This window comes from Cetorhinus maximus, chromosome 8 (assembly GCF_964194155.1).
Source record: "Cetorhinus maximus chromosome 8, sCetMax3.hap1.1, whole genome shotgun sequence".
Classification (NCBI taxonomy): domain Eukaryota; kingdom Metazoa; phylum Chordata; class Chondrichthyes; order Lamniformes; family Cetorhinidae; genus Cetorhinus; species Cetorhinus maximus.
In genome coordinates this window covers 41377724-41521902 of record NC_135886.1, presented here as the reverse complement: position 1 = coordinate 41521902, position 144179 = coordinate 41377724, and the positions used below count along the sequence as shown (strand labels likewise).

Sequence of the window (144179 nt, the reverse complement as noted above, 5' to 3'; positions counted from 1 at the left end):
AAAATGGAAACAATACTACTGAGAAAGTCATGTCTTAAAATAAACACAGAAAATGCTGGAAATACTCAGCCGGTTATGGCAGCGTCTGATTCGGGCCTGTGATCTTTCATCAGAACTGGGAAAAGTTGCCAAAGTAATGGGCTTTGAGCGAGGGGTGAGTGCAAGGACAAAAGGAAGGCTTGTGACGGGGTGACAGTCCGGAGCAGAAGAATTAGCCTTCCAGGGTCAAAGGGAATGGTGATGCGGCAAGAAAAGAAGCAAAGGGACAAAAGCTGTGCCCAGAGCCAGGTGTGCTGCTGACTGAAGCAAGAATGAGAGAGAAACTGAAACATGGAAAAAGGGAACAAAATAGGCACCAAGATTATGGTCTGAAACTGTTGAACTCTGTGTTGAGTCCAGAAGGCCGTGAAGTGTCTAATCGAAAGATGAGGTGCTGTTCCTCAAGCTTACGTTGAGCTTCACTGGAACAGTGCAGGAGGCAGAGAACAGGAATGTCAGCATGAGAGCAAGGTGGAGAACTAAAGTGACAGGCCAGCGGAAGCTCGGGGTCGTGCTTGCGGACTGAATGGAGGTGTTCCACAAAGGGGTCACCCGATCTGCGGTTGGTTTCCCCAGTGTAGAGGAGACTACACTCTGAGCAGCAAATAGAGTATACTAGATCAAAAGAAGTATAAGTAAATTGCTGTCTCCCCTAGAAGGAATGCTTTTAGTGCCTTTGACAGTGAGGAGAGAGGAGAGAGGAGGAAAACGTGCAGATGTTATATCTCCTGCATCTGCATGGGGAAAGGTGCCATGGGAAGGGGACACGGTGTCGGGAGTGGCTGAGGAATGGATCAGGGTATCATGGAGGGAATAGTCCCTTCAGAATGCTGAAAGGGGAGAGGAGGGGAAGATGTATTTGGTGGTGGCATCACATTGGAATTGGTGGAAATGGCAGAAAGTGATCTGTTGAACAAGGAGGCTGGTGGGGTGGCAGGTGAGGACACGGGGAACCCTATGGTGGTTCTTGGTGGGAGGGGAAGGGGTGACAGCAGAAGTGCAGGATATGTGGCGGACACAGCTGAGGGCCCTGTCAACCATAGTGGGGGTTGGGGATGAGGAATCCTCGGTTGAGGATAAAAGAAGACATCTCAGAAGTGCTGTTGTGGAAGTTTGCATCATCAGAATAGATACGATGGAGACGGAGAAGCTGGGAGAATGGAATGAAATCCTTACAGGGTCTAGGGTGTGAGGAAGTGTGGTCGAGGTAGCTGTGGGAGCCAGTGGGCTTATAATGAATATTAGTTGATAACCTGTGATAAAAGCATAGAATGGTTTACAGCCCAGAAGGAGGCCATTTGGCCCGTTGTCTGTGCTGGCTTACAGCAAGAGGAAATCAACTGTCCTACTCACCTGCCCTTTCCCTGTAAATCTGCAAATTTTTCTCTTCGGGTGCTTATCTAATTCCCTTTTGAAAGCCAGATGGAGATGATGTCATGTCATTGAGCGGAAAAATTAACTCTTTCTCTCTACACAGATGCTGCCAGACATGCTCAGTGTTTTCAATATTTTCTGTTTTTATTTCAGATTTCCAGTAGCCACGGTATTTTGCTTTTGTATAGGTCATAACTTGAACTTATCACCAGATGATAGGGTGAATTTTCACTTTAACCCCTGGGCAGTAGCAGATTGGTGACCTATTTTACACCTTTTCCAATTTTCATATCTAATGGAAACTAAAATCAGGCTGTGTGTAAAACGGACAGCCAATCCAAAACCTCCCATTTTCCTTCCAGTGGTAAAAGGGAAAACTCACTCCAACTGCTATCGTCCAGGATGTGAAAATATATGTTGAGTGATTATATTTTATTTTATCAATTCTTAAATAATCTGATTAATATGGGGCAGTCATATTAGCACAAAAAATTTGATTTAATCAATAATTTGTACTAAGGAGCAGAATGTACTTGGGGACAATGTTTCATAAATATAAAATATAAAGCATTAATTCTCTTTCTTTCAGAGCTACTAACAGTTTTGTTGAAATCTGGTGCTAGTTTGTCAGTTGTCTCTGATTTCATAAGTAGCTTTTTGTTTCACTATATTGCACAATATAGTATCCAGGTCAAGACAGAATGGACTCAATCTACTTAAATGAGGGATTTTAAAATCAGTCTTTATATTATAATCTTCACATCTAATGCCATAACAAGTTGGGCTTTATTGTGAATTCACAGCAGCAGAGTCTTGTTCCGTTAATAAAACAAAAATTACTTTCTTTTCATTGCACAATGATAAAATGATAAATGTATCTCAACAACATAAAAATGGTAAATATTGCTGAGATCTTGTGCGTGTATTAACAATAGATCAGTTCCCATTTGTTCATTAGTGGAGCAGGTTTCATTTGGTGACAATTTTCTCCTCTCCTTTTGCAGGCTGCACAAAGGAAATTACGACAAGCAAGTTCACACGTTAAACACTGGAATGTCCAGATGAACAGGCTAATGCATCCGATTGGACCAGGAGGTAATCAGCAACAATGAAGTTAACTATATTCTTGTAAATAAATATTTTTATTATATTTTTTCAAATTGCCATATTTCTTTAAAGTTTACCTCAAATATTGCAAACCCAGAAGCTTTACATCACTTTAACTATCTTTATGCTACAACAAAAACCTGAATCTAAAAATTGTAATCAGATTTTTAACCTAAACCTAGAGCCCTGTGCACAAACCATTATCAAGGCGGAGTGAAGTTTCAGCAGGCAGTCTCCCAGTCTTTAACTTTAACGTAGGCGTTTAGCCATTTGTTTGGGGTTCCTGTCAATCGTCTGCCAAAGTGGATGATCCGGCGAAAGCTTGCCGAAATTCCAGGCTGTTATCCTTATTGTGGACAGATGTATCCCAATGTGTTTATATTGCTGTAGCAACAATCAGCTGGAGGATGGGTGTTGCATTGCTTCATCACTTGCCCACAGACTGTTTCATAGCTCCATCTTGGGTTTCCTATCATTTTATTTTTGACTGGCACTTCTTTCCCTTCCACTCCTCCTCCCATTCAGCCTTGGCAAAAGTTAACAAATATTTTATATTCATTTTGAATCTTTATAAAGGCTGAAGCAATAGTTATCCCAAAATGAAGCCACTTCTCTTGGAGTGGAAAAGATCCTTTAGATGTTGGTTTGAGTATTTGTTTTTCTGTTTTCCTACAGAGGAGAAATAACTGCATGCAGAGTAGTAACAGTTTAAGTCTTTCTGCAGTAGACAATGGAATTCAAAATTCAGTGAATGAAAACCTGCTTTATGTTGCTTTAACAATAGCTGCATTATGTTCTAAACAGTAACACCTATGTCAAATAATTAGTTTGCATGTTGCATTGCAAGTGCAAAGTAACAAGGAAAGCCTTCAATAATCAAACATACCGTTAATCAACTTCCTTTACGAAAAGGCTTTTCTGCAAATGTTACATATGATTTTAAATGTTTGTTTATATCTCATATTCCCCTTGCTCCCCTTCGACCTTAGCTATGGATGAACTATATATGTCAATCTGATTGATTAATATTTCACACGTGTGTGTATGAGCATATGTATTTTTAAAATCGGTTGTAACCAAAGTTAAGCTATTCCCCGCTTCTATAAACTGAAGATGACAATTAGCTCTAGCCTACTAGGATTTGTGGTGTAGGAATTGGGATATAACTTTGAAATGCTCGTTGATTGATCCAGGTGTCAGCAGCTGTGTTGGATAATGTCAAACCAGCTAATCCTTCAAATCATGCTCCCATCTCCACAGTTTCCCCCCCACTCCACTCCCCTGTATCTTCTCCCCACCCCTCACCATCCCACACTGCACAATCTGTCAGCTTCACCCACCCTCTATGATCTAACTGTCAGTTTTGGGATCTCCTCCCTCCCCCACCCCATCATCAGTCAGCTTGCCAGAATGCCCAAGATCACCAACAGTGTGCCTCACGCCCTCCATGATGCTCCCATCGCCTATCCTCACCAGCCTGTGATTTCTCTCCTCTGTCACAGGCCAGCTGTCAGTTAGGAAACCTGAAAGAAAAATTGCAAACACATCATGTAGTTAAAACTGCAGGTGATCAGGGAAATCTGTACTTCCAGGCCTCCCATCCATAACTCCTTCCCCCCTCGACCCCCCCCCCCCCGCCCCCAAGACCCTTGCTCCAAAATATTGCCCAAGTAAATATGAGGACCATAATCCACTCACATGAAAATCTTCAAAATCATTGACAGTGAGAGCCTGAACCACAATCCCATTTGTAGTTTTGTTTCTTTACATCTTTAGTTCCCCATGACCTGTTCTAAAGCAGCTGCCAATGCTATTGACATGTGGCTTCTGGTAGCTTAATGGCTTTCTTTCTCTGTCAACGGCACCTTGCATGGTACTCTTTTGCAGCACTACTAGCTCACTCTCCCACCACAATAATTAAGGTCACAACACTTCAATAATGTATCTGAATAAATCTGAACTAACATCCACACTTTGGTTCAAACATGGACAAAAGAGCTGAAGTCCAGTGATGAGGTTGCATCAAGGCTGCGTTTGACCAAGTGTGGCATCAGGGAGTCCTAGCAAAACTGGAGTCAATAGGAATCAGAGGGAAAACTCTCCACTGGTTGGAGTCATACCTAGCACAAAGGAAGATGGTTGTGGTTGTTGGAGGTCAATCATCTCAACTCTAGGACATCACTGCAGGAGTTCCTCAGGGTAGTGTCCTCGGCCCAACCATCTTCAGCTGCTTCATCAATTACCTTCCTTCCATCATAAGTTCGCTGATGAGTGCACAAATTTCAGCACCATTCGCGACTCCTCAGATACTGAAGCAGTCCATATCCAAATGCAGCAAGACCTGGACGATATCCAGGCTTGGGCTGACAAGTCACAAGTAACATTCGTGGCACACAAGTGCCAGGCAATGACCATCTCCAACAAGAGAGAGTCTAACCATCGCCCCTTGATATTCAATAGCATTACCATCACCCCAACATCCGTGGGGGTTACCATTGACCAGAAACTGAACTGGACTAGCCATATAAATATTGTGGCTACAAGAGCAGGTCAGAGGCTAGGAATCCTGCGGCGAATAACTCACCACCTGACTTCCCAAAGCCTGTCCACCATCTACAAGGCACAAGTCAGGAGTGTGATGGCATATTCATCACTTGCCTGGATGAGTGCAGCTCCAACAACACTTAAGAAGCTCGACCCCATCCAGGACCAAGCAGCCCACTTGATCAGCATCCCATTCATCAACTTAAGCATTCACTGCCTCCACCACCGACGACAGTGGCAGTAATGCATATCATCTACAAGGTGCATTGCAGAAACTAACAAAGGCTCCTTAAGCAGCACCTTATAAACCCATGACCACTATCATCTAGAAGGACAAGGGCAGCAGACACATGGGAACACCACCACCTGGAAGTTCCCCTCCAAGCCACTCACCATCCTGACTTGGAAATATATTGCTGTTCCTTTGCTGTCACTGGGTCAAAATCCTGGAACTCCTTCCCAACAGCACTGTGGGTGACATTCACATGGAATAGATGCCAGGCTCCTTGGGTTTGGCCTTTGGTGTCCATTTTTAGGACCCTTAATGCAAAATTCAGGTACAAATGGGTGGTGTTTATATTGTGCATGCATCACTTTACTTTCCCTGAGCTATTTCTTAAAGGGGCCTCCGGAGACTGCTAAGAAGAAAGGCCCAAGACATTTTTCATTCTCCTTCCCCGACACTCTTCCCGGCCTCCCACACTCCCTCAAACCTGACCTCCTGACTTTCCCCACATGAGAGCTAGCCAATGAACCACTGTGAGTTGATGAGTCACAGTGGTGCCCATAATGTGCTTGCAGCTCACCAGTGGCATTTAAATGAGGCCTGATGTCAAATTTGGCTCCTGCTTCAAACTGACATGGACCTTCACGAGAAGCCATCATGCACTCAACAATTCTTTTGGGCACAAGCTGAATTGCTCACCCAAAATGTCTTATATAGTTGAACCCATATATAACAAATGGATGCATGATTTCCTGGACTCTAGAAGTCCCAGCCCATTTCAGCACATTACCCAGTTCTTTACATTACTATCTCAAGAGTGAGCAACCTGTGTTAAATTGGTTTCTACATGCTCCCAAATCAAATTGTATTCTTTAAAGAGACATTTTGCATATCAGAAGGTGATGTATACATTTTATAATAGGTAGGAAACAAATTAAAAGTAGCCAAATTTAAAGTGACCTGCCACCTTTCTCAAATGGATCTAAAAAATCTATAGATTTTCTTTTAACTTCAGTTGCAACAGAACCTCTATTCATCACAATCGATTAGTATTGAATATCTGAATATTTCAGTATGCTTTAAATGAGGGGATGCTTAAGGCTATTAATTGTTGAAATAGCAGAAATACTGATTAAACATTGAGAAAATGGGACCTTAAAAATATAAATTGGGATTAAAATTTTGTAAAACTGTTACTGAGCAGCCAGCTGTTTGTGTGGGAGTAGGCAGGAAATACCTCATTGGTCCTGCCCTCGTTGAAACCCCTAAATAGGTTAGGGGTTAGTGTCCTGATCCACCCCCACTGGAGTGCCAGCAATAAGCAGAATCTGCTGCCATCGTGGAGTTTAATGCTGCTGGCTGCTGTTTTATTCTCTGACATTGAGTGTGCTGAGTCATCTGTCTGCACCTCAGCAGTAACTCTGCTGCAACAATTCAGTTTCTGTATTCCTGACCTGCATGGTTCTTTCCTGATATGTCTGCTTATTCAGGAAGCTGTACAAGCCAAAGGTAGTCCATGTTAGTGCAACCTGCAAATGGCCTGGTGATGGGGAAAAAAAGACTGCATAGACAAATGGTCTTTTACCATTCTACGCACTCCTATGCTTGTAGTCATTTTCAACGTGCTTGCTCATGTTGTTGCAGATAAACGGCCTACATCTACTGTCGGGACTGGCTTTCGAGGAACAATAGGAGGGCAGAAGGATGAATGGGTAAAATTATCGGGAAAGACTGAAGAGAAAGATAACGCCGATGAGCATGGCAAAGAGAATCTCCATCGATCACTGTCAAACTGTCCTTCAAACACAAGCTCAGTTGTGGAAATGGAGACCACGGCTTTAAATGGACAATTGAAAAGAAATTCAGTGGAAGTAAGAAAACCGGTACAAAGATCATCTACAGAAGATCCAGAGGATACTCCAACAGAGGAACTCATGCGGTAGTTTAGATGTCACCCGAAGGTGATTCAAAATAGTTGGTATTCCATTACTTCACAGTGGACAGTAAACATCACATCACAAAGAGCAGTCCAATAAAGTTCAGAGTCAGCAATGAAAACCATTAAAGATAGATGTCAAAAAATGAAGTCAGCCAATATCTTGATCATCTTCCGCAAGGATAACGGAAGTCACTAAAAGCAAAATGACCTCAAATTCCCTGAAGCCATCAGCTTTTGTTTGCATACAGTAGAGAATAGTGCCTAATGTATCCTTGGATCAAGAATGGTAAAGGAGAACTTTAATTTAAGATTTGAGCTTTATCATATTTTTACATTCTTACACCTGCCTGCTGTAGCACAGTTTGGGGATTTTGAATTTTAAAAAAATTTTTAATTGGCAAAAACATCTGTGTTAAAAATGGACACCATCTGTTCAGTTTTGAATACTATCAGCTTCCTCACCATCAACTGAATAACCCACACCATCAGCTTCATTTCTGGTGGGATAAAATTAAAAAGTAGGGTAGTTATGCAAAGCTTGGAATTGAACTTTGTTTAGACCCCACTTAGAGTACTGTGTGTAGTTCTAGTCACCATATTATATAAAGAATATAGAGACACTGGAGAGGATGCAGGGAAGGTTTACAAGAAAGATACCAGAAATGTGTGGCTATAAATATCAGGAAAGGACTGACAGACTGGGTCTCTTTTCTCTTGAAAAAAGAAGGCTGAGGAGTTGAGAGGTCTTTTAAATGATGAAAAGTTTAACAGAGTGGATACAGAGAGAATGTTTCCTCTTGTGGGGGAGAGCAAAACTAGAGGCCATCAATATGGGAAAGTCACCAGGAAATCTAAAAGGGAATTCAGAAGAAACTTCTTTACCCAAAGAGTGGTGAGAATGTGGAGCTTGCTACTACAAGGAGTGGTTGAAACAAATACTGTAGATGCATTTAAGGGGAAGTTAGATAAGCACATGAGGGAGAAGGGATTAGATGATTACAATGGTAGATTTAGATGAGGAAAGATGGGAGGAGGCTCCAATTGCTCATAGCCACTGACATAGGTTGTTTCTGTGCCATATTTCCTATGTAACCTTATGAATGAGCTGTCTGGAAATTGCTTAAATATAACCTGACAGCCAAAGTCTGCTTTTAAAGCATAAGTCTATATTTTCCAATTTGTTCATATGTTTTATAATATGGAGACATTACTCCTTAATGCTATTAAAGTTTTCCATTCATTTTCATTAGCAACAAACCCTTACCCACTCCTTTAAACTCACCAGCTGATTTTCGTTTAAGTCTAAAGCTGCACTTACCTAAACTTGCCAGTGTGTGTCAGCCAAAGCCAGAATAGTCCAGGCAAGTTGTTCTTAAATCAAGCAGTTCAAATCCATTAGAAACTGTTCAACGGACTTGCATCTCTATTAAATGTGAATGTGAAGAATATAATATGAAATGTTTCTTCAATGGCATTGTACAAATTTTGGTTTGACTCTAATTTTGTACAGAAAGTTCAAGTGAGGTGCAGAATCAAAGGCGCTTCTGCAATTCATAAATAAAGGCAAGCTTCACTTCTGATATTTGCTTTTAAATGAACATGCCCTTTATTTTGGGCTACAATCAGAAGTATTTCAAACCATCTCAACATTGTTTTTATTTTCATGCTTAAAGTTTGTAAAAATATATATGCAGTTGTTTTTAATAAATATTTAGTTCAAATGCGGAAGTCTTTTAAAAGTGAAGGGCAGGTACTGGCTAACTCCAGAAGTATTTATTTTGAAAGGTTACAATTTGATACAACTGGGATTTGTTAGCACAAATGATGTGTTCTTGTATAGTTTGTTTATTGGCAGGTACAGACTGCCTTACAAAGTACACATAACCAATATGATTCTGTCATTAAAAATTGTCACTTAATCCTCAATCAGACTTAGTTCGGATACTGTCTCCCTGTGTCAAATTCTAATTAAACTGATTAAGGGTCAGGATTGTGTATTAGTTACAGCTGTAGCTAAATTATATTTTAAACATTATTCTTAAATCATCTAAAGTCTAAATGATAGTCATTCAGATAATGTCTGTACAGTATTGTTACATTTCTACTGTAATAAAGTAGTTTTCTTAAGATGTGTGACTCAGTGTCTATGTTTCTGCACACAGTCACTGAACAGTGGGGACAGCTAGTTATTGCCTTGTCACTGATAATAGCTTCTCCTAAAATTCCAAAACATCAAACAATTTTCTGTTCATTTTTAAATAATTCATCTGCAAGGGACCTGAGTGTGCATGTAAATCTATCTTTGAAGGTGGCAGAGAGTGGTCAGCAAAGCGTAAGGGATCATGGGCTTCGTAAATAAAGACTATAAGTACAAAAGCAGGGAAGTTATGCTCAACTTTTATAAAGCTCTGGTTGGGCCACAACTAGAGTATTAAGTTCAGTTCTGGTCACCATATTTTAGGCAAGATGTGAAGGTCCTTGAGCAGGTGCAGAGGAAATTTATCAGAATGGTTCCCGGGTTGGGGGGATGTTAGCTGCAAGGTTAGGTTGGAAAAGCTGGGGTTGTTCTCCTTGGAGCAAAGGATTTGAAGGGCTGATTTGATAAAAGTATGCAAGATCATGACGGGCTTAGATAGAGATGAGGAAAAACTGTTCCCATTAGCAGGTGGTACAAGGGCTACGAGACACAGGTTTAAGGTTTTGGGACACGAGTTGCTGGGGGAATGTGAGGAAGAACCTTTTTACGCAGCGAGTGCTAATGACCTGGAATTCACTGCTCACGAGGGTGGTAAAAGTGGAAACAATCAATATTTTCAAAAGTAAATTGGATGGGCACTTGAAGCAAATAAACTTGCAGGGCTGTGGGGATTGAATGGGGATTGGGAATGACTTGATTGCTCCGCAGAGAGTCAATATCGGCTTGGTGGGCCAAATGGCCTCCTTCTGTGACGTAAGTGACTGTATGACTAATCTCATTTAATTTCAAAATATTCACTTGATTAAAGTATGTGAGAACGTGGCAAATAATTTATATTTTAGATGTAAGTTCTAGAGTTGGGAACCATTCCTGACCAATTTTAAAACTGAACCTCCTTTATAGGTGGTTGTACTTTTGTCTTTTGATGTAGGTTCACCCATGAAGTGTATTGGCCGGCTATCTGCCTGCCCTTTGCAGCCAGTTAAGTGATCCAATTCAGACTTGAAAGCAGACATTTTTTTTAAATCAGTGAAACTCGAAAATGTTGATGTTCAGAGATGAGGAACAGAAAGTTAGCATGCAAGTATAGCAAGGAATTCAGAAGGCAAATGGCATGTTGGCCTTGGTTGCAAGGAGATTGGAGTACACGAATAAGAAAGTCTTGTTACAGTTGTACAGGGCTTTGGTGAGACTACACCTGGGGGAGAATTTTCCACCTGTCGGGAGGGTTGGGCGGGCGCGGGCGCGAACCCGATTGGCGCCCCTGATCGGGTCCGTGCCACCATTTTACGTGGGCGGGCCAATTAAGGCCCACCCAGCATGACGCATGCCTGGAAGTGCTGAGCACTCCCTGTGCAGGCGGGGAGGGATTCCCTGAGTCGGGGTCTGCACTCTTTTGCGCGGATCGCAGAAATCTCCCTGTGGCACCAGATTAGTTTAAGTTTTAAAAAGCTAATTAAAGAAAAAATTTTAAGACATATCCCCTCATGTGACATGTCAGTGAATTTTTTTTTATAAACACTTCATAAAACCTCATCCCGCTCATGGATGAGGTTCCATGAAAAATGTGAAGATCACCTCGGCTCTTCGCCTGCCCGCCAACCTTAAGGTTGGACTGCAGCTCAGTTTGTTGGCTTAATTAGTTTTTAAATGGCCTTAGCAAGCCTTTGACAGTTTGGTGGGCGAAAATCTAAATGACATGCAGTGACGTTGGGACGCATGCCCGACATCCCCCCGCGTCATTTTACACCTCAGCGAGCGGGCCCTGCTTCTGCTCGCCCAGATGAAAATTCTGGCCCTGGAGTACCATGCAGTTTTCAATGGGAAGCAGTGGTATAGTGGTTTTGTCACTGGACTAGCAATCCAGAGACCCAGGGTAATGCTCTGGGTACCCAGGTTTGAACCCCACCATGGCAGATGGTGAAATTTGAATCCAGTAAAAATCTGGATTTAAAAGTCTGATGATGACCACAAAGCCATTGTCAATCGACATAAAAACCCATCTGGTTCACTAATGTCCTTTAGGAAAGGGAATCTTGCATCCTTGCCTGGCCTACATGTGACTCCAGACCCACAGCATTGTGGTTGACTCTTACATGCCCTCCGAACAAGGGCAATTAGGGATGGGCAATAAATGGTGCCCTAGCCAGTGACGCCCACATCCAATGAATAAAAAAAAAACTTTGGTTTCCATATTTAAGGAAGGATATACTTTCATTGGAAGCAATACATTGAAGGTTCACTACATTGGTTCCTGGGATGAGAAACCCTCTGGAGTTTAGAAGAATGAGAGGTGATCCCATTGAAACATACAAGATTCTGAAGTGTCTTGATTGGGTAGATACTGAGAGATTGTTCCCCTGGCTGGTAAATCTAGAACAGTCTCAGGTTAAGGGCCCGATGATTTAGAAATGAGATGAGAAATTTCTTCACTCAAAGGGTTGTTTGGAATTCTCTATGCCAGAGGGTTGTAGATGTTCCATCATTGAATATCTTATTTCCCTCGATTCCCTCAGACAGATATTTTTATGTCTCAGGGAATCGAGGGATATGGAGGGCAGGCGGGTAAGTGGAGTTGAGGCCAAAGATCAGCCGTGATCACATTAAATGGTGGAGCCAGTTCGAGGGGCCCTATGTTCATACATGAAACTGGATGTAAAGTAGTTTTTTCGCACTAGAGGCATAACTATTATAGACAGTTTTGGTGCAATTATGAAAGGCAGTACAAGATATATACGGTAAGTCATTGAGTTACATTTAGCCATTATTGGTATTATTATTATTATTCTATTATTGATACTCTTGGACAGGTGATCAAATGATGATTAGGAAAGTTTCAACAGAAATTATTTTTCTCCTATTGGCCAAATGGTTCAGATTCTGTCAAATACTACCCAATAACGAAGGAATAAATTTGTCCTATTTCTTATGTTCTTATGGAACTGTGCCCATCAATCACTGCACTTGTTAAGTTTGAGTTGGCTAGTTCAGTTGATGCAAATACCCCAGCTGTGGGGTGCCTAGCAACGTTCCTGCAATAAGGTACTTGAGACAGACAAATTGCCAGAGCTTGCTAGTGATTGTCTATGATTTTTCCACGATTCTCATGATCGGAAGCTTCTCTGCTTTAGCGAGCCACAATAACTTGATGGGCTGGTTTCCTGGAATGCGATATTTTTGAATAATATTGATTGCCCAGGGGCTCAGCTACCATCAGCAAGGAACATCACTTATGAACACAGTGGGGAGAATCTTCGGCTCGGCGAGCGGGGGCGGGGCCCACTTGCCGAGGTGTAAAATGGTGCGGGGTGATGGCGGGCGGGCATCCCGACCTCACCGCGCGTCATTTAGGTTTTCAGTTTGGCGGGCGCGCAGCCGAGTCAGCTGCACGCCCACCGAACTGTCAAAGACCCATTAAAGCCATTTAACTAACAATTAAAATAATTAACTGAGCTGCCCGTCGAACCTTAAGGTTGGCGGGCAGACGAAGAGCACGGGCGGCCTTCACATTTTTCATGGAACTTCATCCACGGGCGGGATGAGGTTTCATGAATGTTTTTAAATTTTCTCAAAAATTTTTATTGAAATTAATGCACATGTCCCAGCTCATGTGACAGTTTCACATGAGGGGATACATCATGAGAAATTTTTCAACACTTTATTGAACTGTTAAAACTCAAAACTAATCTCCCTGAGGCACCTCTGTGCCTTAGGGAGATTTCTGTGCTCTTTCGCGTGCGTAAAATGGTGGCGCGGCGCCGATCGGGTCCGCGCCCACCCCTGCACAACCCTCCCCCCCCCTCCCCCCCCCCTCCCCCCCCCCTCGACAGAGGGAGAATTCTACCCAGTAAGTTCTGAAGCGTCAGGTACGCACTGACCACAAACTGCAGAGTCAGAGCCATCAACAACTTTAAACTGAGGGAGGCGGATCTTCAACAGTCAGCTGGCAGGAAGATACCAAGCATGGGGATCGAGGCAAAGAGAAACAGGCAAAGCATGGGAAAGCAGGTAGGTTAGGAGAGGCAAGTGGAATATCAGGAATTGAAGCAATAGAAAGGCAGGAGTCAATATCCTGAACATTGAAGTTAATGCATCCAAATTTGAATACCAGGACCATTGCATGAATTTTGGTGAATTGCATGAAATTTTGGTGAAACACGTACCATGATGCAGTTAAAACATATGCCTATGTCAGATTCCCCATGTGGTGAGTTTTTTTATTTTAAGAGCACCTTTGAGATTAGAAACCAGAGGCACTGTTTCTGTAGAATTCTTAACATGCCATCAAACCTAATGCGACAGTTGTCTGGTTTCTTCTAGGGTTTTAATAAAAACCAGGATTCCCAGGTGAATAACAAAGAGTTAGGAAGAAAATCAGAAGTTAGGCTAGCCAGTAAAATTAAGAGTGGAGCAGCCTATTGTCACTAACATGCTATTTGGAGCTGGTGGAAGCATAGTTTAAATTAATATGGGGCAAGGTGTGAAGGGATTGTTTTGTAAAGCTATACAAGCTTTACAAAAAGCATGAAATACTCAGCAGGTTAACCTCGAGAAACGGCACCTCGTCTTTTGATTAAGCACTTTAAAACCTTCCAAATTCAACTTCTTCAACAATTTCAGACCCTAATCATTGCCCCATTATTTTCAGGTGACAGTTGTTGGTGATGATCTGCTATTCCCATTTTGCAGCTCCTCTAGATGTTCCTTTTGTTTCTTTACCTGTCCCATTACCATCTCTTCTTACTCTTTTTTTTGAGCAACTAATTAAACTAAATTAACATATCGAGGGACTACCATCTCTTTTTGCCTTCCGCCATCACCCCACTTTCCCTGCCTCTAAATTTGCTTAAAACCTTTACATCTATAATTTTTTCCAGCTCTGATGAAAAGTCATTGACCCGAAACATTAACTCTGTTTCTCTCCACAGATGCTGCCTGACCTATTTATCTCTGGCATTTTCTGTTTATATTTTTTGATTTCCACCATCTGCAGCATGTTGCTTTTGTTCATACATGAAACTGGGTGTAAAGTAATTTTTTTGCAATAGAGGCATAATTATTATGGGCAGTTTTGGTGCAATTATGAAAGGCAGTGTAAGACATATGAGGTTAAGTCATTGAGTTATATTTAGCAATTAATCCATTATTAATAGTCTTGGATAGGTGATGAAATGACTATTAGGAAATTTTCAACAGAAATTATTTTTCTCCTTTGGCCAAATGGTTAAGATTCTGTCAAAACTACCCAACAATGAAGGAATAAATTTGTCGATAGAAAGAATTGCTTTTCAAAAACAAGGGGAAAGCAAGATTTCTGTGCCATGGATAAGTGAGGGACATAGAAAAGGAAAGGATTAGGAAAGGAAAAGCAGACAATCTATGCGCTTTTTACATGTAAATAATGACCATTTGCCCAAGGAACTGAAGTGTGACTACCACACGTCATGACTTGGCAAGGAGTTAATCACTACTGGCTAGGAAGGAAGGAGAGGAGAGGGAAAAAACTAGCTGAGATAAAGATAATCTGTTTACGGATTTGTGAAAAATCTGACTGCACAGTCTGCAGTGCTACATGAATGAGTTTCTTGCACACATACTGTAGCAGGTCTACAAACTGGTTTGAATCAAATATGGAACTGCAATATCCATTGATTTAGGTACTTTGTTGAATCATTGGATTCAATAAATAAAAAAAAAATTGAATTAACTCATTAATTAGATATTTGTTTGGGCTAAATATCCGCCTTCTAGCTCCTATATCCAAATGCTGAACTCCAGGACAATCCCTACTCCTTGTTTTATATGCTATTTCTTGATGGTATTACACGGAAGCATGGAATCAACTTCCATATTTACATGAAGACACCGAGTATTCCACCTCCTCCATTAGTCCCACATCATCAACATTGAACCCTAGATGAGGCATAGTTACTTCCAGCTAAATGTTAAAAAAACACTGAGGCCATTCTCTTTGGTTCCGGCCAGAACCTTAAGTGCCTACCAGATTTAGTTCCATCAATCTCCCAAGCTGCCACCTAAGGCTAAACCCAGAGTTACACACCTTTTGTACAGTTTTCCACTCTAAGCTTAAACAATCTTACCCATTCTGATTCATTGCCAAGACGGTTTATTCCCTTCTACAAAAAATGACAAGCTTCAGCCTATTTCTCCTCTACTATTGCCAATATCCATTTTGATCCATGCGTTTATCACCTCAATGTTTAGCGCCTCAAATGATCTATTGATCTAAAGGGGATAGACAAAGTAGATGTGGAGCGGATGTTTCCCCTTGTGGGGCATTCTAGAACAAGAGGCCATAGTTTTAGGCTAAGGGGTGGTAGATTTAAATCGGAGATGAGGAGGAATTACTTTTCTCAAAGGGTCGTGAATCTATGGAATTCACTACCTCAGAGTGCAGGGGAATCCGGGACGCTGAATAAATTTAAGGAGGAGATAGACAGGTTTTTAATTAGTTATGGGTTGAAAGGTTATGGGGGGAGGGCGGGAAATTGGAGTTGAGGCCGAAATGAGATCAGCCATCATCGTATTGAATGGCAGGGCAGGCTCGAGGGACTGAATTGCCTACTCCTGCTCTTAGTTCTTATGTTCTTATGTTTTTCTCCACCCCGATAAACTAGACTATTCAAAGTGCATGGTCTTGCATATTCATTCACACAAAATCCCACACTCCAAAGCCCCCCCATGCCTTATTGAATTGATTTCATGTCCTCATCTTTGTCTTCAAATCAATTCATAGCTGCACTCCCCATGATCTCATTCATCTCCAATTATACATCTATTGCGCACCCTCCACCCCTCTGACATTGGTTTCCTTCTCATTCCCACCAGTCCATCATTGGTAGCTGGTTTTTTTCAACCACTATCCCTCTCCCCTTGGGAACTTACATCTAAAACATCTCAGATAAACCACCTCCCTCTTGCTGTGCTTTTCCTGCCTCTCATTCCCACCCCCATCCCCTTAGCTTTCTTGTTCCATTCTCCCTCCTGCTTGCTGTCTATATTTATTTTTCACCCTGTGGAGCATTAGTGAGGTTTTTCTGTATGTGGAATGTACTATTAAGTTGTTGAATGTGAGCTCATATTTGAGTTTTATGAATAAAGATATCATGCACTGAGGGTGGTCTAAGAGTTTTTGAATAAAACTATAATATGGCATGATTCCCAGACTGAAGTAAATGCCGTTGGTTCAATATAAAGCCAGTTAAAGCCACCTGGGTAAAGGGAAGCTGCAAATAGGGGCAAAGGGAGTATTAAGGATCATGTGTGACTCAAGCAATCACTGCACACATCAGTTTGAAGGAAAGGTCTTGAATTAATCTTAACCAGCTGCTTTGATTGTGGTTCTAATTTTGTTTCATGGCCCGTGATATGAAGAAACATCTGCTGAATCTGCTACACAGCACTTTTTGCAAAAACAGTACAGCTTCTGTTCTTTTTTAAGACAAGTTGCATATGGCAGTATTAGAAGACTTGCTATTTACAACAGTAAAAGCAATTGAGCAATCTTGTTCTTTTACTGGCATTCTGACTTAACCTCCCAGCTAATAACCCTACTGATATAGAAGGCTATGGTTACACGGAGACAATAATAGCAAATGTATGGGTTCAAAGAAGTGTTTACAAGCCACAAATTTCAGTTACTACAGCTTTCTCTCCCTTAGCCCCTTTCACTTTCCAATATCTCTCCTCACATTGAAGAACCTGTGCATTGTGTGAATACCTTCACTGTATGGACAGCAGCGGTTCAAGTAAAAGGTTCACTACCACCGTCACCTCGAACGCAAATAGGGATGGGTAATAAATGCGGGCCTTGTTAATGATGTCCATATCCTGAGAATATGAAAGAAAATGTCCTGAAGTCTCCTTAAGTTCAAGTTCTTTGACCTTTGGTCAGCTTCCCTAATTCTCCAGGTTGATGTTTGCTTCTCTTCCCTCTGTTGTGAAACATTTTGGGATATTTTGCTCAGTTAGAGGTAATAGATAACTTCATGTTGCTGCTGTTGTTGTTAATTAGAAAAGTTGAGCCACACTGTGACAAAGTAAGTAACATGCCCCTGCTTCAGTTATGTGAAAGCAGGTCAGAAAAGACTGTGTGAAAATTCATTACTAACGCCAAATTTTCATTCTGAAATTTACCAACCTAAAAACAGCTGGATTCAAAAATTCAACTCAATGCGATGAAATTTGCAGATGATGCCAAACTAGGAGGGGCAGCCCCTAAATTAGAGTGAGTTGATATGGAAGCTGAGCAGAACAGTGGCAGATGAAATTAAATACAGGCAAATGTAAAGTGCAGGACATAGGAAGAAAAATGGATGCCGTATACACTCTAGGATTGGTGTTCAGATCGCTAACGATGAAGATAAGGGAGAGTTAGGAGTCTTAAAACATTTGATGCCATACCAAGCAATTCCAAACAGCAAACAACTAAAAGTTAGCCAAAACAGCTGACTTGAAATCCTAGCTAACATTTATTCCTCAACCAACACTACCAAAGAGATTACCTATCATTTATCTCATTGCTGTTTATAGGATCTTGCTGAGCCCAGATTGGCTGCTTCATTTATCTACATTACATTTGCTTTCTCAGCTGTCAAACTCATTGGGAAATCCTGGAGTCATGAAAAGCATTATATAAATGTACTACCTTTTTATTTCTTACCCAAAATAATACAATACAAATTAATTAAACCCAATGCACCTTGAATACTGCCTTCAGTTCTGGTTGGAAGGTAATAAGAGAGATTTTCAAGTAGTGGAAATAATGCAGGAACAAGACCTCTTCCTCCTCCAGGTACCATACCCCAAAGGGCATTGGCGACCATGGACTTCCATTGGATTGGTCCTGCAGGAAAGAGTCACAAGGGTAAAATACAGTGTACTGGAGCACAACAAACTTTATTTTTCAGCCTGGAGCGGTGACACCTAACAGGTGATGTGGCAAAGTTTTTTTTTAATCGTTTGTGGGGTTTGGGCATCGCTAGGAAGGCCAGCATATATTGTCCATTCCAAATTGCCCATGAGAATGTGGTGAGCCTCCTCCTTGAACCACTGCGGATGAAGGTATTTCCATAATGCTGTTATGTAGGAAGCTCCAGGATTTTGACCCAGTGATGAAGAAGGAACAGCAATAAGTTACCAAGTCAGGATGATGTGTGCCTTGGAAGGGAGCTTATAGATGGTGCCGTTCCCATTAGTCTGCTTCCCTTGTCCTCTAGGCAGTACAGGTTGCAAGAAGCCTTGGCAAGTTGCTGTAGTGCATCATGTAGACGGTGCACACTGCAGCCAATATGTGTCAGTGGTGGAGGACATGGATGCTCAAGGTGTTGGATAGAGTGTCAACAAAGTGGGCTGCTTTGTCAACTATGGACTGAATCTTCGTCTCGGCGAGTGGGGGCAAAGTCCGCTCGCCAAGGCATAAAAGGAAACAGGGTGACATCAGGCGTGTGTCCTGACACCCTGGTTTAGTTGTCATTTAGATTTTCAGTTCAGCAGGCGCACAGCCAAGTCGGCTGCGCGCCCACTGAACTGTCAAAGGCCTGTTGAGGCCATTAATTAACTAATTAAGCCTATTGAGAAAGCTGCCCATCCAACCTTATGGTTGGTGGGCAGGCAAAGAACCCAGGTGGCCTTCGCATTTTTCATGGAACCTCATCCACGGGCAGTATGAGGTTTCATGGAGGGTTTATAAATTAAATAAATTTTTTCATTAAAGTTCATTGACATGTCCCAGCTCATGTGACAATCTCCAGGATTTGAGCAGAAAAATCAATATTAACACTCCAGTGCAGTGCTGAGGAAATTCTGCACTGATGGAGATGCCATCTTTCAGAAGAAATGTTAAACTGAGGCTCCGTCTGCCCTCTTAGGTGGACATGAAAGATCCCTTGGCATTATTTTGATGAGAAACAGAGGAGTTTTCCAGGTGTGCTGGCCAATATTTATCCCTCAATCAACATCACAAAAAATAGATTATCAGGTCATTATCATGTTACTATTTATGGGACCTTCCTGTGTGAAAATTGGCTGTCGGGTTTACTAATTACAACACTGACCACACTTCAAAAGTCCTTCACTGGCTGTAAAGCAATTAGAGACATCCTGGGGTCATGAAAGACTTTATACAAACGCGAGTGCCCACCACAACCTCAACTCCTTTTCTTCCGTTTGTCCGTTCAGTTTCTTGAGTATTGTTACAGCTGCACTCTTCCAAGTAAGTGGAGCGTTTGCATCACATTACTGACTTGCATCTTGTAGAGTCTTTGGCAAGTCAGGAGGTAAGTCACTCGCCGCAGAATACTCAGCCTCTGACCTGGTCTTGTAACCACAGTAATTATATGGTTCTCCAGTTGAGTTTCTAGTCAATGGTGAACCCACCACTCCCCAGGATGTTGTTGATAGGAAGTCAGTGATAGTAATCTTGTTTAATGTCAAAGGCAGATGATTGACTCTCTCTTGTGGGTGATGGTCATTGCCTAGCACTTGTATGGTGGGAATGTTACTTATCACTTATCAGCCCAAACCTGAAATATTATCCTGGTCTTGCTGCCTGCAGGCATGGACTGCTGCAGTATCTGGGGAGTTGCACATGAAACTGAAAACTGTGCAATCAGCAGCAAAAAATCTCCATTTCTGATTTCATGTTGGAGGGATGGTCACTGACGAAACTGTTGCATGTAGCTGGGCCTCAAACACTACTCTGAGGAGCTCTAGCAGGGATGTCCAGAGGCTGAGATGATTGATCACCAATCACCACTGCCATCTTCCTTTGTGCTAGGTATGACTCCAGTCAGTATTTATAATAGTTCAGGATACAGAAAAAGTTAACCCAGAATATTACGTTAAATTAAATTATGAACTATAGGGTACCAGTTCAAAAAGGAGCAGGGTATCAAGAAATTCTTCACAAACAGCGAATGATCAACAAGTGAAGCAACATTTCAAGATAGGGTAGTTGAATTAAAAACATTGGAATCATTTAATATGCAATTTGTTACAATAGTCAAAGGGTAGTTAGGATCCCTCAGGATTGGGCTGAAATCCAGAATTACCTTGAAATCCTGTGATGATACTTTCATTCTCGTATGTTGTGGGGTGTTTCCTACTTAGTAACCGAGTAATTCCAGTGCCTATGACAAGCAAAGAAAGATCTTGAACTTATGACAGTGCCTTTCACAACCTCCAAAGTGCTTTACAGCCAGCGTTGTAATGTAGGAAACACGGCGGCCAATTTGCACGCAGCAAGGTCTCACAAACCACAGTGAGGTAATGACCAGATCAATTGTTTTATTGTTGGTTCAGGGATAAATATAGGCTAGGACACCAAGGAGAACTCACCTGCTCTTCTTTGAAATATTCCCGTGTCATTTATGTACGTCTGGAGGGCAGATTGAGTCTCATACAGTTTAACATCTATTCAAAAGACAGTGTAGGATTTCCTCAGTGCCACATTGAAATTTCAGCTTGAGTATCGTGCTCAACATTTTGGAAGGCGGCTTGAACCCATTATTATCTGACTCAGAGGCAAGAGTGCTGAGATACATCTAACACCTTTGTAAAGCAGAGAATATAGAAAATGAGATGACTTATAGATAAATAGAGGCAGGAACTAGGAGACCCAATGATACTTGTTCTTAATCTCTGAATTTTATATTCAATCTTTAAACAATGTCAGATGATAACCTCAAAAGGTACTTTATTTTGGACTGCGGGGTACAGCAACTAAGCGCAATACAGAGGAACCATTCAAGCCCTGCCTAGAACTGGAGATATTTTTCTTCTGAAGCATTAAATATAACCTTTTTATTCTTCATGTTTTTGAAATAACAAAACCGCAATCACCAGGGAATATTTAAATTGTAAGTGATAGTTCCAATACTTAACAGGCTGCCAATTTTCCAGAGTTAGATGTAAAAATATTTGGAAAAGTATGACCTTGCATAGTTTAAGAGGGACACGAAAGGGTCTAGCATGTATAGCATTGTGTTGGGGTTTGATGTACAACTTCAAATGTAATTGTAAGATGCCATCGTTAACCTGATACAGAGTTTACAAGGGTGTAGAGATAAAGCAACTATTGAATTTATACTTGGGGTGTTTGTTGGCAAAAAGAGTATGTCAAAGAATGATACCCTAGGTGCAATTTTATGGATGGGTTTGATTTAACAAAAGATGTGTTGTTTCATCTCTTAGTTGGGTTTAAAACAGATGTTATTTCAAAGGGATTGTTTGTCAACCACACAGTGAAATGAGCTTTATAGTGAAATGAATGCTGCTTTGAGATTGGTGTATGCACAGATAATATGGAAGTACAAAATACTGTGAAATGTTTACATTATTACATTTCATTCGATGTTAAAAAAGTTAAAAAGAGGGTAAGATATTGAGGAATGGTAAAGTGAGATTTTTTTAAATAAATAAATGTTAGCCTGGAAATGACTGTAATATTAGTATTAATAATGTTTGCTTCTTTATTTTTGAGAGAAGCATAATTTTGGCCAGAATTTTTCCCGTGTCGGGCGGGCTCGGCAGGAGCGGTCATGAAGCCGACCACCGCCAGCAATTGGCTCCACGCCGCCTTTTTACGTGGACGGGCCAATTAAGGCCTGCCCAGCGTAAGACATGAGCGGTAGCGCTCACATTACCTGTGCAGGTGAGGGGAGGAGGGAGAGTCGGGGCCAACGCTCTTTCGTGCATGCACGCGAAAGAGTGCTTCAATCTCCTTGAGGCAACTCTGTGCCTCAGGGAGATTGAAGCACTTTTAAAAAACAAATAAATGTAATAAAAATTTATTGAAACATGTCCCCTCATGTGACTGTGTCACATGAGATGGGGCATGTTTTTATTTTTCTGAAAAACTTTTTATTTCATTCGTAAAAGCTTTAGGAAACCTCATCCCGCTTGTGGATGAGGTTTCCTAAAAAACGTAAAGGCTGCTTGGCCTTTCAGCCTGCCCGCCAACCGTAAGGTAAACTTGAAACTAATTACCTTGTTAATGGCCTTAGTAGGCCTTTCAATTATCAGTGGGTGTGCAGCCGATTCTGGCACGCGCTCGCCAAATGAAACATCGCGAGACAGCACAATGATGTCGGGATGCACGCCCGATGTCATCCCGCGTCATTTTACACGTGGTGTGTCGGGCCCGCCCCACACTCTGACTGAAAATCCTGGCCTTTAAAACAAATTAACTGGCCATTCTGCATGTCTAAGCTTGTTGTGCACAAAATGGCTGCTGTGTTTGACTGCATAACAATTACTGCATTTCAAAGTAATGAATTGTACAAGAGTGCTTTTAGATATTTCAGAGAGACATTGTAAGGCGATAAATGCCAGCCTTTTTTACTTCCTTGGTAGAAATTATGGTTTGCTTGGTTTCTGTTTCATGCCTCAGTTTTTGATGATGTAATATAGCCTGTGATGTGATATGTCTTTAGTCCATGAAACAAAGCCCCCATTTGGCACTGCGAGCAGTCCTAAAAGCTGCGATAAAATCTCCTGAAAGGCTTCAATGGATTGATAAGTAATTTCTGCACGTGGACAGCTCACTTGACAGGGGATTGTAGGGGTGGGGGTTATGGGGAGTGTCTATATGGGCAGGAGTTGGCTGTTAGAGTCAAGTCGCATGCTGAATTCCTATCTTGAATTATGATGCATTGTAGTTGTACCTGTGCAAATGGAGCTAAATATTGAATCATCCATCCATCGTCATCATCTCTGCTTGCTGTCTGAAGGCAGGTCCTCAGCTCATCATAGTCTTTCCATGTCTCTCTATCCTGTGCCAATCTTTTCATTTGCCAATAACTTCCTTCAACTTTCAAGCCTCCAACATTGATATCTCCTCCTTCCTCTTTTTCCTTGAAATCTTCCCTCCATGACGTCTCTTACAAGTCTGTTTCCTTTTAAAATGTGTCCCACTCAGTCTCTCTGCCTTTTCCTAATTTTGTTCAACAAATTTCTTTGTTCATTCACTCTCCACAGCATTTCATCATTTGTTACTTTTTCTGTCCAGCAGATCCTTTCAATTCTTCTCCAAACCCACGTTTCAAGCCTACTTAGCAAGTTGGTCTCCAGCTTCTCTAAGGTCCACGTCTCACTTCTATACAAACCAACACTCTAAATCAAGCTCTGTACAAGTCACTTTTTGAGCTTTTTATTCAGCTTTCTGATTGGCAACTGTCTCTTCTTACCAAATATGGCCTTTTCCATTGCTATTCTTGATCTTATTTTTTTGTCACATCTTCTATCTGCCAATTTTATGCTTCCTTGTATTCTTGCACCTGTTCTAGGTCTCTTCCTTCTATGAATATATTCATATTTCTTGGTGATTTTGAGATATGCATCCCTTTGGTTTTGTCAAAGTTTACTTTCATTCCAGAGTTCATGCCTGGCATTACCATTTTTTAGGTTTTATAGCAATGCAGTTTATGTTCCACATGAGCCTTCTCCCACGCCATTTCTTTTCACCCCAACAACATATCCTAGTTCTGTTGAAGGGTCATGTGGACTCGAAACGTCAACTCTTTTCTTCTCCACCGATGCTGCCAGACCTGCTGAGTTTTTCCAGGTAATTCTGTTTTTGTTTAACATATCCTAGTATTCTATTTCTCCTGCATGGACAAAATTTTATGTTACGCAGAAGTTCCTGTGACCCCGTAACACCCCCTCCATGGCAGAAATGTCGGTGGCGAGCCCCGCCCCGATATTGGTAGGTTGCCCCACAGTCATTTAATGCTCAGAGTAATGTTAGTTGGCTCAAGCGAGACTACTACCCCTATCTGGGGAGGAGTTCCCACCTCCGAGAGCAATCAGTCAATCAACTGGCCGGCAGATCTCTGGTCCCAGCAGTACCCCCAGGAGCGATGGCCACTGCTGAGACTGCATCCAGTCCTCAATGGGGGTCTTTGCTGGAGCAAGATGGGGAGGTAAATTTGGAGGTGGGGGTGCGGGGGTGCAGTTTGGCTGGGCCAGGTTAAGAGGCCCCAGCAAGACGGGCAAGGGGATGGCGGGGCCAGGGTGCACAGACTGAGAATGGGAGGGGAAACCTGTGGGGAAGAAGACAGGACTTTGGGATAGGCCACCGATGGGCCTGGGGCAGGGTCACAAAGGAGGAACCCCCCATGTTTCCACTTTCCCACCAATAGCCTTTGAAACGAGAGCTGGCAGGCTTCAAACTTGGCTCTGGCCTCTGGCCACCATGACTAAAATTGGCCGCTTAAGGGCCTGACTTGGTTCAGGGCTGGATGGGCTGCTCGACGCTGCCCCCACCATGTGTAAAATTGCAATGGGGTCAGGGGTGGGCAGGAAGGTGTTGGGAACAGCGCCCATGGCATTACACCGAACTTTACACGCCCCCGCCTGCCTTCCAACCCGCCCCAGGAGAGTTACAAGGTGATCAAGGTTGGGAAATAAATATTCCAGGGTACACAAGTTTTCAGAAAGACAGACAAAATGGCAAAGGGGGAGGGGTAACCCTGATAGTAAAGGATAACATAAGGACATTAGTGAGAAAGGATCTGACATCTGAACGTCATGAAGTAGAATCAGTATGGGTGGAAATTAGGGATAGCAAGAGTCAGAAAACACAGGTAGGAGTAGTTTATAGGTCCCCTAACAGTAGTTATACCATTGGGCAGAGCATTAAATAAGAAATTATTGGAGCCTGTAACAAAGGAAATGTAATAATTGTGGGGGGCTTTAATCTTCATATAGACTGGGACAATCAAATTGGTATAAATGGTCTAGAAGGTGAGTTTGTAGAATGTTTTCGAGGCTGTTTCTTGGAGCAGTATGTAGTGGAACCAACTAAGAATAAAGCTATCTTTGATCTAGTATTGCGTAATGAAGCACGGTTAATTAGTAATGTCATAGTAAAAGATCCACTGGGAAATAGTGATCATAATACCATTCAACTCCATGCTAAGTTTGAAAGTGACATATTCCAATCAAAAACAAAATTCTTAAACTTCAAAGCCATTTACACGGGTATGAGGGGAGAGGTGGCTAAGGTTAATTAGGTAAATAAACTAAAAGGTTTGGAGGTGAATGAACAGTGGGAGACATTTAAAAGAAACAATGCAAAATGTTCAACAAAATACATCCCATTGAAGAACAAAAACTTAGTGAAAAGGGCCCATCCACGGCTTACTCAGGAAATTAAGGATAGTAATAGATTAAAAGAAGAGGCTTACAATCGTGCAAAAAGCAGTAACAAGTCTGAGGATTGGAAGTGTTTTAGAAATCAGCAAAGGGCCACCAAAAAGTTGAGAAAAAGGAAGAAATATAATATGAGAGTAAATTAGCCAGAAATATAAAAACAGATTGTAACAGCTTTTATAAGAATATAAAAAGGAAGAGGATAGCTGAAGAGAGTAGCTCCAATAAACATTGGTCCATTAGAAACAGAGACAAGAGAAATTATCATGGGGAACAAGGAAGTAGCAGAGGCATTGAACAAATATTTTGTGTCTGTCTTCACAGTAGAAGACACAAGTTCCATACCATATATAAATGATAACCTAGGGGCTAAAAAGAGTGAGGAAATTAGGGAAATTAATGTCAGCAGAAATGAAGTATTGGAGAAACTTAATGGACTAAAATCTGACAAACCCCAGGGCATGATGGCCTACAACCTAGAGTTCTAAAAGAGATAGCTGCAAAGATAGTGGGTGCTAGCTATGATTTTCCAAAATTCCTTAGATACAGGAATGGTCCCACTAGATTGGAAGTTGACCAATGTTACACCACTCTTCAAGAAAGGAGGGAGAGAGAAAGCAGTGAACTACAGGCCAATTAGCCCAACATAAGTTGTTGGGAAAATGCTGAAATCTATTATTAAGGAAGTCTTAATAATGCTTTTAGAATAAGTCCACATGGTTTTACTAAAGGGAAATCCTGTTTGACAAATTCATTAGAGTTTTTTGAGAATGTAACTAGTAGGGTAGATAAAGGGGAACCAGCAGGTGTAGTATACCTGGATTTCAAAAAGGCATTCATTAAGGTCCAGTAAAAAGATTAAAAAGGCAAAATAAGGGCTCATGGAGTTGGGGGTAATATATTAGCATGGAAGAGGATTGGTTAACAGGTAGAAAACAGAGTGAGCAGAAACAGGGCTTTTTCAAGTTTGCAGGCAGTGAATAGTGAAGTGGCACAAGGATCAGTGCTGGGGCCTCAGCTATTTACAATCTCATATTAATGACTTAGATGAAGAGACAGAAAGTCATGTATCTAAGTTTGCTGATGATACCAAACTAGGTGGAAAGGTAAGCTGTGGGGGGTGGGGGGTAGTGGGGGACACAGAGAGGCTACACCGAAATATACACAGGTCAGGTGAGTAGGCAACAAGATGGCAGATGGAGTATAAAATAGGGAAATGTGAAGTTATTCACTTTGGTTGCAAGAATGAAAAAGCAGAATATTTTTTAAAAGGTGAGAAACTTGTAAGTGTCGATGTTCAAAGAGACTTGGGTGTACTTGTACAAGGAACACAGAAAGTTAGCATGCAGGTACAGCAAGCAATTAGGAAGGCAAATGGCATATTGGGCCTTTATGGCAAGGGGATTGGAGTACAGAATAAAGAAATTCTGCTACAGTTGAACAGGATTTTGGTGAGACTGTATCTGGAGCACTGTCTGCAGTTTTGGTGTCCACATTTAACAAAGGATATATTTGCATTCGAGACAATACATCAAAGATGCACTAAGTTGGTCCCTGGGATGAGGGGGTTGTCCTATGATGAGATTGGGTTTATATTCTCTGGAGTTTAGAAGAATGAGAGGCAATCTCATTGAAACCCACAAAATTTTGAAGGGGTTTGATAGGGCGGATACTGAGAGATTATTTCCATGAGTCAGGAATCTAAAACATGGGGGCACATGGGGAGGCAGTGGCATAGTGCTAATGTCACCGGAACAGTAATCCAGAAGCCCAGGTTAATGCTCTAGGGATAAGGGTTCGAATACCCCCACAGCAGCTGGTGGAATTTAAATTCAATTCATAAATCTGGAATTAAAAAGCTAGCCTCAGTAATAGTGATCATGAAAGCATTGTCGAATGTTGTAAAAAACAACTGGTTCACTAATGCCTTTTAGGGGTGGAAATCAGCTGTCTGGTTGACATGCAACTCCAGACCCACAGCAATGCTCTTAAATGCCCTCTGAAATGTCCTAGCAAGCCACTCAGTTGTATCAAACTGGTATGAAGTCTACAAAAAGGAAAGAAACCAATGGATCACCTGGCCTCAACCTAGGGACTAGAAACGACAATGGTAAACCCAGTCCTGTCAATCCTGAAAAGTCCTCCTTACTAACATCTGGGGGCTTCTGCTAAAATTGGGACAGCTGTCTCATAGACTAGTCAAGCAACAGACATAACCATACTCAAGGAATCATACCTTATAGACAATGTCCCAGACACCACCATCACCATCTCTGTCCCACCAGCAGGGCAGACCCACTTGAGCTAGTGACAGTGGTATACAGTCAGGAGGGCATTGCCCTGGGAATTCTCAACATTGACTCTGGACCCCATGAAGTCTCATGGCATCAGGTCAAACATGGGCAAGGAAATCTCCTGCTGATTATCACCTACCGCCCCCACCTCAGCTGATGAATCAGTGCCAAGGTATGTCCGGTCCACAAAAAGCAGGACAAATCCAACTCGGCCAATTACCGTCCCAGCAGTCTACTCTTGATCATCAGTAAAGTGATGGAAGGGGTCATCGACAATGCTATCAAGTGGCACTTATTCAGCAATAACCTGCTACCTGTTGCTCAGTTTGCATTCTGTCAGGGCCACTCCTGACCTAATTACAGCCTTGATCCAAACATGGACAAAAGAACTGAACTGAAGAGGTGAGGTGAGACATCAAGGCAGCATTTGACTGAGTGTGGCATCAAGGAGTCCGAGCAAAACTGGAATCAATGAGAATCAGAGGGAAAACTCTCTGCTGGTTGGAGTCATACCTAGCACAAAGGAAGATGGTTGTGGTTGTTGGAGGTCAATCACCTCAGTCTCAGGACATTGCTGCAGGAGTTTCTCAGGGTCCTAGGTCAAACCATCTTTGGCTGCTTCATCAATGACCTTCCTTCCATCATTGGGTGTGAAGTGGGGATGTTCACTGATGATTGCACAATGTTCAGCACCATTCATGATGCCTCAGATACTGTTACAGTCATGCCCATATCCAGCAACATCTGGACAACATTCGAGCTTTGGCTGATAAGTGGCAGGTAACATTCATGGCACACAAGTGCCAGGCAATAACCATCTCCAACAGGAGAGAATCCATCTTCCCTTGAACATTCAATGGCATTCCCATTGCTAAATCCCCCAGTGTCAAGATCCTGGGGTTACCATTGGCCAGAAATTGAACTGGACCAGCCATATAAATACTGTGGCTACATGAGCAGGTCAGAGGCTGGGAATTCTGCAGAGAGTAACTCACCTCCTGACTCCCTAAAGTTTGTCCACCATCTACAAGGCACAAGTCAGGAGAGTGATGGAATAATCTCCACTTGCTTGACACCATCCGGAACAAAGCATCCCACTTGATTGGCACCCCAACCACCACCTTAAACATTCACTCCCTCCACCACTGATGCACAGTAGCTGCAGTGTGCACCATCTACAAGATGCATTGCAGCAAGTCACCAAATCTCCTTCAACGGCACCTTCCAAACCCACGACCTCTGCCACCTAGAACAACAAGGGAGCAGATCCATGGGAATGCTATCACCTGCAAGTTCCCCTCCAAGTGACTCCATCCTGACTTGGAACTATATTGCCATTCCTTCACAGTCGGTGGGTCTAAATCCTGGAACTCCCTTCCTAACAGCACTGTGGGTGTCCCGACAGTACACGGACTGCAGCAGTTTAAAAAGGCAGCTTGCCACCACCTTCTCACGGGCAATTAAAAAAATGCTGGCCTAGCCAACGACGCCCATGTCCTGTGAAAGAACAAAAAAAGGTCTCAGGGTAAGGGGTCGCTTATTTAGGACTGCGAGAAGGAGAAATTTCTTCACTCAAAGGGTTGTGAATCTTTGGAACTCTCTACTCCTATGGGTTGTGGATGCTTCATCGTTGAATACATTTCAGGCTGGAATAGACAGATTTTTGGTCCCTCAGGTGAATTAAGGGCTATGAGGAGTGGGCGGGAAAATGGAGCTGAAGCCTAAGTTCAGCTATGACTATACTGAGAGGTGGAGCAGGCTCAATGGGCCATGTGGTCTACTTCTGCTCCTATTTCTTAAGTTCTTATGTTCACTTGCATAGCACTGCCAAAGGCACAAAGGGCTGCACTGCATCGTTTTATGAAAAGGAAAACTGTATTTAGTTTTAGAGCTAATGCCTCTCAATGTGCAAAGTGTTCATAGATTCAGAGTGATACAGCAAAAATGGAGGCCACTCAGCCCATCATACTGTTGCTGGGATTTGGTAAGGCTAAACAATTAATCCTTTCCCATGCTCTTCCCCCATAGCTGATCATTCTGCTACTGGAAACAATTAACCCATTTATGCAATCAAAACCACTCATGATTTTGAATGTCTCTGTCAAATCTCCTCAAAGTATTCTGCTCTAAGGAGCACAAGTTCTCCTCACCTTCTACAGGTAACTGAAGTCTCTCATCCATGACACCATTCTAGCAAATCTCTTCTGCACCTTTTCTGCACATTGATATCCTTCCTAAAGAGAGGTTTCATCTGCCATTTGTCTACCCATTTCACCATTCTATGGCCTGCAAAAGTCTTATTATTCTCCATATTATTTACTGATGATTGGCATCCTTCCATCTGTGAGAGATGATGGGAATGCAGCCTCAGAACTTTGGTGAGGTCAGATGAGGTCATCTGCTGCGCTTCTTTCGATGGCTGAACAAGCTGATTCCGGAAAGGGAAAACCTACCACAAATGCGGCACATGAAGTTGTTCTTTGCCAGTGGTGCAGGATGATGATTGTTGACACCTTGTTTGCAGGGCTGATGTCTGCTTTGGAGCTTCTGAAATCAGTTGTTGTCACGGTGGTTAATTCCTGCCCACAGCTGGTGTCGCCGATCACATTGATCATCAGCTAGAGTTTTCCACTTGTCGTGATTGATGAAGCCTTTCATGTCTCTTTTAACATTCTTGAGTGTGGGCTTTGGGCATCCTACTGGTCTCTTGGCATGGGATAACTTAATTTAATCTTTTACGGGATGTGGACGTTGCAGACAAGGCAGAGCTACCTCTCTGTATAGCATATCCTTGTAATGTGCAGTGCATTCCAATGCATGTGCTGAGCTATTCATCAAGAAACAGATTGCCTGTCACCGTAGATCCAAGGTAAAAGAATTTGCTGACTGTTTCCAGTGGTGTGTTGTTGAGTCTGATCACAGGTCGAAACAGAACACCCTGTCCCGTAACTACATTAGTACTACATTTCCATGTTTCATATCATCTATGAACTGGAATTATGTCCTGTATACCCAAGTCTAGGTCATTAATATATTGTCATGTTCCTAAGACATGAAAGATATCATTAACTGTTTAAATCAAATCTTACTTTGTTGCTTATTTAAAAAATAGACTTTGCTGAACCAAAAGATGGCTGCTGCAGGTCACATGATTCACAAGTTGGCTATAGTTTCTGGAAATTTCTGGAAACAGTTACAGGACAAAAGCTTAACCCTCATCCTGTGGAATCTCACACCTCTCCTTTTGAGGACACATTACAATTGATGAAACCAGGGACCAGCATATAATCTGTCTCCCTGGTTTGGTCCTATAACAAAAGGAGAGCTATCAAAATTCATTATACCTACAAATGCACTAATAGACACCAGAGACATACAAACAGCTTGTTAGCCTGCAACTTGACTCATTAATAGGCAACATCATATAACCAAAGCTTCTGGCCTTTGGAAAGTTTTAATATTACATTTCTAGACTCACAACTCAGTCTGCTGTTTAATCTCCAGCCTGCAAACACCACAACACGACTCCAGGCTAATTAACAGCCTGCATTAAGTCTAATCCTCCTCAAAGCCTGTTTCTCTGGAAGATTCCTACCATCGCCAGCTGAACAGTCACTATAAAAATTGATTTCACAAACAGGTTTTGGGGAAACACACCACAGCCTATTTCAAAAATTGAAACAGACGGCAAGTAAATAAAGGAGTATCAGGCCTGCTCCCTTCCCCCATCTTTAACAATATATATAAAACAAACAGCGGCCCTAATACTGACTCCTGGGGAACACCACTGTTTACCGTTCACTATTGCTCTTTGTTTTCTAATTCTTAGTCAATTTTGTATCCATTCTTATTGTCCACAGTTAACAGCAATTTGTAGTTGTGATGCTTTGGTTACATCCACTAGAGATTAATTGCATTGCCATGTGCAATGTTGTTAAATAGCATAGTCCAGTGTTTAACTCCATTTCTTTTTTTTTGGCATGAAGAAACGGAAAATGCCAGAAAGCTACAACAGGTCAGCTAGCTTCTGAAAAATAGGGTAGCATGTCTTCCTCCATCAGTTCTCTCCTCTTTCATATTTTCAGCAATTTTTGGTTTAATCTGAACATATGTAAATGCTCCTTTTTAGTTTTGCTGCTGTCTATTTCTTAACTTTCAACTGGAAGCAGATTTATTCAGGTTGCAAATGTAACACCAACTGAATCTCTATAAACACTTCATTTTGCTCATTTACAATGCTCTCAGTGTTCAGCTGTTGGAATCTCAGAAAAGGATTAGTGATTGCTGCTCGAATCAAAACTGGAGGAAGGAAAAATAAACAGGCTATTGTTAGCTATTAAACAAGTTTCAATTGGTGAGTCATCAGGAATCGAAAAAAAGGCTTGTTTAGGAGAACTTGGTTTTAAATGTAAATCCTAAGAGGCTCTTCAGAAGCTCTCTGTACTAACTCCACTTTTTCCATTGTACAACTGTTGCATTGTTAGAAATTATGATTAACTCATTTAAAACTTCCTCGTGGAATAAGGTCCTGTTAGTCTACAAGAAAAAGCACATGTGTACAGTTCTATTTTCTGGACATAGGCAATTATCTCTTTGGGACTGATTAACACCGAGTCAGAGAAACATTCAGTTCTCAAAAGGAAGTAGAGCATGTTGAGTTCATAAAGACCTCCCACTCAGCAAAGTTTCAGATAGTCTCAATGTAGGTTAAACTTAGAGTCATTATCATGAATTTGTTCAGAAATACTTGGAGAACCACTTTGCGGGTGATAACATCTGCACTGCACAATGCTGACTGAGCAGATATGGTAAACATCTGCTGTATCCCAGCATTATTGAGAATATGCAAAGACCCTCTGGTCTATTCAGCCTGTACCACTCTATAGTGGTGACCATTTCAAACCTTTTTAAAAGAAACAAAGATTCAACAACAAATTGCTTTATTTATCTAGTAAAAACATCCCAAATCAATTCACAGAGGTATAATCAGACTAAAATGGGCACTGAGATATTACGAGGGCTGACCAAAAAGTTAGATCAGGTTTTTTAGCTAATGTGTGTTTTGAGGAAGTTATTAAAGGGTGCAGGGAGAAATGCAGAGATTGAGAGATTTAGAAAGGTGCTAACAAGCAGGGGACAGTGGCAGCTGAAAGCTCTGACACTGCCGGTAGGGAAAGAGGATGGGGTTGGGGAGGGAGGGGTTGGGGGGTGTGGTGGTGGTCGATTGGACAGAAAAGGAAAAGTGCCTTTAAGTCAGGATAATTCTCATTTTATGGATAAGTCTCACTTGCAGGCCAGCTTACTGAGAGAAGGCCACATTTGCGAGGATAACCATGGATAGACTTATGTAACTCGCATTAGATTAGGTCAGACTGGTTGAAGAAGAATTTTGATGGATGGATGGATGACTGAGAAGCATTACATGCCTGTTTTCTCTTGGTCTCACAGCCTTTAATGTGCTTCAGTAATATGAGTTACAAAAAGAAACCTCACAATAATTAAAATAAACATTACATAAACTGTGTCTCAATCAACTGTTAGCTTTGGGCTCATTTGGCTTTGGTGTGCACAAAAATAGTTGTGGAACATTGCAAACCCACGACCTCTGGCTCACTAAAGCTTAATGCGGAAATGGATTAGCAGTAAATTCTGATACGTGGGTGAACATGGCAAGCTTGAGAGGGCTTGATGTTCCTTGTGGTCAAAGTCAGATAGCTTTTACTTCCTGTATCATACCACTACAAGCAAGATTTTACAAAGATCACAATGCGCCTCAACTACATCAACAGATCCATTTTTAAGTTGAGTGTCAGGTTGTCAAATGTCATATTCTACTGTTTCATTTATCCTATCCCTTATACACCTGCATAAAACTCAAGCAGACAACAAAGAAGATTTTTACAGCTTGATATATCTTTTCTTTGCATCTGGAAAAAAGAGGAATCTTGTGTAAAAAAAACTAGTAACACTGCCTTTCCTGACAAACGAACACACTCACACAGTGTTTACCAAACCATACCGATATAGACTGAATAAATCTCCTGCATAATACAGATATCAGAAATGGCACTCAATTTAGCTCATGATTTCAATCAGGAAGTGTTACACAGTTTGTGCAATTTCAATACTTTGTAGTTGAAAAATACAGAAAGAACACAATTAAGTATAGAATACTGAAAGATATATCCATTTTTGAAATGTCATCTACATGCTGCCCCTTGGCAACATCATCAGAATGCACAGCATCAGTTTTCATATGTGCGCTGACACAATCCAGCTCTACCTCAACATCTCCTTATTCGATTCATGCATTGTTGCGAAATTATCAGACTGCTTATCCAATGTCCAGTACTGGAGGAGCAGAAATTTTCTGCAATTAAATATTGGAAGAACTGAAGCCATTGTTTTCGGTCCATGCTCCAAATTCCATTCCCTAGCTACCGATTCCATCCCTCTCCCTGGCAACAGTCTGAGATGAAACCAGTCTGTTCATAACCTTGGTGCTGCGTTTGATCTCAAGATGAGCTTCTGATCTCATATTATGCCATCACTAAGGCCGTCTATTTTCATCCCTGTAACATTGCCTGACTGTCTCAGCTCATCTACTGCTCATTCAAGCATTGATTACCTCCAGACTTGACTGTTCCAATGTACCCCTTGCTGGTCTCCGACATCTTACCCACTCTAAACTTGAAGTCATCCATAATTCTGCTTGCTGTGTCTTAACTCGCAGCAAGTCTCATTTCTCTATCACCCGTGTTTGCTGACTTACTTCGGCGCCCTAGTCGAACAACGTCTTGACAGTAAAATTCTCATCCTTGTTTTCAAATCCCTCGATGACTTTGCCCCTCCCTATCTCCTCCAGCTCCACAACCCTCCAAGATTTCTGTGCTCCTCCAATTCTGGCATCTCGTGCATTCCCAATTATAATTACTCCACCATTGGTGGACATGGCTTCAGTTGCCTAAGTCCCAAGCTCTGGAATTCTCTCCTTACACCTCTCCGCCTCTCTACCTCACTTTCCTCAAGTTGCTCCTTACAACCAACTTTTTGTCAAAGGTTTTGACCTAATATCTCCTTATGTAGTTCGGTTTCATATTTTGTTTTAGAATGCTCTGTGAAGTGCCTGAGGACTTGCTTTATATTGAAGGTGCTTTATAAATACAAGTTGTTGTTGTATGTCACGCCACCAACAGAAGCGGTCATCCTTTACACAAAATGATCATTAGAAAACCATTTGTATAGATGTGTGAAGTGGCAACATTAATCATTAATTCCAGGGTTAGTCCATGATACAGGCAGCACAACTTAAAATCTGGATTCCGTGATAACATTGCACGATAAAGTACATGTCTCTACAGCTTCTCTCTTTGCCACTACAAGCCTAACACACTGTCCTCTGCTGGCCCAGGTGGCATTACATTCTCTTCCTGACAATTTATTGTCAAATTAGAAGGTGAAGTGAGTATGGGTTGTACTCTGGATCTGTTTTTACTGATATTAGCACTGTACCTGTGTTTGTCATATTAGGGTACCAGTCACATCATATTATATATCAATTCATGACAGTGTTATGGACAGTTTACTCTCTGGTCTCCATTGAACAATCTGCACTGTGCTCAGCATTTCTGCAATGTAAGAAGACAAATTATACTTGAGTTTTTTAAATGTGCTATTTCCTGCATAAATATAAAGAAGCCATTTTCTTTAGTAGTGAGTTAAAGGCAGTGGTTCACTACTGAAGTTTTATTGATACTGATATATCCTAACTATTCTCATTACTTCAATTACAATGGAGTCACTCCAATGACCTGTGAAGCAAGTCAAATGATCATAACTCTGGCCCAGATTTCTCAACTGCCAAACTGTCATTAATGTGCAAATTGGCCAGCAACCATGTGGCATGGAAGAAATACCCTGTGAATTTGAGCATTGCTGAAAAAAGACATTTTGTTGAAGCTTTTCGCCTTGCACTCATCATACCAATGTCAGGGGAAGCAATAACTTCATACTGTATGAGAAGACAATGCTGATTGGTTGGGAAGTGGACTCTGATTGGTAGAGGTGTTGCCATGGGGAATGCACTAGTTAATGGTGACTGTCATTAACTGTCAAGCATTGTTTGAAATTTTAAACCAGGCAGCTTGACTCTGATTGGTCAAGGCATTGACCTGAGGAATGAACCAACAAATAGTTGTCACTTATTTTGCTGAGCTGAAACGGGCGCAATGTGTGTACATGTTCTTTCTGTCTGCAAAGAACAGGGCCCTGATATTAATATATGTAGCTTCCAGTACACGCAGGTGTGCCACACTGCAAGCCTGACTGACAATCTTAAATTGGTTGTCAGTGTAATTTTTAGCACACTGAGGATTATTTAGCAAATGCTGTCCAATCATTCCACAGTCACCATTAACTAGTGCATTTTCCATGACAATGCCTCTGTCAATCAAAGTCCACTTGCTAATCAATCAGTACTATCTTCTCATACAGTATCAAGTTGTTGCTTTCCCTGACCTTTGTATCCTTGCAATTGTCCTGCTGAGTGCAAGACATAAAGCTTTGATAAAATACCTTTTTTCAGCAATACTCAAATTCTGTACTATCAAATAACTACTTGTATACCCTATGAATTGCAAATTGCCACAAGTTGCTGGACGATTTTAGCCACTCCGCTGCTGGATTCATGAAAACAACATTTTGCCCTGAGATTTTTAAGAAGTTCCTGCATTTACACAATAATTGTACATTAAACGTATCATGAAAAGTTAAGTCTAGTAATTATCAGCGTAACTACTCTTTTAGAGTCCGAGTCATTCACGGCATAGAGGAGGCCATTCATCCCATCAAGTCCATGCTGGCTCCCTGCAGAGCAATCCAGTCAGTCTATGATCCCCATAGCCCTGCTAGTTTATTTCCTTTAAGCGCCCATCCAATTTCCTTTTGAATCATAGGTTGTTCCTGCTCCACTATCCTTATGGCAGCATGTTTCAGTTCATTACCACTCACTGTGTAATAATGTTCTTCCTCACAATCCCCCAATGACATGATAATTGTTAAAGACTGCCAATCAACATGCAGAATGATTACTTGCAAGGCATATCAGTCCTTCTGCACGTGTGCTCTGTTTAGGGAGCCAGGATACTATCTGAAGAACCTGAAGATTGTTTGGGGACTGTGCACGTGCACATTTGATTAGTCACACATGCACCTAAACTCCATAAAGTCGACTGGAAAGGAAACCAGAAGTGGGACCTGCCAAAACACACTGTTATGCTGAGACTGGAGCTGCTTGCTGCCCACCCTGGGTGCATGACCCAATGGCTCACTAAGTGACTCGAGTCCAGGAAGCATTGGCCACATGCTTCGCCGCATAAGGGTTCTTATCCTGGTACGGCCATGGCTCGAGTTTACCCGAGAGGATGAAGGCTGTGCAAGAGGTGACCATTCAAATTGCCCTGGCCCATGTGAACTCCACAGTACCTGCTTAGGCTCCCATTGATGGTGAAGCCTTGTCCACAAGCCTCACAAATGAAGAGCCTGGCTCCAAATGCACAACCAGGTCGACCATGCAGTTTAGGAAGTGTTTGCCGCATCTTTTCCCCCATGTGAATGTACTCAATAAAACCCTTCTTGCAGGTCAGGCAATAGAAGGAAGGGCTTCTCACCCATTTGAATGCATTGGTGGCTTTCGTGGTCTGCTGCCAACATATATGTTGAGGGTCTCCATGTGGACCTCAAGGGATCTGTCTCTATGCTAACTATACTAAGCAAGATATGGGGACTGATGAGGATTCTGGTCGAACACAATTAAATTAAGTTGATAACGAGCAACAATTACATAGAGCTCTGCACAGGCCTTGATCTAGCCTGGGTCCAGAACAGTTACACAGGCTGATTACTTGAGTATATGCCTGGCTCATAAGGTGTATATAAGTTCTTACTGATACATAGTCACAGACAGTGAACATCTGCAGTAGTAATCACAGGCAATAGTGAATGTCTAACATGGAGGCTGTACCTTTCATCTCCAGCCTTACACATGATAATGTCATAGTGACATCACTATGCAGCTTCTTAAAGGTACATGTCATTGTCTGCATCGGCATGCATACAATATCACAATAGTGGCCACTCAGGTTGTAGTGGTGGGCGATGGAAGGCCTGGTTGCGTGTGCTAGATTGGAAGTGCCACTTGCCGCTGTGGCTGCACCTATGCCTTGGATTTTAATTTACATTTCTGCCTTAAAGTAGTCATCTTGACCTTAGTCCCTTCATTCTGAATTAAAGAATTATCATTCCCAGAAGCAAACCAAAACATAAATACTCCAAAGAAGTAACAAACCCACTAATTAGAATATAAAGTCTTTTATTTTACAAGCAAAGGATAACTATAATTACAATTACGGAACTAGATAAGAAGTCCTTCGCAAAGCTAACCACAGCTCCATGTTGTGCATTCCACCATATCGTTGTTCTCACATGGTTTGCACATTCGTCATATTGTACAATCACAGCAGCGCTATGAGTCCTGCACAAAAATAAAAATACCTGGAAAAACTCAACAGGTCTGACAGCATTTGCGGAGAGGAATACAGTTAACGTTTCGAGTCCGTATTACTCTTCAACAGAACTAAGGAAAAATAGAAAAGAGGTGAAATATAAGCCGGTTTAAGGGGGGGTGGGACAAGTAGAGCTGGATGGAGGGCCAGTGATAGATGGAGATTGCCAAAAGATGTCACAGACAAAAGGACAAAGAGGTGTTGAAGATGGTGATATTACCTAAGGAATGCGCTAATAGGTGACATTAAGGGTAGAAAGCAGGACGAGCAAGTGACAGATAGCCCTAGTGGGGGTGGGGTTGGGGGAAGGGATCAAAATAGGCTAAAAGGTAGAGATAAAACAATGGATGGAAATACATTTAAAAATAATGGAAATAGGTGGGAAAAGAAAAATCTATATAAATTATTGGAAAAAAGGGGGATCGGAAAGGGGGTGAGGATGGAGGAGAGAGTTCATGATCTAAAATTGTTGAACTCAATATTCAGTCCGGAAGGCTGTAAAGTGCCTAGTCGACTATATAGGCATGAACACCTGATGAAAGAGTGATCTGAGCAAGAGTAAAGACACTATAACCACACATCTGGGCGGTTATTAAATTTTATTTTTAAAAAACAGGGTGATTACTAGAACATGTGAGCAACTGGAGGATTTTATTTTCCTTTAGTAGATTATAGCAGATGAAATTATGGATTTTTAGTATTCCCGCTTCACGTTTATGTTTTTCCTGTGGGCTTCCCTGCTGGTCCTCTGTTAGTGGCACAGGTTCATGACACTTTTTCTGTGTTTTCTCCTGGATAATACAGACACACAATACAAGTGTGAACATACCAAAGGAGGTGTGGAAACAGTTAAATTGTGGGTTAATTTTAATCCAATGTGTGTATATATGGATAAATATGGAAAGGAAGTCAGGAAAAGAAATCGTGGTCAGCGTTGCAAAAAGTAGAGTCAAGATTGATTGGTATGTCTGTGAATATACAAAACATTCTAAATACTGGGAAATTAGAGGTATTAATAGGTATGAAAGAGTGTAATTTAGTCGCTATAATGGAGCTGCAGCTTAGGTTTGGGCCGGGCAGGATATTTGAAATTCCTGGTTGTAACATTCTCAGGGGAAATAGAGAAGGAAAAACAAGGATGTGTATGAGCATTAAGTAAGAACTTCATTACAGTGCTAGAATGTCAGGATGCTTCAGAGGCTTGTTTTAAACAAAATCAGTTTCAATAAGTCAAGGAAAGGGAAATGGTACAATTATCAGTGTGCATTACAAGTCAGCAAACAATGGAAAGAAGGCAAGCAACACTCGCCCAGAATTTGCTGAACAAAATAATGAAGTCTGAACAAAGCACTCCCCTATTAATGCACAAATTGGCCAGGAACTTATGTGGGGAAGAAATGCCATATAAATTGTCAATCACCACAAGTTACTGGCCTATTTGTACATAAATGCTCTTAACCAACCAGTGAATTTTATGAATATGTTGGTGCATTTGTACATTAATTGCTCATTAAACTAGCCATGGAAAGTTGTTTAGTAATTATCAGCATAGGTACTCTTTCAATGATATGACAATTGGTAAGGAGGTGCAGTGGTATGTCCCTATCTCTGAGCCAGAGTTCCGGGTTCAAGTTCCACTCTGGGGCTTGATGGTCATGGAATATGTGTTCATGACATGGCCAAACGGGTTGATTATCAACGTGAAAATCCTTCCAATATGCCCATGGCAGGCAGTAAGAGTGGGAGAGTCTCCTGGTCAGCCAGAACCATGTGGTAGCTGCAGCACAACAGCCTCGATCCCCACATTAAAAGGTTCCACCTGCAGGTTCTTGCCATGGTGTACACTCTGTGGCAAGAGTCCTCCTCACTTTGAGGGACTACCTTTCATCGTTATCAGTTGATGATAATATTTAAAACAAATTTAAAACAAAAAAAAGTTACAGAATGGGTTTCTTAGATATATTAGTCATAAATCAACTCATCCACAAAAAAGAATTCAATTCAAAAGGAAGCTTGGTACAAGGTTGGAATCCCACTTTAGATATCATCTATGTTCTCATCATTGTCCCCAATATCGTCAAACTGGATTTCATCATCATCACCAGGTCCAAAGGTGTCGGTTTCATTGATTTTGGCATGCTCTGAAAGTTCACCGTAGGCTTTTAAACTTCTTGCCTGATCCGCATTGTATTTCAGGATGACATCAGCCTTATTATCCTGGTAATCTCCCAACCCAACCAATATAATATCCGACGTGTATATCCAAACCTTCTTTCTCAGCTTCCCTGAGTTAATGGTTAACAGTTAATGACTGCCAATCAGCCCTCTGGCACATAAAGTCAACAATTAAAATGTGGAATCCCATTCCTTCAGGCAGCTTTAGTAGAGTTTAAAAATGTCAAATTTTATTGTAAAAGTTTTTTCTTAATTTTCCTTTTTGTCTGTTTTTTTCTCTCTCTTAACTGAGTCTTTCTTTTCCTTTCTTTATTTTTCTTTCTGTGTCTGATCTGACATTGAATCAAACACTCTAATTTACACTACGGGGCAAATTTTCTCCCCGTCGGGGGGGGAGAGGAGTAAGATGGGAGCGGGCGCGGAGCCAATCACCGCTCGAGAACGGCTGTGCACCGCCATTTTAAGTGGGCGGTCCAATTAAGGCCCATCCAGCGTAACGCGCACCCAGAAGCACCGTGTGCTCCCTGTGCGGGCAGGGAGAGGAGGCTGAGTCGGAGCCTGCATGAAAGAATGCACAAATCTCCCTGAGGCACAGAGCTGCCTCAGGGAGATTAGTTTGATATCTGAAAATTTTAATAAAGAAAAAAAAACTTTAAGACATATCCCCTTATTTGACAGTGTCACACGAGCTGGGACATGTCAATGAATTTTATTAAACGTTCTTAGTGAACTTTAAAAACTTTCATGAAACCTCATCCCACCCATGGATGAGGTTTCATATTAAATGTGAAGGCTGCCTGGGCTCTTCGCCTACCCGCCAACCTTAAGGTTGGACGGGCACCTCAGTTAATTAGCTTAATTGGTGTTTAAATGGCCTCAATAGGCCTTTGACAGTTCGGCGGGTGTGCAGCCGATTCCATTGTGTGCCGCTGAAATCAAGGTCTGAATGACGCGCGGTGACGTTGGGACGCACGCCCGAAGTCACCACGCGTCATTTTATGCATCAGCGAGTGGGCCCCGCCCCCGCTCGCCGACCCAAAAATTCTGGCCTACGTCTTAGCTCTTCTGTTTCTTTCTCATTTGTTTTAATGTCATTGGTTAAGGAGACACATTGTTTGACCCATTGTTCACCAGGATCCCAGGTGGCCTGTTTCCCTGGCTGTGCCATTATCAGCTCACACAGCCAGCAACTTTGTGAACAAAATATTTCAAAACTTAATCATGCATGAACAATCCTAACTACCAAACAACCTTAAAAATAACGAAGCCACTCCAACTACTTTTCTCCTGTCAGTGCCAACAGTATACTCCCTATGAACTGAAGCCTTTCCTTATGCGTGAGGCAGTCTGGGACAACATGCCCTGAGCAATTAATGAGCACTTCTACTGCAATTGGATAACTCATGGGAATTAAACTGTGCCTCACATCACTTCAGAATGCGGGTAATGTAACTCGCACTAGATTCTTCTGTAACAAACCTAACTACCAAACAGGGTTATTCATGAACAATTATCAGCTATTCATTGAAGCAAGCAGTAAAAGCAATGTGGAAATCAATCCAAAACAATAGTTCCAATCCAGTTCACAAAGGGTTAAACATGCAGCCCAGTCTAACACAATCTTTTGAGAAGTTAGTTACAAAACTTGACATAAAACAACTCTTCATCAGAGAGAGAAATAATTCATTCGTGATTCATTAACAGATCACAGGTCATTCTTTGCAGGGTGTACATCAGTACATACAATTGGGCCAAGTCCATCCCTGCTCCTCACAGCTAGGTCAGAACCAGACAATATAGTAATTGATATTGACACCCAGGGTTCCTTTTTGACCTGACAGTAATTTCATTTTAGTTAATTTTCAGTAAGCTGCTGGTGGTGGTCCGGTACAGTTCACTCAAGGAGCCCGGGTTGCTGTGGCAACATGCACTCTTACATGCATGTTGTAGTCTGGAGCTATAGATAGTGATGGTAGATGCTCCAACTTTCTTTCCATTACATGGCTGACCAGGAATCTCTCCAGCTGTTACCACCTGCCTTTGGAGCATTGGGAGGATTTGCAGATTGATAATTAACCTGTTTCGCCGTGTTATGAACGCACCTTCCTTGGCCATCAAGTCCTGGGCTGTGACTCAAACCTGGAGCTTCTGCTCAGCGGCAGGGTCGCTACCCACTGCGCCACAAGACCTCCTCTCTTGGTATCTACCATGATAAGTTTCACAAGAAGAATATACTACCACACAATAGTCCAACAGGGTAATGGGTTAATAGTCTATAACAGTGGAATATCATCTTTTAATAAATTTGCAGTTAAAATATTAGTATATTAAGGTTGCTTTGTAATTTCAAAATATTACCAGTAATTGAAACGGAGGTGTTCAGCAAAGCGATCACTTGATTTGAGCTCGGTCTCCCCAGTGTAGAGGAGACCACATCATGACTAACAAATACAGTATACTAAATTGAAAAAAAGTACAAGTAAATTGCTGCTTCACCTAGAAGGAGTGTTTAGGGTCCTAATGGGAAGAGAAGAGGTGCAAGCATCTCTTGTGCTTATACGGGAAAGTGTCATGGGGAGGGGACCAGGTGTTGCAGGTAATTGAAGAGTGGACATGGTTTTTTCAGAATGTTGAATGGGGAGGGTGGGTTGGGGGGTGGGCGGGTGGAGCTGTGTTTGGTGTATGTGTGTGTAATCCAGCTTTTGGCCTAAGTGCTGCTTTCCTTGTATTTTTGGCTGGCTAAAATTCAAAAATTTTGCTTACTCCATACAAATCCATATCAACAAAGTTAATCATTAAGGCAGAACATGAACCATGTATCTGTTTTGACTCGAGACAAGCAGGAATTGTAATCATAAATATATCTGCGAAAGGTTACATTAAGAGAGGTGCAGTTTGCAAACTATTTCCTTCCTGGGTAGTATTACGTAACAAAATGCTAATTATAGATGCCAGATTAACAGAACAACAGCAAAATTGTACAAATCATAGCCATGATAAGTTCAGTAATATAATAATATTCAAGTTCAACTGAATATAAATCAACATTTATGGCAATGATTGGGGCTTTAGACATCATCACAATTGACCAGAAAAGTTAATAAGTTGCCTCATTAATTACTAATTCTCCATGAAACTTTAATGAGTCTTTCTGCATCCGAAGTCATTACCATATATATTTTTGGTGGTCTTATTTACTAGCTCACGGAGTGGTACTATTTTTACATCAGCATTAATATTTGTGTTAATTTCTGCACAACATTAAGAACTGAAGCAGTTAAGCAGCAGGGCTTTGGTCAAATCCATTGATACGCTCTTAATAAGTAAAGGAAACACCTCCAGGCACATCCCTAACTTTGGCAAGTTTGGTACGTTTGAATCCTGGTAAACCTGGGACAGGGTTTTTAGGTCGGCGGGCGGACACGATCGGCAGGCCCGGGAGCAGCCGAGGAACGGACCACCGGCTGCGATCGACCCCCAACCGCAATTTCACGCTGACCGGCCAATTAACAGCCAGCCAGCGTGAAGTGGGTGCTGATATGATCAGCGCTGCCTGGGTTGGGGGCGGGACTAGTCAAAGAAAGTGGGGGGAGGGGGAATGTCTTCAACTATTTAACCTTCAACCAACACCTAAAAACAGATGACCCTGGGGGTGAATTTTACAAGGTTGGGGAGTGGGGGCCAATTCCAATTTGCCAGCAGGGTACGTAAAACTCAGCCTCTGGTTATTTACTCCATTGCTGTTTTTCGGGCTTTGCTGCGTGCAGAGTGGCTGCTGTGTTTCCTACTTTGTAACAGTGACTGCATTTCAAAATACTTAATTGTCTGAAGAGCACTTTGGATGTCCTGAGGTTGTGAAAGGCACTATGGAAATGTGACTTATTTCTTTCTTGATTTTGTCCTTTCGTTTCATGTTAATATCACTCCAGCCATTTAACCATCTACCATTTTCCATTTGTGATTTACTGTTCATTCTATTTCTTCTCTGCGTTTTCCTCTCATCCCTCGTTCTACTTTTAAAAATGCTGTTCATCTGTAGTTCTAATAAAGGGCACGCACACTAAATGTTGATACATAGGTTCTCTCCATGGGCAACTGACTGACCTGCTGAGTTTTTCCAGCACTTTCAGCATGTGACAGCAACTTGGTTGAAAGATAAACAGGTTAATATTTAACGGGCGTTTTCTGAACTGCAACCGTGGAATCCTCCAGGGGTCAGTATCAGGGACCATTGGTATATTTTGGGAGGATGAATAAGGAGATGATATCCAGATTAAATGGTAAAACTTAAAGAAGTAGAGGAGCAGGGGAGCATAATGCTTTGAAAGTGGAAAAATAAGTTGATAAAATTGTAAAATGAAAGCATAAGGAATCTTAGCATTTATAAATAAGGGTAAAGAGTATAAATGAAAAGATGGAATAATACATCTATATAAATCATTAATTGGGCTGCTAATACAATACTGAGAATATTGAATCCAATTTTGGATTATTTCAGGTAAGGGGTCTCGAGGGACTGCAGAATTTATTTAACTGAGATGATTTCAGGAATAAGAGGATTTAGTTGTTGGGAGACAAGAGATACTGTATCTCTTGTAACTGGAGCAAAATAAATTAAGAGATCATAGAGATATTCAAAATTAGTAAGTGTTTTAATAAAGTAGGTCAGGAAAAATATCATGTCACTTCTGGTTCTTTTGCCAATCACCTTAAATCTGTTTCTACTGCTTACCAACCCTTCTACCCCTGGAACCAGTATCAAAACCCCCATGGTTTCGGGCACTATCCAATCTCCTCCAATCATTGTCTGCTCTCAGGAGAGCCCCAGCTTCTCCAGTCTCTCCATCTCTACATAACTGAAGTCACTCATCCTTGTTCCATTCTACTCCTTCTTTCATCTCTACCCTTAGGTCTTGACTTTCTTCCTGAAGTTTGGTATCTAGAATTGTACATAATATTCCAGCTGAGGCCTAAGCAGTGTTTATAAATGTTGAACATAACTTCCTTACTTTTATATTCTACGCCTCTATCAATAAAGCCAAGGATCCATCTTCAACCCCCCTTTCCTATCCAAAGCCCTTGAGCATGTTGTCACCTTTTAAATCGATTCCCATCTTTCTTGGAACTCCGTGTTTGAATCCCTCCACCAGGTTTCCACCCCTGCCACTGTACCGAGACAACTTTTATCAAAGTCACAAATGATATCAGCATAACCATGACAAAGGTAAGCTTTCCCTCCTCATCCTTTTCAACATGTCTGCACCTTATGACCTGTTTGGTCTCACAGTATCCTCCTGCAATGCCACCCCAGTGTCGTCCAGCTGGGTAGGGCTGCTCACACCTTGCAAGCTTCAGTTCATCAATGACTTCGAGGTCAGTCAACGCTGCTTTCGCCTACCTTTAAGAGTGTTGCTACGAGATTTCAGGTGCCTGTACCACAAGCTGTGTCAAGGCTGGGCATGGGAGGCAATGTCGGCAGGGAGGGAGGAGACTGAGGCAGGACTAAGAGGATGGGGGGATGGAACACGGAGGGGAGGGTGAAGACCAGTGCAGGACTAGGGGAGGGGCAGTGGAACACAGGAGGGGAGGGGGGAGACTGAGGCAGGACTGGGGTGGGGGTGGTGGAACACAGGAGGGGAGGGGGGAGACTGAGGCAGGACTAGTGAGAAAGGTGGGTGGAACAAGTGAGAGGAGGAGCAAGAATGAGGCAGGACTTGTGGGATGGGGGCTGTTGTGGCACATGGGAGGGGAGAGGGGAAACCAAGAAAGGACTGGGAGCAGGTGGGGGCTTGGAAGACGGGAGTGAAGGGAGGAGACAGAGGCAGGACTAGGTGGGGAGCTGTGGAAGACAGAGCGGAGCAGGAAGACAGAGGCAGGACTAGGAAATGGTCAAGGTACAGAGTGGAGTACTGAAAGACTGTCCTGGGGCAAGAGTTATAAGACTGTCTAAGGAAGAGTCAGAGTCTGGCCTGGGGGCTGAGGCCACTCTGTCGGGGACATATCGAAGAAATTGTCCTGGGGCTTTGCTGGACATGAGTGCTCTGCGTAGCACGTATGTCTTGTCCCAGTCTTGGCTGGGGGAAAGCCTCGCTGGATAGTGACAGTTGTGCAGGGCGTGGTCAGTCACCTAAGGAATTTAATTCTGGGGGTTAAAGTCATAGTGCTGTGAGGCAGAGGACACAGACACATTCAGTGGAGGCATCTGTATTCTTGTAATTTGGTAGCTGAAAAGTCATGGGGGTGTATTGGATGGTCTCATGACGGGGGTTTGGTGGGGGGGCAGGGTTGGGGGTGGAATCCTGAAAAGTCAGGGTGCATCCGGCCTTGAGAAGGAGAGGGGTCAAGTTTACAAAGGGCATAGGAACATCAATGTTAAAGAGTTCGGGGGGGGGGGGGGGGGGGGGCGGGGCAGAGAAGAGGAAAAGCCACATGGATAATGATGGATTCAAGGGTAACAGGGGGAGGCTGGATAGTGATGGCAGGAAGGGGAATTTGGAGGTGGTGAGTATGTCGGAGGATAGGAGGAACTTGGTGGGTGATAAGGGGAGGTTGGAAACTGGTCTCCCAGACAAGTCAGCAGCACCATTTTCGAGCTCACTACATAATGATGCAGTTCAAAAAACAAGCTGGGAAAATATCAATTGGGGAGGGGTCCCAGGACGTGTGTGAGGAGTTCAGCACAGCAACTGGCCGATTGAAGGGACATCCTGCTCAAAACATGGAGAGCATGGCTCAGCTAAGTGCTGGAGTCGAGGGCCTAATGCACAATGAATGAGCTTGGCTCCTTTGCTAATGGTGCGCATTCAGGCAAGAATCAATTACGTTTAGGAGCTGCAGTGTATATGATCTTAATTGGCATCTGATCCTTACAGAGGCTTATGGGAATGGATGTAGGGTCAAAAAATCAATGGTCACGTCTGCTGCGCAGAGGCAACATGGACCCTACAGGCCTCCATGTTCCCAGTGCACTGGGCATGGGATTCAAGGCAGCATGCTTATAGTCAGAACAAAAGTGCAAGGGTTGTGTATCCATAGTAATTGTCAAGTAATTGGTAGATAACCAACACAAGGCTGACTGTGACTGCTAGGACTTGGGCCTTTTGATCCTAAGTAAGACCCTCGTTATGAATGCACAGTCACATCTGAGGGGAAAGATCAGCCACGTGTCCTCCAGGATGATATCAGCCTAAAATGGCTGGCCTTGGTATGCGATGTGCAGACTGAGGGAAAGTCAAAGGCTGGAGACTGCATTCCTGCTTTGTATATGGAGGGAGACCATTCCACAGGAGCTACCATAGGTGCATGGCTAATTGTGGAGCACAAGTCTTCAGTACTATAGCCGAAATGTTATCTGGGCCCATAGCCTTTGCCATATCCAGCACCTTCAGCTGCTTCTTGATATTACATGGAGTAAATGGAATTGGCTGAAGTCTGCCATTCATGATGGTGGAGACCACAAGAGGAGGCCTAGATGAACCATCCACTTGACACTTCAGGCTAAAGATGCTTACAAATGCTTCAGCCTTGTCTTTTGCACTGATGTGCTGGGCTCTGCCATCATTGAGGTTGAAAATGTTTATGAAACTTCCTCCTCCTATTAGTTGTTTAATTGTCCACCACTATTCATGACTGGATGTGGCAGAACTGCAGAGGTTTGTTCAGATCTGTTGGTTGTGGGAATACTTTGCTGTGTCGATCGCATGTTGCTTTTGCTGTTTAGCATGCAGGTAGTCCTGTGATGTAGCTTCACCAGGCTGGCACTTCATTTTTGGTATGCCTGGTGACGTTCCTGACATGTTCTCCTGTAGTCTTCATCAAACCAGGGTTGATCCCCTGGCTTGATGGTAATGGCAGAATGAAGGATATGCAAAGCCATGAGGTTACAGATTGTGGTTGAATACAATTCTGCTGCTGCTGATGGCCCACAGTGTCCAATGTATTCTCAGTTTTTATCTGCTATATCTGTCCTGAATCCATTCCATTTGGTATGGTGGTAGTGCCACACACACAATGGAGGGTATCGTCAGTGTGAAGGCAGGATTTTGTCTCCACAAGAACTGTGCAGTGGCCACTTTTACCAATACTGAGGAGCAGAAATTTCCTTCAGTTAAATATTGGGAAGGCTAAAGCCATTGTTTTCAGTCCCTTCTCCCAACTCTCTTCCCTAGCTACTCACTCCATCCTTCTCTCTGGCAACAGACTGAGATTAAGCCAGACTATTTGCTACTTTGGTGTCACATTTGACTCGGAGGTGAGCTTCCGATCTCATATTTGCACCATCACTAAGACCACCTATTCTCACCTCCATGATGTCACCCAACATTGTCTGTCTCAGCTCATCACTGCTGAAACCCTCATTTATGCCTTCGTTACCTCAAGACTCGACTATTCCAGCTCACTCTTGGCTGATCTCCCAGGTTATACCTTTCATAAACTCGAGGTCATTCAAACTCTTCTACCCAAGTCTTAACTCGTAGTTTCGTTCCTCAACACCCCTGTGTTTGCTGACTAAGTTTCTACTTACTATTGACTCACTTATTGTTGTTTCACTTCAACATCCTTAATAAAGTAGTGTCAATATACCAATTTAATGTTGCCAGTCATTTGCCACAGACTTCTTCTTCTGAGACCTGCCTGCTCACATGGCTTTTCTAGCTGTGCTTTCGCTCTTGCCCTCAGTCCCTCTTCCTCCCACTTCTGCCCTTGCCTCTCCCACTCTTGCCAACTCCCAGCCTTGCAGACTCCATGCCTTGCCGACTCCCACCCATGCCAACTCCCAGCCTATGTTCTTACCTTAGTCCTCAGGTTCTATTCTTCAGTGGCTCCCAGCTTTTGGCTCCACTGCTGGGCTTGCTCCTGGCTCTTGTTCTGAACTCGCACTGGAGTCCTGGATTCCATCTAGTAGCAGAAGTAGGTCAGTGCAAGTAGTTCTGGGACTTCGGCTGCTACCTGCACAGGCCAACTTCTGCCACTAGATGGAGCCTGGTCAATCTATTCTAAAAGTACTGTGGACCAAGGCAAGTACTGTAATTTTTAAAAACCGTAATTGTATTGTATATTGTATTTATTTTATATTTAGTGATGTAGCAAATTTTACTTACACAGTGCTGCACATATATGGTTCAGTATTTCAACTTGCACATTGGTTTTCTCAGGCAAGAAATGTCCAAAGGAATATAACTCTGGCTTTAGCAGGCCAAAGCGCTAGACATTTTAAAACATGCCTTTTAAAATATACTAAACAGCAAGAAAACTACCCTTATCAACACTCTTGGTTCCTTTATCAAAGAATTCAATGAAGCTAGTCAATCATGATTTAACAAATCTGTGTTGGCTTCCATTGATTAGTTGAATTTTCCAAACAGCAATTAATTTTAATTGTCCTGAACTGTCTCTAAAGGTTTCCGCTGATGTTATGCTGGCTGGACTGTAGTTGCTAGGTTTAAATCTCTTATTAAAACAGGGGTGTAACATTTTCAATCTTCTGGTACCACCCCCATATTGAAAGAGGATTGGAGGTTTGTGGCCAAAGCCTTCATCCCCTCAAACCTTACTTCCTTCAGGAACCTTCTCTGGAATTGGGTGACATTTCCCACTTTGAGGGCTGTCAAAATGTTTAAGTACCTCCCCTTGTAAGTATAAGAAAAAATGAATTAACAGGAAATAAAACAGAAAATGCAGGGAAACACTCAACAGGTCATCTGTGGAGAGAGAAGTGGAGTTTGGATTGGCAACGATGCTGCCCCCTGCCTCTTTTTGGGGTAAAGAGAATTGTTGTGAACAAAGCAGTAAATGTTTCTAAGAGCCTGCACAAGTTTGATGGGTCGAATGACCTCTCTCTGTGCTGACTAAACATATGGCTTGAATGAAAGGAGAGAAGGAGATGGGGGGGATGGAAATCACCCTATTTTAAAACAAAGGGAGGGTAGGCAGAGTTCTGCACAAATCAAAAAGAAACAGGGCAGACAACAAACTCCTGTAGGGTTGCCAACCCTCAGGATTGGCTCAAAGTCTCCAGGACACAGCTCTGTGCAAAAAAAAATCACAGGAACCATTAAAAAAGAATGTATTTTTTGTCATTTTCTTTGGACATTTCTCTTACCAGATATAAAAATATTGACAATGGGGTGGAAAGGCTCTTTGGCTTTGACAGTCAAGTACCATCCAATTGGGTAATGAGTGTTTTTGCTTTCCAATTGGTGTAGGAAGGTAGTCTGTCAGAAAGATGGATGTGTTGGCTGACTAATGGCTAGAGCGGTGGGGGGGGGGGGCAAGTCATGTGATGAACCTTCAGGAATACATTTAATGTGCCTTTTAAAGGGACATTAAAAGAGAGTGCAATAGAGGTTCACCAGACTAATACCCTGGGAGGGTGGAATTGTTTTAAGAGGAGAGATTGAGGAACCTGGGCCTGTATTCTTTAGAGTTTTGAAGAATGATAGGTAGTCTCATTGAAATTTACAAAATTCTTCAGGGGTGTGGCAGGATACATGTCGATAGGATGTATCTCCTGGCAGATGAGTCAGAATAAGGAACAGGCCATTTAAAACTGAGATGAGGAGCAATTTCTTAACTCTGAGAGGGGTGAATCTTTGGAATTCTCTACCCCAGTGGGCTGTGGAAGCTCAATCATGGCAGAAAGCAATAGATTTCTGGATACTAATGACATCATTATGGGGATAGCGGGGAATGATGTAAGAAGTGTATGATCAGCCTAGATCTGTTCTAATGGCAGAGCAGGCTCGATGGGCCAAATGGCCTACTCTCCTATTTCCTATGCTCCGAATCACAGCTGGCAACCCTATGTACAGATCAAAAGAGGCAGGGCAGATAAACTCCTGTACAGATCAATGTACAAGATTCATGGGGGTGACAGTGACGTAGTGCTAATGTCACTGGACTAGTAATCCAGAGGCCCAGGCTAACGTCCTGGGGACAAGGGTTCAGATCCCACCACATCAGCCGTTGAAATGTAAGTTTAATTAATAATCTGGAATTGCAAAGCCAGTCTGGCAACCATAAAACCATAACAAAATAAAAACAGAATTACCTGGAAAAACTCAGCAAGTCTGACAGCATCGGCGGAGAAGAAATCAGTCAACGTTTCGAGCCCTCGTTGACTGATTTCTTCTCCGCCGATGCTGCCAGACTTGCTGAGTTTTTCCAGGTAATTCTGTTTTTATTTTGTTTTGGATTTCCAGCATCCGCAGTAGCTTTTAGCTTTTTGTTTTAACCATAAAACCATTGTTGACTGTTGTAAAAACCCATCTGGTTTTCACTCATGTCCTTTGGGGATGGAAACCTGCCTCCCTTCCCTGGGTCTGGTGACTCTGTGTGGTTGACTGTCATCTGCCCTCTGAAATGGGGGTGGTAAACGACCTGGCACAGTGGCAATGAGGGGGTGGGTAGCAAATGCTGGTCTTGCCAGCGACGCCCACATCCCATGAAAGAATATATTTAAAAAAGAGGCAGGTAAGACAAACTCATGTACAGGTCAAAAGAAGCAGGGGGAGTGCCGGGGCGGGGCGGGGCGGGACGGCTCAATTTGAATCGCCGCGCTTCCCGCCCACAATGTCGCAGCAGCACGGCCTGTGACGTCATGCCATGGCCCCGCGCCCCGCCGGCTGTTGTGACGTCACAACGCGTGAGGGTGGCGCGAGGCTGTCACGCTGAATGACGTCAGTGGCGCTGTCACCGCTCGAGCCGCTGCGCACGTAAACATTAGCGGAGAGAACTTTGAGGCGCTTCAAAAAGTGATCGAGCAACGGCGGACACGGGAGTTAGACAGCCGGCTAGATTTTAACGGGGGAACTGAGGCGAGGGAGTCCCGCGAGTTAAGGGTTTGTTTTTCTCTTTTTTATTGGTATATAAAAAAAGCTTCTTATTCAAACAGGAAGGAGGATTGGAAAGCTCACAGGGCAGCCGGAGCTGGCGCAGGAAATCTCGCCTCTGGCTCGATCTGATTGGCTGGCTAGGGAGGATGCGCGCCTCTAATTGGTGCATTGTGCTGTCAGTCGAATGGGTAGTGTTTCCCCCCCCCTCCTGACTTCCCGGCAGGTTCTGGGTATTTCCACCACTTCCCCCGCCGTCCCGGTCTGACGAGGCTTTTTCGTCTCCACTGCACTTATGAGACTGCCTCTCCTCCCTTGGAGCTGTCTCAAAGTTTGCTGTTGTTAGGCGGATGCTTACCTTTGTGGGTATGAACCTTCGCGCCCCCCCCCCCACCCCCCTGCCCGCAGTAAGGGAAATGGGCAGCACCGCCTCCAACTCCCAACTTTTAATAAGCTTAATAAGGATGCTGGCTGCCCTTGTCTCCACAAACTAACTCTCAACCAGTTCTACTCGCCACCCCCCCACTGCACCTAGTTCTTCTCCCCACCACCCCCCACTGCACCCAGTTCTTCTCCCCACCCCCCCACCGCACCCAGTTCTTCTCGCCACCCCCCCACCGCACCCAGTTCTTCTCCCCACCCCCCCCACCGCACCCAGTTCTTCTCCCCACCCCCCCACCGCACCCAGTTCTTCTCGCCACCCCCCCCACCGCACCCAGTTCTTCTCCCCACCCCCCCCACCGCACCCAGTTCTTCTCCCCACCCCCCCCACCGCACCCAGTTCTTCTCCCCACCCCCCCACCGCACCCAGTTCTTCTCCCCACCCCCCCACCGCACCCAGTTCTTCTCGCCACCCCCCCACCGCACCCAGTTCTTCTCCCCACCCCCCCACCGCACCCAGTTCTTCTCCCCACCCCCCCACCGCACCCAGTTCTTCTCCCCACCCCCCCACCGCACCCAGTTCTTCTCGCCACCCCCCCACCGCACCCAGTTCTTCTCCCCACCCCCCCCACCGCACCCAGTTCTTCTCGCCACCCCCCCACCGCACCCAGTTCTTCTCGCCACCCCCCCACCGCACCCAGTTCTTCTCGCCACCCCCCCACCGCACCCAGTTCTTCTCGCCACCCCCCCACCGCACCCAGCTCTTCTCGCCACCCCCCCACCGCACCCAGCTCTTCTCGCCACCCCCCCACCGCACCCAGCTCTTCTCGCCAACCCCCCACCGCACCCAGCTCTTCTCGCCAACCCCCCACCGCACCCAGCTCTTCTCGCCACCCCCCCACCGCACCCAGCTCTTCTCGCCACCCCCCCACCGCACCCAGTTCTTCTCGCCACCCCCCCACCGCACCCAGTTCTTCTCGCCACCCCCCCACCGCACCCAGTTCTTCTCGCCACCCCCCCACCGCACCCAGTTCTTCTCGCCACCCCCCCACCGCACCCAGTTCTTCTCGCCACCCCCCCACCGCACCCAGTTCTTCTCGCCACCCCCCCACCGCACCCAGTTCTTCTCGCCACCCCCCCACCGCACCCAGTTCTTCTCGCCATCCCCCCACCGCACCCAGTTCTTCTCGCCATCCCCCCCACCGCACCCAGTTCTTCTCGCCATCCCCCCACCGCACCCAGTTCTTCTCGCCATCCCCCCACCGCACCCAGTACTTCTCGCCATCCCCCCACCGCACCCAGTTCTTCTCGCCATCCCCCGCACCACACCCAGTTCTTCTCGCCATCCGCCCACCGCACCCAGTTCTTCTCGCCATCCCCCCCACCGCACCCAGTTCTTCTCCCCCCCAATCCCCTACCGCACCCAGTTCTTCTCTTTCCCCAACACTCTACCGCACCCAGTTCTTCTCTTTCCCCAACACTCTACCGCACCCAGTTCTCTTTCCCCACCCACTCCGCACCCAGTTTACCTCGTTCCCCCCCCCCGCACCCAGTCCTCCTCCCCCAACCCCACCCCCCCGCACCCAGTCTCTCCCCCCGCACCCAGTTCTTCTACCCCCCCAACCCCCTACCGCACCTAGTTCTCTACTTTCCCCACCCCCCTGCACCCAGTTCTCCACTTTCCCCACCCCCCCGCACCCAGTTCTCCACTTTCCCCACCCCCCCGCACCCAGTTCTCCATTTTCCCCACCCCCCTGCACCCAGTTCTCCACTTTCCCCACCCCCCCTGCACCCAGTTCTCCACTTTCCCCACCCCCCCGCACCCAGTTCTCCACTTTCCCCACCCCCCCACACCCACTTCTCCACTTTCCCCCACCCACTCGCGTCCACTTCTCCACTTTCCCCCACCCGTCCACTTCTCCACTTTCCCCCACCCACTCGCACCCACTTCTCCACTTTCCCCCACCCACCCGCACCCACTTCTCCACTTTCCCCCACCCCCCCGCACCCACTTCTCCACTTTCCCAACCCCCCCCGCACCCAGTTCTCCTCTTTCCCCACCCCCCCCGCACCCAGTTCTCCTCTTTCCCCACCCCCCCCCACACCCAGTTCTCCACTTTCCCCACCCCCCTGCACCCAGTTCTCCACTTTCCCCACCCCCCTGCACCCAGTTCTCCACTTTCCCCACCCCCCCACACCCACTTCCCCACTCCCCCCCCCCCCCCACCACACCCACTTCTCCACTTTCCCCCACCCCCCGCACCCACTTCTCCACTTTCTCCCCCCCCGCACCCAGTTCTCCTCTTTCCCCACCCCCCGCCCCGCACCCAGTTCTCCTCTCCCCCCCCCCCCCCCCCGCACCCAGTTCTCCTCTTCCCCCACCCCCCGCACCCAGTTCTCCTCTCTCCCCCCCCCCCACACCCAGTTCTCCTCTTTCCCCCCACCCCTACCCCCCCACCCCGCACCCAGTTCTCCTCTTTCCCTACCCCCGCACCCAGTTCTCCTCTTTCCCCACCCCGCCCGCACCCAGTTCTCCTCTTTCCCCACCCCCCCGCACCCAGTTCTCCTCTTTCCCCACCCCCCCGCACCCAGTTCTCCTCTTTCCCCCCCCCCCCCCCCGGGCACCCAGTTCTCCTCTTTCCACTTTCCCCCACCCCCACCCCCCGCACCCAGTTCTCCTCTTTCCACTTTCCCCCACCCCCCCGCACCCACTTCTCCACTTTCCCCACCCCCCCCGCACCCACTTCTCCACTTTCCCCACCCCCCCCGCACCCAGTTCTCCTCTTTCCCCACCCCCCCCGCACCTAGTTCTCCTCTTTCCCCACCCCCCCCACAACCAGTTCTCCACTTTCCCCACCCCCCTGCACCCAGTTCTCCACTTTCCCCACCCCCCTGCACCCAGTTCTCCACTTTCCCCACCCCCCCGCACCCACTTCCCCACTCCCCCCCCCCCCACCACACCCACTTCTCCACTTTCCCCCACCCCCCGCACCCACTTCTCCACTTTCCCCACCCCCCCCCGCACCCAGTTCTCCTCTTTCCCCACCCCCCGCCCCGCACCCAGTTCTCCTCTTCCCCACCCCCCCCACCGGCACCCAGTTCTCCTCTTTCCCCACCCCCACCCCCCGCACCCAGTTCTCCTCTCTCCCCCCCCACACCCAGTTCTCCTCTTTCCCCCCACCCCTACCCCCCCACCCCGCACCCAGTTCTCCTCTTTCCCTACCCCCGCACCCAGTTCTCCTCTTTCCCCACCCCGCCCGCACCCAGTTCTCCTCTTTCCCCACCCCCCCGCACCCAGTTCTCCTCTTTCCCCACCCCCCCCGCACCCAGTTCTCCTCTTTCCCCACCCCCACCCCCCGCACCCAGTTCTCCTCTTTCCCCACCCCCACCCCCCGCACCCAGTTCTCCTCCTTCCCCACCCCCACACCCAGTTCTCCTCTCCCCCCCCCCCCCCCCCAGGCACTCAGTTCTTCTCCCCCCCACTGGGGTGTCTCTATGTCTGATTCCCCCTCCCTCCCTCCCCCACCAAAAGGCATGTCCATCCCTCCCCTGCCCTTGCTCCCAGAGGCAGCCATTCCTTTCCTGTCCCAGGGCTGCTGTTCGGCCTCTCTCTTTCCTCCTACCCAAGAATGTTCCCCTGGGGGGTGACCTTACCCTCCCACTCCATCCAAGTGTGTCATCTCTCCCCCACCCCAGTGTCCTGTTCCTCCCTCACGTCTCTCTTTGCCCCCCTCCTATCCACTCCTTCTGGATAAGCTGCAAGCTAAACGTTCACCTTTTTTCCATACATTGGCTACACTGGTAAACATTCATGGTTCAGTACTAGGCCATCACAAGTGACCTTTTGCAGGTTGGCATTGATCCGCTTTGTATTCCTCTGAGCTGCTTGTAGTGGGTCACATGCTGGGATTTCACATGTGGTTTATTGTAGTTTTGTTTGGAAATTGGACTTATCTGCAAACTTCGTAATATTAGAATCTGTGGGGGTAGATGGAAGAATCTATTGTGAAACAACAAACTGTTTTAAGCCAAGGTTATACAATGATTAGGATACATACAGTTGTTGATGTGATAATTCAAAAATAATTGGTGTCTGGATTTTTACTAATATTTAAATGTGTAGTGAATAACAGTTTTAAAGCTTTTTTTAACTTACATATTTTATATGTAAAATATATAAAGTATTTTGAATAGATTTACAAACAATATTCAATTCTATTGTATACTATTTGATGCACACATCTACAGAATGCATGGTTAAAAGCAAATATCCTAAAATGAGCTAGTTTATTCTGTGCAGCGATGTTTAATGCAGCTAATGAATTCTAAATAGGTTACTTTATGGCATTTTTGCTGCTGTTCGATATTGCCAGGGGAGAAAATAACCCCAGAAAACAGAGATAATTCTCTTCCCCTGTTATGGGAGTACTGTTTTTCTAAAATAAATTTGTACCAGGGTAGATTTATGAGGATGCACATTTTATAGTTGTGTATCATTTGTGTAATTTATATGAAAGCAGATATGGAGGGGTACTACAAACATCACTTAGACTGCTAATGGCAGCAGTACCATGGTCATACTTTCCTTTGTCACAGTGCATTGCAGAGATCTTGTTGTGTTAACAAGAAGGCCAAATATATTTTTGCTAGCAAAAAAGTTTGCAAACAAATTGTGCCACTAGTACACAATTGAGCTTAATAAAATGGTAAGTAGAATATATGAAATCCCTATTTGAAGAAAAATGATTGTTACTAATATTGATTATTAATTGGAGTTTTGCTCAGTGGCTTGCAAGTATATAGTTATTGACGCAGTTATGTGTATTTAAGGCAGTATGAAGTTAGAAAAGGCACTGACAAGCCAAAAAGAAGATTTTTGAGATTGATTATTGCATAGGAAATGGAGCAAAACTTCATTAAGAGAATCCATTAAAGAATGTGTATGAAGTTGTAATTCTTAAGAGTGTAGGTGCATTTTCCTTTGGAAGCCTGCCTATTTGACAGTTCATTAATTGCAATAATGTGAATTATTAAAGTCTGGAGCAAAACAGAATAAAAGTCAATGGGTTTAGAATTTCAATTTACTCTAAAACTTTTTAAGAAAAATACTGAATTTTCAAACATTGTAAAATGTTTGCATCAGTCCATTATTTAATTAGACAGTGAAACTTGGATTTTTGGCTATTAAACTGATTTTTTTTTTCCTCTTTCTTTTTCCATCCCAAACCCCCTGACCACCACGATGTATCATGGGTTGACACAATGGGTAGAATTTCACCAGCCCCGTGGTGACAGGCTTGGAGTCGGGTGCGGGACAGTAGGTGGTAAAATGGCAGGGGCACAACAGTGCAGGCAAGCAAAAACAAAAATTGCTGGAAAAACTCAGCAGGTCTGACAGCATTTGTGGAAAGGAAGACAAAGTTAATGTTTCGAGTCCGTATGACTCTCATGCTGTCAGACCTGCTGAGTTTTTCCAGCAATTTTTGTTTTTGTTTCAGATTTCCAGCATCCGTAGTATTTTGCTTTTATTTTAGTGCAGGCAAGCAGTTCTCTGTGGCTTTAAGGTGGACTTTAAATTTTACTGTGCACAGGTTCCAGAGCTTCAGCAGCTTGCCAGCTAAACAGGAGTGACAGATCAGTGGCAGGTGAATGGTGGCTGGAAGCCTTGAGTTAAACTGTGTTTTCAAATGGGAAGGGTAAGAATTATTCAGGCAGGGTAGTGAAATGTTGGGGGGTGGGATTGCGCAGTGGGAGCCCATATCTCTTACTCTTTTTATTCATTCATGGGATGCGGGTGTTGGCCATTCCTAAATGCCCTTGTTTAGATTTCCTTCCCTAAAGGGCATCATTGCAGTCGGCAATGATTTCATGGTCATCATCAGGCTTTTAATTCCAGATTTTTATTAAATTCAAATTTCACCATCTGCCATGGTAGGATTCGAACTCCGGTCCCCAGAGCATTACCCTGAGTCTCTGGAATACCAGTACCGTGACAATACTGCTATGCCACTACCTCCCCACTAGAAGGGTGCCTCCCAGCTGTATTTCATCTAGTGCACACAACAGTAGGGGATTGAGAGGTTTTGTGTCTTGAGCGATCTAATTCTCAATGGGTGAGTTTGACTCCTCTAGCGAGGGGAAGAATAGGAGTGAGAGACGGGCAGAGGAGCAGCAGCCTCACGATGGTGCGAGGGGATGCAGACATGGACGTATAGGATGAAGAGTGCAGGCTGTTGTTTGCAGGAGGCTCTAGCTGGCTGAAAGGGTTTGCAGACCATCAACATCCTGGGGGTTGCCATTAACTAGAAACTTAACTGGAGAAGTCATATAAATACTGTGGCCACAAGAGCAGGTTAGAGGCTAGGAATTCTGCAGCGATTAACTTGCCTGATTTCCCCAAAGCCTGTCCACCATCTGCAAGCCACGGGTCAGGGGTGTGATGCAATACTCTCCACTTGCCTAAATGAGTTCAGCTCCAACAGCACTCAAAGCTCAACACCGTCCAGGACAAAACAGCCCACTTGATCGGCAGCCCATTCACCACATTAAACATTCACTCCTTCCACCACTGTCGCACAGTGGTTGCAGTGTGTATCATAGAAAATATGCGCTACATCAACTTGTCAAGCCCCTTCGACAGCACCTTCCAAACCCATGATCTTTACCACCCAGAAAGGCAAGGACAGCAGACGCGTGGGGGCGCTACTACCAGTAAGTTCCCCTCCAAGCCACACATATCATCCTAATTCGCAACTACATTGCTCTTCCTTCACTGTTGCTGGGTCAGAAACCTGGAACTCCCTTCCTAACAGCCTTGTGGATGTACCTACACCAGATGGACTGCAGTGGTTCAAGAAGGCAGTTCACCAACACCATCTCTAGGGCAATTAGCGAAGCAACAAATGCTGGCCCAGCCAGTGTTGCTCATATTGCATGAGAGAATAGAAAAAAGAGGTTCTGCTTCATGGAGATGTCAGAACACCTGTCGGCAAAGACTGGGTCTCTCCAGGCAGGTGGTAGCAGACACATGTGGAATGCTGGAGGAGACATTAAGGCCAATATGATGTGGCGGTGGAGGCAGCCATGGCGTTTAACTTTTAAGCCTCAGAATCAATCCAGGGGTCATCCGGAGGCACCTGTGGGATATCCCAGTCAGCAGCCCATCACTGCATCAAGCAGGTGACAGATGCCAGGTACCAGAAGGTAGGGCAATATATATGGAATCGCACCGATCAGGCCAGAAAGGCCGAAAGTGCTGGATTCTCTCAGGTTCAGCAATCATCGACTGGGGTATGTGGCCATCAAGGCTCCCGCAGAGAAGCCAGGAGCTGCCTTGAACAGGAAAGAGTCATACTCCCTGTTCACTTAGTCATGACTTGTACGTCGTGAGACAGACTGAAATGTGTCAGCTTTTCAGGCTACTCAAATAACTTCATGCTTGGATATTGTGTGACAAAGGGTATGCACTGAAAACATGGCTTCTTACAACCATGCAGAACCCTGACACAAAGGCAGAGGACATGTACAACTGCTGTCATGTAACTACAATGGCAACTGTGGAACAGGCCATAGGCTGCCCGAAAATTAGGTTTTGATGCCTGGCCAGAGCTGGAGAAGCCCTGCATTACTTCCCTGCAAGGGGGTATTGTTGTGGTCTGATGTCCTTTGCACAACCTGGTGCTCCAGTGGGAAAAGCACCTCTCTTCTGTTACCTTCCAGCCTTTGGGAGCACCTCCAGTGAGACGTCACTGAAAATTGGTGCTATCCTTCCTCTGATTCCATCCATTCTTCATGCTCAATCTCTGTTGTATGGTACCCTTTCAAGTGTCCTCTTTATGTGCAGCCTGTAGAAAGGCTGCTAAATATGGAGCTTCCTTTGACCTGCCAGAAATTTTTCCCATCCATATGGCTGCCCACACTGTATTGAGCCCCAATGTAATCTCTCTTTTGCTGAAATTCAGCCCAATGCCTCTGAAAATGTTTTAATTCCTTTAGCCTAGTAGCACACTCAACATGCAAAAGTAATCGAGTTAATGTTTTGAGTCCGTATGACTCTTCAGAGTTATGTGGACGCGAAATGTTAACTCGGTTTCTGTCTCCACAAGATACTGCCAGACCTGCTTAGTTTTCCCAGCATTTTCTGGGTTTTTTTCAGATTTCCAGCATCTGCAGTATTTTGCTTTTATGTAAAAATAATCATTTGGATCAGGTTGGTATTGAGCTTTTACTAGGGAGATAAATTCAACCATTCCACAACTTTGCCCCAATTTGTCAATTTCTGTTAGATTATCTGTAGCCTGAAGGATACAGAGAAGGAATTATTTTGTGGAATATTTGTGTTCAGAGTGAAATAAGACCTTGGCAGCTATGTAAGTTAGCAGAAAGAAATATTCAAAAAGGGATGAAGGAAGTCTAAAATGATGTGTTCAGTTTGAATTATGATAAATGATAAGAAAATGGAAGTGAGGTCATTGCAAGAGATTTTAAGTCTTTGATTCATAAAATGTTGATAAGATATTAGTTTCACTAGAGTGGATTAAATTCTTTACAGAAACCGTGGGCAGTATAATCATATTTATACTGAGACAGAAGCACCTATTGTTTCACCCTGGCAGTTGCTGTAAACTAAACATGCTTATGAGATAAAAGTTTAATAATTGCTGTTAGTGCTTGTATAATTGGATATGCATTACTGATTTGTGGAGTAATTATGTTATAGATTGCTTTTTATGGGAAACGCGGGTTCTGTTCCATTTAACACTATGTCTCAGTCCTATGAATCCTTTGGTCGTTGAAATCATACCTGACTAGATAAAATGTTAAGTTCAATCCTACTTCATGTTATATGGTTCTTCAACTGGGTCCAGTAGCTCAATTCACACAACAGTTCAAATTTTATTCCTTTTCCAAAAAATCATTTGGAAGCTTGAGTGCACAAAAATTATTGGCAGACTGTGATTTTCCAAAATTGGCCTGAACCTGACAGGAAAGTTGTTGACCTGGGAAATCTTATTGTAGTTTCAATGGTAGAAATCTAAGACTGTTTAAAATTGACATTGGAAAGGTATTTTGAGAATAATTTTGCAGTTATTGCAACTTGTGTGTTTCCTAAATATTTTGACAGAAATTGTTTTAAATGGTTAAATATAGAAGAATTGGATGAAATTACTCACGTATATAAAAGCAAAATTCTGCAGATGCTGGAAATCAGAAATAAAAACAAAATGCTGGAAAAACTCAGGTCTGACGGCATCTGTGGAGAGAGAAACAGAGTTAACGTTTTGAGTCTGTATGACCCTTCTTCAGAGCAGAAATATTAACTCTGATTCTATCTCCACAGGTGCTGTCAAACCTGTGTTTTTCCAGCATTTTTTGATTTTATATTATATGGAATTATGTATGGCCACATATTATAACATGTTTCTTAGGCAATTTCCCTTTTATCTGAGATGGAGTGTGCTGAAATCTGATTTTTAAAATTTCTATTATAATATGTAACTGCTGTTATCTTTGTGTAATATCAAGTCGAATTTAGATCACAGAATCTTTACAGTGCAGGAGGAGGCCGTTCACCCATCAAGTCTGCACTGGCACTCTGAAAGAGCATTCCACCTAGTCCCACTCCCCTGCCTTATCCCTGTAACCCTGCACATTTTTTTATTTTCAGGTAGCAATCCAATTCCCTTTTGAATACCTTGATTGAACCTACCTCCACTACACTCTCAGGAAGTTCGTTCCAGACTCCAACCACCCTCTGGGTGAAAAATAATTTCCTCATCGCTTTTACTCCTTTTTTGCCAATTATTTTGAATCTGTGCCCTCTAGTTCTTGATGCTCCCTTGAGTGGGAATGGTTTCTCACTATATACCCTGTCCATACCCCTCAGGATCTTGAATACCACTGTCAAGTCTCCTCTCAGTCTTTTTTCCAAGGAAAACAGTCCCAGCCTCACCATTCTGTCCTCATAGTTACTGTTCTTTATCCCTGGAATCATCCTTGTGAATGTCCTCTGTACTCTCTCCAGTGCTTTCACATCCTTCCTCAAGTATGGCACTCAGAACTGGATACAGTACTCAGGCCTAACTAGTGTCTTATACAAGTTCAACATGACCTCCTTCATTACTCTTGTACTCAATGCCCCTATCAATAAAGCCAAAGATCCTATATGCCTTGTTAACTGCTCTCTCAACATGCCCTGCCATCTTCAATGACTTATGTACATATAAATCAAGGTCCCTCTGTTCCTGCACCTCCTTTAGAGTCTCTCCTTTTATTTTATACTGTCTCTCCATATTCTTCCTGCCAAAATGAATCACCTCACACTTCTCTGCACTGAACTTCATCTGCCATTTGTCTGCCTAATCCACCAACATGTCTATGTCATTTTGAAGTTCAAGAATATCCTCATTACAGTTGACAACGTCTCCAATCTTCGTATCATCTGCAAATTTTGCAATCATGCCCTGAACGCCACAGTCTACGTCATTAATATATATGAGGAAGAGCAAGGGTCCAACTCTGACCCATGGGGAATTCCACTACAGATTTTCCTCCAATCTGAAAAACAACCATTTATCACTACTCTGTTTCCTAGCGCTGAGCCAATTCCTCATCCAAGTGCCTGCTTTCCCTTTTATTCCATGAGCTAGAATTTTGTTCATAAGCCTGTTGTGTGACACTGTATCAGATGCCTTTAGAAAATCCATATATACCACATCAACAGCATTGCCCTTATCAATCTTCTCTGTTATCTCCTCAAAAAATTCCAGCAAGTTAGTTAAGCATGATTTACCCTTAATGAATCCACGCTGGCTTTCCTTAGTTATCCTGCACTTTTCTAAGTGACTATTCATTTTGTTCCAAACTATAGTTTCCAGAAGTCTCCCTACCACTGAAGTCAAACTGACTGGTCTGTAGTTGTCAGCTTTATCCTTGCACCCCTTTTTGAGCAAGGGTATAACATTCGCAATTCTCCAGTCCTCTGGCACCACCCCTGTGTCTAAGGAAGATTGAAAGATTATCACTCGTGCCTCTGCAATTTCCACTGTCTTCCCTCCGTACCCTTGGATGCATCTCATTTGCTCCTGGTACCTTAGCTGTTTTAAGTAAAGATAGCCCTTCTGGTGTAGTGTTCAAGTGACACTAGAGGTGGAGATGCTGGAGGTCTGAATAAGACAACGGCTTTATTACAAGTGTACAGACAAGAGGACACGGCTCGTGGAGAGACTGCCTCCCCAATTGTTCGTTTTACACATTTATACACTTTACAATCATGTCGATTACTTAGGTGTTCTGATTATCACATGACTACAAGTTATGCAGAGCTATTACAGTACTTTGCATTTCTTTGTGAAACTAGACGGGTCTCCGGTTGAAGAATTTTACAGCGGTCATGTCTTTGTGCTTTAAAACAGATTTCCACTCTATGTGCTTACAGCAATCATTTCATTTTAAAGTTAAATAAGTTTCTGCTTTACATATATTACAGTGGCCACCTCTTTGTGATCTTAAACAAGTCTCGGTTTTGAGTTAAATATGTCTCGACCCCTCTTGATGCCTACAGCCATGTCACCCTCTTTCTGTATAGTTGGCTAATAATTTCTGTATCTATATCTTCCTTCACTTTCTAAAACCTCCTCAACTGTAAATTCTTCAAATGTACCATTACCTCACCTCAGCCTGGGTAGCATCATCTTCCTCTGTAAAGACAGATGCAAAGTACTCATTTAATACCTCCGTTATTTCTCCTGCCTCCACGTGCAAGACCCTTTTTTTATCCCTAATCAGCCTTACTCTTTCTTTTACCACCCTTTTATTATTTATATGCTTATAGACGAGCTTGGGATTCACTTTTATGTTAGCTGCCAGTCTCATTTCATGCTCTCTCCTTGCTTTTCTTATTAGTTTTTTCACTTCCCCTCTGGTCCTTCTGTATTCAGCCTAATTCTCCATTGTACTTTCTACTTGACATCTGTCGTACATGCACTTTTTTTTCACCTTCACCTCTCCTCACACTGCATAAGGTGAGTGTGCCAACTGAGTCACTGTATCCAGAGCTAAACATGTGTTTTTTTAATTTTTAGATTAGAAAAAATTGATTCATCAATAGTTCTGGGCAACCAGACATAATATTTTATCCCACCAGTTTTCTTATTTATTAAGCCCAAAACACAGCTGCACTAGATAGACCAAGTGAGAAGTGAAGCCTTAAGCAGGTTTGGTGTACAATAAGGTCCACATTCATTTACATGCACGAATGTTCACTAGAAAGCTGCTGTTATACTGAAGTAGGTGTAAAGCTGATTCAGCACAAAATCAACTTCTGCAGGTGATCTTTCACCCTCGGCATAAATGTGATTTGGATGATTATTTACATGGATTACATTGTATGATTAGATTTAGTTAAATTCTGTGACCTTCTGAATCTAGCAAACTAATCTAAGTGGCCTAAAAGATTATTATTCACAATGATGTGATTTTCTATACTGTGTATAATATTAAGTTATTATGTACTGATAGCACTGAACATATTCGGCCCACAGAACAGGTGAATGTAGGCTTCTTGGCTTAGTGGAATTGTGCAATACTAAGCTTCCCTTGAAGCCCTCTTTAATACTTTTGTGTAATTGTTTATTGTTAGTGAATATGTACACAATTTATGGCCCTCAAAGGGTTAAAGCTGAGATCTTATTACAAGCTGAAAGTGTTTATAGTCTATCGTATGACTTGTTACAATATGCAGTCATGTAAATAGACTCAGCAGTGCCTTTGCCAAATCACATGTCACCTAAATTTGAAGCAACAAGTGCTTCAGTAAGTCTTTTTGATTTGATTGCTTAATAAACATACCTTTATAAGTTATTAGTGAATTTGAATCTTGCTCTTCCAGTTTGAAGAGGGTGTGAGAGGCACTTGCAAGAATGAAAAAGAAAATTGGCATGAAAAGGAAGTTCAAAAAATGTAAAAGAGATCACTGGTCAGAAATAAAATATCTTACTCTGAATCCAACTGAGTTCCCAGGTTCAGTCACAGCCTTTGTAGCATTAATTGATCTTCATCACAGAACAAGAACTTATATGACAAGGTGTTTTTAATGTAATAAAATGCCCATGGCACTTCACAGGAGCATTATGTGGCTCAGTGCCATATTTTATTTTATAAGTTATTAGGTCAGATGATCAAAGCGGTAGGTTTTAAGGAGTGTCTTAAAGGAAGAAATTGAGGCAGAGGGGTGTAGGGAGAGAATTCTTGAGCTATGGACCAAGGCAGCTGGTGGAGCAATTAAAATCAGGGATGCTTAAATGCCCAGAATTATATAAGCGCTGATATCTCGGAGGATTGTGGAACTGGAGGAGGTTATAGAGCTAAGGAAGTGAGAGGCCATGGGGGGATTTGAAAACAAGGATGAGAATTATAAAATCAAGATACTTCTTGACCGGAAGCCAGTGTAGCATACGCAGGGGTGATAGGGGAACGCTGGTGGTACATTTCCTGTGCTTTGAGGTGCAGGCTGTAGTTGTCCAATAGGAACATGGGGATCACTGCTGCCCTGTAATCAGTGACATTAGTCTGAGATTCGAGATCCTGGTCCTCAAATGCCTTAGTCAGTCGAAGGCTGAACTGGCACATTGGAGGCAATGATGAATTTTGTCATCTATGTCTGCCTTTGTCGAGAGGAGGGTCCCAAATATGGAAAATAATTCACGTTTTTAAGGATCTTGCTGTTGATCTTAATTAACTCGAGGAGGCGTTGTGCTGAAGGAGTTTAGTTTTCTGACAGCAGGCCCTGGAAACACTGGAAAAGTACCACCTTTGCAAGATCCTCCAAATCCAGTGGCAAGAAAGACGGTCCAACAGCAGCACCATCTCTCAAGCCAGGATGCCCAGCATCGAGGCGCCAATCATTGAAAACCAGCTCTAGTGGGTGGGAGAGACATGTCGCCTGACACCAGACTCCTGAAGCAACAGTTCTACTTGGAACTCTGTCGTGGTGGGAGACTACCAAGAGGACAATGAAAACACTCCAGGGATGTCCTCAAAGCATACATGAAGCTATTAAACATCCCTGCTGACTAATAGTCCCTGGCTTGTGATTGACCAGAATGGAGAAAGTTTATTCAGGCACCAAACACATCAAGAAACTTTGGGGACATACAGATGTAAAGTCAAGGTGTTGGAGAGCACATGCACAAACCTCCAAACACCTCACCTACCTGACCCTTCAAGTGGCACCTGCCCTGAATGTGGCACAGTCTGCAGATCATTTATTGGCCTTATCAGCCATCTCAGAACCCATTGAACTGGACTGGAAGCAAGTCTCCCTTGAACCTGTTGGACTGCCTAGGAAGAAGGTGATAGGTGAACAGGCCTTGGTGTGACTTGAAATGTGGGAAGCAGAGTTTTGGATGACCTCAGGTTTATGAAGGGTAGAATATTGGAGACCAGTCAGGATTGTGTTGGAATAGGTAAGTCTAGAGGTAACAAAGGCATGAATGAGGGTTTCAACAGCAGATGAGCTGAGACAGAAGCAAAGTCAAGCGATATAATGGAGGTGGCCTTAGTGATGACACAAACATGAGGTAGGAAGTTCATCTCAAGATCATATGTGACACCAAGGTTGTGGACAGACTGGCCTAATCTGAGACTGTTGCCATGAAGGAGGTGGAGTTAGGAAATGGAGTTTAGAGCACAGTCCAAAAACAATGGCTTCAGTCTTCCCAATGTTTAATTGGGGGAAATTTCTGCTTATGCAATACTGGATGTCAGATAAGCAGCCTGATCATGTAACAACAGTGGAGGAGTCAAGAGAGATGGTGAGCTAGAGCTGGGTGTCATCAACGTACAAGTTAAAGCGAACGCTGTGCCTTCCAACGATGTTGCCAAGGAACAGCATGTAGATGAGAAATGGGAGAGGACCAAGGATAGATCCTTGGGGGACACCGGAGGTAAGGGGGTGGGAAGTAGAGATGAGATAGATTAGAATGGAAGCAGATGGGAGCAGTCTGTTCCCAAAGATAGTCATGCCTCTTGGTCAGCAGTGAGGGACAAGAGGATATGACCGTGAGTGAGGCAGGGCATGGGACCGAGCAGATAGTTGTGAAGGAGCCTCAGACTTTGCAATTGTCAAACAGGTTGAGGTGCTTACAACCTGTGTGAACAACAGTCGGCAAGGTGGATGAGCAGTCTAGCCATGGCACCATGGTACGTGAAGCTGTTCAAGTGGGGGGAGCAAACAGGAATGTAGCGGTGGCAGAGGACAGTATAATGAGGGGGATTGACACTATTCTCTGCAGCAAAAAGTAAGAGTCCAGAAAGCTGTGTTGCCTGTCCAGTGCCAGGGTTTGGGACATTGCTCAGGGCTGAGAGAAACTTGCAGTGGGAGGGGGAGGATCCAGTTGTTGTCCATGCAGATACCAACGACATAAGCAGGACAAGAAGGGAGGTTCTGGATAGTCAGTATGAGAAGCTAGGTACCAAATTAAGCAGGACCTCAAAAGTAATAGATTTATTACCTGAGCCATGTGCAAATTGATATAAGGCAAATAAGATGAGAGAGATGAATGTGTGGCTGGTGTGGGAGAAGCAGGTTCCAGTCTGTGGGGCACTGGGACCAGTACTGGGGAAAGTGGGGGCTGTACCGTTGGCACGGTTTACACCTGAATCATGGTAGGACGTGTGTTCTTGCGAACCGCGTGACTAGGGAAGTAGAGAGGGATTTGAACTAACCGGCGGTGGGGGTGGGTGGAGGGGGTTTGCTGCAAGGGGCGAGGGATCAAGCTTGGGTAGGTGTCAAATCAAGGGGTAGATTCAAGGCAGGAGACCATAATAGTAATATGGGAAAGGAGGGTCATAGAATAGCAGGTAGGAGCAGAGAGGTAAAACCTAAGAATACACCAAGAGTCAAGATGATGTTCCAAAGATAATAAGACAAAACTAAAGGCTCTGTATCTGCACGTAGCATTCATCACTAAGTAAATTAATTGATAGCGCACATTGAAGTAAGTAAATAAATATAATCTGATAGCCATTATGGAGATATGGCTACAGGATGACAAGGATTGGGTCCTGAATATTGAGGGGTATATGACATTGAAGAAGAATAGGAAGCTAGGTAAAGATGAAGGGTAAACACTGTTGATCAAGGATGGCATTGGTGCAATAGTTAGGCATTCCCTTGGTTCAGGAGATCAGGATGTAGGATTGGTTTGGGTGGAGATAACGAATAGTAGGGGAAAGAAGTCACTAGTGAGAGTGGTCTACAGGCCTCATAACAGTAACCACAATTTAGGACAAAAGTATACAAGAAATATTGGGTGCATGTGATAAAGGGACAGAAGTAATGGGTGAATTTAATCTACATATAAACTGAAAAATCAGATTGGCAGTAGTAGCCTGGATGAGGAGTTCATAGAATGTTTTTGAGAGTTTTTTTTTAGAGTGGCACTTTCTGAAGCCAACCTAAGAGCATGTTATATTAACTTGGTATTGTGTAATGTGTACAGGATTAATTAGTGACCTCAGAGTGAAGGCACCCCTAGGTAGCAGCAACCACAATATGATTGAATTTCACATTCAGTTTGAAAGGGAGAAGAGTGAGTCTAAGACTAGTATTTTAAACTTAAATAAGGGCAACTATATGGGCATGAGAAAGTTCAGCTAGCTGAAGCGAACTGGGGTATGAGGTTAGGGGTTAGATCAATAGAGAAGCAATGGCAGACATTTAAGGCGAAATTTCAGAATACTCAATAATACCATAAAAAAAACTACTACCACTAGAATACTACTATAAAGAAAAATTCTAAAGGGAGAACCCACTATCCATGGTTAATCAAAGAAGTTAATGAAAGCATCAAACTTAAGGAAAAAGCATTTAACTGCACATAGGTGAGTGGCAAGTCAAATGATTTGTCAGAATACAAGGAATGGCAGAGAATGTCTAAAATGTTAATCAGGAGTAAGAAATTAGAGTATGAGAAGAAGCTAGCTAGGAATGTAAAAATGGATAGCAAGAATTTCGACATGTATTTAAAAAGGAAAAGAGTAAGTAAAGTGAATGTTGGTTCTCTAGAGAGTGAAAATGAGTTAATAGTAGATAATAAGGAAATGGCAGATGAAATGAACAAATATTTTACTTCTGTCTTCACTATAGAGGATACAAAAATCATTCCAGTAATAGCTGTAAATCAGGAGGCGGAAGAGAGAGGGGAACCTGATGAAATTACAATCACTAGAAGTGATACTGAGCAGACTGATGGAGCTGCTGGCTGACAAGTCTCCGGATTCAGATGGACTTCATCCTAGGGTCTTAAGTGGTGGCTAATGAGATAGTAGATGCATTGATGTTAATTTTCCAAAATTCCCTAGATTCTGGAAAGGTTCCATCAGACTGGAAAGTGGCAAATATGATCCCTCTGTTCAAGAAGGGAGGGAGGCAGAAAACAGGAAACTATGGGCCAGTTAACTTGATCTGTCATTGGGAAGGTGTTAGAATCGATCATTAAGGAGATTATAGCTGGGCACTTGGAGCAACTCAAGGTAATTGGGAACAGTCAGCATGGTTTTGTGAAAGGAAAATCACGTTTAACCCATTTACTGGAGTTCTTTGAAGGAGTAAAATGCGCTGTGGATAAAAGAGAGCCTGTAGACGTGCTATACTTGGATTTCCAGAAGGCATATGATAAGGTGCCACATCAAAAGTTATTGCGTAAAATGAAAGCTCATGGTGTAGGTAGCATATTAGCATGGATAGAAGATTGGCTGGCAGAAAACGAAGAATATGCATAAATGGGCCTTTTTCGGATTCACAGGATGTGATGAGTGGAGTCCCGCAGGGGTCTGTGCTGGGGCCTCAACTTCTTACAATTTATATAAATGATTTAGATGAGGGGAGTGAAGGCATGATAGCTAAATTTGCAGGTGACACAAAGATAGGAAAGTATGTTGTGAAGAAGACATAAGGAGGTAACAGATGGTTATAGATAGGTTGTGAGTGGACAAAAATCTGGAAGGTGGAGTATAATGTGGGAAAATTGGCAGGAAGAATAAAAAAGCATAGTATTACTTAAACAGAACACCTGCAGAATTCTGAGGTGCAGAGGGATCTAGGTGTTTTAGAGCATGAATCACAAAGTTAGTGTGCAGGTAGAGCAAGTAATTATGAAGGCTAATGGAATGCTATCCTTTATTATGAGAGGAATTGAACATAAAATTTAAGGATGTTATGCTTCAGTTATACAGGGCATTGGTGAGACCACACCTTGAATATTGTGTGCAGTTTTGGTCTCCTTATTTAAGGAAGGATGTAAATGCATTGGAGGTGTTTCAGAGGAGGTTTACTGGATTGATACCTGGAACGAGCAGGTTGTCTTATGAGGAAAGGTTAGACAGACCGGGCTTCTTTCCACGAGTTAAAAAGAGTGAGGGGTGACTCGATTGAAGTATGTAAGATCTTGAACAGTATTGGCAAGGTGGAAAGGATGTTTCCTGTTGTGGGAGTGTCCAGAGCTACGTGACATGGTTTTAAAATTAGGGGTTGCCTTTTTAAGGACGGAGGTGAGAAATTTTTTCTGAATGTTGTGCGACTTTGGAACGTTCTGCCTCAGGAGTTGAGGTCATTGAATATTTTTAAGGTGGAGCTAGATAGATTCTTGTTAGGCAAGAGAATCAAATGTTATTGGGGGTAGATGGGAATCTGGAATTTGAAACACAAACAGATCAGCTGTGAACTTAATGAATGGCGGAGCAGGCTTGAGGGGCCAAATGGCCTACTTCTCCTATTTCGTATGATCGAATTTAAATGTGGAGTTCCAAGAAAGATGGGAACAGATTTTGGAGGTGACAGCAAGTTTAAGGACTTTGGGAGAGGATGGGGAGATGGGAGGGTACTGTGTGGGCAGCAGCTGAAGGCAGAAACGTTTGGCTGTGATCCCCTCCACTGTTGAATAGCCTAGCAGTTGCTACCAAGACTCATCAATAATTAGACAAATTTTGGTGAGGTACCAGAGGACAACTCTTATGAAATGGCACCACAATGAGGAAATTAGTGCAATGTGGAAGAGGGGCAGTCAATATGCTGGTTAGCATAGGGTAGAAAATGTGTGCTAAGTGGAGAGTTTTGTCTGCTAGCCATTAACTATTGGGGATGTACATTAGTAAACATGTGGAATTGACAGGCAGGGTCCATCAAGCCTGCCTCTTGCTATGATGGCCATCATGTCATAACTAAACATTCTCCTTCCCCTGCATCCCACTTTGTTGAAAAAAAAATCCATCCAATAATTTGGCCAAAAAGAGAGAAAAAAGTGAATGGAGGAGAAAAAAGTCCTGGAACATTCTCCACACCCCCTGAGGCAGTCAAAACCAGGCCAGGAGATCATGTGGATTACATGCTGGCTGTGTTTATTTGTATCACATGTTGGTTGAATTCGTTTTCTGATTGGTCCCCATGGAGGACAAAGCACACCCACCAGTTTGTCTGGAATATATAATTTTATCTTGCCTGCTGTAGAACAATTCAATGACCTCTGCATTGTGTAATTTCAATTAATAATTGTCAGGAAGGCTTCAGAACTCAGTGCTGCTGTGATTGTACAGTATGGCTGAGGAACGTGCAAATCATGTGAGAACAGTGATACAATAGAATGCAGAAAATGGAGCTGTGGTTAGCTTTGTGAAGGTCGTCTTATCCAGTTTTGTAATTGTAATTCTAGTTATCCTTGGTTGGTAAGTGTTAATTACTACTTTGAAGTCTTATGTTTTGTTTTCCTTCTGGAAGTGATCATTTAATTCTGAATGAAGGGACCAAAGTCAAGATGACAACTTTAAAGCAAAAATGTGAATTAAAATCCAACAACCTGGCACAGCTTAGTAGCAAATGGCCCTTCTGGTCTGGCAAATGCAAAAAGGCCTTCCATTTCCTGCCATGACAATCTGACTGGCCACCAGCACATTTACATGATGAGCAGGCCTTCCTTCCATTGTCTGGCCTGCAGGAAGAATTTTATTGAGTTAGGCACCCACCATGAGCCTTGCGTGCCCACACGGAAGAGAAGGCCTTCTGTGAGGAGTGTGGCAACTCCAAACTTGATGGTCCATCAGGGCATGCACCCAGGACAAGCAGTGTGCTTCAGCAAGCCTCACTTCTGATTTCCTCTCCAGACAGCTTTATGGAGTTTAGTCATATGCATGACCGATTGTCAGATCTTTTTTAATCTTCTCGTTTGGGAGGCACATGTTCAGAAGGACTGATATGTCTTGCAAGTAATCACTCTGTGTAAAGATATAGACCTTTTATATGAAGTAGTCATTCACCCAATCAACAAGCAGTCCAGCTCCCTCCTGAAGGCATGCAAGAAGTCAGCACTCACCACACCAGCCATTAATGTATTCCAGAAACACTCAATTCTGCAAGAACTGCCTAATATCCAGTCTAGTCCTACCCTAAGGTTAAACTCATGACCTGGTCCTCAGTTTGTTAAACTGGAATAATCAATAGGCATACTATCTAGCCCTTTATTTAATTTATTTATCTCTATCCGATCACCTCAAAGTCTGCAATAGCAAAATACTGCAGGTTTGGAAATATTCAGCTGATCAGGCAGCATCTATGGAGAGAGAAAGAGTTAATTTCTCAGGTCAATAATCTTTCATCAGAACCTGAATTCATTGACCTGAAATGTTAATTCTGGCCCTGATTTTGCGGTCAGCGCTAAAGCAGCAGTGTTGGCCCCTCACTGCACTGAAATATACTCACCTAGTCCAATAGCTATAGCAAAATTTTTAACTTCTGGCTGCAACATGGCTTTCTGTCAGGAGGAACGGCGAGCCTCAATGCTTTCTGGGTGAAGGTAGAGGCATTGCCATGGAGACATCTCTACCAATCATAGTCCACTTGCCAACTAGTCAGCATTCTCTTCTCATACAGTGTAAATTGTTTTCCCCTTATATTAGTATTCTTGTGAAGTATCCTGATGAGTGCAAGATGGAAAGCTTCAACATGTCTCTCTTTTTCAGCAATACTCAAGTTCTCTACTAACAAATGACCATTTATATTTGAATTCCTTCTTATTTTTTGGGATAGGAGGAGCCGCAACTCTACCTTCCAAAAACTCAGGATCTCTATTAAGATCATAGAACGACTCTTTTCTGACTATGATGCTCTCTTCCCATGCCTATGTATACTTGTGGCACACCTTTACCTGGCTGGGTGGATGATAGGTAGCACCTGCTTGAGTGTCCAACCATGTTATTCCATTTAGCTGTTGGGAAGTGCACAACAGTAGTTGAAGGTGACTCAATTCCTGATTCTTTCTCTTCCCCCGCGGTCCCAACGTTTCTATGAGAAAACCACTTAAGGGTAGTTGATGAGCAAAGATCAAGTTCTCACACAACTAGCCATTTAAGGACTGAAGGTGCAACTTTTCTGCTGTCACTTGCACAGTGATTTGGTAGCGCAGTGGTAATGTCACTGGACTAGTAATTCAGAGGCCCAGGCTATGAACAGGGGTTCAAATACCATCAAGGCACCAATTTAAATTCAATTAATAGATCTGGAATTAAAAGCTAGTCTCAGTAATGGTGACCATGAAACAATTGTTAATAGTCATAAAAACCTGTCTGGTTCACTAATGCCCTTTAGGGAAGGAAATCTGCCATCCTTATCTGGTCTGACCTACGTGACTCCAGACCCACAGCAATGTGGTTGGCTCTTAAATGCCCTCTGAAATTGCCCCCAGCATGCCACTCAGTTGTATCAAACCACTACAAAGCCTAAAAGGAATGAAACTGGATGAACCACCTGGCATCGACCTTGGCAATGGAAATGACAATGGCAGACCTAGCCATGTCAACCCTGCAAAGTCCTCCTTACTAACATGTGGCGGCTTCTGCCAAAATTGGGCAAACTGTCCCACAGACTAGTCGAGCAACAGCATGACATAGTCTTGCTCACCAAATCATACCTCACAATGTCCCAGACACCACCACCACCATCCCTGGGTATGTCCTGTCCCAGCGGCAGGACAGACCCACCAGAGGTGGTGGCACAGTGGTGTACAGTTGAGAGGGAGTTGCCCTGGGAGTCCTTAATATTTGACTCCATACCCCAAGAAGCCTTGTGGCATCAAGTCAAACATGGGCAAGGAAACCTCCTGCTGATTACCACCTACATGCCCCCCACCTTCAACTGATGAATCAATACTTCTCCATGTTGAACACCAATTGGAAGAAGCACTTGAGGGTGGCAAGGGCAAAGAATGTATTCTGGGTGGGGGACTTTCAGGTTCTATCACTAAGTGGCTCAGTAGCACCACTACTGACCAAGCTGGATGAGTCTGAAAGGACATAGCTGCTAGACTGGGTCTGTGACAGATACAGAGGGAATCAGCAAGAGTTTGATCTCATCCTCACCAATCTACCTGTTGCAGATGCATTTGCCCATGACTACTGTACAGTCTTTGTGGAGACAAAGTCCTGTCTTCACATTGAGGGCACCCTCTATCGTGTTGTGTAGCACTACCACCATAGTTAATGGGAAAGACTTCGAACAAATCTAGCAACTCCAAAACTGGCCACCCGCAAGGCACTGTGGGCCTTCAGCAGCAGCAGATTTGTGTGTAATCACAATGTTACATCATGACCCGGCATATCCCCCACTCTAACATTACCATCAAGCCCGGTGATCAACCCTGGTTCAATAAAAAGTGCAGGAGGGCATGCCAGGAGCAGCACCAGGCATATCTAAAAATGGGTTGAAGTAACAACACAGGACTACTTGCATGCCAAATGGCAGAAGCAGCATATGATAGAGCTAAGTGATCCCACAATCAACGGATCAGAGTTAAGCTTTGCAGTCCTGCCAGTCTTGAATGATGGTGGACATTTAAACAACTAATAGGAGGGAGATGGCTCCACAAATATCCTCAATGATGGGGAAGCCGAGCACATCAATGTGAAAGACAAGGCTGAAGTATTTGCAACCATCTTCAGCCAGAAATGCCATGTGCATTATCCATCTCAGCCTCCTCCTGAGGTTCCCAGCATCACAGTTGCCAGTCTACAGCCAATTCAGTTCATTCCACGTGATATCAGAAAACGGCTGAAGGCACTGGATACTGTAAAGGCCATGGGCCTTGACAGCATTCAAACATTAGTACTGGAGACTTGTGCTTCAGAACTAGCCATGCCCCCTAGCTAAGCTGTTCCAGTACAGGCAACAACCCAACAAAGTGGAAAATTGCCCAGGTATGTACTGTTCACAAAAAGCAGGACAAATCCTACCTGGCTAATTACTATCACATCAGTCTACTCTCAATCATTAACAAAGTGTTTGAAGCGGTGGTCGACAATGCTATCAAACAGCACTTATTCAGCAATAACCTGCTCACTGATGCTCAGTTTGGGTTCCGCCAGGGCCACTTGGCTCCTGCCCTCATTACAGCCTTGGTTCAAACATGGACAAAAGAGCTGAACTCAAGAGGTGAGGCGAGTGACTGCCCTTGACATCAAGGCAGCATTTGACCGAGTGTGGCATCAAGGAGCCCTAGTACAACTGGAGTCCATGGGAATCAGGGGGGTGGGGAAATGCTTCACTAGTTGGAGTCATACCTTGCACAAAGGAAGATGATTGTAGTTGTTGGAGGTCAATCGTCTCAGATTTAGGACATTACTTTAGGACTTTCTCAGCGTAGTATCTTAGGCTCAACCGTCTTCAGCTGCTTTATCAATGACCTTGCCTCCAGCATAAGGTTAGAAGTGGGAATGTTTGCTGATGTTTGCACAATGTTCATCATTCACAATGACTCAGATACTGGAGCAGTCTGTGCCCATATGCGGCAAGACCTGTACAACATTCGGGCTTGGGCTGATAAGTGGCAAGTATCATTTGTGCCACACAAGTGCCAGTCAATGACCCTCTCCAACAGGAGAGAATCTAACTACACCTCCCCTTGACATTCAGTGGTACTACCATTGCTGAGTACCTCACTGTCAACACCTTGGTGGTTGCCATTGACCAGAAACTAAACTGGACCAGCCATACAAATATTGTGGCTGCAAGAGCAGGTCAGAGACTGGGAATTCTACAGCGAGTGACTCGCCTCTTGTCTCCCCAAAGCCTGTCCACCATATACAAGGCACAAGCAATGAATGTGATGGAATACTGTCCACTTGCCTGGATGATTGCAGCTCCATCAGCGCTCAAGAAGTTTGACACCATCCAGACAAAGCAATCCCGTGTGATTGGCACCCCATCCACCACCTTAAATACTTACTCCACCACTGATACACAATGGCAACAATGTGTATGTACCTTCTACAAGATGCACTGCGGCAACTCACCAAAGCTCCGTCAGCAGCACCTTCCAAACCCGTAACCTCCACCGCCTAGAAGGACAAGGGCAGCAGATGCATGGAAACACAACCACCTGCAAGTTCCCCTCCAAGTCATGCACCATCCTGACTTGGGACTAAATGGCCGTACCTTCATTATCGCTGAGTCAAAATCCTGGAACTCTCCCTAACAGCACTGTGGGTGTATCTACACCAAAGGGACTGCAGCGATTCAAGAATGTGATTCACTGCCACCTTCTCGAGCAATTAGGGATGGGAAATCAATGATGGCCTAGCCAGTGACACCCACATCCTGCAAACAAATAAATAAAAAAACAGTTTGCAGTTTGTTACTACAACAATGAGGTACATCATCAGATAGCAGTCACTGTCACGAATAATAGACTCTTGGTGAGGTATTGAAAAACAACTGAGACCTGTGAAGCTGTACCCCAGTGAGGAAGTTGGGGCCTTGGGGAAGAGAAGAAGCAAAAATGCACAGGAGAATGTAGGACAGAGAGTGCACACTAACATTGAGAAGTTTTGTCTGCTAGTCATGAATGTTGGGAATATGCTGGCTTATTAGTAAACCCATGACCACATGGAATTGACAAGCAGGGAAAAGACCAGTTCGTTCAGAAAGCCTGCTTTAAGCCATGACTAAAGACCTACCCCCCCACCCCCCCTCCCAAAAAAAACAGACATGCAGCAATAATTGTGCGAAAAAATGCTCTGACTCCCTCAGGTGATTGAAACGAATCCAAGTGATCACATAGACTAAGCTGTTATCTGTAACATTTTGCATCAAATTTATATTGTTTCTTTTTATTTACCCTTAGACAAGAATTTACTGCACTTCAACTATAAATAAGCACTAACTTTTAATCAAAATATTTATTTTAGTTTTGTCATTTTTTAAAATCTCTGCTGCAACCAATCATCTTTAGGGTGTTGTATACTTGCTCAAATATTGCAAGGCAGCAGGCTATTTTCCCAAGATCACATCACAACCTTGCTAATCCTATCCTTGCCTGATTTTTTCATGCTTTTCAGTAATTCATGAAAAGCAACCCAGATTGGGAATAATGGCTGAATGTTTTGCTCATCCTTCCTCATGTAAAGTTGTTGAGGCCGGTTGTAGTTCACTCTCTGCTGACACCGTTAATACAGGACAGGCCTGGATGACTTTCTGCTCCTTTGTAGATCAGTACCACAACACACCTATTGCATCTTGCTGAATTGCAGGCAAACTGCATTGTTAATCTCACCTGTTTGTTACACGGTTCCTTGCCAGTACTTGGGATCTCCTGCCATGCTGCCTGAGAGGGACTCCGTAAGGATTCATTACAGTGTGGGAAAAGAATGACAAATACTGATTGCAAAAGGATGTGGCAAAAACATTTAGCCCTACAACAGATGATTTTTACATGTGCATCCACACTCCAGTTGTATTCAATAGAAAATGCCCACATGAGAGTTCACATGGTCTAGCCACCTGAAGAGATGCAGTCTGCTGGCTCAGCAGGGATGGCTCAGCACTGCATGATATTGAATTGGGCCACACAGAGGAAAAGGTTCTGGGTTTAATCCCTTTTCCGTTTCCTGATTTCTGATCTCTTAAAGGCTATTGTAGGTTTGCTGCAATGAACCTTGGTCATCCTGAATTGGGGAGGGAAAATTCAATCAAGGTTTCTGCCCTGGACTGCTGCCCAATGATCACCACTGAAACATGCTTACATTTTGATGCTGAGTGAGAATGGGACTGAGTTTGCGTCCCAGGCACATGCTGTCTAGGTTCAAATAGACTTTGTTTTAAAAATGTGTGCTTGGTTTCAGTACTGACATCCATGACATACAGTATGAATTTCTGCCACCATGAGTGGAATTCCTTTACTAGACATGCTTCAGGACAGCGTCCATTATCCTTGTATGCTCGATCTATTTTCATTACAAATTTATTATTCTTCTATCAGGGCCTCTTTTCACTTAAATTACTGCTATTCTAAAATGTTTTTATTATATTTATTATATTAATGAAGACTTGTTAACTAAAAACAATTTAATATCAGTTAATATTAGTTGAGAACTGGCTGTCTATCTTTCATTTGAAGTCTTTAGCAGTGTTGTTCTCATTTCTCAGCTTGGCTACAACTACAGAAGCACACAGTTTCCTCCAAGATTTACTGATGTATAGGATACCTTAATGGTTTGGGAGCCTAGTGTAAGAGGTTTTGCTGTAACTGTTCAATTCAATAAAACAACAGCTTGTGCTTGTATCATGCCTTTAACCCAAAACAACTCGCCATTTCACAGATGCACAGTTAAGGCTCCAAGCCAAAGGTGGAGATGTTAGAACAGGAGATCAAAAGCTTAGTGAAAGAGGTGGGTTTTAATGAGGGTCTTAAATGAGGAGTGGGAGGTAGAGAGGTGGTGATATTTAGGAAGAAAATTCCAGACCTTGACATTAGGCTGTTGGAGGCATGGCCATAAGTGATTATGGAGCGGAGGTTGGGGGTGTTGCTGGGCAAGTGAATTTACGAAGCCATAGTCAGGCATATTCGGGTAGTTACAGAACAGGAGGCAGTTAAAAGAGATGACGGTGAGGTCATAAAGACATTTAAACATGAGGATGAGGATTTTAAATTCCGAGGCATTAGGGGACTAGTGAGGATGGTGTGATGATGAGCACGATGGTGCACATTGATGGGAAAGAAGAATTTTGTATGAACTGAAGTTTCAAATTTCTAACAGCCTAATATTTGGCCACCTGTTTACTGTGATTCTTCAACTGTCGATTTATTCAAGTATTTCCTTATCTTTGGTAAAACCTTCATTGTTTCTCATTCCCTTGGTGTGAACCCCTTCATCACTCAAGTGCAAAAGGCATAGACTTCAACTTATCTGGTGTATGATTGGCTTAGCCATCTATCACTGGATTTAGCTGGAACATATCAAGTGCTACTGGGCTTAATTCTCTGCTCCCATGCTAGGTCATATGGTAAATGGTTTCCTCTCTGCTGGGGCACCCTTTCAGAAGCACCGTCCTTATGCTTCCCTCAAAAATAAAATCTACCCTTGACCACTCTGTCCTTGCAAACTGTTGCCCATTTCCAAAATGTCTTTGCTCTCCAAAGTGCTTGAACATGCTGTCACTCCTAAATCCGTTCCCAGTTCTCTGGCAGTACTCCAATAAAGTTTCCGCCCTGCCACAGAACTAAAATGGTCCTAACCAAAGATACTAATGGCACTTTTTGTGCATAACTGTGGTACATTTTCCCCTTTCATTCCCCTTAATCTCTTGAGATCCGAAATGCAGTCAGCAACAACAAATGACTTATATTTATATAGTGCCTGTAGCATAGTAAAATGTCCTAAGGCACTACTCAAGCGATTTCAAACGGGCTTTATCTCCTTGTGGTTAGTTGTCATTGGGGTAGATAACCAAAATGTAGTCAGTGGTAAGTTTTAAGGAGCACCTTAAAGGATGACGGTGAGGCAGATGTTTAGGGAGGGAATTCTAGACCTTAGGTCTTGGCTGCTGAAAGTAGGGTCACCAGTGGTGGAGTGATTAAAATTGGAGTTGTGCAAAAGGCCAGAATTGGAGGGGTGCAAGTACCTTGGTGTAATGTGGGGTTGGAGAATTACAGAATTAGAGAATATGGCACCTCTAACAGTGCAGCTCTCTGAGTACTGCACTGGAGTGTCAGCCTAGATTTTTGTACACCAGTCTCTGGAGTGAGACTTGAACCCACAATCTTCAGTCTCAAAGGCAATCTGAGCTACAGCTAACATTAACAAGGATTAAGTGTTTTCCGAAACAGAGGGGACAAATTCCTCTTTATTCTTTCGTTCATATGTTTGACTTTAATTTTTTTTTCCAAAATTGGGTGTTAAGTGCTGGGTTTGTCCCAAATAAAACAGAAGTGTTGTAAACCTCTCATAAAATTCTTGCTTGAATTTGTTTCATATGTGTCTTAAATCTTTTAAATTCATGCTTTAAAAGCACATGTACTTAAAATTGTTTGTGCAGACAAATTTCCATTTCATCAGTAGGAAGTGCGATAGAAGTTTTCATTTTATTTTTAACAATTTTTTTGTTTGTGCCAAGTTGGACACCAAACAACATTTTTTGTTAAATGGCTGACCGCAAAGGTACCAGTACAAAAAATACAGACATGTCAGTCACTGCACAACAAAAAAACTGTTTGTGATTGACCGATCATAATCTGATGCAGGTGCAAACAATTTAAAGAAAGCATATGTTATAAACTTTAAAAAATGTATATTACTTGTTTTCAGCTGTTTAGAGGCTTTTAAAAAGCTATGTACAGTGTTATGACATGTTGAGCCAAGCTTACTGTGTATGAGAACATGTGGATACAGTTCTGTCAGCATTTTTACAATGTGATGAGGTTACAGGAATGGGCCATTATTTTAATTAAAATGATACATAAGCATGTGTTGTAGGTTAATTTGCCACTATTATAAATACTGATAGAACAGATAATACTATCACAAGCAGATCCAATCTAAAAAGTACTATACAAATAAACCTTTCTCTTTTAAAGGATAAATTCATTGCCAGAACCAAGTTTCAGTGACCTTTATTTGTTGCAGTGAAACATGTTCTAAAATTATGTGTTTGTATCTCATCAGGTCTATGAATGTTTTTTATCGGGGCTTTGACCGGTTTGTGTTTGGGCCAACAATCCACACGTCAAAGATATGACTCAAGAGTCAGATTGCTGAGGAAGTGGGTAGTAGGTCATGGAAAAACTACAGGATGTGTCATCAGATTCTAAGGAGAAGGGGGATGATGGAGTGGATTCAAAGACTGCCGAATATGAAACTTCGGGACCAGATACTGAAATAGCTTCTAGTAGTCAAAAAGGTAATGAAATAATGTTGGGTGTTTTTTTTTAAATAACAGTATTAAAGCTCTAACTTTGAGAATAATTAAGGGTAAGTAACATTTGTTTGCTAGTTATCTGAATACCTGAGGGGATACTTGCATCATGTAGATAAGGCTGAATAATGTACAGTCTCTATCTAACTAATTTGGAATACTCGCTTTGACTCTGCTTCTCCTCGGAATATAAATGGTGTCCTGTTTATGTTTATCTATCTAACTGTATTAAAGTAACAGAACCATATTAACTTTATTGATCACTACTAATTTTGCAGATAAGTTTCCTGCAATTTTGATTTGTGTTTTTCTATTGAGATTGAACCAACAAAAAATGATTTCTGGTTATTAACAGTTTTGAATAATAACACCAAAAGGCTTTTGTGGGACTTTGAGTTAGTACTCCAATCTCACTTTTGGAATTTGGATTCAAATGTAGCCCATTTTAATTGGTTGCAAACTGCAAGGGTCCTTAATGGCATCAGATTGGACATGTCAAAACCCTTTCTTAATAGAGCAGAATATTGAGAGATTGAGGCACCAGTTGCATACCTCATGGAAACAAAGATGGTAGCAGGTAAATAGAAAAGTTCCAACTGGTACTGTCCTGATGTCTCAAACATCAAGTCTCCATCTTAGTGCCATAAATAGCCAAAAATGGCAAAGTTCAATTCCTAACTTCATCCAGGATTGCTACAATATTTTGTGAAGAGGAAAATTAGCCAGACTTATTGCTGTTGACCACTGGATAGCAGCCCCCCTACTGGAATTCTGCATGTGTGGATGCTGAGTGAAGATGAAATTGGGCTAAGCTATGATGTTCTCAATAACTGGATAACTTTGCCACTCACTGACGGAGCTAAGGCTACTTGAATGAGGTACTGTGAAAACCGTACTCCAGTGAGGAAATAAAATCGTTGCTGGGCCAGAGTACACAGAGCTATTATCCTGGTTGCTCTGTACCTGACCTGGGAATGTTTGATTCTGAAATAAGGTGCCAAAGATGGTAAAGATTTTTGTTCTCCTTTATTGTGTTGATATTCTTCACCACAATAAGCAAAACAAAAAATAGTCAAGGGAATGTAGAATTTAAATAACAGTTTTACATAAGCCCACCAAAAAAATGTGGAATTTAAAAAAAAAAAATGTTTGCATAACTCCACCAAATATAATCATTTTTATTCTTTTTAAATTGGGTTTGATTTTACAGAAGGAAAAACAATGACACTGGTGGTTTTAAATTATGAATCAAACCAAAAAACTACAAAACAGCTTCACAATTTTTGCAGCTAAGTTCCCTAAACAAGAAGGAAAAAGCTGGCATTATGTCGCAATTTCCGTCCCTGAAATTGACTTTAAACACACCCTAATAAACCAATGCCTAAAGCGGTTGATGATCTGCCTTTTTCTATTCCATGTTTGGGTGGCAAAAAAATTGATACTAGATTAGTTGTAAATTTAAAATCTGAGATTAGATGACAAAAATCTATCAAAGATATTAAGGGGTATTGAGAAGAGGCAGGTACATAGACTTGGGCTGCAGATCGACTATGATGTAATTGAGTGGCAGAACAGGCTCAAGAGGGTAAATGGCCTACTACTGTACCTATGTTCCTCCAGGTACAGTGTCTCAAAACTGGCAACATCAGGACAGAGTCTGTACCGGATTTTGGATTTTGCTGCTTTTCGGAAAAAAAATTGGAACCTTAATTCAATTAATAGACATATGAAATCAAGTGAATAAGGTTCTTTAAGAATACCTAACAGGGAAGAAATAATGTTTGAAAAAAAATTAAATACTAAGGTAGGTAAGACTGACAGGTCGGGTCAGGCGGATCGGGCCAAACTGGGTCGGGTGGGTCAAGGGTCACTCGGACTACTCAGAGCGCAGGAACAGATCGCGCAAAGCCAATATTTAGCTCAGTGCACCACCGTGCCAATGTAGCAACGAGCCAAATTGTCCCAGTAAGTTATTTTACTCATTAAATACCTATTAAAATTTATGTATGGTGGCTTATAAAAATTTCCAGTTTTCGGATAGCTGGATTTGAGACACTACCTGTAGTAATGTGTCTGTATCTGAATTTTTTTTGGCTTCCCCCTTTCCCTTGTGTAGAAGCACCTTACCCCTGCAACCATAACAACTTTTAGAAAATAGCATGGTTTAAAGTTAAAAGTCAGTGGTTTAAGAATTCAGTTCAATTAAGAGGAAAGCTTATCTTTTTTCTGTTTGAAGGCAAGAATCCGTACAATATTGACAATTGTCACAACCACGTAAAAGCCTTTTCCCCAAATTGGTCTAAGAATCTGTATGTGTGTATGTAGACCTACTTTACTTTGAAAAATTCAGTCTATAAAAAATAACCCAGCATACAAGCTTTAGCCATAAACAAGGTAAAGGTTAGTTTATTACAAAACTACTGCTGGAATGTTACTTAAGAAAAAAAGTGATAAAGCTATTAACTAAAATACAGATACAAAGATTAAAATGCAGGTAAAGAAAAAGAGATACTTAGATGAGCTTTCAAGTCAGCCTCTGTGAGATATTGTTGTAGGCCCATTGATTGAAGGCATTGAAACTTGAGGTTCAGTTTAGCAGCTGTGATGGCTTCTGTAGTTGAAGAGTTGGAGTTTGCCGTTGTAGGTGGACTCAACAAGCAGAACAGGTCATGAAAGTGAGGTGAGTGAAGGCCTCCTGTTTTCACTTTTACAGTAGTGCAGGTGATGGTCCTTGGTAGCCTCATTTAGTACAGCAGTCCGATAGCATTTCTGGAAACCTTCCTCAGTCTCTCCCTGTTGAGAAGCAGTTTCTGATTCAAGGGATATGTCTCATGATGTTAAAGATGGTTCTCTGTTTAGGCAACTTCCAGCCTTGTCTTATAGTATGAAACTCAAAGATGGCTGCTCCCAAACTGATGGATCATGCTTCCATATTAGGTATTGGCCATTCAAACAGCCTTTCCCCCATCTGGAGTTGTTTTGAGCTTTCCATTAAGGCCCTTATCAGCTAATTGTCTTTGTCCTGAAGGAAGACTGGCAAGTGGAAGGATCTTGTTCACACTTGTGGAACACACATTGAATAATGCTTTTTGTGATCCTTCTTGGGATAAGTAGTTTGATAAGGTTTTGGAACCAACACTGAAAGGTACCAAGTTGTCGGTCCATCCCTTTTCTGAACAGTTCTAAAAAAAACTTTTTTAGCAAACGTGCTTTTCAAACAGTTGTCCCTAAAAATCTATACTACACGTTCATGACAACTATCTCTAATTTAAACCAGGGCATCTCTTACTCCTCTATGTAACAGTTGTAAAATTTTGAACAAGTTTTTTTTGTAACCATTTGGATTTCCTTCTCAGATGTAATGGAAGCTGCAAGTCCATCAGTTGTACAATCCAAAGTTTCTAATGAGGAGGCCACCACCTCTGGAGTGAATGTTGAATGCCGAATATGTGGTGATAAGGCTTCAGGCTTCCATTATGGTGTACATGCGTGTGAGGGTTGTAAGGTACTGTGCTACATTACGTCCTTAAAATGTAACATGCTGTCGTGGAAATGTTCCCTCACATTTTATGACCATACGTATAAAGACTGAAACTTGCTTTGCACTTCTGATGCTGCATTAATGTGCAAATTAGTTAAAAGATAAGATTACTAGATGGCTTCAGGTAAAAGTCAGCTATCCTTTACTGCTCTCTGATATTTTGTTATATGATATGTGCACTTTGAACACTTGCGTCTACCCTTAATTCAAAAATGCTTAATTCAAATGATTGAAATTAAATTCTTTTAGCTGAATTTTTTAATTTGTTATCTACATTGCTTATAATTAATTTAATTTTTAACACACAAATCCTGAATTGTCAGGAGGAAACTCTTCTATTGTTTAAATATCTTCATAATTGAAAGTCATACAAGTAAATAAGTCGAAACCCCAACTAGATTTTAGGTATTCTGTAAGCAAAGCTTCAGTAAGTATTCTATATTATGCTTTGTTTCAATTTCTTTTCAATTTCACATCAATTCATTACATATCACTCTATCAGCTTGGCCCTTGTACAAATTATGTGCAACATCTGAATATGCCTAGGTTTTTCTACAAGATTGAGTTCTCAATCTTGGCCTTACCATTAGTGAAGAATAGTAGATATTACTCCTTGTAGACGGACGGAAGGCTGGGGGTGATCCCAAAATATTATCCATACACCTTGAAATTAACTCAAGTACAAATGGGAGGGATTGGGAGCAAGTCAAGGAAGGGAAATAAATGGAAATATCCTCAATTCAACAGAAACCAAAATTAATATTAAATTATTTTATATATTGTTGACATATCCTCTGGAGAGGATCCAGTGCATATAACAAGCAGAGTTGATAAAGGGGAACCGGTAGATGTAGTGTATTTGGATTTCCAGAAGGCATTCGATAAAGTGCCACTTGAAAGGTTATTGCACAAGATGGGAGTCCACGGTATTAGGGGTAATGTATTAGCATGGATTGAGGATTGGTTAACACACAAGACAGAGAGTCAGAATTAATGGGTCTTTTTCAGGTTGGAAAGACGTAACTAGTGGAGTCCCACAAGGATCAGTCCTAGGGCCTCAATTATTTACTAACTCTATTAATGACTTGGAGGAGGGGTCAGAGTGTAATCTATCCAAATTTGCTGCTGTTAAAAAAAAAAATAGGTAGGAAGGCATGTTGTGATGAGGACATAAGGAATCTGCAAGGTGCTATAGATAAGTTGAGTGAGTGGGCAAAAACTTGGCAGGTGGAGTTTAATGTAGGAAAGTGTGAGGTCATGCACTTTGGTAGGAAGAATCAAAAGGCAGACCATCATTTAAATGGAGAGAGACTCCAATAATAGTGCAGCACTGAGGGATCTGGGTGTTCTTGTGCATGAAACGCAAAAAGTTAGCGTGCAGATGCAGCAAGTAATTAAGAAGGCAAATGGAATTTTGCCCTTTTGCTAGGGGGTTGGAGTTTAAAAATAAGGAAGTCTTGTTACAGCTGTACAGGGTGTTGGTAAGGCTGCACCTGGAGTACTGTGTACAGTTTGGTGCCTATATTTAAGAAAATATATACTGACATTGGAGGCAGCTCAAAAGAGTTTCACTAGGCTGATTCCTGGGATGAAGGGGTTGACTTATCAAGAATAGCTAAACAGGTTAGGCCTTTATTCGTTAGACTTTAGAAGAATGAGGGGTGATTGAATTGAAACATGCAAGATTCTGAGGGGGCTTTACAGGGCAGATGTTGAGAAGATGTTTCCACTAGTGGGGGAATCTCGAACTAGGGGACATAGTTACAAAATAAGGGGACTCTCATGTAAAACTGAGATGCGAAGGAATTTCTTCTCTCAGAAGCTAGTGAATGTCTGGAATTCTCTACCTCAGAGAGCTGTGGAAGCTAGATTACTGAAAGTATTTAAAGAGGAGGTAGATAAATTTTTGAAATATTGGGGAGTTGAGGGCTATGAGGAGTTGGCATGAAAGAGGAGTTGAGGCCTGGGGCAGATCAGCCATGATCTTATTTAATGGCGGGGCAGGCTTGAGGGGCCGAATAGCCTACTCCTGCTCCTGTTTCTTATGTAGTCCAGAAATCTCTGTTTTGGAAACATCAAGTTGTCCGGAAAGTTTTTGAGTGGGCCAAAGCATTCCCTCAATGTCAACAGCACTATTTTAGTGCAGTACTTTGGGAGCAAACGATACAGTATTTGAATAATTAAAACAGTTTTTATTACTGCTTTATAATGTTTTATCACTGTTTTTTGTTTTAAGGTGAGTATACCTACACACTTGTAATTAGGCGTCCTAATGTCATTCAAAAATCCAGAAAATTCCAAACTCCAGAAATGACTTGTTCCCAAGCATTCTGAACTGGTGAGATTACAGCATATAGTAATAAAAAGAGATTTTGTTGAGCAGAATGGTGTAATGCTTTGTATCTTGTCTATGAATATTGGAATTGTAAAGTTAAATTTCAGTGTACAGAAATTGCTTAATGGCTTATTTATACTCATATAGCTTGGTTAGATAAACTTAGATCAAACAGCTAATGTTTTCCCTCCCTTAAAAGTGACACTTAGTCCTTGTACCCAGATATTATTGCATGTGAAAAATTCTTCACCTGGTACACACTACAGCTTCCAGTGTCTGTGTCAGAAGTAGCACTAGCAGGGCTGGGAGGCAATCATTTATTCATCCTCAGGTAGTGCTTTGCATGGAGATGGGACTAAAGCTAACCCCAACCCTTCTGCTAGAAATACTATCAAAATTAAAGATGTAGGTATGATGAGTTCCATGGACAATGTCTCCAAACCTATACTTAAAATAGGTATTGTGTTACCTGTATAGAATGTGCTCTTTAATTAGATGCTAGGTTTTGTCTCACCTATTGGAGTTTATTTGAAGAATGTTTTGCAGGGATTTTTTCAGGAGATGGATCCTTCAGTTAGTGAAACTTGCTGAAATCTGAGTGATTCAGAATACACTGAAGGAGAATGCATATAAGGAAAGGATATCTTGTTTGTTAATCCATAATTGGAAATATTGCCATTCTTTTACTATCCCTTGGTCAAAATCCTGGAACACTCTCCCTAACAGCACTGTGGGTATACCTACACCACATGGACTGCAGCAGTTTGAGAAGACAGCTCACCACCGCCTTCTCAAGGACAATTAGGGATGGGCAATAAATGCTGGCTTAGCTACATCCAATGAATGAATTTTTTTAAAAGTAAAAATGACTTGGGGAATGCTGCTGAATCTCTGCCAGCAAGTTAACTTGATCACTTTTCTTTCTTGTTAATTATTTTGAGAAGCACTTTCAAATGAAACAAAGCAATTACGGGACACGGCAGTTGTAAAGTGCCTTGAGCAAACTGTTTGCTTTGAAAATGCTGACTTGGCTTTGCCTGCCTTTAATTTAATCTGTGTGTCATATTTTCTGCTTAGTTCAGCCAACTGACCCTAGATATTGTAAATTCTTGACGTGAAAAATGAAAGGTGATTATAAGCATTATACTGTTTAAGTAGGCTGAAAGCACCAGCAGGCAGCAATTTGGGTAACATGTCGACCAGCAAGATTCTAGGTTTGACCCCCAATCTCAGCTGGAGCAGAAATTGGGACTGTTGGTGATTAACCATGCCTTTGCACTCCTGAATTCAGGAAACAAAACTAGACTCAGCTGTGATGATCTGCATGGTTGAGTAGCTTGCTGAAATTCACTTGCCAAGCTTTGATATGAACAACAGGTACTTCGAGTGATTAGTGGGAGGTGATCTGCATTCCAACTAATCAACAGCCTCAGGAGGAAAGAGAGGGGAAGGGGAGGGGGGGTGCAAAAGGGAGGGAAAAATCCTTGCAACCCCAAAGAGACCATAGAATCTGAATGAATTTTATCTACTCTCCTTGAAACTCTGAATATCCCTCCCTCCGCTAAAGTCCCTGTCTCTCCAGCTTCTATTCCTCCTTTCAGATACTCCTTGAAACCTACGTCTTCTGTTAAGCTTTTGGCCCTGACCTGAGTATTTCCAGCATTTTCTGTTTCTGTTTCCAATTTCCAGCATCTGCACTATTTCATTTTTGTATCTTATTGACTACTTGAGTCTGTTTTTCCCATGTATATGTGAAGCATCTGGCGATGTTTTACACGCTTGCTATTTTACTGTTCTGTTAGTCTTGTTCTCTCATTGTGTCCCTCAGTTGAATTTTTATCTTGGTTGTTTTAACAAGTTAAATTGCAAGTAGGTATTTTCATGGTCAGTTGGGTTAAATAGTAAAGACTGCTTATCAATCAATTTTATTTACAGACTAGAGAATTATCAAAGAGTTCGACTTATATGGCCATTTATTTAAGTCTGCGTAAGAAGACTGGTGACTCTTATTGGTTTGCTTGCTCAGAGTAAAATTTATTTCAATAGTAAATTTTATTTATAATCACACAAATACTAAGTGGATCAGTAGTTTATGCGAATAATCATATAACAGGTGCCCAATGTAAGCTGATTAAGAACATAAAGCCTTTAATTTTCGTTTCACTCTGGACAGGTTTCAGACAGACATTTGGGTATAACTTCAATTTCAGTGCTTAATGCAGAACAGTTAACAGAGCAGATTTTTATCAGATTCAAGACGTTTTGTTACTGAGGTAAAGAGAGGAGCAATAGGAAGACCACAAGAGGTGAAAACATAAAAAAACTTAGTGAGCCAACTGCTCAAATTCACTTTTATGAATCCAGCTCCTCACTGTATTATTGTAAGTAACAATGACCTGGAGTCATTTCAAAGTGAATTAGGACAGGTTGCTCAGCAAGTTTATTTATTTAGCAAGTGAGACACACAGGCCAGGTAGATTTAATCACAGATTGCCTGTACTGTACAGAGTTCAGCTGCATAGTGGTTAAGAGTGCTTCAATTGACTTCACTTTCTCTGGTAAGAGAGATGAAAATCAGGTCAGTTACGCATTATTGATCATTTTCCAGTCATCCCTGCTGGAAGTGTTTAATGGATCAGGCCACTATTGAATTAGTTTAGTCTGAAGAATAAATAGAAATTCCTTTTGGAGATGTCAAGAGGGTGACTTTTGATTGTGAAATGACACCCCAGCAGGGAGAGAATTGTTCTTTGAACAAAAGTAGTTAATATAAATAAAATGAGTATTACAAAAAATAAGAGTGCAGTCGGAAGATGGATTATAAACAGCAGTAAGAGCGATCCAAATAACTTTTTTCTGAGCTCTGGAAGGTAGGAGACAATATTTTACACTAGACTGATTCTCTAGTCGGTTCCACAAAGTATTGCTCCAAGAAACTGTCACACAACATTCTACAAACTCATCTTGCCAATTTGATTGCCCCAGTCTATATGAAGATGAAAGTCCCCCACAATTATTATGTTGCCTTTTTTACAAGCTCCAATAATTTACTATTGGACAGAGCATTAAATAATATAAATACTATTAGTGGACCTATAAACTACTCCCACCAGTGTTTTCTGAATCTTGCTATCCCTAATTTCCACCCATACAGATTCTACTTCATGATCTTCAGAGGCCAGAGCCTTTCTCACTTATATCCTTATGCCACCCTTTAATGTCAGGATTACCACTCCTCCTTTGCCATCCTGCCTGTCTTTCTGAAATATTGTGTACCCTGGAAAATTTATTTCCCAACCATGATCACCTTGTAACTATGTTTCTGTGATGGCGATTAGGTCTAAATCATTTACTTCTTTTTATGCCACTAGTTCATCCATCTTATTGCAGGTGGTTTGTGCATTCAGATAAGGAACCTTTAATTTCATTTTTAAAAATTTCTATTCCCTGCAATTACCTTATTCACTGATGTATAATTTTTGTTAAACTTTGTCTCTCTCTGTCCCATTCTGCTTGCCTTTACCCACATCGCTATACTGTTCCGTTGCCTCGACCATTTTCTTTGGATTTCAAAGACTCCCATAAGACCGTAAGATGTAGGAACAGAAGTAGGCCATTCGGCCCGTTGAGTCTACTCCACCATTCAATGAGATCATAGCTGACCTGCTAATTCTCAACTCCACTTTCCTGCCTTTTCCCCATAGCCCTTGATTCCCTTACTGATTAAAAATCTGTCTGTCTCAGCCTTGAATATATTTAATGACTCAGCCTCTACAGCCCTCTGTGGTAAAGAATTCCACAGATTAACAACCCTCTGAGAAGAAATTGCTCCTCCTCCTCCTCTGTCTTAAATGGGCAAACCTTCACTCTGAGGTTATGCCCTCTGGTCCTAGACCTCTCCCACAAGGGGAAACAACCTCTCAGCGTCTACCCTGTCAAGCCCTCTAAGAATCTTATATGTTTCATAAGGTCGCCTCTCATTCTTCTAAACTCCGATGACTACATGTCCAACCTACTCAACCTCTCCTTATAAGAAAATCCCTCCATACCGAGGATGAACCTAGTGAACCTTCTCTGGACTGCCTCCAATGCCAGTACATCTTTCCTTAGAAAGAGGAACCAAAGCTGTTCACAGCATTCTAGGTGTGGTCTAACTAGTGCCTTGTATAGTTTTAGCAAGACTTCCCTATTTTTATACTCCATTCCCTTTGAAATAAAGGCCAACATTCCATATGCTTTACCTATTACCTGCTGAACTTGTATGCTTTACCTATTACCTGCTGAACTTGTATGCTAGCTTTTTGTGATTCATGTACGAGGACTCCCAAATCCCTCTGTGCTGCAGCTTTCTTCAGTCTTTCTCCATTTAAGTATATTCAGCTCCTCTATTCTTCCTGCCAAAGTGCATAACCTCACACTTTGCCACATTATATTCCATCTGCCAAGTTTTTGCCCACTTACTTAACCTGTTTATATTCCCCTATAGACTGTGTCATCCTCACCACTTGTCTTCCCACCTATTTTTGGGTCATCCGCAAACTTGGCGATAGTGCATTCATTTCCCTCATCCAAGCCATTAATATATATTGTAAATAATTGTGCCCCCCAGCACTGACCCCTGTGGCACAGGTTGCCATCCTGAAATGCAGTCCCCGCCCCACCCTGGATCCCCACTCTGTCTTCTATTAGTTAGCTAATCCTCTATCCATGCTAATATACTACCCCCAACACCATGGGCTCTTATCTTATTAAGTAGCCTTGTGTGCGATACCTTATTGAACGTTTTTTTGAAATCCAAATATATTACATCTACTGGTTCACCTATATCTACCCTGCTTGTTAGCTCCTCAAAGAATTCTAATAAATTTGTGAGGCTTGATTTCCCCTTCATGAAGCCATGCTGACTCTGCTTGATTATATTATGCATTTCTAAATGCTCTGCTATTACATCCTTTATAATAGACTCCAACATTTTTGCAATGACTGATAAGCTAACTGGCCTATAGTTACCTGTTTTTTGTCTCCCTCCCTTTTTGAATAAGGGTGTTACATTGGCAGTTTTCCAATCCTCTGGGACTTTTCCAGAATCTTAGAATTCTTGGAAGATTACTACCAGTGCATCCACTATCTCTACAGCTATTTCCTTTAATATCTTAGGAGGCAACCCATCAGGTCCAGGGGATGTATCGGCCTTTAGCCACATTAGTTTCCCTAGTACTTTTCCTCTAGTGATAGTTATTGTATTTATTTTCCCACCCTCCCCCCTCACCTTTTGCCCCATGATTATTTAGTATTTTTGGTATGCTGTTAGTGTCTTCTACTGTGAAGACTAACGCAAAATATTTATTCAACTCCTCAATTTCCTGGTTCACCATTATTATTTCTCCAGCCTCATTCTCTAAGGGGCCTATATTGACTTTGGCCTGTGTCTTCCTTTTTATATATTTAAAGAAGCTGTTACGGCCGTTTTCATATTACTTGCTAGTTTGCCCTCAAAGTTTATTTTGTCCCTCTTTATTTTTTTTGGTCAGCTTCTGTTGGTTTTTAAAACTTTCCCAACCCTTTGGCTTACTAATCCTTTGTGATTTGCCACATTGTATGTTTTTCTTTCACTTTGATACTACCCTTAACTTCCTTGGTTAACCATGGTTGGTTTACCCCCTTCCTACATTCGTTCTTCCTCACTGGGATATATCTTTGTTGTAAGTCATTAACTATTTTCTTAAACGTCTGCCATTATTTATCAACCGTCTTTTCTGCTAAACTCCTTTCCCAGTCCACTCCAGCCAACACTGCCCTCATTCCTTTGTAATTACCCTTATTTAAGTTTAGCACAGTTGTTTCCAAACTAATTTTCTCACTCTCAAACTGAATGCTGAATTCCACTATGTTATGGTCACTGTTTCCTAGGGGATCTTTTACTCTGAGATCATTTATTAAACCTGCCTCATTACACATTGCCAGATCCAAAATAGTCTGATCCCTGGTTGGATCCACAACATATTGTTCTAGGAAACTGTCCCGATTACACTCTATGAATTCTTTCTCGTAGCTACCTCTGCCAATTTGATTTTCCCAATCTGCATGAAGACTAAAGTCACCCATGATTAATATTGCCTTTTTTACATGCCCTCATTATTTCCTGATTTATTCTCCGTCCAACAGCATAGCTACCGTTAGGGGACCTATAGACTACTCCCACCAGTGTCGTCTTCCCCTTGTTATTTCTTACCTCCACCCATATGGATTCCACATCTTCCGATCCAAGATCATTTCTTGCTATTGTGCTTATTCCATCTCGTACTAACAAAGCTACCCCACCACCCTTTCCTTCCTGCCTGCCCTTTCGAAAAATCAGATACCCCTGAATATTTAGTTCCCAGCTTTGATCTCCTTGTAACCATGTCTCCATAATGGCTATAAGATCATAAAAGCAAAATACTGCGGATGCTGGAAATCTGAAACAAAAACAGAAAATGCTGGAAAAACTCAGCAGGCCTAAAAGCACCTGTACAGAGAGAAACCGAGCTAACGTTTCGAGTCCGTATGACTCTTCTTCAGGCTATAAGTTCATACCCATTGACGTCTATTTGTGCCATTAATTCATTTATTTCGTTCTGAATACTATGTGCATTTAAGTGAAGAGCCATTCATTTTGCCTTTTACCATTTTACCCCCTTTGGAACCTATTTGCTGCTTTTTTTTATGTTTGTACGCTCTGTCCCTTCCTGTCACACTCTGGGTATCGTTACCTAAATAGCTGCCCTGCAATGCTGCCATATCCTTTTGCTTTGTAAGTCTAGGTATCCCCTCTCCAGAACCCTCTGCCCCTCTATTTAGTTTAAAGCCCTCTCTACAGCCCTAGTTATTCGATTCGCCAGAACACTGGTCCCAGCATGGTTCAAGTGAATCCTGTCCCACCGGAACAGCTCCCTTCTACCCCAGTACTGGTGTCAGTGCTCCATGAACTGAAACCCATTCCTCCCACACCAATCTTTGAACCATTCATTTAACTCCTTGACTTTATTTACCCCATGCCAGTTTGCCCATGGCTCAGGTGGTAATCCCGAGATTATTACCTTGGAGGCTCTGCTTTTTAATTTAGCTCCTAACTGTTCAAATTCTTTTAGCAGAACCTCTTTTCTAGTCCTATCAACGATGTTGGCACCAACGTGGACGACGACAACTGGGTCCCTCCCCTCCCAGGCCAAGTTCCTCTCCAGCCCTGAGGAGATGTCCTTAACCCTGGCACCAGGCAGGCAACACAGCCTTCAGGACTCACGCTCACGGCTGCAGAGAACAGTATCTGACCCCCTAATTATACTGTCCCCTACCACATTCCTATTTCCTCCCCCCACTTGAATGGCTCCTAGTACCATGGTGCCGTGGTTAGTTTGCTCATCCTCCCTGCAGTCCCTGCTCTCGTCCACACAGTTTGCAAGAACCTCGTAACTGATGGACAATTGCAGGGGCTGAGGCTCCTTGAACGTCACCCCCTGCATCTCCATACCTGCCTCACCTGCAGTCACACATTCCTGTCCCTGATCACAGACCAAATTCGAATTACCTAACGTGTGGGGTGTGACTGCCTCCTGGAGCAAAGTGTCCAGGTAACTTTCTCCCTCCTTGATCTGGCATAATGTCTGCAGCTCGGATTTCAGCTCCTTAACTCGAATCCAAAGTTCCTCGAGCTGCCAACACTTACCAGAGATGTATTCGCTCTGGATCACTTTGGTGTCCAGCAGCTCCCACATGCTGCACCAGCAACACATCACCCGTCCTGCCATCGTTGTCGTGTTATATTTAATGAATTAATTAATTACTCTAGCTCTTTGCACTTTATGGAAGTTAATTTTTTACACCAGTATCGATCTTATATTTAACAAACTATTTTTAAAAAAGAGAAAATAAAGACTAGAGACCTAAACACAAATTATAGACCTTAATTTTACTCTAAAGACTAGAAATACTCACCAATCAACTGCTGTCCATGCTCTTTTTAAATGAAGTCACCCTACTCTTTGTTTTAAATGAAGTCTGCACGCTCATCTGCTTTTTGTTTTAAATGCCTTCACCTGAACCCTCCCCTTTTCCCGTTTGATGGTGTCCAACTAGAGATCATCCTCTAGGGGTTGTACAGCCTGCTGCTGCTCCATTTTCTTATGTTCTGCTCTAATGGCATTGTTAACAGCAGAATCTTACAGCATAGAAGAAGGCATTCAGCCCATCACCCCTGTGCTGGCTCTTTGAAAGAAATACTCAAATTAGTCCCAAACCCAGCCTTTTCCCTCTAACTCTGCAAATGAGTCCTCTTCACATACATGTCCAGCTGCCCTTTAAAAGTTCATTCATCACCCTTTCAGCTAGTGCATTTTAGATCTTAGCTCTATATGTGAAGAAATTTCTCTTCATAGGGAGATGCTAAACAGAGGGGGAAAAAAATAACTAGGGCCACCGGAGGTTGTTCTCATGCATTTGCTGTCATGGGAGGGCTGGGATTAAGTTGCCAACTTGAAACTTCAGCTAAAGTTTTGTGGTCAATTTTAGGGTGAGGATGGGTTTCTTTTAATAAAAAAGCAACTATTATACAAACATATGAAAGAGGAGCAGAGGTAGGCCATTCGGCCCCTCTAGCCTGCTCCAACATTCATTAAGATCATGGCTGAATGTTTGTTTCGAATTCCACATTTCTATCTACCCCTGATAACCTTTGATTTCCCTGTCTAACAAGAATCTATCTACCTCCACCTTAAAAATATTCAGTGACCATGCCTCACCACCTTCTGAGGCAGAAGTCTCACAACCCTCAGGAGGGGGGGTGGATTTCTTCTCACCTCTGTGCTGGAAGGGCAACCTTTTGACGTCCCACCTTGTCAGTACCAATCAGGATCTTATGTACTTCAATCAAGTCACCTGTCACTCTTCTAAACCCCATTGTAAACAAGCCCAGTCTGTCTAACCTATCCTCATAAGACAACCGCTCATTCCAGGTATCAATCTAGTAAGCTTCCACTGAACTACCTCCAATGTATTTACCTTGTTCATATAAATGTTGTTTTTGGTCAAAAGAAACTTATTTCACCCCCACTACTGACCACAAAACTTTAGCTGAAGTTTCAAATTGGCAACCACACTCCAGGCTCTTGTAGCAGCAAATGCATGGGAACAACCTCTGGTTTTTCCCCCTTCTGTTTCCTCCTCTCGTAATAAAGGATAGCATTGCATTAGCCTTCTTAATTACTTGCTCTACCCACACACTAACTTTTTGTGCCTCGTACATTAGAACACCTAGATTCCTCTGCACCTCGGAATTCTGCAGCCATTCTCCAGTTAAGCAATATTCTGTGTTTTTATTCTTCCTGCCGGAGTGAACAACTTCACATTTTCCCACCTTATACTCCATCTGTCAGATTTTTGCCCACTCACTCAACCTATCTATATCCATCTGCAACCACCTTATGTCTTCTTAATAACATACTTTCCTACCTATCTTTGTATCATCTGCAAATTTAGCTATCGTGCCTTCATTCCCCTCTTCTAAGTCATTGGTATAAATTGAAAAAAGCTGAGGCCCCAGCACAGACCCCTGTGAGACTCCACTTGTCACATCCTGCCAATTAGAAAAAGACTAATTTCTGCATACTCTCTGTTTTCTGCCAGCCAGCCAATCTTCTATCCATGCTAATGCGTTACCCTCTACACCATGAGCTATTATTTTACGCACTAACCTTTGATCTGGCACCTTATCAAATGCCTTCTGGAAATTCAAGTACAGCACATCTACAGGCCCCCCTTTATCCACAGCGCATGTTACCCCATCAAAGAACTCCAATAAATTGGTTAAACATGATTTCCCTTTCACAAAACCATGCTGACTGTTCCCAATTACCATGAGTTTCTCTAAGTGCCCAGCTATAACCTCCTTAATGGTTATATAATTCTAACACCTTCCCACTGACAGACATCAAGCTAACTGGCCTATAGTTTCCTGTTTTCTGCCTCCCTCCCTTCTTGAATAGACGTGTTATATTTGCTACTTTCCATTCTGATGGAACCTTTCCAGAATGTAGGGAATTTTGGAAAATGAACACCAATGCATCTACTACCTCATTAGCCACCTCTTTTAAGACTCTAGGATGAAGTCCATCAGGACCTGGAGATTTGTCAGTCTGCAGCTCCATCAGTTTGCTCAGTACTGCTTCCATAGTGATTGTAATTTCACCAAGTTCCCCTATCCCTTCTGATTTACAGCTATTACTGGAATGTTTTTGTATCCTCTATAGTGGAGACAGAAGCAAAATATTTGTTCATTTCATCTGCCATTTCCTGCTTATCTACTATCAACTCCCCATTGTCACTCTCTAGAGGACGAGCATTCACTTTACTTACTCTTTCCCTTTTTAAATACCTGTAGAAACGCTTGCTATTCATTTTTACATTCCTAGCTAGCTTCCTCTAGCTAGCTTCTTCTCGTACTTTAACTTCTTACTCCTGATTAACCTTTTAGCCATACTCTTGTGTTCTTTATATTCTGATCAGTCACCTGACCTGCCACTCATTTTTACACAGTTATATGCTTTTTCCTTAAGTTTGATGCTTTCCTTAACTTTTTTAGTTAACCACGGATGGTGGGTCCTCCCTTTAGTTTTTCTTTACAGTAGAAATATACTTATTCTGAGTGTTCTGAAATATCCCCTTAAATGTCTGCCACTGCTTCTCTATTGATCTATTCCCTAGCCTAGTATCCCAATTCACTTCAGCTAGCTCAGCTTTCATGCCCACATAGTTGCCCTTATTTAAGTTTAAGATACTAGTCTTAGACCCACTCTTCTCCCTTTCAAACTGGATGTAAAATTCAATTATATTGTGCTCACTGCTACCTAGGGGTGCCTTCACTCTGAGGTCACTAATTAATCCTGTCACATTACACAATACCAAGTGTTGTGACTCACTGGGGATAGTCCGCTGTAATATCAAGCCCCGCTGTTCCCTGAGCCGTAACAAATGTGAAAAGTTTGATCAAACCACCAGATTGCCCCAATTCTACATAACTGTTTAATTTAGGTTGACAGAATACGAGCACCAGGTTTGTAAACATAAGTAAATAACTGTTTATTGAACAAACTGTCGTTAAGTAGTGGCAAAAGAAAGAAATATGAACTACTAACTTCTAACACTATAACTTAAACTCTACTCTCTTAAGTCCCGCGTGCACACAAAACACATACAGCGCGTGCACAACACACCACACAGATTTTAAGGAGCTAAAGCAGTTCAATAGTACCAATCCGGAGTACAGGATTCGATGGTTTGATTTTGATCGATGTCTTCCGAATTCCTTTCAGTTCTTGTTGATGATACGAGGCGGTCTTCCAGCATTTTCAGTATTTAGTTCACTGGTCGAGCACTTGCCTTTCAATGTCTGTAACGGTGATTTTTCCCCTTTGCCTATTGACAGAGGCTTTCAGAGAGAGAGCAGGTTATAGAGATATGAGGAGAAAAGCCAGCTAGCTATTCTTGTGGAATTACTGGAATCTTGCACAAAGAAGAGAAAGAGGTTTTAGGTCTTGTTCCTTTCAGGCTAGGAGCTATTCAGCTGCACTGCTTCTCACACAAAACCTGGTCACCTGGTCAGGAGCTAAAAAAAAATGCTGTTGTCAGGCAACCACCTTGGCCCAGGACCCCTTTCCGGCGCCATCCTGTCTTTCATGGCACACTCTGTTCCAGGACTGCAACGTTGTATATATCTCTCTTCCTGTCTTTCAACCTGCAGCCATTGTAATTTAATCCACAGTCCAACAGCAAATAAAAAGATATGTTCCTTACACAAGTCTAATATAACCTGCTCTCTGGTTGGTTCCAGAATGCGCTGTCCTAAGAAACTAACTCGAAAGCATTTTATGAACTCCTCATCCAGGCTACTACTGCTTACCTGATTTTTCCAGTTTATATGTTGATTGTTATTATTTATAGCTGCTTACACATTTACTATAAATGCTTATTGATTGGAACTCTCATGTTTTGATCCATGGATACATGGGATAAAAATGCACATAGAGGTGTCAATGGACACTGACTTTAACTGCCATCATTTCCAAGATCATCACTGACCTTATCTCCTATGGAGATCTTCCCTCTGCAACCTCCAACCTCATAGTCCCCCAACTCTGAACAGTCCATTTCTTCCTCCTCCTGAAGATCAACAAACAGGAATGCCCCGGTGGACATCATTTCAGCCTGTTCTTGCCCCACAGAACTGATTTCTTCCTGTTTTGACTCATATCTTTCCTCCCCTTGTCCCATCTCTTTACACCTACGTCCACAGTTCTCCTAGCATCCTTCATCACTTTAACTGTTTCCACTTTCCTGGCCATAGCTCTATGGACATATCCCCACCAGGCCAGCCTGAAGGCTCTTTGATTTTTCCATGACAGAGGCCCAACCAGTCCTTATCCATCACCAACCGTCTCCACCTGGCTGAACTTGCTCTCATATTGAAAAACTTCTCCTCTAAGTCTTCATTCCCCCCAAAAAAACTGTTGCTATAGGAACTATGCCTGCCTTTTCATGGAATATGTGGAATATTCTTTCTCCCAGTCCGTCTTGGGACCCCTTCCTTATTCCTTTCCCCCTTCCTTTTTCAGCTCATTGATGACTGTGCTAGTGCTGTTTCCTGCTCTTGCCCCAAACTGGAAAATTTAATCAACTTTGTTTTCAATTTCCACCCTGCCTTTACACGGTTCAACTCTGACTCTTTCCTTCCTTAGAATCCCTGCCTCTATTTTTGGGGATAGACTATTGACCAATAACCATTATAAGTCCATTGGTTCTCATAGCTACTTTGACAACATTTTCTGACACCTTGCTTCCTGTAAGGACTCAGTTCCATTTTCCCAGTTTCTCCCTCACAATTGTATCTGGCCTAAGGCTGCTATCTCCCATAACAGCACTTCTGAAATGTCTTCCTTTTGCCTCAACTCAGGATTTGGCCCCCACTCGCTTCAAACATGGTTGGCGGGTCTCTCAACTATGCCTGTACCATTTCCTGCACTTCTACTCTGACCGCTCCACATCTCTCCCACCTACCACCACCACCACCCACCCCCCACCAAACCACGATAGGATTTCCCTTGGCCTCACCTTATCAGCTTCCACGTTCGAAGGAAAATTTTCTCCTCAATTTCTGCCACCTCCAGTGTGATACCAGCACCAAAAACACCTTCACTTTCCCTTTCCTTTCAGCCTTCCAAAGGGACTGTTTGTTCTGTGACCCCCTGGTCTACTCCACAACCATTCCCTCCCAATGGGACCTTCCTTGCAGGCTTACGAAATGCAGCACCTCTACTCACTGACCAAAGCCCCAAATACTCTTTCCAAGTGAAGCAGAAATTTTCTTGTACCACTTTTAATTTAGCATACTGTATTCACCATTGATGATACAGACTCTCTACAATGGGGAGACCAAATGTGGATCAGATGAACACTTTGTGGAGCATCTCCATTCAATCCGGAAATGTGATCTCAATCTTCCAGCCACCGGTCGTTTTGAATCTCTGCACCACCTCCACTATTACCTTTCTGTCCTCAGCCTCCTACACTGTTCCTCTCATGCTCACTGGGAACTTGAGGAACAACACTTGATTAGGCACTTTACAGTCTTCTGGACTCGATGTTGAGTTCAGCCATTTCGAATCATAACCTGTGCACCATTTTTTTTCTTATTTTCTGTCTTTGGATGGCAACCATTGGTGATAATTCTGCATTCCCCATTCACATCCCTTCTGGACTCATCTTTTGTTTCTTGTTCATTACTGTTCCCTTTTGCAATGCACAATCACTGTTATTTAATCTCTCCTGCTTTCTGCCCTATCATAGACTTCCCTGTTGTTCCATGGTACTGCCACCCCCACCCCCAACATTCCCACATTCTCTGCCTCTGTACTTAACTAAAATCTGTTAATGGCTAAATTTTTCTGGTTCTGATGAAAGGCCATTGAGCTGAAACTTTAACTCTGTTTCTCTCTCCACAGATGTTGTCAGACTTGATGAATATTTGTAGCATTTTCTGTTCTTTTCAGATTTCCAGCATCCACGATATTTTGCATCTGACTTTACTTTCTTGGTCAAGAAATTTGGTTAACTTGCATGACATAAATTTAAAAAGTCTTGTCGCTGGATCGTTTTTTTTTAATTCTAAGGTGTGCTACTGAATAATGGATAGAGGGTACCAATGTATTAGGAATAGATTAGATAGATTAGAATGATTCAAGGAAAGGAGAATAAAAGGATGTGGGAGCAGAAGGAGCACAAAGTAGGATACTGCCTAGTGAAGGATAAGAACCAATATGGACTGGCTCGGTTAAATGGTCAGTTGTTGTGCTGTAATTTCTATGTAATTCAGTTTTACTAATTTTCTTATTCTACTCACTGATATAAAAAGCAGTTTATTGAAATCAATTTTATGTTGTCCATATTACACTTGGTAGCAAAAAATCCAATGTCAAACTGCTGATTTCTATTTGAACTAGTATTGCAAAGGTAGGAAAAAAATCTTCCCTTTAATTTATTTTTTTAAAAAGTGCTTCCCGATGGTTGTTAGTAAGTGAGTTGCTTGAACTAAGCTGTACAAAGTGTTATGACACAGCAGATGGTAAATGCTGAGCTGTTCAAATCCCGGAGGGAAACTTGACATAACTGTCACAACTAACTTTCAATTTGTATGTTTCGAGATGCGGGCTTTGAATTCAGTAATAAGACCATCGAGTCTTAAGAGGTTTTTATAAAACTATATTAAACATTTATTAATAAGAGAAATGATTTTAAATACATAGATCTACAAATTACCTACTATGTTACTTCTAAATCCCCTTATCAATCTAACTCCCAGTTACACTTTCGTTAAGGCAACAGTAAGTCACACTGATTTTAAAAGATACCCTGAACAGTCGGATTCAAAGTGAATTCTCTTAACTTCAGTCCCTGGAGGCAGCAGTTTGGTACATACAGGCTGCAGGTTTTTCACACTTGTTGGATCCCTTACACACAGCCTTCGCTCCTATATACATATTTTCCCCTTTTCAATGCAAATTCCCATTGTTTCACTATGTCTTTGTACTTTATCTTGCTGATAATAAAAAATCTCTTATAGTACTAAGTTTTACCAGTAATCTTTGGGAAAAATAAACACACTCTTTCTAAACTTCACCTCGCTAGGTGACACATTTCATTCCTCTTTTGAAAATAATCTAGTCTGGTTTATTTAAAAATGTAATGTTCCCTTGACACCTTTGTTTCTAAACTTCCCCATGTTTACCTAGTTAACATTTCAAACCTAACTTCTCCTCTTACATTAAAGCACCCAGACTAGCTGATTCTAATTCAATTAAGTTTCTCTCTCTCGCTTACACGCACGCGCGCGCGCGCGCACACACACACGCACACACATATATAGACACATAGACACATCCCACTATTACTCTATTTTACAATAAATTCCAATACCATTAGGAGAATTATATCTTCCTGACAAAAGTAGGAATAGCCATATTTTGATTCACAATTGGTATTATCCCTTAGCTACTGAAATGAAAAATTAGCTAGATTATCACTCCTCATTAGGATTTCGAGCAGGAGTCATTCCTAGATAGGATGTCTAACTTGTCTGTGATGTTATCCACAGTCAAATAGCCTGCTGATGCTTAAGGACTAGACTCACATGTTGAATGGCTAACTATGTTGTTATACTGCAGCCTGTCAGTCAGTGGGTTCATGTTGAATTCTGTGTTTGCTGCATGTACGGTGTATCCAGCTGTGCTTAATTGAAATTTCTAATGCAGATTTTAGGCTATTCCAGGAACTTCTTTTTCGGTTGACTTTCAGTCAGTTGAAATTCAAATGTCCTTTCTATGTCATTAACCTTGTGCACTGTTCCAACAAAGATTAACTGAAGCTTCAACATTATTTCATATTTTTCCTAGGCACATGTAACCTTATGAACCTAGCTGTTCAGAACATTTACTTCTCTTACTTGAGATTTTAACTTATATTTTTTTTTAAGCCTGTTTTAATTTAATACCTGATCCTCAGGTTTTCCATCTCATTTAATTGTATTCACCAGGCCTGACTTTGCCTCAGCTAGTTACAACAAAAACACAACAAGCTGGACATTCATAGCGGGTCAGTCAGAACAAAAATACATTTATTTTGGTGCATACTGTTGTTCAGAATGGTTAAGTTAACTTTTTATTAAGTATTGTGACCTAATTGGAAAGGAGCTCCACTCAGGAGTGAACAACCAATGAAAGAATTGCATTAATTGAAACTTATGCTTCAATAACTTGCATTTATCGGGAAAATTCCAAAGTTTAGCGTCAGCCAATTAAGTTTCCTGCATGTAAATGATCAGAAGTTTTATTCACTGTTCCCAAAGTCATAATTATCTTAACTTCAAAACTTGCATTCATCTCAGTTCGCTAAATTTATGCTATGTATGTATGATAATGCAGACATTGCTTGGCTTGGACACTCCGGAATATGCAAACACAGATCAGGGTCATACGAATGAAGTTGAGTTACTATGAATAGTCCTGATTCTTTTGAGAAACCAGTTTTCAATCTCAGCTCATGTGATTTATGACTGTGAAACATACTATGTCATTATATCTCTTCCCCACCCCCCAACAAACACACATCCTGTGACTCTGGCATTAGTGCAACTCCCCTTCCTTTCCTTCACAATTGGCGGTGGAACCTTCAATGGTTAAGTTCCTACATTCTGAAATTCCATCCCTAAACCTCTGTCGTTCCACTTTTCTCTCCCTCCCAATAAAATCCCTCTTAAAACCCATCTTTTCAGCCAAGCTTTCAGTTACTGTTCATAACCTTCCCCTTCCTGGCTCAACATAATATCCATTTGAGCCTTGGGATGGTAAAGATGCCATATAAATGAAAATTCACTCTGCAGAAAAAGTTTTCACGTTGTGACTTGGTGAAATTGGCAATATTTATTTAAATGATGCAGTTTTATTAAAATAAACTTCCATGGTTTGCTGCTGGGGAAGCACTTGTAAGAAACTTCTTAACCAGGGTTGGAAATAGTAAGGAGTGCAGGAGAGAGCAAAAAGATGGGGAAGGCACTGATGCCTAAGGCAGCGGAAGCAGCAGGGGTCAAGATAATGGGCAGCAGGAGGGAGATGGGAGGACCGGTGTACTTTGGCAAATAGAATAGGGTGGAGCAGGAATCCCACTTCTTACCCAGCTTTGAAAAAGCAAAAGGCTTTACATGCCAAGCTGGGAAGCCTTAATAATATTATTATATGACAACCTGAAACTTTTATCAAGAGCTCAAGACAACTTGAAGTTAGATCCTGCTAATGACAAGAACATAGATTTTCTTTGGCATGGGTATCAGAGTTCAAGTTGGAGTGGCAGCAGGAATGGCCCATTAGGGTTTTAGATCAAGTAGAGAGGTAGCAGTGACAAGGTAACAAAGGGGGCTGGCATGCAGTAAGTTTTTCAGTGGGTCACAGGTAAATGACTGGAGATGGGAGCTAGAAGAGCTCACCCAAAGTGAAGTATGCAAGTTGAGATAGTGTATGATGGGAAAGTTACTAGAAATGATTGACAGTTCCAGGGAGTGCATGCATACCTTCGATATATGCAGAAAATCTTTAATCCTTGTTTGCTCTCTAGAGTTTCAAAATGAGATTGTTTTGGCTTACTCTACAGGTGATAACCGAAAACACAAATGCTTATAAATAACTCAACAACTTAGAAGAAAAGGAGTAAAATGTTGTCTAAGCTAGCATTTTAGTTATCAGAAATTTGCACGTATTTATTATTGAGCCACATACTCTGATTTGAAATCCTATTTCTGTCTTACTGCATAGTCTAAAATTAAACTAAAATTTGGCTTCCAGGGTTTCTTCCGAAGAACGATTCGCATGAAGCTGAAGTATGAGAAATGTGATCGTAACTGTAAGATCCAGAAAAAGAACAGGAATAAGTGCCAGTATTGTCGCTTCCAGAAGTGCCTGGCATTAGGGATGTCACATAATGGTCAGTATATGTCGCCAAAATGAGCAAATGAAAATTAAAGACTTGAGAAATTGATGAGCTTAACAGCTTTCCAAATAGAGAATTGAGTAATTTTATAAGCTGTTTGTGTTAATACATTTTATTTTGTTTAAAGTTGTGCTTTACAGGCACCTGACATGGCATAAATATACTAAAAATCAGAGTTGGTCAATAAATTGCCACAACTTCATTCCTGATTCACTTTTATTATTAACTTCAATTGTTCAGCTTTGTTATTGATTCACTTTTGAATTAATCCAGTCTTTAAAAATTATTGTGCCCATTGCATCATACTTGCTAGGAAAGCCCCAGGTTTAGCCCTGATCGTTGCTGAGTTATTTGTTCTTGGCTAATGTGGCAGTTTTGCAATAAGAATTGGATTCACTGTACCAGGCTGTGGAAGGAGGAAAATCAGCCAATGTTTCTGATCCTGATTACTATTGGAGGAGGAACAGAAAGAAAAGCAAATAAAAATCAATTAGCCAAGTCTGGTTTTTAAAAAATCCTATGAATATTTTGGGGAGGCATGACCTCTAAGTTAATTGTAAGCTCTAAGCATTGGTCTAAAATGTTACTCAAAAGATGAGACCAAGGCGCTGCCTGCCTACCTGTTCAGGTGTCTGTAACAGACCTCATGGCATTTTTATGAAGAAGAGTAGGGAGCTCCACCAGCCCTCTGGCCAACATTCACCCTCAACCAATGCCACCACAAATATTCACCTCATTGCTAATTTTGAGGACGTCCTGCATGTAAATTGGTTACCTGTTTTCCTACAAAAAACAGACGTCAGAGGTGCTGTGTAAATCTCTGTCAGTCCTTGTATGTTTTATAATGTCCTCCAAGCCCATCAGTTTGTGTTCCATCCTTGAGATATACTCTCAGCTATTGTTTTCTATTGTTCTTGAGCTATTTCCGGAATTGACGGGGCAACAGTTGTGAAGAACAGTATGATAGCTGGTCCTTGCATGTTAGGAGAAGGTTAAAGTGAAAGGGTTACTGTGTTACAATTGTTACCAGAGGGGAGAACTGCCTGTCTTCAATTTGTGTTAACGACCTTGTGTTGAAATCTTCTATGGTAGTACAGTCTGCAATGATTGATGCTTGCTGAAAACAGACTTGCTATTCACTGACCTGCCTAATAATAAATAACTTAAATTTAAGCCAATTTTATACTTAACCAAAATTAACTGAATTCTTTGCCAAGCCTAATTTTGTTTTTCTCTGGTAACAGCCATCCGATTTGGCCGAATGCCTGAAGCAGAGAAGAAAAAACTAGTTGCGGGACTTCTAGCTAGCGAAACAACAGTTCAAAACCCACTAATAGCCGATCTGAAATCACTGGCGAGACATGTTTATGATGCATACCTAAAGAACTTCAATATGACTAAGAAAAAAGCACGAGACATCCTAAGTGGAAAGGCTACCAAGGACCCTGTAAGTAAAGGGAGAAGAAGAGCCTTGTTGATCCTAGGCTGAATTTTGTGATCAGTGTAGGTGCTCCCATAACATGACTATACCTTGGTTCTCCCAACACTGGCTGCACTTATAAGAAGCAAGAACCGAACATTGCCAGTGAAGCACAGCAACAACAGCTTTCATTTATGCAGTGCCTTTAACATAGCAAAATAGTCCTAGGTGCTAAACGAAGGCTTAATCAGACAAAAACGTATGCTGCGCCAAAGAAGGCTGCATTGGAAGGGGTGGCTAAAAGCTTGGCTAAAGCGGTGGCTTTTAAAGAGGGACTTAAAGGAGAAGATGAAAGTGTTGAGGCAGAGAAGTTATAGGAAGAGAATTCCAGAGCATAGGGCCTAGATGACTGACTACCAAAAGTGAGGCAAAGCGGGGAGAGATGCAGGCCAGGGTCCACAGAGTGGAAGGATTGTAGGGCTAGAGAAGGTTACTGAGATAGGAAGGGATGGTGCCATGAAGAGATTTAACCATGATGAGAATTTTGAATGGGGTTTGGGAGCCAGTTCAGATTGCTAAAGGCAGAGATGATAGATGAATGGGTGAGTATATGATGGGATATGGATGAACTGAATTTTGTGTAAGATGAGAATGAGAGACTGGGGAAGGGGAGGGGTGAAAGAAGCAGACACAGCAGAACAGATGGTCTGAATTCTAATGACAACAAAGTCCATGAGCTCATGGTGTTTGAGGTAACAAAGCAGAGAATACAGTTGGTAATGGGGACATAAGCTAGTACTTTGAAGTACAAAGCCTGCTAAAATGAATTGAAATTTATTTCTGAGACAGTGGAGGTGTTTTTCTCATACATCTCCTGATCCTTGTTGAGAACAACAAACTCTTCTTGTTTATTAATTGTACAAGCTGCTGTATTTCAAAGTTCCAACATACACAAACACCCTGAGGCACAGCATCTGTGCAGTTTTATTCTCAAGTACACTCACTATATGCAATTCATAAGTTCATAAGCAGTAGGAGCAGAGGTAGGCTACTGGCCCAATGAACCTGCTTCGTCATACAATAAGATGACTGGTCTGATTCTGGCCTTAACTCCACTTTCCTGCCTGTCCCCATACCATTAACACCCTTGTTGATCAAAAGTCTAACTCAGCCTTGAATATATTCAATGACCCCAGCCTCCACTGCTCCCTGTGGGAGAGAATTCCAAAGACTAACAACCCTCTGAAAGAAGAATGCCTCCTCATCTCTGACTTAAATGAGAGATCCCTTATTTTTAAACTCTGCCCCCTAGTCGAGATTCCCCCACAAGAGGAAACATCCTCCCTGTCAAGCCTACTCAAAATCTTATATGTTTCAATAAAATCACCTCTCATTCTTCTAAACTTCAAGGAGTATAGGCCCAACCTGCTCAACTTTTCCTCTTAAGACAACCCCTTCATCCCAGGACTCAGCCCAGCAAACCTTCTCTGAACTGCTTCCAATGTAAGTATATCCCTCCTAAATATTCTGCAGTCTCTCTCCATTTAGATAATACTCTGCTTTTCTAGTCTTCATGCCAAAGTGGACAACCATGTATTTTCCCACGTTATATTTCATCTGCCAAATTTTTGCCCACTCACTTCACCTATCTATATCCTTCTGCAGACACTTTGTATCCTCCTCACAACTTGTTTTCCTAACTCTTTTCTTCTCCGCTGATGTTGCCAGACCTGCTGAGTTTTTCCAGGTAATTCTGTTTTTGTTTTCGATTTCCAGCATCCGTAGTAGTTTTTTGTTTTTAACTTGTTTTCCTACCCTATCTTTGTATCATCAACAAATTTGGCTACGAGACAGTTGGTCCCATCATCTTAGTCATTAATATAGATTGTAAATAGTTGAGGCCCCAACACTGATCCCTGTGGCACTCCACTAATTACAGTTTGCCAACCTGAAAATGACCCATTTATCCTGACTCTGTTTTCCGTTAGCTAGCCAATCCTCTATATATGTAAAAGCTTTTACTGCATGTTTTTATATTTGCTACATATTTTATATTTCTCACATTCCAATTTCTCCCTCTTTAATTTTTTAGTTATCATTCACTGGTTTCTAAATTTTTCCCAACCTTTGGGCTACCACTAATCCTTTCAGCATTGTACATGTTTTCTTTCAATTTGATACCATCCTTAACTTCTATAGTTAGCCATGGATGGTGCACCCTTCTCGTAGGGCCTTTCTTTTTCAATAGAATAAACCTTTGTTGAGAGTTATGAAATATCTCCTTAAATGTCTGCCACTGCTTCTCTGTCGTCTTACCTTTAACCTGTTTTCCCATTCCATTTTAGCCAACTCCGTCTTCATATGCTTGTAACTGCCTTTATTAAGTTTAAGACATTAATTTCAGACCCAGGTTTCTCACCCTCAAACTGAATGTGAAATTCCATCATGTTATAATCACTCTTACCTAGCTGCTGCTTGTAGCTACACTTGCCAGGAGATTTGCTGACATGGTATGCCACACTCGTCTGAGTTGTGCCATCCTCACACATCCAATGTAGCTCTTCTGCAACCACTCTGACTCTTACCTACAGGATCCTTTACTATGAGGTTATTAATTACTCTTGCCTCATTACACATTACTAGGTGTAAAGTTGCCTGTTCCCTGCTTGGTTCCAGAATATATTATTTGAAAAAAAAAGGTTCAGAATACACTCCTACGAACTCATCCTCCAGGCTACTTTTGCCAATTTGATTCATCCAAATCTATATGAAGATTAAAATCTCTCACGATCATTGCAGTACCATTCTTGCAAGCCGCTATTATTATTTTATTTATACTCTGACAGTAGTTACATTGTAGGACAGGGGGCCTATAAACCATTCCCACTTTCTCCTTTGCTATTTCTTACCTCCACTCAAACGGATTCTTTTTGGCCCTCCGAGCCAAGATCATTTCTCACTATTGGACTGATCTCATCCTTTATTAACAGAGCCATCCCACCTCCTTTCCCTTTCTTCCTGTCCTTCCAAAAAGTCAAATACCCTTGAATATTCAGGTCCCAGCCATGGTCACTTTGCAACCATATCTCTTTAATGGCTATCATACTCATTTATTTCTCTTTGTGCTATCAATTCGTCCGCCTTGTTACGAATGTTGCGTTCATTTAGATAAAGAGCCTTTAATTATGTCTTTTAATATGTTTTCCCTACTCTGATGTTATTTCCTGGTGAAATCTTAAGTTTATATGCTCTGTCCCTTCATGTTACACTCTGGTTATTATTACCCGCATCGCTATCCTGCATTTTTTTTATTCCTCCATGGGATGAGAACATCGCTGGCTAGGCCAGCATTTATTGTCCATCCTTAATTGCCCTTGAGAAGGTGGTGGTGAGCTGCCTTCTTATTGCCTTTGTCCTTTCTTTTTAACATTCCAAATCTACCCATTCTATTTAACTCAAAGCCTCTCAAAGCCTTTGTTATGAGATTCACTAGTATACGGGTCCCACCACGTTCAGGTGAAGGCCGCCCCAACAGTACATTTCTCACTTTTCTGAGTACTGGTGCTAGTGCCCATGAACTGAAATCTATTTCTGCCACATCAATCCTCGAGCCACACAGTGTACTCTCTGATCTTATTTTCCTTGTGCCAATTTGCTCACGGTTAAGGTAGTAATCCAGAAATTATTACCTTTTGTGATTCTGCTTTTCAATTTAGTCCCTAGCTGCTCATACTCCCTCAGCTGAACTTCTTTCTTAGACCTATCTATGTCATTGGTACCCGCATGGATCATGACAACTGGATTCTTCCCCTCCCACTCCAATTCCTCTCCAGCCCTGAGGAGATGTCCTTAACTCTGGCACCATAGTTACATCATAACATAGCAATCCCAGGGCCATTCCCAGAACTGTGTTCTCTCAGGCTTGCACAGAGACCCATACAAGGCACCTGTATAAACATGAGAGTGAAATGCATGGAGGTAGTTCTCCAAAATGGAATGGAAGAATGGTAAGTGTAGACATAACCCAAACTGTACATACCCACTGGGAGGAAGTTACAGTTGCACTGTAACAAGTTTACATAGGTAGTTTCCATTTAAAAAGTATGGACATAGGAATTTGTGATGGAAAAATATGTGCAGATGTAGGAGTTATAATATAGTTATTACTTTCAGAAAGAAATGGATGGGCATATTTTGAATAGAAAGTACTCTCCCTAGACTTTGCTTTCCCATTAAATTCAAAGAAACCACACACTTTTTGGGCATCTCAAAAAAAAAGGTGCAGGAAAAGTCAAGCCACAACTTCCTATGTGACATTAACTGCCAAATAATGGCTTCTGAGACTTTTTTAATCAGTTCATTGCAAAACTGAAACACAGTAAAGGTGCCTAAAGTACTGTTTCTTGTTTTGTGGAAACTTAATTTTAATCCAGAATCAAAATGAGATGAGAACTCAATAGTCAGCAGTCCCAACTCAGAATGAAGTTAAGTCTGCAATAATGCATTACTCAGATTGTGATATAACGTCATATTTGTGCTGAAGTGTAATTTGGTTTGGTATTAAATATTAGTGCTTCGTGTTTTTGCCCACTTTGTAGAAGTATGAATGAGACCCTTCAGTCGAAATTAGAAGCGCACTTCACAAATAGATGGTGAATTATTTATAGTTCATTCACCTTCAGGTTGCGTGGCCCAAAGACTGGAATGGTGGTAAACACTTGGGCTTCGTAAATGCATCCCCCTCTTGCTTCCTGCACCCATCCCAAGTTAATCAAAAAATTTTTAGATTAGGACAGTCTGGATATTGATTTTTTTTTTATTGATTAGAAAGGGGAAAAATATTGAAGTGCAAGTTTTTTTTCCCAGAATCAAGCCTCCGGATTGAGGGGAAATAGACTTGTTTGCATTTATATTGCATCTTATGTCTTTCAGAAATGCCTCGAGTGCTTTATGTGCACTAAATTACTTTAAAATGCATGAACTTTTATTAAGTAAGCAAATAGTACTACCGTTTTGTGTTCAGCCAAGATTTCAAAAGCAGCATTGGGATGAACGATAAGTTAATCAGTTTTGATGGTGTTGGCCAAGAGACAGGGGGACTTTCCTGCCTTTCGTCTAAAAATGTCAGAGGTCTTCAACATCCATCTGAAAACATCTCATTTAAAGCACAGCCCCTCAGCCTCACTAACACTGAGGTCCTGAAGTGGGACTTGAATGTGCAGTTCTGACTGAGAGGGAAGAGTGTTGGTAAATGTCAGATTAATAGAAATATAGATTTCAACACACAGTTGTTTTCTGAAGTCAAAGTTGAGGCTATATTTCAGAACGCTTTTAGTATTGGACTAAACCATGTCCAAAAGGAAAACACTAATACAGACATTAAATTCTTCCTTCAACAATATCAACATTCATGCCATGAGCACAAATGGTTAAGATACAGATCCTGATTATATGTTTGTTTGCATAGGTCAACATTATAATTGATCTTATATAATAGTTGTATCATTCACTCATTATTGAGAATACTGCATAGAGTTTAGTAACTGTTCTGTTGCAAATTATTTTTGGAACATCTTTTTTGCACTGAATTTTGTGTGCACACATTTGAGGGAGGAAAAGAGGATGACTATGGGATTCATAAATAAAGAGGACATTGTCCTCTATTCCCACCTCTCATGTCTGAGGCAAATCATAGAATGATTAAGAGGAAATCTCAAGAGATTATTATGACACAGCCGAGGGTAACGGCTGAGTTGTTCAAATCCCAGTGGGAAACTTGAAACAACTGTAATATCTTTATTTCGTGATACAGGCTTTGAATTCTGTAGTAAGAAGACCACCAAGTCTCAAGCAGTATTTTATAAAACTAAATTAAACATTTATTAATACAAGAAAGATTGTAAACACATACATACGTCTGCTGTAATAACTACAAAAATCCCCTAATTAATCTGACTCTCAATTACACCCCCGCTAAGGCAACAGTAAATCTTATAGATTTAAAGAGACACCTGGCAGAGCACACCCTGGACAGATGCATTCAAAATGAGTTTCTTTCAGCTCTGGGTCCTTGCAGACAGCAGCTTGTGGCTTACAGGCTGGAGGCTTCTCACATTTGTTGGACCTTAAAATGCTTCTACCTTACACCCAATCTCCTTTCTCCTTTATACATATCTTTCTCTTTGTGTGTAAATTTTCCATTGTGTCACTAAGTTTTTAACATTACTTCTTCCAACAATAATATGCTTTCATCCCACCAATTTTGTTAGTAAGCTGAAAAAAAATCACATTGCTAGGCACCTTCTAGCTAGGTGTAAGATTTCACCTCCAGTCTTGATTGGTTTATTTTAACAAATGCAAATTTACACTTTACCTTCTACCTTCCTTACATTTATCTAATTAACATCTCAAAACTACTATACATCAAAGAACCCAGACTAGCTGTCTTTAATCCAATTAAGACACACACACAGACACAGACCCCACTAGAACTCTATTTTAAAAAATAATTTCCAATAACATATAGACATTAATATCTCTGCATGACATCCCCCTCCCTATCGAAAAATGAAATCGTCATAATTCTAAGAGACAGCTTCATTTTTTATTAACCCATCTTACACTATCTCCTATACTTAACTATATAGTTACACTATTATATTACCAGATCCTTGCATTACCATAACGGTATGTATACAAATCCTTGGTATCAGCAAAAATCATTCCTGTTCAGTGTCCAGGTTTTAAAATGTCCAATTTCCCCTTTAAGCTTCAAACCCTTAACAGTGCAATTTTCTCTCCCAGCAACATGTATAATCTGTAGATTAAATGGTTGCATTAATAAACTGCATCTGAATAGCCTTGCACTTCTGTCTCAAAATTTGTCCAGAAATTTTAAAGGATTGTGGCCTGTACAAACAATTGTTTCTGACAAATTGTTTGCCACATAGCATTGCAGCATTTTGAAATCTAATACCAACCCAACATCTCCATTTCAATCTTTGAATATCTTCTCTGTTGTGCATTCAACTTCCATGAAAAATACCCTATCGGTTTTTCAATTTCAGTGTTGTCATCTTGTAACAGTATGGCCCCAATGCCTATATCGCTTGCGTCAATGGCCAATTTAAATTGCTTGGTGTAATTGGGTACTGCCAGAACTGGTGCCGTAGTTAATACAGTTTTCAAACTATCAAATGCCTTCTGGCACTCCTGTGTCCATTAAAATTTGGTGTTGTTTTTTAGTAGCTCAGTCAGTGGAGCAACCACACTGCTAAAATTTCCGGTCAAACCTACTCATGCCCAGAAATCTCAAAACTCCTCATTTTGTTGTAGGCATGGGGAAATCCATGATAGCCTTGACTTTCACATCTCTTGGAGCCAACTTACTATATCCAATGGTATGACCTCGATATTTAACTTGTGCTTTTGCAAATTCACTTTTAGCCAAGTTCAGTACCAAATTAGCTTATTGTAAACGAGTAAATAATTTTTCCAGATGCTGTAAATGCTCCTCCCATGTCTGACTGAGAACTATTAAGCCATCAGTATAAACAACACAATTGCTTAGACCTGCAACTAATTTGTCAGTCTGAAATGTCACAGGTGCATTTTTCATACCAAATGGCATGACTTTAAACTGACATAATCTATTTGGTGTCACAAAAGCCGATATCTCCTTTGCTCTCTCTGATAATGGTACTTGCCAAAACCTTTTAGCAAGTCAATCTTTGTGATAAATTTTGATTGTCCCACTTTCTCAATACAATCCTCCAGTCGTGGTATAGGTTATGAATCTGCTTTTGTTGCCGCATTCACCTTTCAATAGTCCACACACACTCTTTGTGTTCCATCCAGTTTTGGTACCAGCACAATTGGCGAACTCCAGTTACTGCAACTAGACTCAATGATATCATTTGGAAGCAGAAATCAGTTTCTTTCTGTACATGTAATAGCCTTGCTGGATTTAATCTATAAGGATGTTGCCTTACCGAAGATGAAACTGTTATAGAGATAGCATGTATATCTAAATCTGTCCACCCCAAATAATTTCCACAAATAGCTTTGTGTGATTGCAATAGCTTTTCCAAAACACTGACACTTGTCTGGAAGGTAACTCAGTATTATATTTAAATTTTCAAGTACCCCCTCATTATCCAATTTGAGTAGAGGAAAATCAATTTCAGAGTCCTGCATTTCTACCTGTTTCTCATTATCTACCACCACTAATACCTCTTTTTGTTCCTTTTCCCTGTCAAAGTACTTTTTAAGCACAGTTACTTGACACACCCTCTTCTTTGTTCTATCTGGAGTATTTATTAAATAATTTACTTCACTCAATTTTTTTTCAATCCTGTAAGGCCTACTAAACCTTGCCTTTAAGGAGTTACTCATTACTGGTCACAGAACTAGTGCTTTTTCTCCAGCAATAAAATGGCGAGCTTTAACTTTCTTATCTGCCTTCACTTTTATCACTTGCTGTGATATCTTTGAATGTTCCCTAACCAACTCACACGTTCTGGCTAATCTCTCTCTGAAGTTTGATACATAATCCGGGAGAGTAGTTTCTGGATTTTGACCCACCAGTTTCTCATAAATCAATTTCAGTGGTCCCTTTACTTCATGACTATAAACTAACTCTAAAGGACTCAAACCAGTTGATGCATTAAGAAAGTCTCTAAAAGCAAATAACAAATGGAATTCCCCTATCCCAATCCTGTGGATAACCCTAACAATATCCTCTCATCATGGTTTTTAACGTTTGATGCCATCTTTCCAAAGCTCTTTGCTTGTGACTCCGGATGATAAGCTGTTGACTTAAACTGTTTTATCCCCAAACTGTTCATTACTTCCTTAAACAGCTATGACATGAAATTTAAACCCTGATCTGATTGCATTTCCTTGGGCAAACCATGTCTTGTAAAAAATTTAGTTAACTCTTCCACAGTCATCTTAGTTGTAATTTTTCTTAAAGATATCACTTCAGGAAACCTGGTAGACACATCCATTATTGTCAGTACGTACTGATTTCCACTTTAGTCTTAGGGAGGGGTCCAACACAATCAATCATGACCCTAGTAAAAGATTCTTCAAATGCTGGTATTGGGATTAAAGATGCTGACTTAATCATCGCTCGTGGTTTCCCTATCACCTGACATGTGTAACATGTTCTACAGAATTTGATTTACATACCTATACAATCCTGGACAACAAAAATGTTTCTGTACTTTTGCCTGTTCCTTTCTAATTCCTAAATGTCCCCCCATTGGAATTTCATGAGCAATCCTCAGAATCTCATTTCTCTACCCTAATGGGATAACAATCTGATGTACCTCCCCACCAGCTTTCATTTGCTGAGACATGATCCGGCCTCCAATTTTTCATTAAAATATATTTTGCCTCTGTTTCTGAGTAAGCTGTCTGATATAACTATTTAATTACAAATCCTTTTTCTGCAACTCAATTAACTGTCTTGAGTTAAACACTTCAGCTGAATGGTGTTCTCCTGTGTCTTTCTGAACAACGTTAGGTGTCAGCTGTGGCTCAGTTCATAGCACCCTCGCCTTTGAATCAGAGGGTTGTGGGTTCATGTCCCACTCCTGGAAAACCAAGAACTGTGATTGTACTCAAAAGAGTTGCAATCTGTGACTGTTGATAACTCGAAAGAGTATCAAACACTGCCTGCTAATTGGATTTCAATACCTTCTTCCTGCCTTTGAACTGCCTGACCTTCTTGTTTTTCTTGCTTCAACCTGTGTGCCTGTGATCTCGTTATTAGACAATCTGGAAACAATCCAGGATGCTCCTCTTGTGACACCTCTGTTGAAAATACTTCTACAGGCTGCTCAATTACCTTAGCATCACCCACATTTGTGACCCAGCTACATCATTTCCTAGAATAAATTGAATCCCTGCAATGGGCAATTTTTCCACCACCCCCAACACTTTGTCAGTTTTCCACTTACTCTTTAAATTTACCTTCCACAGGTGAATAGATTTAGCATCTCCATGAACCCCACTTATTATCACTTGTTCCTGCAATACTCCCTCTGAACAACAAATATTACTATCCCACAACATTAAGTCTTGACTATCCCCTGTGTCTCTTAAATTTTTAACATCTTTACCTACTCCACCCAGTACACATGGAAAGACTTTCCCTTCACACACAAAATCTTTAAACATTTCTGCAACCTGCTCTTCAGAATTCCCTTGGGTAAACTATGAACACATCCCCACTTCTTCACCTATCACTGATACTCCGTTTTACTTGTATACAAACCACTGGTTTCTCCTGTCCCTGAACCTCAGAACCCACAGTACTTTTACTTCCAGAACTTTTCTGCACCCCAATAACTCCAACAGATTTTCCCTGCAATTTTCAACACACTGACTTTGTGTGCCCCACTTTATCACGATGAAAACGCCTCAACTTTCGAATATCACTTCTACCCTCAGCACCTTCCTTTTTATTCTGAGGAAAAAACTTCCTGGGAATTTCCAGCTACTCCTTCTCTTCCCTGACTATCTATCTTCTTTTCACCTTCCCGCTTTCTATTCTTTTCGGATTTGAAGGGGTGATTGAGAAAAAGGTTTAGCTCTATGCACTAACTCATAATCATCAGCTATCTCTGCTGCTTGTCTTACCGTTTGAACCCTCTGTTCCTCTACATGAGTTCTCACCACTAAATCTTTAAATTGAAGGGATTGAATCTTTAAATTCTTTCAAAAGAGTTACTTCTCTAAGAGCTGCAAAAGTTGTCTCTATTTTTAATGCCGATATCCACCGGTCAAAATTACTTTGTTTTACTCTTTCAAGCTCAGTGTAAGTTTGCCCAGGCTGTTTTCTCTTATTCCTAAATTTCTGCCTGTATGCCTCAGGAACCAACTCATGTGCACTCAAAATAGCCTTTTTAACCATACCATAATTCACTGACATTTCTTCTGATAGCGAGGCATATACCTCATGTGCCCTACCCACCACCCTGGATTATTGTAACAATAATGTCTAGTTCTCCTGTGGCCATCTCATCTGTTTAGCTATCTGCTCAAATGAAATAAAGAATGCTTCAATATCTTTTTCCTCAAACCGTGAAAGAGCATGTACAAACTTAAACATCTCCCCATTGGGTTTTAGGTTAGAGGTTTTTTCCTCATAACTTTCCTCAGAATCTGAGGCCTTTTTTTTTTTAACTTCCAACCTTTTAAGCCAATATTCTCTGTATCTTTCCTTAGTTCTCTCTTCCATAGCTAACTTTTCCCTCTGGAGATCAAGTTTTTGCATTTCCATTTCTTTTTGAAACAATCTTCCTTTTCCCCTTTTTCTGCTGCCTATAGTTCGTTTTTTCATTTCCTTTGCTTATTCAAGCTCAAGCTTCTTTATTTCAAACCGAAGTCGCATTACCTCCAGCTGTGACGCACTAGTGTCAAAAATCACTTCCAACTTCAAATGCTGTGCTATCACTTCAATTATATCTGCTTTTATGTGCCAACTCTGTTAACTTACTCTTGGATACTTTTGGTAACCCAGTCAGAGTTGTATCCTCTACTCCCAGACAAGTCTTAGCAATTACCAAAGCCATCTTGCAGTCTCACCACATTTTTAAAAAAAAGCCCCACACCCACTCCTGAATTCAAAGTGCTTCTCATACTTGTAACTTTAAGATTCAGCAATCCAAAAAATCAAGGAATTTCAAAAATATCCCGCAAAGAGTCCACAATTATGATGTCACAGCTGATGGTAAAGGCTGAGTTGTTCAAATCCCAGATGGAAACTTGAAGCAACTGTCATAACCCATTTTTTCAGTTAGCATGTTTCGAGATGCAGGCTTTGAATTCAGTAGTAATAAGACCACTGAGTCTCGAAGCTTTTTATAAAACTAAATGAAACATTTATTAGTACAAAGATTGTAAACACACACATACGTTTACAAAATTACTACTATAAAGACTACAAAAATCCCCTAATTAATCTGACTCTCAGTTACACCCCCGTTAAGGCAATAATAAACCTTAAATTTAAAGAGACGCCTGGCAGAGCACACCCTGGACAGTGACACTCAAAATGAGTTTCTTTCAGCTCTGGGTCCTTGCAGACAGCAGCTTGTGGCTTACAGGCTGGAGGCTTCTCACACTTTTTGGATCTTAAAATGCTTCTACCTTACACACAATCTCCTTTCTCCTTTATACATATCTTTCTCATTGAATGTAAATTTTCCATTGTATCACTAGGCTTTAACTATACTTCTTCTAACAATATCATACTTTCATCCCACCAATTTTATTAGTAAGCTGAAAAAATATAAACACAATGCTTGGCACCTTCTAGCTAGGTGTAAGATTTCATCCGTAGTCTTGAATGGTTTCTTTTAACAAATGCAAATTTACACTTTACCTTTTACCTTCCTTATGTTTATCTAATTAATATATCAAAACTACTATATTCAAAGCACCCAGACTAACTGGCTTTAATCCAATTAAATCACACACCCCACTAAAACTCTTCTCTTAAAAAATAATTTCCAGTAACATTATAGACATTAATATTGCTTCCTGACAAGGTACAAATCAGAACCACTCTGATGTGTACTGTGGTCTGTACATGTTTTAGTTTTGTTGAAACTGGCAGGGTAGTACCCCATGGTTATGTGCACTGACTAGCTGAGGACTGACCTTCACTGAACAAGTTCTGGAAAAGTATTGGCACTGTTGCATATAATGCACACATTCATATTTTTTCTTTGATCCTGACTTGGCAATAGCCAATATAATCCCTGTGCTAGAGTTAATGAATGAAATATGTTTTTTTTTAAACTGACAAAGGCAGAGGAGTAGCACTAAATGAATTACTGCCTCAGTGAGCTAGCACGGAAACGATGGGCCAAATGATCTCCTGTGCTGTAACCATTCTGTGATACGTGATACTTGGGGGGTGGTGGGGTGGGGGTTCTTTCTGCTTAAAGTTTTAAAAGATTGAGTTTCACTTAAAGGTTAGACTAAATATAACTATGATTTGGCAAAATCATCATACCAAATATACTTATTTTTCCCTTTTGGAGTTAGTTTCCAGTATCAATCAATTTGCCATTGGATATTCATATACTTTCAATACTCTACCGTTCAGAGTTCGGAACCTAAGATGTCAGGATGTATTATAGACTTTTAGTCGTTTGGTAGCACCGAACTTGAGTTTTGCTGAAAAAAGAGACATTGAAGCTTTTTGTCTTATACTCATCAGGACACTTCAAGAATACCAATAAAAGGGGAAAGAACAATTTATACTGTATATGAAAAGAGTGCTGAGTAAGTGGACTCTGGTAGAGGCATTGCCATGGAGAATACACCAGTGATGGCGACTGACAGTTAACTACCAAGCATTGTTTGAAATTTAAACCAGACAGCTTAACTCTGATTGGTCAAGGCATTGCCCTGAGGATGTCTTGCAAGTCTTAATGAGCTCAAATTCACCTTTGAAATGGAGCAGTCAAATAAACTCCCCTTTCTTGATGTACTGGTTGAGAAATCTGCCTGGGAGTTCTCTACCACGGTCTACCGCAAGACTACTTTCACTGGCCAGTATACGTATTGGGATTCTTACAGTTCCATACACTATAAGATTGGTCTTATTAGTAACCTTGTAAATAGGGCCGAGCCATTTGCTCACCATGCAAACTTGATGCTGAAATAGGGTGCATTAAAGGCACCCTGCAGGATAATGGTTACCCTGCTCAGATCATTTTGCGCTGTATATCACCCAAACTCATGAATGAGCCTAAGGCTGTCACTTTTGGCCCTGAAAAGTGCCCAGTCTACTTCAGATTACCTTGTCCTTCCAAGGTATCTGAAAAATTTGAGCAACAGATGAAGCTAGCTGTTTCACGTTGCTACTATGCTGTAGTAACACGAATGGTCCTCGCCACTAACAGGATGTTGCCATCAAGCCAAAAAGATGTTCTGCCTATCACACAAATGAGTAATGTGGTATATGAATTTCAGCGCCAGTGTGATGCTAGGTATGGATGTCATACGCCCTAAAGACTGGCGGATCATATCAAACACGTCCCAGCCGCTGTTCACAACGGGCAGGGTACAGATCGTACCAAACCAGACCATGCTTGCAAAACTCAAAACACAGTATCCAACATTAGATGTGGATCCATAATTAGACATTTGCTAAATAATCCTCAATGTGCTAAGAATTACGCTGACAACCAATTTAAGATTGTCAGTCAGGCTTGCAGTGTGGCGCATTTGCATGCACTGGAAGTTACATATATTAATACACAAGGCCCTGTTCTTTGCAGACAGAAAGAACATGTACACACAAGGATGTGATTGTACTGGAAAGGGTGCAGAGGAGATTCACCAGGATGTTGCCTGGGCTGTAGCATTTCGGATATAAAGAGAAACTAGATAGGCTGGGGTTGTTTTCCTTTAAGCAAAGAAGGCTGAGGGGGGCATGGAAAGGGTAGATGGGAAGAAACCTTTCCCCTTAGTGGAGGGATCAATAACCAGGGGGCATAGATTTAAGTTAAGTGGTGGGAAATTGAGGGGATTTGAGGAAAACTTTTTTCACCCAGAGGGTGGGGATTGGTATCTGAAACTTACTGCCTGAAAGGGTGGTAGAGGCGGGAAACTTCACAACATATAAGTATTTAGATGAACATTTGAAATGCCATAGCATACAAGGCTACAGGCCAAGTGCTGGAAAATGGGATTAGAGTAGATAGGTGCTTGATGACTGGCGCAGATACGATGGGCCAAAGGGCTGCTTTCCATGCTTTAAAACTCTATGACTCTATTGTTGCGCCTGTTTCAGCTAAACAAAATAAGTGACAGCCATTCACTGACTCATTCCTCAGGCCAATGCCTTAACCAATCAGGGTCAGGTTGCCTGGTTTAAATTTCAAACAGTGCTTGGCAGTTAATTGTCCATCACCTTCACTGGTGTATTCGTCATGGCAATACCTCTACCAATCAGACTCCACTTGCCAGCCAATCTCTTGCACATGCAGTATAAATAGTTGTTCTCCCTTTATACTGGTATTTTTGCGAAGTATCTTGATGAGTGTGAGATGAAGAGTTCGACATGTCTCTTATATAAAGGCAAAAAACTGCGGATGCAGGAAATCGAAAACAAAAACAAAAATTCGACATGTCTTTTGTTCAGTAATACACAGTAATCTTTGTTATCTGGCACTCTCAACCAGAATTCTCCATTAACCGGAATTTTTGATGCTTCCCTAATACAAATCGTCATTTTATCAACTGGAAGCAATTATGAAGTTATCCGGAACCTGTACACGTATACTGTATTATCTTATACTTTATGATTTAATGTACTGTTGAAGATTAGAAGTAAAAAGAATATTGTACTTCCTGCGTACTTGCGTATTAGTTCATGCTATAAGTATTGCACTGTATTCCATTGGTAAATGAAACTCTCCTTTAACCAGCATTTTTGATTAAAGTGCACCACCCATCCCCTGTGCATGTTGGATAATGGTTTTACTGTAATTTTAAACATTTACAATTGATGTGCAGCAGCGACATCTGGTGGCTATAAATGGTACCGTGTAAGTCTTCTGACTGCAAGGGAAGTGTGTCAGTTCTGTTGAAGAGTCATGCGGACTTGAAACGTTAACTGTGCTCCTCTCCACAGATGCTGCCAGACCTGCTGAGTTTTTTCAGGTATTTTTGTTTTTGTTTCAGATCTGGAATTGTGAATAGGGAGTTTCAATTCGGTGGACTTTAGACTGGCTGACCATATTTTGAGATTAAAATCATTGCCTTTGTACTAAAATTCCTTTGGTGCTTCACCCCATACTGCCCTCTGCATTTTCCTTGCTACATATCCCCATTGAACTTCCCATTGCCAATTCCATCTTCATTTGCAACCCCCACCCCCATGTCATTGACTGCTGGCAGAATCTGCCAAAAGCCTAGGTTCTACTGTCTGAAAATTCATTTCGTAAAACCCTCTGCTTCTCCGTCTCATTAAAAATCAACTATTTTGACAAAATAATTGGTCACCTCTCCTTGGCATCCAGTTTGCAGAAGCACCTTTGACCTTCTTGTGAAAAAAAATTAAATTGAAATTATAGTTGAGAGAAAGTGGAAGTCCAAGACAAAAAAAAGACGCAAAAGAGCACAAGTGACTCAGAAGGCACGCAAGCATGTGAATCTGAGAGCGCATGCGCAATTGAAAGATACAAATCATGCATGACTGAATGCATGACAGAGAGACCATTGTGATACAAAGATTGTGATAATGAGAAAGCACATGCATCTGGAGAGTGGAGAATGAAGGAGGCATGTCTCCCATTAATTTCAGTTTGCAACAAGTGCTATGTAGCATTTCTCCCATGAGGGAAGTGAAGTTGGCAACAGTGAATTTAAAAGTGTTTGTGTTTATACTGGCCAGTAGATTCCTCACTCACTCCTGGCTGGCTGAATAAAATAGGATATTACTAATTCCAAAACTTAATGGCAATTGTTGCATTCCTGGCTTTTTAATTGATTATGTATAGTGTTAGAACTATAGAAAGTTTTCCTATTTGATTGTGCTTGTGGTTATATCCTGATCATTTAAAAAAATCTAGGCAATTTTTCTGCAGGTCCGATGGCCAAAATCCAGCACTGAGACCATGTTGGATTTTGGATTTTCCTGGATTTTGGACATCATACCTGTGCAGTGCTTGAAACTAATGCAGACCCTGGAACTAGACCAGCACCCCATTTCAAAATTGTCCTATTTTTCAGACAATTCTGCTTTTCGGACAGCTGAAGTTTGGGTATTGTACCTGTAACTGGTTTGGATGGTAGTAAACATAAATCTGGTCCTCCAAGCAAATTCTAATTTTTCTATTTTCTCTCCTGAATGCAGCCTTTTGTTATTCACGACATGGAGACTCTTTGGCAGGCTGAGAAAAACCTAGTTTGGAAACAATCAGTAAATGGAATTCCAAACAAAGAGATCGCTGTTCATGTCTTCCATCGTTGCCAGTGTACAACTGTTGAAACAGTCCGAGAACTCACTGAATTTGCCAAGTGCATCCCTGAATTCTTAAAGCTGTACCTGAATGACCAGGTGACATTACTAAAATACGGTGTACATGAAGCCATTTTTGCCATGTTGGCATCAATTATGAATAAGGATGGTCTTCTTGTGGCTAATGGAAATGGATTTGTGACTCGGGAATTCTTGAGAAGCCTGCGCAAACCATTTAGCGAAATTATGGAACCCAAGTTTGAGTTTGCGGTGAAATTCAATGCCTTGGAACTGGATGATAGTGACTTGGCTCTTTTTGTGGCTGCCATTATTTTATGTGGAGGTAAGGAAATAATAATCTGTGCAAGTACTAACTCCCTTCACTTCATAGAATCATGGAATAGAGTCTGCAATGGCTTTCTCGAAGAGCAATCAGTTATTTCCACTTCCCACTCTTTCCCCACATTCCTGAATTATTTTTGTCCTTCAAGTATTTAGCCAATTCCCTTTTGAGGGTCAGGCAGTGCATTCCAAATCCTAATTGTTCATTGTGTAAACAAAGAAAATTTTTCAATGTCACCTCTGGTTCTTTTGCCAATCACCTCAAATCTGTGCCTTCTGGTTATCAGTATTTTGGCCATTAGAAACTGTTTCTCTTACAACATAAGAAATATGAGTGGGCCATAAGGCCCCTTGAGCCTGCTCCATCATTCACTAAAATTGTACATCGATCTCACTTTCCTGCCCTATCTCATATCCCTTGATTTCCTCAGTGCCTCAAAATTAATTGATCTCAGCCTTTAATATACTCATCAACTGAGCATCCACAACCCTTTGGTGTAGAGATTCGAAAGATTCACAACTGAGGGAAGAAATTTCTCATCTCAGTCCAAGTGGCTGAGACTATGACCCCCCGTTCTAGAATCTCCAGGAAACACCTCTCTGCGTCTACCCTGTCATGCAATTTTATAGGTTTCAAAGAGATCTATTTATCTAAACCCTTCATGATTTTAAATACTTCTGTTAAATTCCCACTTAGCCTTTTCTGTTGTAAGGAGAACAACCCCAGCTTCTTCAGTCTATCCCTCATCCCTGGAACCATTCTAGTAAATCTTTTCCATACCTTGTGTAAAGCCTTCATGTCCTTCCTGAAGTGTATTGTTCAGAATAGGACACAGAGCTGCAGCTGGGAAAGAACCAGTGTTTTGTATATTGTGCTTTTGTACTCTATGCTTCTAATGTCCCATATGCTTTATTAACTGCTGTCATCTCCAAGCACTGACATCTTTAATGTGACTGCCACCACCTGCCATTCCCTTCACATCACTGCTTCTACCTACATAGATATGAGTAGGCTGTATATCTCCTTGAGCATTCAGTGAGATCATGGCTGATCTGCAACCTGACACCGTATGGGCCTCTACCCCCTTTCCCTTAATAACTTTGGATAACAAAAATCTCTCAATCTCAGATTTAAAATTTGCAATTGATTTGCAGAAGAGAGTTTCAAACTTCTACCATCTTGTGTATAGATGCGATTCCTAATTTCATTCCTGAAATATCTAGCTCTAATATTTTGATTAGACTTTTCAGCCCAATGGAAATAATTTCTTTTTACCTTCTCTGTCGGTTCTCCATTAATATCTTGAAAACATCGAACAAATCACCCTTAACTTTCTGAATTCCAGCGAGTAACCTTAGTTTGCATCATTTCCTCATAACCTTGGAGTCCAGGTATCATTCTGGTAAATCTATGCTGGACTCTCTCCAAGCTCAGTATATCCTTCCTTAGATGTGATGCCAGACTGCTTACCGTAATCCAATGTTCAGCACCATTCACGACTCCTCAGATACTGAAGCAGTCCATGTCCAAATGCAGCAAGACCTGGACAATACCTATGCTTGAGCTGACAAGTGGCAAGCAACATTCATGCCACACAAGTACCAGGCAATGATCATCTCCAACAAGCGAGAGTTTAACCATCACCCCTTGACATTCAATGGCATTACCATCGCTGAATCCCCCACTATCAACATCCTGGGGTGGGGGGGTTACCATTGATCAGAAACTGAACTGGACTACCCATATAAATACGTTAGCTACGAGATCAGGTCAGAGGCTAGGAATCCTGTGGCAAGTAACTCACCACCTGACTCTCAAAGCCTGTCCATCATCTACAAGGCTGAAGTCAGGAGTGTGATGGAATATTCCCCACTTGCCTGGATGAGTACAGCTCCAACAACACTCAAGATGCTTGCACCATCCAGGACAAAGCAGCCTACTTGATTGGCACCCCATCCACAAACATTCACTCCCTCCGCCACTGACATGCAGTGGCAGCAATGTGTACCATCTACAAGACGCACTGTAGGAACTTACCAAGGCTTCTTAGACAGCACCTTCCAAACCCACGACCACTATCATCTAGAAGGACAAAGGCAGCACTCATGGGAACACCACCTGGAAATTCCCCCCCAAGCCACTCACCATCCTGACTTGGAAATATTTCGCTGTTCCTTAACTGTCACTGAGTCAAAATCCTGGAACTCCTTCCCTAACAGCACTGTGGGTGTACCTACACCACATGGACTGCAGCAGTTCAAGAAGGCAGCTCACCACTTTCACAAGGGAATGTAGGGATGGGCAATAAATGATGACCTAACCAGCGATGCCCACATCCTATGAATGAATTTTTTTTGAAAAAAGGTTTGGCCTAACCAGGGCTTTCTAAAAGCCAGCATTCCATTAGCATTTTTGATTATTTTCTGTACCTGTTCGTGTTCATTTGAATAATCTATGTACATGGATCCCCAAGTCTCCTTGGATCTCTGCTGATTCTAACTTGTCACCATTTAGAAAATACCCTGTTTTGTCCTTTTAGGTCCAAAATGAATGACCTCACCTTTGCCTATATTAAAATCCATTTGGCATAGTTTCCCCATTCATTTAATTGATCAATGTCTCTTTGTAATTTTATGCTTCCACCTACATTGCTTACATTGCCACCTATTTTTGTGTTTGTCATTGGCAAATTTGGATATGTGGCTTTCTAGTCCATCATCTTAAGCCTGTAATAAATACAGTGAATTGTTGAGGCTCCAACACAGATCCTTCCCGGACAGCACTAGTAATTCTGACAATTAGAGTATCTGCCCATTATCCCGAGTCTCTGTTTCCTGCCGCTCAACCAGTTTCCAATTTTTTCAATTGCATGGGCTTCAACTTTAATTAACAGTTACAGTATCTTATGAAGGACTTTGTCAGATGCCTTCTGGAAGTTCATATAGTTGACATCCATAAACTTTTGCCTGTCCAGTACTTTAGTTACCTCTTCAAAAAATTAATTCAGGGTCATCAGGTATGATCTACTCGTTACAAACCCATTGGGCTCTCTGACCAGCTGAATGTTCAAGGCGTTCAGTCACCCCATCCTCAACTGTATCTCTTAGTAATTTCCCAACAACAGATGTTAGGCTAACTGACCTATAATGTGCTGGTTTTTCTCACTCCATTCTTACATAGCGGTGATGTATGCAGTCTTCCAATATAAAGTCATGGTTCTCTTATCTGTTAGCTCTTATCTGTTTTGTCACCTTGTATATTTTTGCCAGGATCTGTCTTGGGTTTTTTTTTCATTTTTGCATGCTTTTTCTTGTTTTGTGTTCTCTTACCTCTTTAGTTGTCCATGGCTTTTTGTCAAGTAGAGTTATTGCCCCTTAATGGTATAAACTGATTCTGTATCATACTGAACTCTTTTTGAACCCCTGCCACTGATCATCTGTCGTTAGTACTCATTAACTGATTTGACCAGTGTAGTGTGGGCACTCTATCTCATCGCAGTCAGCTTTACCTAAATCTAGAAACATAGAAAATAGGAGCAGGAGTAGGCCATTCGGCCATTCGAGCCTGCTCCGCCATGCATTATGATCATGGCTGATCATCCAACTCAATAGCCTGCTCCCGCTTTCTCCCCATATCCTTTGATCCCTTTCGCCCCAAGAGCTATATCTAACTCCTTGAAAACATACAACGTTTTGGCCTCACTTTCTGTGGTAGTGAATTCCCCAGGCTCACCACTCCCTGGGTGAAGAAATTTCTCTTTATCTCAGTCCTAAATGGTCTACCCTGTATCCTCAGACTGTGACCCCTGGTTCTTAATGAATGTTAATGTTAAAAGAACCTTAATGAATGTTTCACATTTCTCCCTTTTAAGCACAATGTTGAATTTGATCATAAGATCGCAATTAGATAAATGCTTAAGGTCTGTTAACTAAATCTGGCTCATTGCTCATTAAATATAATGTGGCCTTTTCCTCTTGTTGGTTCTAGGACATATTAAGCAGAAAGCACTCAAGAAATTCACTACCTTTCTGACATGTGCATGTCTGGTTTTCCCAATCTTTATAAGAATTAAAAATCCCCCATTAAAACCGCTCTGCCTTTGCCAAATGCTTGTCTAACTTTTGCATTTATACAATCTACCACTTCAAGCTGCCACAGGGTAGCTAGACACAACCAACATTACAACCTTAAATTCTTTTTTTTATTCTAGCCATAAAATCTCCAATGCTAGCTTACTTCTCAGTATATCCTCTCATCATTGAAGTGATTGAATTGTACTCTAAGCACTAAGGTTACTTGTTCCCTCTATTATTTCCCTATGTTTCCTGTAGTCCTTAAAACGTGCCATATTTAGTTCCCAGTCCTAACCATCTTGCAGCCATGTCTCAATAATGACTACCATGTCATACCCTCCAAGTTGGATTTGCACCTACACTTCATTCAGTTTGTTCCTTATTCTCCATGTATTTATATAAAGAACATTTATTTGGACCATAGACCCTAATCTTCAGTTTTAATGTTTCACCCACGTATCATATTTCCTTCTCCTGGTACAATCATTTTGCATCTTTTAGTTTTTATTTTACCTGTACTGCCTAAAGCTCAAATTCTGGCTGTTGCTCTGCTCTCATCCCCTTCTTTTGTTTTTGACCTATTATAAATACTACTTTCTCCACCTGAGCCCTTATGACCCAGCCACGTTCTCCATCCTATAAATCCCTACCTTTCTTAACATCACTGCCTGCATCTGCATTCATGACTCCCTTCACATCACTATTACCATTTGCAATTTTCCTATTTTTTTTCCTTCCGCTTTTCCTGTCACTTTTCTCAGCGTTTGTTCTGGATGGGGTATAGTTTTACAGCCACTTTAGTGTCACACATGAAGAATGACCACAGATAATGAATGAGAAGACTATGCAACTACAAAAGGCAGCACAACTAAGTTTGATCCTATCCTACCCTAGCAAACTTGTTTCCAACAGGGTCACAGATTATCTATTGGGACCAGGAACCCTGGCCAACTTTCCTAGATCCAGTTTGAAGTCACTAGTAACACCTCTTCCTATTTCACGGGAAAGTAATTCTGCGTGGGAATCCTGGCTGGTTATCCCTTTCCTGTCCATAAGGAGCACAGAGGCCAATTGTACTGCACTGGTTGAGATCAATTAACTGACCAGAAAATGCATCTTGGGCTTCATATGACTGTACGAGTAGTTAACTTAAAAGCTTTACTTTTAACTGCAAGTTATTTATTTACCCCTTGAGCCTTGAGCTTGACTTTGAGGTTTAGAGTTACTTAACTGTCACAGTAGATATGAACCACAAGCTGCCTGACTTGTGAAATTTCATTGCATTTTGAAAATTCGTTAGGGGAAAATATTAATCTCATGTTTTGTAAATGTATTTTTCACCAACTTCATAGACAAATTTAAGTTAATCTTCTGATATTAGTCTATAGAGGAGCCAAGCCTACTTGTTTAGTATGCAAGACCTATTTGACAAGTGAAAAATTATATTAAAATAGTTGAAAATGCAAGCCTAAAGCAACATAACCACACTGAAACATTTCTTGGGTAAGAGCATCATCATAAAGCTGAGAGTCGGACAGATCCTGATCTGTAAACACTGATTATTGCAGCAAACAAAGTCTCAGTACTGACATTAAATGTTCAGTTTATTAAAAAGAAGGCTGATGATAAATTTGTTTCAGCAAAACTATTGGACGCAGCCCTGCTTCTGGCTATCATATAAAAATGTGGTGATGTCTATCACCACAGAGAACCACGTCAGTAAGTGGTATGTTCTCACATAGCCAGAGGCGCAGTGCAGCTAGCAGTAAATATAAATTCTTCTATGGATATATCTATGGATATGCACACCAAAGTCCCTCTAATCTTCAGTACTTTCCAGGGTCCTACCATTCATAGTGTAATCCCTTGCCTTGTTCTTCCTCCCCAAGTGCATTACCTCACATTTTTCTGGGTTGAATTCCATTTGTCACTGCTGTGCCCACCTGACCAGCCCATTGATATCCTCCTGCAATTTACGGCTATCCTCCTCACTATTTACCGCCCTACCAATTTTCATGTCATCTGCGAACTTCTTGATCATATCCCCTACACTTAAGTCCAAATCATTTATGTACAGCACAAACAGCAAGGGCCCCAGTACCAAGCTCTGTGGAATCCCACTGGAAACAGACTTCCAGTCACAGAAACATCCCTCTACCATCACCCTCTGCTTCTTGCCTCTCAGTTAATTTTGGATTCAGCATGCCACTTTGCCTTGGATATCATGGGCTCTTTCTTTCTTAACCAGTCTGCCATGAGGGACCTTATCAAAAGCCTTGCTAAAGTCCATGTAGACCACATCAAATGCATTACCCTCAGCAACACTCCTGGTTACCTCCTCAAAAAATTTGATCTAATTTGTCAAACACGACCTTCCCTTAACAAATCCATGCTGACTATCTCTGATTGATCCGTGTCTCTCCAAGTGCAGATATGCTCTGTCCCTCAGAATTCTTTCTAGTAACTTCTCCACCACCAAGGTTAGACTGACTGGCCTGTAATTTCTTGGTTTACCCCTTCCTCCCTTTATTAATAATTGGCAATGTTAGCAGTCCTCTGGCACCTCACCTTTGGCCAGATAGGATTTGAAAATTACTGCCAGGGCCCCTGATATCTCTTCCTTGCCTCTCTCAACAGCCTGGGATGCATCTCATCCGGGCCTGCAGATTTATCCACTTTTAAGGCAGCTACACCTGCTAGTACTTCCCCTCTCTCTCTATGTTATTTTCCTCTAATATTTCAGTCCTCCACCCTGATGTCTATAACTGTCGTCTTTTTCCATTTTGAAGACCGACGCAAAGTATTTATTGAGGATTGCACCCACGTCTTCCGGGTCCACACGCAGATTACCTCTGGTCCCTAATTGGCCCTAACTCTTTCCCTAGTTAGTCTCTTGCTCTTTATATATTTAAAAAACCCCTTTGGGTTTTCCTTCATTCTACCCACCAATGCTTTCTCATGCACTTTCTTAGCTTTCCTAATTTCCTTTTTAAGTTCCCCCTCTGTACCTTTTATACTCCTCTAAGGACTCTGCCGTATTGAGCCCTTGGTATTTGCCATAAGCTTCTCTTTTTTTTCTTAATCCTAACCTTTATGTCTCTTGACATCCAGGGTTCTCCGGACTTGCCCCCCCACCCCCCACCCGCTTTGTCTTTTCGGGAACATATTTGCCCTGTACTCTCGCTATTTCCTCCTTGAATACCTCCCACTACTGACAATCCACTGCTGCTCCCAGTCCACTTGGGCAAAATTACATCTCATCTTAGTAAAATTAGCCTTTTCCCAGTTTAGAACTTTTATTCCTGACCCAACCTTATCCTTTTCCATAACTACCCTAAAGTCACTATCTCCAAAATGCTCCCCTACTGATACACCTTCCACCTGCCCTGGCTCATTTCCAAATATTAGGTCCAGAACTGCCCCCTCCCTCGTTGGGCTTTCTACGTACTGGCTAAAAAAGTTCTCCTGGATGCAACTTAAGAATTTTGCTCCCCCCCTATCTTGCACACTAAAACTACCCCAGTTAATATTTGGGCAGTTAAAATTCCCTACTATTATTGCCTTATTATTTTTACACTTCTCTGAAATTTAATTATATATTTGATCCTCTATCTCCCCCTGACTGTTTGGGGGCCTATAGTACACATCCAACAACGTGTTTGCCCCTTTTGTGTTTTTTATTCTACCCACATGGCTTAATTTGATGATCCTCCCAAGATATCATCCCTTCTCACTGCTATAATTGATTCCTTGATCAATGTTGCAAACCCCTCCTCATCATTCTATCCCTGTATCTCATCTGAATATCGTATAACCAGGAACGTTGAGCTGCCAATCCTGCCCTTTTAGCCAAGTCTCGGTTATAGCTATGATATCATACTCCCACGTGCTTATCTGTGCCCTCAGCTCATCTATCATATTCCTCAGGCTCCTTGCATTAAAATATACTCCATTTAGCCTTGCTAAACCCACTTCTTTCTTATCCAGCCTATGTTTCCTCTGCCTTCCAGACTCATTCACTAGCGTTTTAACTTCTAATCCTATCTCAGCTTCTCTCCCCTCTGAACTACTTTTCAGGATCCCATCCCCCTGCCAATTTAGTTTAAATCCGCCCCAACAGCATTGGCAAACCTTCCCATGAGGACATTGGTCCCGTTGTTGTTCAGATGTAAGCCGTCCAACTTGTACAGGTCCCACCTGCCCCAGAAACGGTCCAAATGCCCCAGGAAGCTGAAGCCCTCCCTCCTGCACCATCTCTCCAGCCACAAATTCATCTGCTCTATCGTTCTGTTCCTATACTCACTACTGCGTGGCAGTAATCCAGAGATTACTACCTTTGAAGTTCTGCTTTTCAATTTCTTACCTAACTTCCTAAAGTCTGCTTGCGGGACCTCGTTTCTCTTTCTTCCTATGCCACTGGTCCCAACATGGACCTCAGGCTGTTCACCCTCCCCCTTCAGAATGTCCTGCAGCTGTTCCGTAACACCCTTGACCCTGGCACCCGGGAGGCAACATACCATCCTGGAGTCACGTCTACGGCAGCAGAAGCACCTGTCTACTCCCCTCAGTAATGAATCCCTTACCACTATTGCCCTTCCACACTTCTCCCTCCCGCCCTGAGAAGTTGGACCACCCACAGTGCCATGGCCTTGGCTCTGGTTGGCCTCCACAGAGGAACCATCACTCTCACCGTTTTCCAAGGCCGAAAAACGGTTTGCGAGCAAGATGCATTTGGGGCATTCGTCACTACCTGCCTGGTCCCTTCCTCTGTCTGGCGGTCACCCATTCCCTCTCTGCTTGCACTTCCTTAAGCTGCGGGGTGACCACATCCTGAAATGTGCTATCCACGAACCTCTCAGCCTCGTGAATGCACCGTAGTGCCCCCAGCTGCCGCTCAAGCTCCAAAACCCGGAGCTCAAGTTGCTCCAGTTGGAGGCAATTCCTGCACACATGGTCATCTGGACCGCCAGGAGCGTCTAGGATTTCCCACATAGCGCAGGATGTGCAAATCACGTGACTGAGCTCCGCAGGCACATCTTAACTAAACAGAATATGGGCCTTTGCTTTTATTTTACCCTTACTCTTACTTGAGCATAGATTGGACGCTAGATCCTCTAAGTGCTGCTGACTGCCTATCCCAGGGTGGTCCTTTCGCACTCTCCTCTAGGGACTGCTGACTGCCTGTCCCAGGGTCCTCCTCTCGCACTCACTCTTGATATTTGGTTTTCAAGAGGGAAATGAAATAAAAATAGTATTTCTCGTGGACAGGAATTCCAAGAGTCAGCCTACTCAGGGTCTTTAAAAATAGTAGACCTTAGCGACACCATCAGCTGCAGTTTACATTCACTGCTAGTGGAGCTATTGCCTCAGGAAGGCTCTTAGAACACCATCACCTGGCATGATTTTAAATTCCTTCAATGGCATTAGCCCCACCTTGTTATATTGCAGCACTACCATCAAGGCAAGCAAATATAACATGTAAAATACAGTCAGTTTGTGCTTTCTTGTGCCAGGATGCTTTAACTTCCAGCTTCAGAAAGTTGTCCTATAATCTAGGTTCATAGCGCCCTCTGGCTGTGCTACCGTTTTCTGGATTTAGTCAAATGTTTGCCAATAAGGAAGATGTGGGAGGGGAAGGAGAGTCAAGAGGGGAGCTGGTGGCGTAGTGGTATTGCCACTGGACTAGTACTCCGGGTATCCAGGGTGATGGTCTAGGGACCCAGATTCGAATCCCACCACGGCATAGTGAAATTTGAATTCAATAAAAAACCTGGAATTAAAAATCTAATGATGACCATGAAACCATTGTCAATTGGTGTAAAAATCCATCTTATTCACTAATATCCTTTCAGGAAGGAAATCTGCTGTCCTTACCTGGTCTGGCCTACACATGACTCCAGACCTATAACAATGTGGTTGACTGTTAGGTGCCTTCTGAAATGGCAGTTAGGGATGGGCAATAAATTCTGGCCATGACAGCGAAATGAAGGTGGTGAAGAATGCTGTATTCTTGAGCACCACTGAACAACCAGTCCAGATCAAAAAAAACGCTTAAAAAAAACTGGTCCTTAACATTTTTTTGCTTTTAATGTAGACCGTCCTGGGCTGATGAGTGTGAAGCAGATTGAAGAGATGCAAGACAGTATTCTCCAAGCCTTGAGCCTACACTTGCAAAGTAACCACCCAGACTCTCAGTACCTCTTCCCAAAGCTCCTCCAGAAAATGGCTGACCTGCGCCAACTAGTGACTGAGAATGCACAGCTTGTCCAGAAGATTAAGAAAACAGAAGCAGACACTTCATTACATCCACTGTTACAGGAGATCTACAAGGACATGTATTGACAAACATTGCACATTCAGTATACAGCTTAATTTTGCACCCCCACCCCTCAAAACCAAACATGGCTCCATTGAACTCTCACCAAAATAGTTCTGCGCAAGTACGCAAGGAAACATAAAGTATCTGTAACTGGACACTCCTCTTCTGAATTTTCTGTTCTTCATTTGGCTTGTTGCAGCTGACTCATTTGAAGTCAGCAGAACAAAACCATAATAATTAAAGCTGAAAATTGTAGGACATCGTAAACATTTACAACACTACTGACTGACTGCAATAAATAATTTTGTGTTGTAATTTGTGATCTTGGTTACAGTACTAAAACCTCCAATTGGTAGATGCAACCTTGGCCAGAAAGCAAATTTTTACATAACTATCCAATGGTACTAAGCATGCTGAGCCCAACAATATACATCCATTTTGCTGGTCTATATAATTAGAGGGTATGGAAATTATATGAACTGCTGCAATGAATGTGGCTTATACTATATAACAATCCATAGTATAAAGGAACATGCTCCACGAAGTGTTTAGTTAAGAAATGTGCATACATTTACAGGGCTAGCCATTAACTCTTCCTTTTGTGGCATTTTTGAAGTTAGTAATTAACTGCCTTTCAAAACGACTTTGAAGCACTTTGAGAGGTTTCACAGAAATATGATGAAGTGTTTAGATAAATGCAATTCTTTCTTTAATGAATAATTTCATTCAAGTTTTTCAAGTCACTTCTTTCACATTTCTGTATCTGACAGCTGCACCTGCTTGCCAAACTCTATTGAGGACACATTTGTAAATTCCCTGTTGGGGATTGAAATGTAGGATTGGGAGAATCTGACCCCTTACCTAACATTTCACAAACTGTGTTTACATTTGTTCTAAGGACATCAATAGCAGGCTTATAATTTTGGGCTGTTTATTGGGGCATTCCTTCCTTGCTGCGGTAAAATTCACCAAATGAGTTAATTGAGATTAGTGAGGAACCTTTATTGAGGCACTCTATTTACATCATTGTTGACCTTTGGAGGGAAATAATATAGCCATAAACTTTGTTAAAGAGTGAAATATTACCATAAATGGAAGCCATGAAATTATTTTAATGCTTTTCTAATTAGTAATGAAATCTCTGGTTGGACCTTAATTGCCAAATCTGTGTTTTCTCTTTGCATTGAAAATTGTTAATTTGGTATCACTAGTTACACTCCCATGGGGAACTGATAGGTCCTATTAGTTCTACTTTGCGTTCTGTTCTGCTTCTCAATGGAGACAGGAAAAATCCACATTTATTTCTTGCCTCTCTCCCATTTCTATGTTGCAGCAACTTTCTGAAAAGATTTGGTCTTGTCTATGTTCACTATTTTTCCCTATGAGTAGTGAATTCTGATAGACAGGGAAATGCTGGAATTTTATTCTCTAGGAGTCATTTTAACGAGGATTGTTTCAACAATTGGTAGCACAAGTGAAACAAGATAAATAGAGCAGCATCTCCAAGCAATTGGTTTGTGACTGGCTGGCAGACTCCAACCTCAGCTACTGCACTGATAATGATATCTATCAATACATAACTATTATATTCAGAAACTGATGGTATTGGAAATAAGCAGGCCCATCAGCATTTGAAGAGAGAAAATAAATAAATTCCTGTTGTAGGCCCCTGGATGTCATCATCTACTTTTCAGACACTAGTGGGCCTGCTTTGCATTTTCTGGTTTCATTTAAGATTTCTGGCATTCAGCATTTTGTTTTCTACCTGCATGATACCAGAAAGTTTTACACCGCCAAACTTTTCCAAAGTATAGCCCATACTAAATTTAGTTCAGTGCAAATTTGACACTGGGTACTGGATAGTCCATGCATCAGCCATTAAGTAATGTAGGTTAAGCCATAAGTGGAAATTCTTCCTTAAGTCCACAAATGTGCAGTATTACAGTTTTATGATATTTTACATCCAGTTGTAGTTTTGACTTAACTGCTATAATTTTAGAATTATTTTATTGCTAGGTCTCTTGAAGAGAATTTGGGGAAGTTTCTGATGTGTCCTGGTGGTACTCTCAGAGTTGGGGATGCCTGCTGGAATTGGCTGTTAGTTTAGTTATGCAGCAAGCCTGAACAGGAACTGATTGACCAATGGAATGTGCTGTTGGGCATAATGAAGACTGACAAGTACCAGTCCTGGAGCTTAAAACTGGGAAGGGCAATTACAGGGGACTTTGTAATATTGACATGTGATTAAATCATGGAACCTGAATCCAGAAATAAGTTTTGCTACTGTTTGTTTCAAATAGCTATAATCTTGTTTTTTTTTTACATTTCTTTTAGTTGTGTTTATCTGTTTTCCCCTTGATGCTGTGTGATTTTTGTTCTAAATGTTTTCTTCCCTTGCCAGCGTTCTAGACCTCTCCTAGAGATGTTTACTCCTTCCTTGGGGTATAGTTCCAATTAGGTGCCCTCCACTATCTTGTGCAATTGACCAATTGTTTAAATGTTTCGCTTGAGCCTGGACTGCAAAGGTTTGACTGTATAGGTTGCATCAAAGCTGAGGCCAATCCTCTCTAACTTAATGTCCACATGTGACCCTCCAACAGGAGTACTGGATGGATATTAGGAGTGGGAAATACTTTATTAATTTTACCCTACTATACCCTGACATTGCTGAGGCTAGTTGCCAATCTCCACTAGATATTGCCAAACTCTTCACTTCAGAACAACAACTTGCATATATATGTATATATAAAAACACCTTTAACATAACAAAATGTACCAAGGTGCTTTACAGGAGAGCTATGGATCAAAATTTGAAGATTGGACCTGGTGTTTTTTTTTTGGTCAGCAATGCTATTCACTATATAAAGCACAGAGATGTAGGAGAAGTGTCCTTATGATGATTTATAATATGTGGGACCAACGTCAGTGAGCAGTGAAATGGGTAGGAGGGGGGAATGAGCAACGAGTATCTATATTTGCACCACCGTCCATGACATTTGTAGGGGGATCCAATTATGTAGTGTGCAACAGTAGCGCAGTGATGGATTTCTCCTATCAAGACAGGACTTGACTGCCAATTGCCATTTTCCATTAGACCCTTGCCAGATAATTAATATATACTGTGCTTACTTTACACAGTAGATGCCCATACTGTTCACATAGCAAATTATTTTCAGGGCTTTACCATAAAATATTGATAATTCATGCTCAACACAAACAGATTCTGCAGGCGGTTGCTGGAAAATCTGAATGCAGATTCTCACTGGTAAAATAATTACTGTGAATGCAGAAAGCTGATAGTTTAAAAAATCTTTAATGACATTCAGGTTTTTTTAAATCACTAATTAGTTTACTTGGTGATTCAGTATTGAGCAATACAAGCGTTTAAATAGGGAAGAGTTTCCTGTTTGCCTATTCATGAGCTGAAGGAGGATAATGCAGAAAGGATTGTTGATTGGTAGAAATGATGAAACCTACGTAATAAATAAACTGTAAAGACTGTTAATGTGACAGCTAATCTCAAACCTTTACATACACTTTCTCTGGAAGGGGTTGCACCCAATTAAATTCACAAGGAAATACTGAATACATTTGTGGTTTTCTTGAGCTATTTAATTTCCATTGATGTTCCTGATAGATTCCAGATGTGACATTCTAAAGGAAATGAGGATGATTTACTCGTGTGATATTGGTATTTTACCATCCCAATGTCACATTTTGTGTGGCTTCCTTTAAGGTGTCAAGCAGATTTATTTAATATCACTTGTTGGCAATGCATAACTATAACTGATAGCAAGGCAGAAGAAAGACAAGGAACGTAAAGAAAAACAAAGTCTGAAATTGATTTATGCACTTTTTGACTATTTGCTTCAGACTCTAATGGTGTTATTAGTGCGTTAGCGCCCTCCAGGTGCATTACCAACTGTATTTGTCTTTGAATTGTCTGTTACATTCTTAAACTGAAAGAGATCTTCCACAAACTGTCTTAGTTTTTTTTTCTACATATGTAATGAGCCTAATGCAATGATTGCAAAAGGCAACTGGGAAATGGATTTAAGTTTTTAGTCTAATAGACTCTAATACTAATTTAAATATAAATATCAATTTAATTAGTTTGAACCCAATAGTTATAATCTTTTAAAATCATTTTTGTTTAGTACTAGGGTATTTTATCTGTGGAAGATGCAATAAATAAGCGTTATCATGTATGTTTTGCTAAACTGACGTATGTATTTTTTCAGACTGTGTGTCTTGTTAAAGATTGTCTTTTTTGTCACCTAAACAGAATGCCTCTGTTTGGTTAATGTGTTTTTTGTTAATAAGATTATTTCCTTTCATTACTTTTGTTATATAGGCTATGCACTACCTGGTCAATGTGGTTCTAACGTTGTGCTGTTTGCACTGATAGTATTTTTGTACTAAAAGAGCTTCTTAAAAACTCCAGTGTAAGGATGTGTTTTATGTTGGAACCCAGAAATTTTAAAAACTGTTCGTAACCAAACCAACCCAACTCTCTCCAAGTGGTCAAGGTGGAAGATGAGCTAAAATCACCTTACCAGTGTAGTCAAATATTGTCTACAATTGTACCGTCTTACTAGCAGCAGAACATTATTTTATCAGAGATAAGGGGACCTAGGCATTTCCTTCCAATATACTAATAAAACTGAACAAGAATTACCTCCTTCAATCATTTTCTTGCACCAGGAGTTGTCTGGTTCAGTCACCATACACTCCTTGCTGGCTAGGTCTACCATTGAAACACTACAAAACGGGAATATATTGCTGGCCACGGAGATGAAAGTGCATCATTTGTCGACTACATATTCAATTTTTCCAAAACGAATGGGGTTTCAGATGCATGTGTACACAAAACAGTTGCACAAATTAAATAGTTGTCCTTTTATCTCTCAATGGAGGCCAACACTTGTAATTCTATCTCTATTCTTTGAGGTTTTACCTTAATCGGAGTACTAGACATGACAAATTCTACTTGTCCTGTGGACAGGTAATTGTACATTTGCACTTTTCCCTGTTTTTATATCTGCACGGACATGAATAGGTGGGATGTTTCATTCACCATGTCTTCAATATAGTACCTACAGGAAACACACACACGAGTGTCTACTCAGGACTTAAAAGCACTGTGCCATTTATTTGAAATATTTCAATACCATGATTTGATTTGTTTATTTGATCAGCCCAGGCTAGCTTCCTTTGTTTACATAGTTACTGTGACCATATCAGTTACAAGGTATGTGTATATTCTATGTCCAGAGGTTAGACACATATTTAGCCATTACCTTCATAGGAAAGGATTTCATTATGGTTGAACAAAACAGATTAAGGTTGGCACCTAGACGTGCAAGGTGCTTTATTCATCCATTCATGTTCTAATTATACTAATGTCTCAAAGAAGACATGGGTATCATTTTTATGTCACATCTCAGGACAGTAAGATTTTTTGATACTGTATGTAGGTTATGTATTATGTCCTAAGAAGCATGCAATAAATTTCAAAGTAAAAGCTGGAAAAATTAAATATCTGAAAACTGCATATTTTTTATGTTGAAACCTCTATTTTTGTGGCATCATTCATGACTTCTACAAAACATTCAGTGGCAAAGATGGTACTAAAAATTACTATTAAGGACTGCCCATATGTAAGGCCTTTTGCTGAAATTCTGCAGATATCAATCATTCATGGCCAGTTCTAAAGTTTGTTATATTGTCCCATGGAATGCACCTTTCATTCACTCAGCTGTACTAACCAATTTCACCAAGTATTTTTTCCACCCAAAAGTTGTTCCTGATAGGCTGAGATTTCTATTGAAAATTAAATCTTTGAAGTGAACCTCAGTTAATGTAAATCAATAGTTCAGGTTTAATGGGGTCAAAAATGACCTGTTTTAAAAACACATGGAAAATACAAGGTAGCTTTCTGTAATATGTGGAAGATAGTAAATGGCGCTGTGACTTGCGGATAAGTTGGGTTTGCTTGTCCTGTACCTAATGTTAAAATATCATTTTTGAAGCCTCTTACCTCAATAGACCAGACAATTGAAATAAAAATTAATCCAGAATAAAACATAAGCAGTTGCAAGTTTCTGTTGTATGAACTGGTGTAAATGATTTTACAGGAAAGAGCAATCTCTAAAACACTTCAGTTAGCATGAAGATTCTGAGTTATTGTGGCTTGTTGAAACTGGGTGGTTAGGGAGTTGATATCAAAACAGTAGTCTTACTGCTGGCATAATAGGCTATAACAAGCAGAGTGTGCAGATCCAGCATTGAACTTTTTAGTCACCTCAGGACCCACAACACTGTGGAGTGGAAGAAAGTCATCCTCAATCCCAAAGAACTCCAAGAAGAAGAAGTAAGAAGAAAAGGCAATTGATGTGCCTGACTGACACGGGGGTGGTGGTGGTGATGGTGTATCATAAATAATCTAACTGCAAGTTCTATTATATAGGTCAGACCCCAAAGCAATTCTTACCAATAGACCTCTATCAATTAATCGACATTTTTTTGGAAAAATGTACTTTTTCATAAAATATCTGAAAGAACATTACAAAACATTTCTAAATGGCCATCACAAAAAGTGCAATCAGATTCATGTTTCCCACATGGATCTTGAGGTGCTCCATACAATCAATGAACATTACAGACATTTCAATATTGTTATTACAGACAGACAGTGCAATGGTATTCAATTTATCTCCATAGATCATGTTGCACTCTGAGGTGCTTCAATACAATTATGATAACGTTTAATTTTCACGACATACATTCATTGTGAGCCGTACAGCCCGGGGAGTCTATACAATTCCCAGCCCCTCGGTGCATGATGGGAGTCTATACAATTCCCAGCCCCTCGATGGCAGAAAGGTCTTAGACAGCAATCTTTCCCCATTGCGCCTTTGCGGCGGCTGCCCCAAGCTTTAGTGCATCCCTGTACTAGGAATGTGCCAGTCTGCAACACTCAGCCGGGGACTACTCTTTGCACTGGAAGACCAACAAGTTTCGGGCAGACCAAAGAGCATCTTTCACCAAGTTGATGATCCTCCAGCTGCAGTTGATGTTTGTCCAAGTGTGTGTCCCTGGGAACAGCCCATAGAGCACAGAGTCCTGTGTCACAGCACTGCCCGGGATGAACCTCAACAAAATCCCTGCATCCCTCTCCAGACCTTCTTTGCAAAGGCACATTCCACAAGGAGGTGATCAACAGTCTCTTCCTTACCACAGCCACCTCGAGGGCAACATGCAGAGGGGGTGAGACTCCTGGCATGCAGGAAGGATCTGACAGGGAGGGCCTTTCTCACCACCAGCCAAGCTACATCTTGGTGCTTGTTGGAAAGTGCTGACGATGAGGCATTCTGCCAAATGACTTTGACAGTCTGCTCGGGGAACCATCCAACAGGATCCACCATCTTCTTTTCCCTCAGGGCCTTAGGATGTTACATGCCTGATGGATTTGTGGTCAAAAGTGTTTCTGTGCATAAATTTTTCCACAAGGGACAGGTGGTATGGCACGGTCCAACTACTTGGAGCATTCCGCGGCAGCGTGACCAGACCCATCTTTCACAACACCGGGGACAGGTAGAACCTCAGCACGTAGTGACACTTGGGCCTGAATTTTCCCGTCGGCAATTTAGGGGTGGGGCCCGCTCGCCAACGGGAAAATTACACGGGATGACGTCGGGAGGAACCCCCGACATCATCCTGCCCCATTTAAATATTCAGGAAGGCGGGCAGACAGCAAAATCAGCTGTCCGCCCGCCGACCTGTCAATGGCCAATTGAGGCCATTGACAGGATAATTAAGGTAATTAAAGGCCCTGCCCGTCCAACCTTAAGGCTGGCGGGCAGGCCAGGAGCCCCAGCGGGCTTCTGATAAAACGTGAAACCTCATCCACTGGCGGGATGAGGTTCATGTCCGTTTTAAAAATCTTAAATAAACTTTATGTAAGATTTATTAACATGTCCCATCTCGTGTGACATTGTCACATGAGGGGGATATGTTAATTTTTTTTTATTTTTCTATTTTGACAATTTGAAGCACTGTTAGTGATCTCCCTGAGACAGCACTTAGTCTCAGGGAGCAGTGCGCGAAAGAGCGCACTTTGACAGTTGGGGAATCCCTCCCCCTCCGCACAGGAAGCGCATAGCGCTTCCTGTCGGGCAGACCGCTGGACGGGCCTTAATTGGCCCACCCACTTAAAATGGCAGCGGGGCCTGCTTCGGCGATGGAGTTCGGCTGCCCGCCCACCGCCGAGCCGGTGGGGCCCGCCCGTCAACCTAGTGCAAAATTCTGCCCTTGGTGTTTGCGTACCGAGGGTCAGCGCACAGCTTGATGCAGCCACATACAAAGGTGGCCATCAGGATGAGGGCGAAGTTGGACACGTTTTTTCCCCCTTTATCTAGAGGCTTGTACATTGCATCCCTGTGGACATGATCCATTTTCGACCCCCAGATAAAGCAAAAGATGTCTCGAATGATTGCCATCACGCAGGAGTGAGGAATGGGCCAGACCTGCACCATGTACAGCAACAGTGAGAGTGCCTCACACCTGATGACCAGGTTCTTACCTGCAATGGAGAGGGAGTGTTGCTCCCACATGCCCTGTTTTCTTTCCACTGTAGCCACTCGCTCCTTCCAGTTTCTAACGCCCTCTGAACCATATCCCCAGCACCTTCAGGCCATCTGACCTGACGGTGAAGGGGACAAAGGATTGGTCAGCCTAGTTCCCAAATAACATGGCCTCACTCTTACCATGATTTACTTTGGCTCCCGAGGCCAGTTTGAACTTGTCGCTGATGTTGATCAGTCTGCGCACCGACAGCGGATCCGAGCAGAAGACGGCAACATCGTCCATGTACAGGGAGGCTTTGACCTGAGTGACTCCACTGCCTGGGATCGTCACTCCTCTTATGCCTGGATCCTTGCTGATGGACTCAGCAAAGGGTTTGATGCAACACACAAACAGGACAGGGGAGGGAGGGCAGCCCTGCCTGACTCCAGATT

General features: G+C 41.9%; 2 protein-coding genes across 2 annotated transcripts in view; both read left to right on the top strand.

Annotated features, from left to right (window-relative positions):
* Positions 1-9358, top strand: part of LOC144683575 (differentially expressed in FDCP 6 homolog) — a 169443-nt gene extending 160085 nt beyond the window's left edge. Inside the window, exons 11-12 of the mRNA XM_078546726.1 lie at positions 2418-2508; positions 6935-9358. Of these exons, the coding sequence (XP_078402852.1) occupies positions 2418-2508; positions 6935-7233 (390 nt within the window). The 3' untranslated portion in view covers positions 7234-9358. The remainder of the gene's footprint in view (positions 1-2417; positions 2509-6934) is intronic.
* A 42956-nt stretch (positions 9359-52314) lies between these two features.
* LOC144683574 (peroxisome proliferator-activated receptor delta-like) lies at positions 52315-138745 on the top strand. Its single transcript, XM_078546725.1, has 7 exons — positions 52315-52470; positions 81826-82060; positions 85432-85580; positions 105870-106008; positions 107259-107461; positions 124320-124767; positions 134935-138745. Exons 2-7 carry the CDS (start codon positions 81937-81939, stop codon positions 135180-135182), a joined length of 1311 nt encoding a protein of 436 aa, XP_078402851.1. The 5' UTR covers positions 52315-52470; positions 81826-81936; the 3' UTR covers positions 135183-138745.
* The last annotated feature ends 5434 nt before the right edge of the window (positions 138746-144179 follow it).

What these genes read in the sequence shown, in the direction of transcription:
- LOC144683574 (XM_078546725.1), top strand. Translation starts at nt 81,937, where the DNA reads ATGGAAAAACTACAGGATGTGTCATCAGATTCTAAGGAGAAGGGGGAT. An exon ending in AGCTTCTAGTAGTCAAAAAG is followed by an intron (nt 82,061 to 85,431) that starts GTAATGAAATAA and finishes TTTCCTTCTCAG; the next exon opens with ATGTAATGGAAGCTGCAAGT. An exon ending in ATTAGGGATGTCACATAATG is followed by an intron (nt 106,009 to 107,258) that starts GTCAGTATATGT and finishes CTCTGGTAACAG; the next exon opens with CCATCCGATTTGGCCGAATG.